Below are 144,179 nucleotides of genomic sequence, written 5' to 3' on the forward strand. Positions count from 1 at the left end.
CTCAAATTAAAGCCATATACACAACATTATGCAAATTACATACATATTTCAGTAGTTAAAGGAACAGAAGTCACTGAAAAATAAGATTTCCACTGGAGAATAAGCCCACACCTTTACCCCACCCCTCACCACCCCTCCCCATATCACTCTTTTCCTTTCCCTCAGCCTCTTCAGATCACAAGAATTCTTGGGCAGTATTTAGGCCTGTGGTGGCATTCACTGTTTATTCCCTATTCACTGGGCTGTATTTTCGCATCTTGTCTTCTAGGTATCCTGAGTGTTGCTCTAAGAACTCTGGTGCTTAAGATGAGACAAGGCAATGATCATGGGAGGGAGGGCAGAATTCAGGCTGTGCTTTGGAAGTTTTCATTTCATTTCAGAGTCTCCCAGAGAACAGGAGCCTGTCTGGAATGTACTGCCTTCTGCCTCTGGTGCTGTGCTCTCCCTGATGAAAGGAGGGGCTTGGAGAGGAGGCGGCAGGCTGCTCTGGGTTTCTCCTTACACCCTGGACTCCTCCAGTATCAAGTCCTGTAATGCCTTGGCCTCATGTACAATGTGCCAATGGAGGGGCAGGCAGTAATGGGAACTTGCTGTGAATGAATTCTAATTATACACAGTGAAGATTTCTCACTAGTTAGAGAAAGCCACTCTTCAGGTTTGCTTTCTTTTAGTGAAGGAGCATTTTACCCAATTAGAGAGAAATTATCAGAGAGGAAAGAGGCCAAGTACCTGTCTTGATCTCGCTGCAGACGTGCCATAGAAGAAGGCACTAATTAAACTAATATCCTACCCAGTGGTAATAGACTCTGTTCCAGCAGAGGAATATTTTTTTTTAATTCTTTATGGTAAAAATATTATAAATATATGCTAACTAGAGATAATCATAAGGACTCCCACATGGAACTATATCCAGCTTTAACAATTATTAACCTATAGCTAATTTTATTTCATCTATACACCACTGCCACGATCTCAGATTATTTTGAAGCAATTCAGACAACATATTAGCTCATGCATAAGTATTTTAGAGTATCACATAGAATTATTAGCAATGTTGTTAACTTAGTTTACCTTTGATTAATAGACTTTTCATCCTACCACAGAATCCACATTTTGTTGCCTTAAAACGTGAAAAATACATGGAGCTTCCATGGTATATAAAAACTGTAAAACTTACATGGCAAGTGAGACTGTGTGAGCTAACTCTGTCCCCGTGGTTTGCCATTCTGTACACAACGGCCTCCAGGGTGTTGGAATGCCCCTCCTTTGGTCACCTAGTAACTTTTCACTGGTCAACAGAAGCTGAATAAACTATTATGTATCAGGAAAGTGCTTGGCGAGCTGACTTGGATTATCTCCTAGATTTTAGAAGAAAAAAAAAAAATCCATAGCCAAGATTAAATTTGCTAAACCTTTAGGCTTTGCTGTCAGGAAACATTCCACTCTTGGAGCGTAAGATGGATGCAGAAGACATGGGCTCAGGTAAACTAGGCCATATATTGAAGCAGATTTGGAGACAAAATCTGATGCTAACGCAGGTGCTTCTGGGTGAAGACCACTGTGAAGGAGCTGGTGGGGCCACTTGGATCGCTACAGTGGTCTTTCTGGGTCAGGAGCTCAGTGGGGCCCTTCACCAACTCTTGGAGCACACTGCAGGGACTCTGCGCTCCACCTGCCAGCAGCTGTACGCACTGCTTGACAAAGAGAATCATTGTACCTGGAGACAAGGCAAGTATTTATTTATTCTTTCTCTAAAAAGTATTTATTAGCCACTCTGAGAGGGCTAATGAACACACAGAGGCTAGGTTAAGGTCTCAGTCCATAAGGGATGAACGATTTGATGTGGGAAGTAACACAACTGCACAGTAACACAAGGGACATTGAGAACAATCCCATTACAGACATACAAATGAAGTGCCTAAACAGTCTTCAGAAACAGGTGAGATTACATTTTTTCAGGTGGAGAATTTTGCTAAGACAAATGCAGCATCTAACCTGAGAGTGAAGGAATGGATTGGGTTTATGCAGCCAGAACTTGGGCACCTTGAAAGAACATTCCAGGCAGAGGTGTTATCAGCAGGATCCAACACTTAGAAGTAGGAAAATATAGTTTTAGTTTGAGGAAGGTTGATCAGTTTTTCCATATTGAAATATGATATTCTATTTTTAGACTTATTTGAACTTGAACTTGCTAATAGCAAAAATATTGGGAAGTCCAGGGTGGGATGGAATATGAAATTACACCACCAAGACACACATAAAGAGGGGTTCAGTTTCTTGGGAATAAGCCCAGTTATGGATGCTAAGTACAGCATGGCAGGAAAAATGTGGTACCCAATGCCTATTATCTCAGACAACAGTTGCTCTAGATAAGTAGATGGGCATCATGAAACCCAACTCTAAATAACATGGTGTCAAGGCAAGTGGGCAGGTCTCATCAGTTGGGAACCCAGGGAAGATAATGTTAAAAATTCAGTCTAGAGAGCAGATAATGGACATTGAGGGAAATCTGTCCAAAAGCAGCATGACCCAGAGACCCTCAGGTGGAATTCAGAGACAAGAGTTGAATCTCTAGAAAGAAGTGAATGTGATTCTAGGCAACATATGAAGACATGATCATTCATGGAGAATGATAAGGTCAGCTCCTAGAAGAGGAGTTCAAAATAAAGACTGGTTCTCAGATACAAGACAAAAAAAAAAAAAAAGTCAGAACTAGAGCCCCGTGATAAGGTTAGACTAGCTGAAGATAATTTAGTGATGACTTTGAAAACACTGAGCTATATGGCACCTTAAATTACATATTCCTGAGTTCCGAGTTGAATTATAAAGATCGGAGAGTTGCTAAGCCTATAAGAAGCCATCAGGTGACCCCAGCTGTGAGGAGAGGAGGAATGAATAAATAGGAAAATAATAAGAAATAGGGACGGAGTGAGAGACTATGTCAGATCAGATCACAGTGAGGGTTTACATCAGAGCAAAGAGGTTTGACTTGGTTTATTAGTTTTTGAGTAGCCATGTTCCAAAGAGAATTGGTGTCATTAGAGCTATTCTTTGAAAGCCTTATTTGAAAATTGTCAGTGATCACAAGCCCAGCAGGACGAACAGTGTGAACCTAATTAAATCATAATAGCAAACAAAGTACTCAACAAAATATAGCATCTGCATCAGCAGAAATAATGTAGATATGGCACGCCTGCTAACCAAGTCTATTTGAAGCGTTCCACTAAACTTCAGGCAAATCATGACAGATAGATCATAAACTATATAGTACATTCAAAGAAGAAAAATAATTTTCCCAAAATCATACCAAATGAGGAATGAATGAATGGAGGGAGATGTTGACTTCAATAGGACAGCATGTTATGGGGGAGGGGGTCATGATACCTTCAAATATTCAAAGAATTTTCACAAGCAAGAGGAATTGGATTTACTCTCTGCTCTTATGTTAAAAAGACAATTTGTCCCCAATTTCTAGATGTGTTAAAAAAATTACAGTTGAACAAATGACTTCTTTAAGAGGGATACAGGCTTTAAAGCCTAGCAAGGGTCTTACACACACAAGGGTCTTTACAGATTTCTAGGATAATTTCTCCATACTTTATTACATGTCAGTAGAGAAACATAATGTGGTTTAGTTTTGTATTTATTCTTTTTATGTGTCTCTGTGTGTATTGTGTGTATAGAAACCATTACGTTCATAGACTGCCTCATGAAAATAAATGAATATTTGGGGAGCACTGCTACATTTCTAAAGAAAGAAGAAAAGGAGATGTGTAATTTATGCGGCATGCATGATGAATGCACTCCACTGCAGACAAAGTCCGCCATTCAAGATATCAAAGCAACAGACATTGCTGCAAGAGGGGAACAAAATGTCATAGAAACAGCTACTGTTTCTCCCACAAATGGAGAGGAAAGTCATTACACAAACCAGGTCCAGTTGAAAAAAAATAAAATACATAGGAGTTCAGAATTAGTGGAAAAAGAAAACAATACATCATTGAATGGAGATGTAACAGGGCAAGAAGAGTCACGGAACAAAATGTTCCCAGATAATGCAGAAAATAAAGATGATAAACAAATAGAACACATGACTATTGAGAGCATAAATGGCAACAGGGAAGAGTTGCATGACATAATCCAGACAACAGAAAGAGAAATTCAAGAGATCTCAGAAAGCCAAAGAGAAGAGATTACCACATCCTCAATAACATGTGATAGCTCCAATAAATGTGTGAATAGTCTTCCCAGTGACTCAGAGAGTCTAAAGCAAAAGAATAACATAATGGAAAAGGAGTAAGTAAATACAATGTAAGAGGTGCTTGTGTACGCCTACTTATACGTGTTTCTACTTGTATATAAAACAATTTAAGTACAAATAAATTTTTATATCTACATTTCATATCTCCAAAAGATATTAGCAATCAATAACTGTTTAAATGACTCCCATAAAAATTTATAAGGCTGGTATTACTAGTACTGTTAGTTTCTTACAGCTTCCAGAAAAAAAAAAATACTTCTTTAATGGAAGAAGGAATTGACTGTTTAAGAAAGTGGTTAAAATGAACAATTGTCCTGAACACGGACAGTTTCCTAAATCAGTACTCTTTAGATTATCGTGAGGAAAAAACAACTAGGAGACTGCAGAGTTCAAATATTAGAAGAGAATTTCCTAGCCTCTGATTTATTTTATGTATATTTTCAAATTCTCACATTTATTTTATGTATTAATATAAATCATTGTGTATCTGTAACCTGTGTCTGTAGAACTCTGGGAGGGCTCATGCATAAGCTGCAGGAGAGTCTTAAAATTGAATATATATTTTCACAACTACTTTGTATCCTTGGAGATGGTCTAGAGCTGGCTCTAGACCACAATCTGGCTCTAGCCAGACTTAAAAAAAAATATGTTGAAATTGACTGGTCTATTTTATGAGTCATCACCCCTATACAAGGTAATAATAATCCATATTTCTCTAAATAAAATAAAATATTCACAAGCTATATTTTCCCAGTAAAAATAAGACTCTTAGAAGACAATGGGGAATAAAAATATCATTGGTTTAGAAGACAGATAGACATAAATTTATCTCTTGTTTTATTCCATACTAGTTCTGTGACCCTGAGCAACTTGTTTCATTTCTTAGACCCATTTTCTTATTTGTAGAAATTATATATACTTCCTGGGATTATTTGATAAGATCAAAGGAGAAAATCATCTAAAAGGTCGAGTACCTTGTTGCTTGGCTGACCTTCACTCTCAGCTAAACATCTCTATGTTGATTTATTTCACCACCAGCAACCCTCACTTTCTCCACCACACACACACCATCAAACATCACTTATCCCATCTGTGCTCTTTCAAACACACAATACCATTTCCAGGACACCACCACAAACGAGTCTATGGTCTCAGGCAAGTCACTTTGCTCACTTTGACTTAGTTATCTCATCTATAAAAGGAAAGGGTTGAGCTCTGAGGTTCCCTACATGTCTGAAAATCTAGTCAATTTCATAGATGTCACAGGAGCATATTCAAGGCATGAAAGACCCCCCCAGGTTTGAAAGACTTACGCTTCTGAAAAACAACTGTTAAAAGCAGTCAATATGTGGTTCCCATTTCACTTGAGAAAAACATTAACACTTTGTATCCTCACATTCAGAAATGACTCAATGCATCAACCAATGAGTCACTGCTGAACCACTCCCTCTAACACCTCCTTTAGGTGTTCTTTGTTGGTGATTTCCTCTCTGTGGTAATGTAACCAATTTCGCTTGGCTTGCATGTTTCTTAAGATGACTACTCACTGAAGCTCCTCAGGCTAGGAAGCCATGGTGCCTCCAGAAAGATGAGCGTCATAAACAAAACCTAGTTCGGAATCTGTCGTGATTCCCCCCGGAGAATATTTTTTTTAAAGTCTATCTCTTTCAGGGTAGTTGTCCTAGTGTATACAGACTCAAAGCGAAACAACACTGGAATAAGCCAATATGATTATTTTGGTGGCTGGAGTAGATCTGCTTGATTAGATCTAGGGGAAATGGAAGCATTAACAGGTCTCCTCGCTCTACTTTGTTTGTCAGTCTTTTGGAAGGAGAGTGTATTGAGTTGGGCTTCCAGGGCAGAGAAGAGAGTCAGTTTTGAAGTGATACAAGGCAGAATCATTGCACCTTCCATTAAACAATGTATCTAATTTTCTGAAGTACCATTATCATCATGATCAGAGAATACTCAAACAGACCAATGACTTGCATAATTTTCTATTCCTTCTAACTGTATGGGTTCAGAATTGTAAATATAAATAAATAACCCTCTCTTCTATTTCAACATATTTTTTAGATTTCTGTGTTACAGGGCACTTTAAAGTTAAATTTATTAATTGAAAATAGTTAAAACCTGATTATATTAGAACTGGATATTTACACTGTATTTCATGAAGATCCTTTTCTTTTTTAGAAAATATTTTTTAAAGATTCTCTTGTTTCTGTTTGACACTATTTGTGTTTCAGTCATGTCACTGGTAGGAAACAAGAAATAGCAAGGAGAGAAGAAGTGCAAGCTGGTAGCTATAATGTAGAGATTTAATGTTTATTGAAAACTCATTTTATGTTAATTCACTATTATAAGAAGTTGAAACATTTAATCTCATTCAATCTTCACACTATTGTGTATTTGATATTTGTTTCCATTTATAATGGATAATGAAACCAGTGTTTTAGAATGATTTGAGGAAGTCTGATATAATAGACAGTTTGAGCTTTTGTGTTAAAGATAGATGGATTCATTTATTGACTCTACAACTTACTATCTGTGTAATTTTCAGAAAGTTAAAATTTCTAAATCTCAGTTTCTTTATTTATAAAATGGTAATGACAGTAGGATATGCCTGACCCCATAGCATGGGAATTTAAATGAAATAATGTATAGCACAAAACCTGATCACAGAAAGAGCTAAAATATTATTGATAGCTATTTTAATAATTATTATTGATGTTAAAGATCAAACAGTTAGTAAGTAACTAATATCAACTTTGAATTCAAATCTATAAGATTCTAAAATGTTTGGCAAAGCTGATGGTACAGAAAGTAAGAGTAAAACCAAATGTGAAAATAAGCTTTTGGATTGATTCTTTGAGGACTGTGAATATTCTGTTTCTATTCACCTCGATTAAACGTACATTTACAGTACTTTTATACTTTCTCAATTTTTCTTAAAAATGTAATAAGTATCATCACTTGATTTATGACATTTAGACAATTCCAGGACTATATATATATATATACATTTCCTTTCCTCAAAATTTAGAAAACTATCCAGGTTTAGTTTTTGATTTATCAAGAAGCTTCAGCAATCTTCAGATTTATATTTGAAGTGAGCAAAACTGAGAGATGAACTGACCACCTAAATAATAACTGTAATAACAACAATAATAATGGATAACTTACATGGTACTTACTATGTGCCAGGCATAGCTTTTAAATGACTTTACTGTATAATTGTTCATTTAATTCTCACATCCTTCATATGAGACTGGTATTATTTTTCACTATTTTACAGTTGAGGAAATTGAGGCACAGAGAAGTTGTGTATCTTGCCCAAGGTCACAGTGTCAGAAATGGGAGAGCTGGGATTCACACAACAACAGTGTGACTCTAGAACTGGTACTCTTAGGCATTTCACTATATAGTCCATAAATCAACTAACTGAAAAACAATGATGTCCCCTTTCCCCCTGCAGGTATCTTGATGTGCTGAGTGATGACACTGTCCCCCAAGTGTCTTGTTATATTACAGCACCAGCCTATGTTCTACAACATTTACAATGCAGGATAATTAATAGCATGAGTTCTTTAACAGTGAGTGAGAATGAAGAGCTGGTCAGCAATGTCATCACTGTGGAGTGCTCAGATATGGAAAAGAGAATTCCATTTCCAATATGCATTGCGATTCCATTTACTGCACGTTACAGGGGAAATTACAGAGATATCATGGTGAAAGTGTCTGACATAAACCTTCAATCAAGTTATCTAACTCCAAATTCACTGGAAGGAAAGAGAGGAAATTACAAGGTTGGTCAATCCTTGATTACACCTATATCTGCTCTTTGACTCTTCTAACTAATTACTCAGACTACCAGATCATTGTATAGATACAACTGCTTCATTGGTAAGAATGGAAGGATTGATGAGATTTATGCTGGTCAATTCAAGTGTTATTTTTGTTTGTTTGTTTCATTTTTCTATGCATAAAGATCAAACAGCAGAGCTTTTTGGTCAAATTTGGGAGTGAAAAACTTGATTCTAGGAACGAGCAAGTGTTATATTTTTGCCTGGAAAGCAAAACCAATGTCATTGTTTAATTAGCTTCATATCTCAGACTAGTTTAGACTAACATTTTTAATGGGATGAGCTTCTGTTTAGAATCTCTAGATGACAGTAGCTTTATTTTTATCATTCATGGGTTGAGAAAATATTTGAGTGTCTTTGTGTTCTTGTATGTGTGTATGCACTGAGATAAATCATGTTTAATATAAATCATGTTTAGTATATATATGGAAAACAGTAAATGTGGTAGTTAGGATATGGATTGTGGAGGAAGACTGGCTTGGGTGTGAAGTTTAGTTCCTACATCAGACTTTGGTTGCTTGCAATGTCAACTTGAGTAAATTATGTAACCTTGCTATGACCCAATTTTTCATCTAAAAAGTGAACACAATAATAGTGTCTACCAGGTAGGGTAATAAGGATTAAATGAGAAAATACCCTCAAGATGATAGAAGGAAGCCTATAAACACATGATAGTAGTTAATAAACTATCACAAATATGGTAGACTTTATTATAATAACTCTAAAGCCATCTATTCCATTCCAATCCCAAAGAAAGGCAATACCAAAGAATGTTCAAACTACTGCACAGTTGCACTCATCTCACATGCTAGCAAAGTAATGCTAAAAATTCTCCAAGTCAGGCTTCAACAGGACATGAACCAAGAACTTCCAGATGTTCAAGTTGGATTTAGAAAAGGCAGATGAACCAGAGATTAAATTGCCAACATATGCTGGATCATTGAAAAAACAAGAGAATTCCAGAAAAACATCTAGTTCTGCTTCATTGACTATGCTAAAGCCTTTGACTGTGGAACACAACAAACCATGGAAAATTCTTCAAGAAATGGGAATATGAGACCACCTTACATGCCTTCTGAGAAATCTGTATGCAGGTCAGGTAGCAACAGTTAGAACTGGACATGGAAAAATGGACTGGTTCCAAACTGGGAAAGGAGTACGTCAAGGCTATATATTGTCACCCTGCTTATTTAACTTGTATGCAGAGTACATCACGCAAAATGCCAGGCTGGATGAAGCACTAGCTGGAATCAAGATTGACAGGAGAAATAGCAATAACCTCAAATATACAGATGACACCACCCTTATGGTAGAAAGCAAAGGGGAACTAAACAGCCTCTTGATGAAAGTGAAAGAGGAGAGCGAAAAAGCTGGCTTAAAACTCAACTTTCAAAAAACTAGGAAATGGCATCCGGTCCCATCATTTCATGGCAAATAGATGGGAAACAATAGAAACAGTGAGAGACTTTATTTTCTTGGGCTCCAAAATCACTGTAGCTATGAAATTAAAAGATATTTGCTCCTTGGAAGGAAAGCTATGACCAACCTATACAGCATATTAAAAAGCAGAGACATTACTTTGGCAACAAAGGACAGTTAGTCAAAGTTATGTTTTTTTTCAGTAGTCATGTATGGATGTGAGAGTTGGACCATAAAGAAAACTGAGCGCCAAAAATTTGATGCTTTTGAACTGTGGTGTTGGAGAAGACTCTTGAGAGTCTCTTGGACTGAAAGGATATCAAACCAGTCAATCCTAAAGGAAATCAGTCCTGAATATTCATTGGAAGGACTGATGCTGAAGATGAAGCTCCAATACTTTAGCTACCTGATGTGAAGAACTGACTCACTGGAAATGACCCTGATGCTGGGCAAGATTGAAGGCAGGAGGAGAAGGGGATGACAGAGGATTTGGTGATTTGATGGCATCACCGACATGATGAATATGAGTTTGAGCAAGCTCCAGGAGTTGGTGATGGACGGGGAAGCCTGGCACGCTGCAGTTCATGGGGTCGCAAAGAGTCCGACACGACTGAGCAACTGAACTGAACTGAACGGCAGGCCATCTGTGGTGACAAAATCATATGCTTTGAAGAAAGAATACATGCACAATTATTAAACTGAGCATAGAGTCAATGGGAACTAAAATTTGAAGTTCTTCTCTGGACTACTGGAACTTATTTTTCAATAATTAAAATTATTTACTTTTCAGCTTTATATAAGTTGTCATTATTTGTAGATGGGGGTAGGGAATAAATGTAAAAAAAATGCCATACATACAAAGAATTCTTGACTCATCTCTTCCTCTTCCAATTTGGGTCTTTTCTGAGTTATAAACGAGATTATACAGTTGAATATGAAAGCTGTGCCTGTTCTAATTATTTACTTCAATTCATGCAACTAGGACATTTTCTATTCAGTCTAAGAAGTCTGTAAGTAGCTTGTGGCCTTTTACCTTTGACCTATCCATGTGACTATTATAATAATAACAAAAACTGTTCATAGCACATATGCTTTTCACCAAATAGATATGAAGATGGTTAATAAATAGTGCAAAAGAAAAAAAAGGGAGGACATTTCTACTGAGAAAAATAAAAGCATACACTTTTCTTTTAATAGTTTTCTAATGGTAGTTATCCCTATATTTAGCTTAAGAAAATTTAAACTCTGGATTCCTTCCAAATTTTTATGTGGTTCATACGACATTTAAGAAATCTAATTCTGGAGTCAGATAAACCATCGTCAGAACTCTGCTTATGACACTCCCCTGCGTAAAAATCCTTCCGTTTCCCCACTATCTGCCAAATATACTTTTTAACTGCATGGCAACCATCATGAGTTCCGAGAAAACCTTTTTTCTTACCTCTCACCATTTTCCCTCTGGCCAATTAAGAACATTCATCATGCCGTGAATTTTCCCAGCAACAGATTCATGCAGAGATATTGTGAAACCTCTTCCTTAGTCAGTTTTCAAATGATAGATTATTTTCCATTGTGATTGTCCCTGAAATGTTTGTGTGTGTGTCTGGATGATTATCCTCTCATGCCTGGGTGGAGCTCGGCTGGTGTTTGGGGAAGCATTGAATAGACCAGATTACTTCTAAGTCCTCCTCTTCATTTTAAGCTCTGGTTATTATATTGAGTAGATAATTATGTTTTCATTTATGTACACAGTTTCTTTCTGTGTGATAAAAAAAGCTTGAATATGTCCTTGCATATATGCATTCCAAATTTAAATGTCACTATATAAAAAAGAAACACAAGTGTGTCTCTTTGCAATCATCTGCTCCCCCTGCATGGAAGAGAGAAATAGAGAAAATGACTTTATCAGGAGGTTATGAATTGTCAGAGGAAGGAATTTGCTGACAGTACAAGCGCTGTAGGATTTGTGTAAACTACCCAAATGATGAAATTTTAGCCCTCGGAATTTCTAAAACTGTTAAACTTTCTGGATAGAGGCCAGTGCTTAAAGTCCATTCTGGTAAAAGAGGATAGGAATCCAAACATGATTAATATTTGTGGAAACACTAAATGTGGTTGCCCATTATCCATTTACCTTTTCAGAGAAATAATTTAAATTTTAAAATATATTTATTTCTCTTTTTTTTCTATTGTGTGGTTTGAATTTGAGAAACTCCTAGTAACTACTTCTAGTTTATCTTATGAAAGGACCATCCATTTGGGCTTAATGAAGAAATTCTCAATGACAGAAACAGTATATAGCTGTTGTTTTTTCTTTTTTCCCCACAGCTGTAGAATATGTACAGCATATACTTCCAGAACAATGCACTACTAATGTGTTTTCATGTCATTGTCTTAATATCCTTCAATCCATACAGGGGACCTGTGCTGAAGTGAAAGTTTACAAGTTGGGGATCTTTTCTGTTGTATCTTGTTTAAAGAAGGAGTCTTTTACAGTAACAAAGAAAGGTCTTACTCATAAGACAAGCATGGATTTCCGAATATCCTTAAATTACCCTCCAGGAGTTTTCAACTCATCAGTGCTTGTACAAATAAAGGTAAATATTAAAAACTGGTGAGGCTTTTGGTGGGTTATCAAACTTTGTCCTAAAAGGGAAGAAGATACAAATATTTAATATAGCAATAAATGAATTTTCATACTTTTAATCACCTAACTTATAGTGCCATTAGTGAAAAAGTGATGATTTAGAGCATATTAAATCTCTTTCCCAAAGAAATCCCTGACTTATTTTGAAGCCTTTTCTAGCTATTTTTTGTGTTGTTTTGTTGTATTGTTTATGATATTTGTTGACAAAAAAATGTTGAATATCTATGATAGAATTAATGTTGGACTTTGGGGCTTTCATATAATTCAAGAATTCCACCTCAGAGGATGTTTAAAAAAGAAGCTAATCAATTAAAACATTTATGATTATGAATATTTGGTCATATTAAATTATAAAACAGTTCTTTGGGGATGAGAATTTAATTCATACAAGTATTATTTACAAGACGTACAACTATGTATCAATATACATTTTAGAAAACATATTTCCTCAGTATTTCCTATCCTTCTAGCCTAACCCTCCCTCATGCTCTCCTAATTTTTCCCAGTTGTTACCGTAATGGATAAGAGAAGAAAAGTCAGGAAGAAAACATATTATACATAATTGATTCATGAATATTTTCTATAAACTGTGAAATTTTGAAATCATGCTAGTTATTTTTATTAGCCGTTCTTATGTGAGAGGAAACAAATAAATGTAATCTTGTTTGTCTAGTTTCTGAAGATCACTTGATCTAACAATAGTTCTAATTAGAAATTATGTAAAATGTCTATTTTGTTTTCTGGGTCATTTTGTTGCCTACAATTAAGAGTGATATCAGTTATTTATACCATAGAACAAGAAACCTAGATTTTACAAAGGCTTTGTAAAAAGAGGACCAGTTGCTATGATCTTTCATAAGATAGTACTGATTCTAGCCAACAATGCACAGAAAAATGTATAAAACTATGTTCCAGTAAATTTTTAGAAAATTGACTTAGACATGTGCTGATACTGTGCACCTTCTGCTATTAAGATATAGCAATGTATATCCTTTATTTGTCTTTGTTTAGGTTCAACCAGTTGACCCATCTCTGGTGGCATATTTAAAAACTCAGCAAGAGACTTCCTACTCAGTACTATCCACAAGCCCTGTGATTCATATTCAGCACCCATCAACACATCCTTTTCAGAAGCCAGTCACTGTATTCCTACCTTGTTCTCCACACCCTGACAAAAAAAATCTTCGGTCTGAAACAGATCATAAAAGAACAGCTTGTACCACAACAAACAGAATCATACCTTTATACTTCAACAGGTAAGTTTGACCCTAATGGCTCTAGTTGACTTGATGGTAAACAAAGAAACATGATTAAAAGTGTAATCAGATATAGTTAAGTATCAGCATTGAAATACGATGAAATATTTTTAATATAGAAATAAAATGTGGATCTGGAAGGGTAATAGTTTTAGCTGTCATGGGTCCAAAAGTATGCTATGAGAAAAGACTGACACAAAAGAGGCAAAATTAATCCTTGCTTTCGAAAAATTTATGATATGGTTAATTACAAAGATGTGATATGATGATTTTAATTTCTATATTTAAGTGTTCCATTAATATAGAAAAAAAATAAACTGATCTTTAAAAAAATAAATTTGAGTCTATATTTGCCACATAGGCAGTTTACTTTCTGTCCTAATTTTTATAATTAAAAAAATTCCCCACAAATGAGACTAATATACATAATGAGTTGCCAGCCAGAATAAAACAGATATGAAATTTTAGCAATAAATAGTGGGCACTGAATAATAGTTGGGGTTTCCTTGGTGACTCAGTGGTGAGAGAATCCGCCTACCAACGCCTACCAATGTAGGAGATGCAGGTTTGATCTCTGGGTCAGGAAGATCCCCGGGAGAAGGATATGGCAACCCACTCTGGTATTCTTGCCTGTAAAACCCATGGACAGAGGAGACTGAAGAGCTAGAGTCTGTGGGGTCGCAAAAGAGTCAGACACAAGTTAGTGACTAAACACACACACACACACACACACACACACACACACAAATAGTAACCATAATCTTTATTTCTGTCCTTTCATTTAATAGTTTTTTTTTTTTTCCTAATAAGAAAGGTAAACAGGAACCTTTACATTCTTTGATTCTGAAGGCAATTTCTTTATCTTTTTTGAAAAAAAATTAGAGGGAGAAACAACTTCAGACAGAAATAATAAAAATTATTAACTGAGAAGCTAATTTTTTAAACCAGATTCCTTATGTATATTATCTCATCCAATCTGCCCACCACCTCACCTTCATTTTGTCACTTGGAAGTCTGAAACTCAATGAGACTAAGAACTTGTATTACAAATATCTGCAGGTTGTACATCTGAGGATCAATCTATTGCAGATAGATAATATTTTTTTTAATTCTAGCAAGTTCCCCCAGGCAAAACTTGAATATGCCATGTACTGGCAATAATTTATATACCATTTATACTGTATCAAGTATTATAATTAGTCTTGAGATGACTAAAAAGAAGATGTGTGTCTAGGTTATGTGGAAAACCTATGCCATTTACAAAAAGGACTTGAATATCCATAGAGTTTGGTACCTCTGGGGGTCCAAACTGTATGATTATACAGTAGAAGTAAGAAATAGATTTAAGGGATTCGATCTGATAGAGTGCCTGATGAACTATGGACTGAGGTTCCTGACATTGTACAGGAGACAGGGATCAAGACCATCCCCATGGAAAAGAAATGCAAAAAAGCAAAATAGCTGTCTGAGGAGGCCTTACAAATAGCTGTGAAAAGCAGAGAAGCAGAAAGCAAAGGAGAAAAGGAAAGATATAAGCATCTGAATGCAGAGTTCCAAAGAATAGCAAGAAGAGATAAGAAAGCCTTCCTCAGCAATCAATAAAAAGAAATAGATGAAAATAACAGAATGGGAAAGACTAGAGATCTCTTCAGGAAAATTAGAGCTACCAGGGGAACATTTCATGCAAAGATGGGCTCAATAAAGGACAGAAATGGTATGAACCTAACAGAAGCAGAAGATATTAAGAAGAGGTGCAAGAATACACTGAAGAACTGTGCAAAAAAGATCTTCACGACCCAGATAATCATGATGATGTGATGACTCACCCAGAGCCAGACACCCTGGAATGTGAAGTCAAGTGGGCCTTAGAAAGCATCACTATGAACAAAGCTAGTGGAGGTGATGGAATTCCAGTTCAGCTATTTCAAATCCTGGAAGATGATGCTGTGAAAGTGCTGCACTCAATATGCCAACAAATTTGGAAAACTCAGCAGTGGCCACAGGACTGGAAAAGGTCAGTTTTCATTCCAATTCTGAAGAAAGGCAATGCCAAAGAATGCTCAAACTACTGCACAGTTGCACTCATCTCACACACTAGTAAAGTAATGCTCAAAATTCTCCAAGCCAGGCTTCAGCAATACGTGAACCGTGAACTTCCTGATGTTCAAGCTGGTTTTAGAAAATGCAGAGGAACCAGAGATCAAATTGCCAACATCCACTGGATCATGGAAAAAGCAAGAGAGTTCCAGAAAAACATCTCTTTCTGCTTTATTGACTATGCCAAAGCCTTTGTGTGGATCACAATACTGGAAAATTCTGAAAGAGATGGGAATACCAGATCACCTGACCTGCCTCTTGAGAAACCTATATGCAGGTCAGGAAGCAACAGTTAGAACTGGACATGGAACAACAGACTGGTTCCCAATAGGAAAAGGAGTATGTCAAGGCTGCATATTGTAACCCTGCTTATTTATCATATATGCAGAGTACATCATGAGAAATGCTGGGCTGGATGAAGCACAAGTTGGAATCAAGATTGCCGGGAGAAATATCAATAACCTCAGACATGCAGATGACACCACCCTTATGGAAGAAAGTGAAGAGGAACTAAAAAGCCCTTCTTTTTTCCTCTGTTGAATATCTAGATTTTTATTAAAACATTTTCCTAACTATTTCATTTCAGTTCAGTTCAGTTCAGTCACTCAGTCTTGTCCGACTCTTTGCGACCCCATGAATCGCAGCACGCCAGGCCTCCCTGTCCATCACCAACTCCCGGAGTTCACTCAGACTCACGTCCATCGAGTCGGTGAGGCCATCCAGACATCTCATTCTCGGTCGTCCCCTTCTCTTCCTGCCCCCAATCCCTCCCAGCATCAGAGTCTTTTCCAATGAGTCAACTCTTCGCATAGGGTGGCCAAAGTACTGGAGTTTCAGCTCTAGCATCATTCCTTCCAAAGAAATCCCAGGGCTGATCTCCTTTAGAATGGACTGGTTGGATCTCCTTGCAGTTCAAGGGACTCTCAAGAGTCTTCTCCAACACCACGGTTCAAAAGCATCAATTCTTCGGCACTCAGCCTTCTTCACAGTCCAACTCTCACATCCATACATGACCACTGGAAAAACCATAGCCTTGACTAGATGGACCTTAGTCAGCAAAGTAATGTCTCTGCTTTTCAATATACTATCTAGGTTGATCATAACTTTTCTTCCAAGGAGTAAGCGTCTTTTAATTTCATGGCTGCAGTCACCATCTGCAGTGATTTGGGAGCCCAAAAAAATAAGTCTGACACTGTTTCCACTGTTTCCCCATCTATTTCCCATGAAGTGACGGGACTAAATGCCATGATGTTCGTTTTCTGAATGTTGAGCTTTAAGCCAACTTTTTCACTCTCCACTTTCACTTTCATCAAGAGGCTTTTTAGTTCCTCTTCACTTTCTGCCATAAGGGTGGTGTCATTTGCATATCTGAGGTTACTGATATTTCTCCCGGTAATCTTGATTCCAGCTTGTGCTTCTTCTAGCCCAGAGTTTCTCATGATGTACTCTGCATATACGCTAAATAAGCAGGGTTGCAATATGCAGCCTTGACATACTCCTTTTCCTATTGGGAACCAGTCTGTTGTTCCATGTCTAGTTCTAACTGTTGCTTCGTGACTTGCATACAGATTTAAATCATTTTATATAGATTTTCTTCCTTTCTATCTTCCTTTCTGCCTTTTCCCCTCTCCTTCTCTCTCACTCTTTCATTAAGTAGTTTTAAATCTAATTTTTTTTCTTTATTTTACTTTACAATACTGTATTAGTTTTCCATACATCAAAGCCTCTTGATGAAAGTGCAAGAGGAGAGTGAAAAAGTTGGCCTAAAGCTGTTGAGAAACATTCAGAAAACGAAGATCATGGTATCTGGTCCCATCACTTCATGGAAAATAGATGGGGAAACAGTGGAAACAGTGTCAGACTTTATTTGGGGGGGCTCCAAAATCACTGCAGATGGTGATTGCAGTCATGAAATTAAAAGACGCTTACTCCTCGGAAGGAAAGTTATGACCAACCTAGATAGTATATTCAAAAGCAGAGACATGACTTTTCCAACAAATGTCCGTCTAGTCAAGGCTATGGTTTTTCCAGTAGTCATGTATGGATATGAGAGTTGGACTGTAAAGAAAGCTGAGCACCGAAGAATTGATGCTTTTGAACTGTTGTGTTGGAGAAGACTCTTGAGAGTCCCTTGGACTGCAAGGAGATTCAACCAGACTGTTCAAAGATCAGTCCTGGGTATTATTTCAAAGGAATGATGTTAAAGCTGAAACTTCAATACTTTGGCCACCTCACGCGAAGAGTTGACTCATTGGAAAAGACTCTGATGCTGGGAGGGACTGGGGGCAGGAGGAGAAGAGGGCGACAGAGGAAGAGATGGCTGGATGGCATCACTGACTCAATGGACATGAGTTTGAGTGAACTCTGGGAGTTGGTGATGGACAGCGAGTCCTGGTGTGCTGCAATTCATGGGGTCGCAAAGTGTCAGGCACGACTGAGTGACTGAACTGAACTGGGGGTCCTGGAATCAGTCTCTTGCACCCAGATACTGAGGGAGGACTGTGGCTAAGAAGTGTGTGAGCTTGGTTTGGACTCACATATTTTATCTCTAATCATGACTCTATATAGCACATGGATCTGCCATGTATTTATTTTGAGGCTTTAAGATTAGAAATTGAGAGGTAGATTATTTGCTCTTTACCACTGTGTTTCTAATTAAGGAAGCTGACAATAGTAGAACATTGGCCAGGAGACCAAGTTAAACTTTTGTATTAGGTATGTGAGAGCGAATATAGAAATATAGACACGATTCAATTGTATGTGCTTTTGCTGTACAAAATTATATGCATTATATCCTAACTGCCATTGAGTTAATCCATGTTCTTGTATATCAAGGAAATGTAAGATTTAAAACCAGAAATATCCTGGAGCTTGCTATTTAAACATATTAGTCTTAACAGATTAAGACATTCTCTTTCAAATATCCTCACATTTTATATACATATATTTTAAATGTCTGTATATATATATATATATATATATATATATATATATATATATTTAAAGATGAGAGCTTAACTCTAAAATTTGATTCTAACTAATAACCTATTGCTAAAATCTAGTAAATGTTTCTGGGAAAGGCAATGGAAACCCATTCCAGTACTCTTGCCTGGAACATCCCGTAGATGGAGGAGCCTGGTAGGCTGCAGTCCATAGAGTCGCTAAGAGTCAGAATGACTGAGCGACCTCACTTTCACGCATTGGAGAAGGAAATGGCTACCCACTCCAGTGTTCTTGCCTGGAAAGTCCCGGGGACGGGGGAGCCTGGTGGGCTGCCATCTGTGGGGTCGCACTGGGTCGGACGTGACTGAAGCGACGCAGCAGCAGCAGCAATAAGTGTTTCAGTTGTCTTTAGGGTAGGTTGCAAAGGATTAAAAAAAATAAATTTGTGTTGACATGTACTTTATATAATAAAACAGGGTAGCTACATTTGCCAGAAAGATAATAATAAAACAATTTCCTGTTCCCAATTGTTGATCTTATTCATAGTCTATATACACCAGTGAGAATAAAAATGTATCCCTGTCATACTCAAATATCATTTGTGCAAGTAACTGGATCAATATTTCTTTTGCCTCTCCCTTGCTGTATTTCTACATCCCTCGGAAACAACAGGGCAGAATGTGGAGAGAAATTGGAGGCAGTGTATTGCACTGTCAAAAATAAAATCGCCAAAATATAGGGATAACAGTAGAGGCAATAAGATCTCTAAAAGATACACATACTGGGGATGGCACATTTTCATACACTTCATTGACTCAAAGTACTGGAAATCTAGTCAATACCGATAGGAGAAGTTACACCTTTGTCCAGAGAAATTATACTCAGCAAAAATGACTAGACACTGAAAACTGGCTTAGAAATTTTGCCCTCTAGATCTATGAAAGATTCAAATGGCAACCAAATTGAAAATGGGTGAACAGATGTTCACTCGAAGATAAGAAAATACCCAACTCCTCCATGATTTTTGTAAGGGAAAAAAATGATACCAATCAACACCAAGATTTCAAAGAAGAACAAACATAATAATGAAAAAAAAATAGAGAAATGACCATCAGGATGGAGCAGAAAAGAAAAAAGAACAACAGGATGAGATACAAAGATAAGCAACTGAGATGAAAAGTCACCAAGGCATGATAAGGACTCATCTAAAGTGATATAACTTAAGAATTTTAAGTACCATTGAGAAAAAGACCAAAACAACCACGAAAGAAGTAATAATCAAAGGCACAGAAATGTAATTTTCTGAAACCTTGAGTTATAAAGTGTTGATTTCAAAATTTATGAAAAAAAATAAACCTATACTTTAGACATAACATAGAAAATTGAAATGTATTTTAAAATAAAATGTAAGTCCATAAGCATTCATTCAGCAGAAATAGATCAAGTAAGAAAGAATAAAATCAGTCTAGCCCCAGGCTCATTCTGTGTAGCATGAAATATCAAGGATAAACCGACTAAAGCCTTCAGAGTTTTGAAGGGAAGATGTGGAATTAGGGTTTTCACCTAACAAGCAAGTTTTTTTTTTTTTTTAAATACAAGTGCTTACAAAATGTACTACTCACTTGTTTCTAGCAAAATAAATAAATAGATAAAATTAATGAGTTGAGGATAAAATAAAATTTAACAGATCAAGAACAGGACATTAACTCATTTTCAAAAATTTAGATTTGAAGATAAATAATATAAAAGCAAAAGAAAAGTAAAAATTCATATGGCAAAGTGGTAACAGAGCATGGTGAAATTAAAGAGAAAATATTATATAAATAAAATAATCATTTATATTAAGTAAATATAAATAGGTTAAACATAATATATATGAATGTCCACCTTAATCTTAAATATTTTTATTATTTTACATGCTACATTTGTGGAGATTTCCTTAGATTTATCATATATTTTACCAATTTTACTGTCAATTGTTTAACTTGTTCATTTTAATAATTATAATTCTCTTCTAAATGGCTATTGCTATATTTAAAAAATTTTTAAATATCTTTTCTGAGGTCCTCTATTGTTTCATTATGCTTACTATTTCTTCTTTTATTCCTTTAATCATTGTAAACACTTCCATTCAAAGTCTCATTCAGATTATTTTACCTATGAGCATGATATTAACTGTGATATCCATTTACACGGTGTAAACTAGTAAATTGTCTTTCATACTAATTCTACTCTATGAATTTTAACCTTAGAAATTTATTTCCAAGTATTGATACTCATTTTTGATCAGATCAACTGTTCTCCCTTCCTTTCCACTCAGAGAAGCTTTTATGTGCTTCATTGTTGCTTTCTTGAGTCAGTGTTCAAAGGGATTTTGGTTGTTTTTGTTGTTTCTCATTTCAAGGCCAGTACTGTCCTTTTGGGGATTCCAGTTTTATGACTGAGTTAGCTCTAGCGGACAGCTGGAGGCTGTATGTAATGTGCCTAAGTGCGTTTTAGACTCCAGACCACACACATCTGGTGTGTGTGCGTGACTGGTGGGATTGGGGCAGGCTGATTCATGGAATCAATCCCTTGTGTTCCCTAGGGAGGAAAAAGAATTCTAGCTTTTTGAGATTTTTTTTCCCCCCAGATCTAGGGGATTTTCTTTCCAGCTTCAGAGTTTGTCTAACTTGTGTATTTGTGTGTGTGTCATTTTGTCTGGTGTTCGAAGACTGCCATTTGTCATCAATTCAACTAGCCAAATTTCTTTTTTCTTCTCCATTTCTTTGCCTTAGTACACGATCTCTCTGCTTTTTCTACCATGATTAGCTGAAGAACTCTCATTTGTTCTGTAAGTTGAAGCTCAGCTCTCTCCTTATGTCAAGATAGTCTATGATCTCCAGAAGGGATTGACTGCTCCTCTTGTAGTGCCAGCCCTGTTCTGTTGTATATCTTAACTCACACCATAGTGTTATTAAATTCTCTTTTCCATTTATAATCACTCAGCATCATTACGACATAGTTGGTGCCATGTTGAATTAGGTGAATTAAATAAATAAATGAGTAAATTTGTGGAAAAATAAATCATGCCATTAATTTTCTGTACTTCCTGACAATACTAAATTGATAAATTATGATATGCCCTGCTGCTATTAGTGCTAGACATGGGAGATGCATTTTCTCTATCTAGAGGAGCATTAAACAATTAAGTAAAAACCTATATTAACTATTTATTTAATGTCCTTATATCAAAGAGTAAAAGCTAGCTGAACATTTTCTGTGGAAATAGAAACACAATGAAGCAATCCATGCCTCAGAATATAAAAAAGATAAAATGATTTAATGTCAAAATATAGTTTGAAAATAAAGAATAAAAGGTTTTTGTTGTAGTACATTCCTTCATGTGTGAATGATTTCTGGGCAAAACAAGACAGTTATTTAATTATCAGCCAGAAAAGGTTTCTAAAAGCCTCTTGAAAGTAAAAGAGGAGAGTGAAAAAGTTGGCTTAAAGCTCAACATTCAGAAAACGAAGATCATGGCATCCGGTCCCAACACTCCATGGGAAATAGATGGAGAAACAGTGGAAACAGTGTCAGACTTTATTTTTTGGGGCTCCAAAATCACTGCAGATGGTGACTGCAGCCATGAAATAAAAAGACGCTTACTCCTTGGAAGAAAAGTTATGACCAACCTAGATAGCATATTCAAAAGCAGAGACATTACTTTGCCGACTAAGCTCCATCTAGTCAAGGCTATGGTTTTTCCTGTGGTCATGTATGGATCTGAGAGTTGGACTGTGAAGAAGGCTGAGCGCCGAAGAATTGATGCTTTTGAACTCTGGTGTTGGAGAAGACTCTTGAGAGTCCCTTGGACTGCAAGGAGATCCAACCAATCCATTCTGAAGGAGATCAACCCTGGGATTTCTTTGGAAGGAATGATGCTAAAGCTGAAACTCCAGTACTTTGGCCACCTCATGCGAAGAGTTGACTCATTGGAAAAGACTTTGATGCTGGGAGGGATTGCAGGCAGGAGGAGAAGGGGACAACCCAGGATGAGATGGCTGGATGGCATCACTGACTCGATGGATGTGAGTCTGAGTGAACTCCGGGAGTTGGTGATGGACAGGGAGGCCTGGTTTGCTGCGATTCACGGGGTCGCAAAGAGTCGGACATGACTGAGCGACTGAACTGAACTGAACTGAATGAAAGGAGAAATTAATTTATTAAATAGAAGCTTATTCCATATTATGCAAGAAATATTTTAGAGAATTAGATGGGAAACTGTTTTTTTTTTTTTGCATGAAAAATGCCATTTCTACAAAATGCTATTGGTTTTAAGATCACCTTATCAAAATATGTGAGTCATATACAAGAATATCTGTACAATATGCATGTCATATAAAACATAATAAAATGGAGAAACTGGTAAAACTATCTCATAACTTAAGAAATTATATATTATCAACAAAGTTACAACTCCTTACTTGTCTCTTCTTATCCTATCCCTTACCTCCCTACCCTAATTACTCTTCATTTTCACCAAAGTTAACCACTATTAGAAAATTTTGACTCATTCCTTTGCTTTTAATTTTTTTAACTTTCATCAATATATTTTTATTCATCCATATATAATGTCTTGTTTGGCTTTGTCTGTGCTTGCCATTTGTAAAAATGCTACCCTTCTGCATATAGTTTTATGGTCTTGCTATTCCATTTATAATTGTATAACATTTGTTCTCATTTCTGTATAATATTCTATTGAATAGCTTTGTATTTCAATTATCACTGTTTTTATTGGGGGTTATTAGCATAGTTTCAATTTTTGCTAACATGGATATTACTATTTTGGTTATTCTTCACTCAAAGGATATTTGTGTAAGCACTTCTTCAGAGTATCTACCAGTCTTACTGCTAGGCATAGTGTATGCACATGTACAGTTCTACAGGTTTTATGAACTGGTAGAACTAAATTTCATCCTTCTCATACTTTTTATATTTTTTAGCCTTGCATATTGCCAGATTTTGTAATCTGAAAATCTAATAGTTGTAAAATGGAGTTTTGTGGCTTTAATCTGCAGTTCTCTGATTAAAGTAAAGGTGACATCTTTCATAATGGCTTTTATTAGGTATTTGTGTTTTCTTATATGTCAGATAACTGTTAATTTCTTGCTCATTTTTGAACTTTTTACATTGATTTATAGGGTTTTTTTTAATGGTCTCAGTGCTAAACCTTTGTCAATTTGTGGCCTGTATTTTTATATTTATGTGACTAATTTATCGTATATTTCTTTTATTATCAGTGTTTTTTTGTCCCAGTCCTAAAATACTTCTATCTCCTAAATTATAAAAATGTTCTTCTTTATTATCTTATAATTTTAAAAGTTTGGATTTCATGTGAGTCTTCAATCCATCTGAAATTGACTTTTACATACAATGTGAGGCAGGAATTCATATATTGTTTTTATGTGGATAGACAGTGTGATTTATTGAGTGGTTTCCCTAACAATCTGTGAAACCTCCTCTGTCGTATAACGGATTTTCTTCTGAACTGTTCCACTGGTCAGTCTTGTTATATAGTTTTGAGCTAATCTAACACTGTCATAACTTTTAAGGCTTTATGATAAGTTGATCCCTGATAGGTAAAGCCATATCATATTATTCTTATCCAGATACATTTTTTTTGTTTGTTTTCCTTGAAACTTTCGCATTCATATAAAATTGAATCAGTTTGTTAAGGTCCACAAAAACAAACTGTTGGGGTTTTGTTGGTAATTGCCTCTGACATATGGGTCAGTTTGGAGAAAGATGACATCTTTAGTATATTGTGTCTTTAAATCTATTACCTGTAATATATGCTTCAATTTGTGTTGTTTTCCAATGTCTTTCAATGAAGCATTGCCAAAGGCTCCACACATGTACTATATACATTTTATTAGGCTTATTCCTAAATACTATATAGCTTTGGTATGTGGATTAGGAAGTCAAGTAAGAATTTAATTTTCCAAATCAAAAGGAAAATATCACTCAGACTGGCCAACAGAATACAGTAAGTCTCCTACATACAAACATGCAAGTTGTGAATTTTCAAAGATGTGAACATGTGTCTGTATGTCCAATCATGTAAGTTAGTTCACATGTCTGGCATACATCATCGTGTGTATGCGTTCTCTACAAGTGGCTGTGATTTTGTGTACTTTATTGTTCTATGGAGTATTCAGTAGAACAGTATCTTTATTTCAAGTCCAGGGTATATGGAAAAAAGAGTAAAAGCAGCGGTGATACAGTTGGTACTGCTAAGAAGTGCCAAGAGATAATGATGGAAACAAAAGTGAAAATAATTGAGAGAGCGGAGCGAGGCGAAAAGACGATAGACATCTCTTGTTCTTATAACATGAATTGTTCTGGTATGATTCTAAAGAAAAAAGACTTGTGAAGATTATAGAACGTGTGAAGTCTGCTGTGCTGATGATGTCGATGATGTTGGCAATAATATTTGAGAAGCATGGAAAAGTGATAGAAGAAATGGAGAAGCTTCTAAGTGTGTGAATGCACACATGCTAAGTTGCTTCAGTCATGTCTGACTCTTTGTGACCCTACAGACTGTAGCCTGCCAGGCTCCTCTGTCCTTGGAATTCTCCAAGCAAGAATACTGGAGTGGGTTGTCATGCCCTAACCCAGGGAATCTTCCTGACCCAGGAATCAAACCAGAGTTTCTCATGTCTCCTGCATCAGCAGGTGAGTTCTTTACCACTAGTACCACCTGGATCAGCATCAAGTCCCACTTAGCTTAATGCTGCCTGGCAGTTGGTAAAGCGTCTGTCTACAATGTGGGAGACCCAGGTTCGATCCCTGGGTTGGGAAGATCCCCTGGAGAAGGAAATGGCAATCCACTCCAGGACTATTGCCTGGAAAATCCCATGGACAGAGGAGCCTGGTAGTCTATAGTCCACGGGGTCACAAAGAGTCGAACATGACTGAGCAACTTCACTATATTCACTATATTGATGAAAGCAAGTATTTACTTAGTCTTCCCTGGTGGCTCAGATGTTAAAGAATCTGCCTGCAATTCAGGAGACCTGGGTTCAATCCCTGAGTTAGGAAGATCCCTTGGAGAAGGAAATGGCAACCCAATCCAATATTTTTGCCTAGACAATCCCATGAACAGAGGAGCCTGGTAGGCTACAGTCCAAGAAGCCGCAAAGAGTCAGACACAACTGAGCAGCTAATGCTTTCATTTACCTAAGCAGGTTTTTAATGTGGATGAGAGAGCGAATGCGCAACAGAGAAAGAACAAAGAGAAACCAAAGGAAAAAGGAGTAACTGAAACACCAAAGAGATTCATGACAGAAGAAATGGCAAGGAGATTTTCTTTATTTGAGGAGGTACTGTTTGTTCTTGAGGGACAGGACCCAGATGTAGAATGGTACATGAAGGTTGCAGCAGCTATTGCAGAATGCAATCCAAAGCTACCTTGTCGTCTATGACAAGAAAAAAAGAGCTACTACCAGACATCACTGGATTTTTTTTTCAAGAGGGTAGACAGAATTTAATCCAGCAAGAAACCAGAACCTGTGCCATCAACGTCAGGCATGAGTGAAATTGCAGCTTGCCCTCCAACTCCTATTGCTGATGATCCATCAGCTCTACCATCTCCCACTTCTCATTCCTCTAGTCAGTAACTCTTTTTGCTTCTTTACTAGATGGCAGCCCCTGTATGCAAGCTATTGTAATCTACTATAGTACTTTTCAAGGTACTTCATGATTAAAAATGATTCCTTTATTTTTTGTGTTTGTTTTTTATGTATTATTTGCATGAAAAATATATTAACCCTATTACAGCATAGTACTATATAGCTAATCACGTTAGTTGGGTACCTAGGCTAACTTTGTTGGACTCATGAACAAAGCGGACTTATACACTCTCTCTCAGAACAGAACTCATTCATATATAAGGGACTTACTCTATTAAGGAAGATCAACATTGGAAGACTGACCCTGCCTGACTTCAAGGTGAACTATAAAGCTACGGTGATCAAGACAGTGTGGTAGTGACCACTTAAGAATTGACACATAGACCAATAGAACAGAATAGAGAACCCGGGAAATACAACCAACTTGCATACATCGTTGATGAGGGGAAAAAGGCAATACAATGGAGCCAAGTCAGTCTCTTCAACAAATGGAGTTGGAACAAGTGAACATTCACACACAAAAAGAATGAATCTAGACACAAATATTATACCCTTTACAAAAGTTAATCCAAAATAGTAGCATGTAAACATAATTATGAAACACAACAACATACAAAACTCCTACAATTAACATAGGTGAACATCTAAATGATCTTGTGTAAGGCAATGACTTTTTAGATAAAACATCAAAGGTATAGTCTGTGAAAGAAATAATTGACATTGTTGGACCTCATAAAATTAGAAACTTCTACACTGGGCAAAAAATGCCAAGTGAGTAAGAAGATGAGCCACAAACTGGGAGTAAATATTTGCAAAATGTACATCTGATAAAGGACTGTTATCCAAAATTTATAAATAAGTCCTAAAACTCAACAATAAGAAAACAAAGACCTGATTCAAAAATAGGCCAAAAACTTTAATAGATACCTCACCAAAGACAACATACAGTTGCCAAATCAGAATTTGAAAAGATGATCCATATCATATGTTATAAGTGAGACTCAAAGATATCACTACATACCTATTGGAATGACCAAAATCCAGGACATTGACAACTTCAAATGCTGGTGAAGATGGGGCAAAACAGGAATTCTCATTCATTGCTGGTGGAAATACAAAATGGTACACTTCAGAAGATTGTTGATTTCTTACAAAACTAAATATAATCCCACCATATGATCCAGCAATAGCACTCCTTGGTATTTCCCCCAAAGGAGTTAAAAATGTATACACACAGATGTTATAGCAGCTTTATTCTTATCTGTCAAAACTTGGTAGCAAGCAAGATGTTCTTCAGCAGGTGAATGAATAAATAACACCCACACAATAGAATATTATTCAGCACCAAAAATAAATGAGCTAACAAGCCATAGAAAGACATGGAGGCACCTTCAATGCATACTGCCAAGTGAAAGAAACCAATCTGGAAAGGCTACCTGCCTACTGTCTGATACACACTGTATGGCATTTTGGAAATGGCAAAACCATGAAGATAGTAAAATATCATAGTTATAGGAGTTTGGCATTGGAGACAGATGAACAGGCACAGTACAGAGAATTTTTAGGTTGGTAAAAATACTCTGTACAATACTATAATGATGGACATGTGTCCATATGTATTTGTCCAAATCCGCTGAAGTGTTAGTCACTCAGTCATGTCCTATTCTTTCGATCTCATGGACTGTAGCCCACCAGGCTCCTCTGTCCATGAAATTCTCCAGGCAAAAATAATGGAGTGGGTTGCCATTTCCATTTCTAGGGTTCCTGTAGGGGAAATTAGAATTGGATGCCTCGTCTAAGGAAGATTCCTGGGCATGTTCATTGTCAGAACATTCCTCTCCTTTGAAGCACTTAGGGCTTCCCTGATAGCTTACCTGGTTAAGAATCCGCCTGCAATTCAGGAGACCCTGGTTCAATTTATCAGTTGGGAAGGTCTGCTGGAGAAGGGATAGGCTATCCACTCCAGTATTTTGGGTCTTCCTTGGTGGCTCAGCTGGTAAAGAACCTGCCTGTGATTTGGAAGACCTGGATTCGATCCCTGGGTTGGGGAGATCTGCTGGAGAAGGGAAAGGCTACTCACTCCAGTATTCTGACCTGGAGATTTCCATGGACTGTATAGTCCATAGGGTCACAAAGAGTTGGACAGACTGAACAACTTTCACTTTTTAACTGCCAGATTATTTAATTGTGAGCCGTTCAGTGCAACACAAAGAGTGAACGCTAATGAGATTATGGACTTTGGGTGGCTATGCTATGCCAATGCAAGTTCATTAATTATAGTAAACATACCACTCTGGTGGGGAATGGGGAATGGGGATAAATGGAGGAAGTTATGCATTTGCGGGAGTAGGTGATATATGGGAAATCTCTGTACCTTCCTCTCCTTTTTACTATGAATCTAAAACTTCACTAAAAATATAGTCTAATAAACAAAAAGAGAAAGTATCCTTGAAAAATCCCCTGTATTGTCTATTTGCAGAGACAAAATATTGAGGTACTTTGGAACAGATATTTTTATCTTGGAGAAAAATCTTTAATTGTGTGGCACTAAGGCATGTGTCTGGAAATTATGTTATCAATACACTGTAAGACTTGAAAAAGGCAGCCTAGGGCGGATATGTACTGGTTTGTGTATCCTTCTACTTTTTTTTTAGGTGATTATACCAGATATTCTAGAAATTGTCTTTTCCATCCATGTGGAGCTCATAGAAGTTTTCATGTTCTTCAGTGTTCAGTGTAATTGAATATTTGACCCCAAATGGGCCAAACATAATTCCCTCAATGCCTGGAATTTTGGACATGGAAAGAGTCTTGTACCCAAGAAATAGCAAAGTCAGCTGTTCTTGAATAAACAAGTTAATTTAATAAAGGTTGATTATGTTTTATGGAACTATTTGTATATCAAAATCTCATCTTTTGTGGAATCTGATCAAGGGCTACTCACTGCCAGGTAATACTACTTGTCAAAGTTTGCTAATGGTATGTGTAAAACAAAGAGTTTAATTGCAGAGTTGTTAAGAACATCTGGGATAAATAAGGATGTCATCAAATTATTTAATTTCAATACAAGTTGTGTCTATTATCATATTAAAGACTAAATTTTAAATGATAAATGTACGAAGTAACCTAATTATGGCAATACTTGTCAATATATACAAGTATCAAATCATCATATTGTACATGTCAAACTCACATAAAGTTATATGTATATTGTATCTCAATGGAAAAAAATAGTCTAAATTTTATCTTCATATCATTAAGGACTTTTTTGATTTTAAGTGACAGAAAAACAAACTCAAAGTGCTTAAGAAACGGAATCCTTTGCTAAGTCACTTCAGTCGTGTCTGACTCTGTGTGACCCCATAGACGGCAGCCCACCAGGCTCCCCTGTCCCTGGGATTCTCCAAGCAAGAACACTGGAGTGAGCTGCCATTTCCTTCTCCAATGTATGAAAGTGAAAAGTTAAAGTGAAGTCGCTCAGTCGTGTCCAACTCTTGGCGACCCCATGGACTGCAGCCTACCAGGCTCCTCCGTCCATGGGATTTTCCAGGAAAGAGTACTGGAGTGGGGTGCCATTGCCTTCTCCAATGTAAATTACAAATCTAGGAATACTTTTATTTTAATATTTCACTTGAGCCATAAAGAATAATATTAAAATATTATTTTTAAGTATTTCTTCTCTTTCTGCCTTTTTCTGTGCTGGTTTCATTCTTTGACATACATATTCCTCATGCTGGCAATATTTCTACATCTTCAAAACTCCAAGTTCAGTAGAAAAGGAGAATCATCCTTTCCCCAAGACTATACATAAAAGCCCTGGGTCTTATTCTTACTCCAAATCTGTCACAAACCCATCACTAAACAGATCACTGAAACCAAAAGGAAGATGTGCTATACAAGGCAGACTCGCCTAGTTTATCACATGATAACAAAAACCTGATTCATCAAAGACAGGCTGCCTCTTGGTCATCTCTCTCCCAGACTTAATTTGAAGGGCAGTCATCATTTTGTTGCTGTCATGGTAGCAGAAAAAAGAGCTTTAGATACACTTAAACTAGCAGTTACATACTTAGCCTGAAAATGACAAAGTGACATTTCTCAATATTCATTAACCAGAACTGGTCACATAGCCCCACTCAACCATAGGGAACAAGGAAGTACAATTCTATCATGTGCTCAGAATGTGCAGAAATCGGGTATTTTGGCAAATAGCACTGACAAATGCCAAATGTACTATGTGGCTCAAATCAAACGCCCACCTAGACCTGGGAGTAGGGTCAATCCCACCACAGTTGATAACATGTAGATTTTCACAGAAAACTTAGGCTATTAGCAGGGAAAAAGTAGTCTTTCATCAGAAAAAATTAATATTACACATAATTAAGTCAGTGTGTAGTAAATGACTAAAACTCTGGATTCAGTATATCTTCCTGTGTTAATAGATCATTAACTTCCAAGTGTTAAAAATTTACCAGATTTGTGGTTATAAGCCAAAAGCTAAAAACTTACATTTTCCCCTATCCTCTTGATTTTAATCTGGGTTGATCAACATAGTCTAAATTTTTAAGGGTAGACATTTTAAACATAGTTCAGTTCCTCATTCCAGTTCATAAGATAGCTCAACCTGTGAAACTAAAGTGGTTTTAAACACATACCTAATTCTATTCACAAATGAAGATGTGAGATTCATTCTTTTTTTTTTTTGTTTTCTTTTCTTCTTCTTCTTCTTTTTTTTTTTTTTTTTCTGTTTTAACTTTTTTGGCCCCATAGTATGGCATGTGGGATCTTAATTCTCTGAGCAGGGATCAAATCCACATCCCTTGTCATGAAAGCAAGGAGTCTTAACCACTAGACCTACAGGGAAGTCCTTGTCTTAATTCTTTTAATTTTTTAAAATGTAGTTTCACTTATTTATTTTTGGCTGTGTGGGGTCTTTGTTGCTGGGTAGGTTATTTATCTAGTTGTGGTTAGCTGGAGCTACTCTCTAGTTGGGGTATGCAGGCGTCTCTTGTTGCGGAGCACAGGCTCTAGGGCATATGGGCTTCAACAGTTGCCGCAGGTAGGTTCAGTAGTTGCGGCTCCTGGGCTCTAGAGTACAGGCTCAATAATTGCGGCGCTTGGACTTAGTTGCTCCACTGTATGTAGTATCTTCCCAGATCAGGGGAATGAGCCCGTATCCTCTGCACTGGCAGGGCGTTTCTTCACCACTGGCCCACCAGGTATGCCCCCTGTCTTCATTCTTACGGGATGTAGAGCTAGAGTTGTTCTATCCTCTTATGGGATGTAGCATCATTAGACCAGGTTTCGTTTTTCTTTTTACAGCAAGATATTCAGTATCAAGGAATTGTCTTTCTTTAATTATGAGGAACGGGTATCTATTTCAGTGAATTTAAGAAAAGAAGAATTAATTGTAAGGCTTCAATACTTAATCTCTGCTTTCTCCATCTCCTAGCCTACACTTCTTGATTAAGTTTTTTTGTTTATTGTTTTTCCTTTTCTCTCTTCACATCTGCTCTGGCATTTCTTTCTTAATAATCTCTCTGCTTACTCATTTTCATAGCCCAGGGCACTACAACCAAAGGGCAACAAGTTATAATACAATCTCTGGGTCTCTTTATTAGTTAAATTTCAAAGACAGGAATCAAATTGTCTAGGTGTTGGAAATTGATCCACTGTTAGCAAAATCAGCTCTGGTTAGGGGAAAGTATCACATAATGCGTATAACTGCCTCTTTTAAGGCTTTAAGGTGGGGCAGGTTAGCAAGGAGAATTGTACAAGAAAGCTAATTGACCAAGCCTGCTGTAGGAATTAGGATGAGAATATCAACACCATTTACGCTTATGCAATTTTATGTGCTTTACAAACTGTAACTCATTTAATCCTATAAGATTGATAGTATCATTACACTCATATTACAGATGAGAAGACTGAGATATAGGGAGGTCAATGCAGAGCCATCCAGAATTTGGAAGTAGGTGGCATTGCTCCAGAATTTATGGTTGCTATATCATGAGTCTTGGCTATCCTAAAGTATTGGTTTACATCAGTGAGTTTACTGTCTTGGGATATTCCTTTAACTTTTTTGCTAGGAGCAAAATGCTTCTCATTCTCCAAAGCTCATCTTGAATATTAGCATTGCCACTTTGCAAGCTCTCCTTCTGTTGTTAAACTGTCTCATACATTCCCTTCATTCCTACACAGATCACCTTGTCCTGTGATTAATACTGTGAGCTTCTGTTGAGCAAGGGCAAAATATTTCTTATCTTTGTGTTCTTGGTGCATGGTATAATGACTGGCACACAACATATACTTAAAGAACTGTTATTGGATCGTTCACTTAATGAAAGAATGAATTAATTAAATATGATTTATGCTACACAAATCTTACAAATTTCTCTCCTGCTACTGTTATATAGGACAAAAAGCACTTCCATAAGAAGACCCAGGAACAATGCTTGTGAATCTTTTAAATTATTGGGATTCAGAAGCCGGGAGAGTGGTTGGTTTGTGCTTGATGATGTCGTGGTGAGATCCGTGCAGAGTGGCTTGATATCATTTGAATTGTGTGAACATCTAGAGAGGTAATACAATAGTAAACAATAAATGTTGATGATATTATATTCTGATGGCTTGTAATTGATGTTTATAGAAGTAGAATCATAGGATTAGATTTTTTTTATTTCTCAGCTAGAGATATGAATAGTCCTTTAGGGTGTGTTTAAAATGCAAACTAGATCTGACATGAATACACTATCTGTAATTTCATTCATGATAGTTTAATAAGTGCTGTTGGAAACCATTCTTAACTTAGACTTATTTTTACAGCTTTCTTCTAACTCCAAAATAGTTCTAAAATAGTGTCTTCATTTCTGAAATTCCATGGAGATAGTAATTAACTGTTCTTATTATGCTCATCTCCTACGTATGTATTAACTGAATTTGTTATTTCTGTGTCCTCATTTTGCTCTCTCATTTCCATGTTTTCTAGACAGCTCATTACAAGAAGAGTTTTAGACATTTTAAAGTTCATGAGAAGTAGACACTCATAAAGAGAGGGCCATCACATGTCCAAAGACAGCGTTTATCTTACAAAGGAAGAGCTTACATCTACAATTGTTGCGGGTCAGTTTCCCTAGAAAGGGTCTAAAATGAGAATGCAGGTGACAGACTGAGAGAAGGCTCCCAGGGGACTCCTGTTGAGGAGAAAAGCAGATAGAGGCAAGGGAAGAAATGCGAGAAACTGTGGCTTAAGTTGAGGTTTTACCTCAGCCTGACACCTCAGGAGAGCCCTGATGTGAGTACCGAGGAGACTGGCTTTATACCCTTTCATCAGTTAGTCTTCATCTGTGGATGTGGGGCTGTGCTGGGGAGGGGCCTCTTTAATGACCTCACACTGATTTGATTACCTCTGTTAAGAACATACCTCCAAATAAGGTCACATTCTGAGGTACTGGGGATCTGCCCTCCAATACAGAAGTTGGGTGGAAATGACACAATTCAAACCATTTTGGGGTACACCATAACAACCCTTATCACACAGTGATGAGATGAATATTTCAATCCCCACTGAATATGATGTATATTTTTATCCTATTAATATTAAGATATTATTGATAATAAATGGATTATCTTGATTATCTTTCTCTTTTTGAAGGGGTACTCTTTGGTAATGCTAGGTAAAATGTAACTTAAAATATGCTGCCATAGGTAGAGCTAAGCTGAAACTGGATGATTTCTTTGTTTATGGGCATCTGTTTTAGATTTAGCTTGATTTAAGCTGGTTTCCTGACTGCCAAGAGTTTCATTCAAGTCATTCATTCAAATTCATTCCATTAATGAATTTAATCAGTCTTTAGAATGCTTGATTTTTAAAGGAGGCTTGGTTTTTAATGGCTTTTTGGAGGTGTTATTAGTTATTTGTGATATTTTTGAGACTGGTTGTTTTCCCTCAGGTCACTCCTTTTTACTTCCATGCAGGTTTATCGTGCTTCACTCTTCTTCCAATGTGGACAACAGCCATTTGGTTTCCTTTGTGAAGTCTTTGGAGGAAGCCATGTTCAGCACCACTGCCTGCGCTATACTTTATTACCGGAAAGACAACCCACATAGAATTGTTATTTTAGTGGTGCCTTCTAAAGATTTATACCAGGTGCTTGGGAACTTGCGCTCAGAAGCTTCTAGTGGTCCTCCAGAACCATCTCGCCATTTCCAAGTGAAAGAAGGAGAATTGCTTCTTTTACGATTTACTGGAAATATATTTGCTTCAAGTAAGTATCATGAAATTGTTTTGTATATGCTGTGGGCTATCAGCCACGTGCTTCAGATGGAGTTCACTAAATGTGCTTCAAAAGAGTCTTCAAAGGACTGAGGGAAGGCTTTGGAAAAGTAGGAAAAGGAAAAGGACTTATTTACATCTTTCTTTCCAGTCTATTTCTTCTCTTCTTAGGGCATGCATGTTCCCTTATGGGCCTACTCTAAGTGACACTCGTTTGGAAATAGTCTCTCCATAACTGCTCTAGCTGAGACTATGTTAGGATCATCTTTCCAACACCAATGTAGTTGCTTTCTAAATATTCCTTTGCTTCTACTATTAGCCATGTGAAACAAAATGTATTTCCAAACAGTAACAACAGTGATCCTTTAAAAATATAAATCATACTTTATTACTCCCCCCAGTTAAAACTTTATAATTACCTCCTATTCTACTTCAAACAATATCAAAACTCTTTATGTTGTCCTGCAAAGAATCTGATCTGGGGTCAGTGTACTCCCAAGAGATGAATGGAGAGAAATATGTTTCAGTATAATTGCCTTATTTATAATTCCATTTCTTTTATTTTATATGCCTAGAAGACTACACTGAGAAGGAGTCAGTAAGTTTCACCACACTCAGAAAGGTTTCGAAAGTTGCTATGAAGCTCAAATTCAGATGACATACCCCTGCTTACCTCTTATCTTTACATTTATCTAGTGATCTTTTATTTCTATTACAAATCTTACCACAACTTGAAATTATTTATTTGTTCTTATACTTTTCATTCCTATATTTGTGTTCTTGACTATAATGTAGATTCCACAAGGGCAATGACTGTGTCTTTCTTGCTATGCATCCCTGAGACCAGAATAGTGCCTGGCACTTCAAGGGCTTTCAGTAAATACATAGTGAATGAATGAATATATGATGCCAAGGAAAACAAGGTAAATGACTATGAGAGGTGACAGGAGAGGTAGGAGAAGTAAGGAAATGACTGAGGTAGAAAAGCTAAAAAGAGAAGAAAAGGAAGCAAAAAGAACACAGAGAGAAAACAGCTGTGTGAGAGAAGAGAAGATCTTTGGGGGTGCTGCCATCATAGGCATTTATTTTTATGAAAAAGACTCCTTTCCCTTTCTAACTCCCTTCTTTGAGGTAGAATAAGATCTAACAGTGTGCATGTAAAGGAGGAGGTGTGGCGGGAAATTCAGGAATGGGTTTTGTGGGAATTTCTGGCCCAGGAGTCCCATCATGGACTTGACTTAAAGTAATATTCTGTTTATTTATAAATTAATATAGATCCCATTGATTTTTTAATGGTTTCTGTTTTCTAATTTTGAAAATTACTCCACTGTTCTTTTGCTCTTTGTTGTTTCCAAAATAATGTGGCTTAAAGTTTCAGCTGACCTTTTTTGGTTTTTCAGAAATAAGTGAGATTCAAAGTGTCCCAATTTGAAGTATCTCTTCCACTGTTACAGACATTGTCTCAGCCATCTGAGCCAGCTGTCAGGACCTAGGGAGTAAGTGACACAACATCAGAAAAAGGGGAAGGAAAGGAGAGGAGGAGAGGAAGGAAGGGTATAAGACATCCCTCCCACTTGGCTTCCAGAGAAGAAACCACCCTGGGACAATCTCTCTAAGATATAGTCAAAACCTGGAAGTGTCTCACCCAAACTAATGATGCAAAAGACTTCCTGTAATACTTGGGCCAGCAGCTGTGTTTACTTCCTGCCCTAAACAGGAGAGAGTTACTGTGATTCTCATAGGCAGTGGTGAAATGTACTGTCATCTATAAGGGGGAAGTGAGGAGCATATGCTAAAATAAAAGTGCCTGGAGACAGCCAGTGTGTTCACAGTTCCTCAATATAGGAATGGAATACTCCTCTTCAGTCAGGGAAAATTCATCAGAGTGCCAGGATCCTTCCTGCTTTGCCTTTTTTAGAGATGTATATTCAGACCTGGAGCTTCACTGGATTTTCTCCATCCATCTTTCTAGTGTATCCCATATAAGCCCCCAGTACTATCTAAGAGGAACAAGTCCCTCAGTAAAGAACTGATACCTCTGTTTGATTCCCTTTGTTGTATGGCAGAAAGTAACACGACATCTTAAACAAACTAAGCTCCAATAAAAATTAAAAAAAAAAAAAAAACCAGAATTGATACCTGGCTACCTGTGGTAGCCTCTGTGAATCTCAAATACACACAGCAAGAGGTTGTCTGCCTGCGGGTCCATCTCTCGACCTATCCCCACTGGCTTCTGCAGTTATCTCCTACTATATTTTCATCTCTCATTTATAATGATCATGTTCAGAGAAGCCTTTCCTGTCTTTCCTGATTATGTCAGTTCATATTTACTTTTTCAGATTTCTATGTAACTCATTGGAAATGGCCATAGATTTTATCTTCTATTTATTTTTTAATTGCTTGATCAACATCAGTGTCTCTGACTACAGTCCCAAGAGAGGACTATCTCTTTAATTAGTGAGAACTATTCAATTCCAAGCACCTAGGATGGTACCTAAAAGCTATAAGAAGTATTTGTTCAAAGAATGAAGAGAAAACCTTGGGGATAAACTCAACATTATAGTATTGTGTGATTAAAAGTATTTAAAACTTAAATAAATTTAGATGGCTTCTCTCTGAGAAATGTCAAAATCTGTAGATTAATTGTAGTCAGAAGCTCAGTCATGTCTAATTCCATGGACTTTGTGACCCCATGGATTATATAGTCCATGGAATTCTCCAGGCCAGAATATTAGAGTGAGTGGTCATAACCTTCTCCAGGGGATCTTCCAAACCCAGGGATCGAACCCAGGTCTCCTGCATCGCAGGTGGATTTTTACCATCTGAGCCACCAGGGAAGCCCAAGAATACTAGAGTGGGATCTTCCCAGCGGATACTTCCCAGGAATAAAACCGGGGTCTCCTGCTTTGCAAGCAGATTTTTACCAACTGAGCTATCAGCTGGAGCTATCAGGGAAGCCCGGACTACCAGGGAAGCCCTCTTAAATTCATTACATGGAATATAGATTATTCTTTTGATTGAGGATCTTGCCACATGGAGATTATTTCTACTTCTAAGAGAAAATCAGACATATAGGTGTTCCCCTTTACATTGGCCTTTGGCATTCCTCTGGACACAGCTAGAATCTGCTTTCTTTTTCTAGGTTATAGGTGTTGATATAGCACTTAAGCTTTGTAGTGTATCCCATCTAAGGCCCCAGTGCTCATAAAATTCATAAAATGCTGGGAAAGGGGCAGAGAGAATTTTACATAATGATGCCTTAGCACAACTCACTCATAACACTAAGTAACACCCTAAAGAAGTTTGTGTGTGTCCAAGTTTCTCCAAATACCCTTTGGCCTAGAGAAGTAGTTTTCCCAGACACAAGTGTTAAGAGTGTTAAAATGACCATCCTTTTATTCATTTAACAAAGATTCCTTTCCTTTATTACATTGTATTTCACTGCAGAGCGACATAGAAGAAGCAAATAAGTAAATAAAATGTACAGCTTAATGAGATGGAAGCTTCCTTAAAGAAGAATAAAGCAGGAAAGGGATATAGAAAGTCTCAGAGAGAGTGGCAGATTTGTAATTTTAAATAGACTCATCCAAGAAGATCTTTTTGAGAAAGTACCATTTCAGCAGAGGCTCAAAGATAAGAGAGCAAGCCATGGTCCTATCCCAGGAGAGTCTGTCCCAGACAGAGCAAGAAGGCTGAGATGGCTGGATGAGAGGGAAGGAGATGAGACTTGGAGGAGATGAAATGGATACTGTTCCTGCCTTAAAGGGCATTTCAAGGACTTTTCCTTTTATTCTAAGTGAAATGGAAAGCCCTGAAGGATTTTCAACAAGGTTGTCACACAATCTGGGTCAGATTATATCTGTGTTGATATTAGATGATGTAAGGCAAGTTAGCAGCAGGAAAATACATCAATAAGCCATTGCAATGAACCAAGCAAAGAATGCTGGAGGTTTAGAGGGAAAGACATTAGAAATCATGTCTGGTATTTTTGTCATAGATATCTTTGCTGTGAGCATTTTTACTGAATAATTTATTGATCATAAGGCAATTTTTCCATAAAAGCTATAGTGACAAAAAATAAAAAAGGGACATTTAAAAGCAAATTTTAAAAGCTAGTGGAGGTGATGGAATTCTAGCTGAGCTATTTCAAATCTTAAAAGACAATGCTGTTAAAGTTCTGCACGTAATATATCAGCAAATTTGGAAAACTCAGCAGTGGCCACAGGACTGGAAAAGGTCAGTTTTCATTCCAATCCCAAAGAAGGGCAATGACAAAAAATGTTCAAATGACCATACAATGATCCTCATTTCATATGCTAACAAGGTAATTCTCAAAATCTTTTAAGCTAGACTTCAGTACTACGTGAACCAAGAACTTCCAGATTAACAAACTGGAGTTAGAAAAGGCAGAAGAACCAGAGATCAATTGCCAACATGTGTTGGATCATAGAAAAAGTGAGAAATTCCAGGAAAAATATGCTTCATTGACTATGCTAAAGCCTTTGATTGTGTGGATCACAACAAATTGTGGAAGATTCTCAACCAGACCACCTTGCTTGCCTCCTGAGAAACCTGTATGCAGGTCAAGAAGCAAGTTAAAACCGGACATGGAACAATGGACTGGTTCCAAATTGGGAAAGGAGTACATCAAGGCTGTATATTGTCACCCTGCTTATTTAACTTCTATGCAGAGTACACCATGTGAAATGCTGGGCTGGATGAATCACAAGAAGGAATCCAGATTGCTGGGAGAAATATCAACAACTTTATACATGCAGATGATACCACTCTAAAGGCAGGGAAAAAAAAAAAAAAAGAGGAACTAAAGAGCTTCTTGATGAAAGTGAAAGAGAGTGAAAAAGCTGGCTTAAAATTCAACATTCAAAAAACAAAGCTCATGGAATCCAGTCCCATCACTTCATGGCAAATAGGATGAAGTGGAGACAGTGACAGACTTTATTTTCTTGGGCTCCAAAATCACTGCAGATAGTGACTGCAGTCATGAAGTTAAAAGACTCTTTCTCCTTGGAAGGAAAGCTATGAAAAACCTATTAAGCAAGTTAAAAAGCAGAGATATCAATTTGCTGACAAAAGCTATGATTTTTCCAGTACTCATGTATGGATGTGAGAATTGGATCATAAAGAAGGCTGAGTGCCAAAGAATTGATGCTTCCAATCTGTGGTGCTGGAGAAGACTCTTGAAATTCCCTTGTACAGCAAGGAGATCAAACCAGTTGATCCTAAAGGAAATCAATTCTGAATATTCATTGGAAGAACTGATGCTAAAGCTGAAGATTGCATGTGGCCACCTGATGTGAAGGGCCGGCTCATTGGAAAAGGCCCTGATCCTGGGCAAGACTGAGGGCAGGAGAAGAGGGTGACAGAGGATGAAACAGTTGGATGGCATCACTGACACACTGGACTTGGGTTTGAACAAATTCTGGGAGATAGTGAAGGACAGGGAAACCTGGCATGCTGCAGTCCGTTGGGTTGCAAAGAGTTGGGCTTGATTTAGTGATTGAACAACAACAAAACCACCTAATGAATCATGAGAAATGATTAACAAAATTATAAAGACTTTATTGTAAAATATAAAATATTTAAATACAATTAAAATGTGTGTAGTTCCATGCCAATGCTGCACAGATAACTGATTTTATTTTGTGAGTTGTACCTAAGCACTTGTCTCTAGGTATTTGTTCATTGTTTTTTTTATATATTTTTTACTTGTTTATTTATTTGGCATTGTTTTAATTTTTTTATTCACTAAAACTTCATCCATCACTGCGAGAGGTATCAGTTTCCTAATACTGGGATGCATATTTGTAACTGAGCTTTGTGGTGGACTGCAAAAATCTTCTATACTGTCTGTCCTTGGCATATTGTCACATGTCCATTGATACATGTTCCAAAGTTCTATGGGAAAAGTGAAAGTGAAAGTCACTCAGTCATGTTTGACTCTTTGTGACCCCATGTATTATATAGTCCATGGAATTCTCTAGGCCAGAATACTGGAGTGGGTAGTGTTTCCCTTCTCCAGGGGATCTTCCTAACCCAGGCCTCCCACATTTCAGGCAGATTCTTTACCAGATAAGCCACAAAGAAATATGTGTTCAACTCTGGGTCTGTCAGGCCCGTGGTCTCAGCCTCTTTCTACCCCAATGTAGTGTTTCAAAGAAAAAACAACAACAATAACAATTCATGGGGTAAATCATTGTCATCTGTCATGATTTTTTGGTTGTATATGTCAAATGAACCTATTAACCAGGTATTTTATCTCTTAGAGCAAAATTGTCTTGTGGCCTGATCACTAAATCTGTGATATTACATGTGCTGTGCTGTACTTAGTCACTCAGTCATGTCTGACCCTTCATGACCCCTTGGACTGTAGCCCATGAAACCCAGGGATTGAACCCAGGTCTCCTGCATTGCAGGTGGACTCTTTACCATCTGAGCCACCAGGGAAGCCCAAGAATACTGGAGTGGGTAGCCTATCCCTTCTCGAGGGGAACTTCCTGACCCAGGAATTGAACCAGGCTCTCCTTCATTGTGTTCTTGCCTGGAGAATCCCAGGGATAGGGGAGCCTGGTGGGCTACTGTCTATGGGGTCGTACAGAGTTGGACATGACTGAAGCAACTTAGCAGCAGCAATAGCAGCAGCTCCTTCATTGCAGGTGGATACTTCACCAGCTGAGCTACCAGGGAAGCCCTATGGCCTGAGAGTTATATGGCAAAAATGTTTGTGGAAAAAGGCTCTGAGAAAGATGTCTATAGCAAATATGCTTACAGTGAAAGTACCTGTAACTAGTAGAGACGTGTTAGGACACAGAAATATCCCTAGCCAGTGGTTTTCAGTCTTCTGGTTCTCTGTGTCCCTAGCCTGTTACTTCCTCATCTTACCTTTCTAAGCAAAAGCACGTATTACTACCTTTGTACTTCCTATGCTTTCAGTGAAAAATACTCCAAAACCCACTATTGAGAAAATATATTGCTATAAGAAATATCTAGTAACTTACAAAATATAAATAAATCTTGTTCTTCTTTCTATGACAAATTTTTACTGTATAGTTACTATCCTACTATTCCTACTAGGAACTGTATACATAATATGCACAAGGAGAAAAGTTCTCAAAATGTCAACTAATGATTGCTTTTATACTTTTGTTATGTAATGAATGACTTTTGGTTTTACTTCTCTAAATATGACAGAGTGGGAGAAAAAAAATAAAATGGTGCAATTTTCTGTGCTACTCATCCTCTTTAGGTTCTGTTTTTTTTTTTTTTAAACTGTGACAAAGGGTCTGCCAAATATAGTGTAGTATATCTTAGTGACAGTGAAATTCCAACTTTAAAAAGCTACATAATGTTTTCTATATAGAACAATAAGGTAATGTTATTTATTACTAGTAAATGCTCAATAATTTTATCCTTATTTCATAAGTAAATGTGATTCTTAGAGATTTACATTTTAGATCTTTAGTTTTTTTTAATTAACTGGCAATAAAAGGTCGATAAGGTTTAGATCAAAATAGAAATGTGACTATTTCTCATCCTCAATCTTTATACAATGTATGTATGTAAATTATTCCTTATGAGTAATTGTGTACCTGGCAGGGAGCACCATTCATGAGATAGAAGGAGAAATTTCGTAAATTATATTCTACTGGGCCAAAAGTAGCAACATTTTTCTTGCTAGTACTCTAGAGGGATGGAAGTAGGAGTTTGTTAGGGGCTCCCCCAGTGATCTAGAAACTCTCATTTATTATTTTCAAGATGGTATTTCAGTTTCAGTGACTCCAAATAATTTTCCTCCCCACTACCCCCATTTTTTTTTTTTTAACCAGAGTGATTCTTTTAAGGCAAATCTGTCTAGTCATGCTTATCTTAGAATGTCTTAGGAATTTGTTTTGGTCAAGGAACCAGGTTGCCCCTAAAACACAGACTTGTGCAAAGGAACATACAGGTATACTTTCCATAACCTGGAGTTATTCTAATTCGAGATTTAACTGTGCTTTAGAAAGCCACCAAAAGGACCTCTAGCAGTCACAACAATGAGGAAAGTATTGATGTCACCTACATCTCTCAACTGTTATTTCATTGGGAAGATTGGAAGTTTCCAGTCAGAGAGACAGCGAGGAAGATAGAGATAGGTAGAGAGAGAGAGAGAGATCTCGGAGAAGTCAACTTTCAGGCCTCTCAGAGCAGCAGGAAGTTGCTGCTGATATAAAAGCTTCATACTGACATTTCTTTAAGAAATTTAAGTGGGTTGTTTTTGTCGTAAATACAAATTCAAAACAATGTAAGAATCCCGTCTGTTTCTTCTCATATGCTGTCTTGCTCTTGTTTACTGAGCTCTTATTATGTGCCACACCCTTTGCTAATCATTCGATCCACACAGTATCTCATTTCATTCCCAGAACAATCCTAGGAGGTAAGTTTTATTTCTCTTGTTTTAAAGGTAAGGAAGTGAAAGCTCTAAGACGTTCAGATGTGAAAGAGCTGGATAAATACTACCGTGTAAATAAATGCCAGAAGCTGAACTTGGATCTAGATCTTTATGTCAGAAACATACTATAGCTGTGACTTTATAGCTTCCTTTTAAATTTGTGAAGGGTGATGCACACCTGCCTTAGGGGGTGTGACAGTGTCTGTTTTACTATTGCAATGAGAAGGTGAAATAGCCTGATAGTCACAGTAAAACCCCCGTGAGTGAAATGTTATATTCACTAAAGTTCCATTATTTTCAGTGGATCTTTGAGAAGACTTTTACGTATCCTTGTATGGGGGGATTCATTAGGTTTTAATAGAAATTTCAGTAACTATTAAATCTAGAAACTATTACATTTGAAAGTTCTAGAACAGCACTGTATTTCTGCCATGATGAATATGTTTTATATATGTACTCTCCAATAAGGTAGCTACAGACAGATGTGGTTAGTGAACATTTGAAATGTGGTTATTTCGCTTAGAATGCCTAAGGAATTGAATTTTTAATCTTAGTTTCAACTTTAATTTTAAAAGCTACATGTTGCTACCATATAGGAGAATATATTTCTAGAATGTCTGTTGTAAGGTCATGATAGTGTGCAACATGATACGGATAGTTAAGTGAAAGGAAAAAATGTCATTGTTAAGAAGTGAAAACAATTTTCTAAGTAGAGAAACAGCTAAATATTTCCAATGGTTTCTTGTCGCAAAATGTAACAGAAAGTGAAAATCAGATCAACGATGATTCCCACAAATGCATAAAAAAAGAAAAGAACCAAGGATATGAGATCTAGAAGCAGCCAGAGAGAACATAGTTCAAGTATAGATGAGAATTCTTTTAGCATTTACACAATCTCAGTCTAGTGCCGCTTTGCTAGGTTCAAGAAGTATTTACACACAACAGATAAATTTAAAAAATGAATGATTATTTGAATTTTTAAAAATTAAGTTAGAAATGTGATGTGTATTAATAGTAACAAATACATTTTACTTTTATTTAGGCAATGGGAAGGATTATGGGAAAGACTACAAGCTTATTTTTCATTTACAAAGGAAACCTAGACTGGAACTCCAAATCAAAGAAGTGGATGAATTTGGAAACTATAGCTGCCCTCATTATAAGGGTGCCATTGTAGTTTATAAAGTACCTAGAGAAAAGATAGTCCACAACTTGGATGACTCTCTGATATTTACTGAAAACAATTATCAGTTGCCAATTTGCAAATTAGCATTGAGACTACCAAAGGTGAGTAATTTTACCTAATTACTATATTTTGTAAATTTCCTATAATTCTCTACAAATTCAATATTGTAGACATATGGATATTTATGGTTAAAAGGAAAGCTAGGAATAATGGTGACAGGGAAGGAGTAAGTAGCTCCAATTTAAGAATAATAGAATACATATCAGTATATAAAGTTCTTTCATATCATCATTATTCTAGGAACAGCTCAAGTTGGTTTGATCCTGACAGGATGTTGTTAATGACTACTGAAAAATGTCATTCATTTTCTCTAACTGCATCTGATTAACTAGAAAAACCAATTATAAAAACATTGAAAATATTTGGAACACAACACTTAGAAAAATCGTGTAGTGAGCAGAAAAATTGTTTTGAAATACATTCAGGATAAACAAATCCTGCACACTTAAGACTTAATTACTCTTTCATTTCTGATTTTACTTGGGTTCTTTTTTTCTTGGTTAATCTAGTTAATTTTTTTTTTCAATTTTATTTATCTTTTCAAAGAAGAAAAGATAGTTTCATTGATCTTTTATACTGTCTTTTCAGACTTTATTTCATTTATTTCCACTCTGAAAAAAGGAAAAGTATTAATCACTCAGTTGTATCCAACTCTGTGGGATCCCATAGGCTGGAGCCTGCCAGGCTCTTCTGTCCATGGAATTCTCCAGGCAAGAGTACTGGAGTGGGTAACCATTCCCTTCTCCAGGGGATTTTACCAACCCAAGAACTGAACCCGGGTCTCCTGCATTGCAGGCAGATTATTTACCATCTGAGCCACCAGGGAAGCCCCTATTTCCATTCTAATCTTTATTATTTCATCTCTTCTGTTAACTTTGGGCAGTTTTGCTCTTCTTTTTCTAGTTTTTTTTAGGTATAAAACTAGACTGTTTATTTGTAATTTTTCTTGTTTCTGAATTAAGCCTGTTTTATTATCATGACTTTCTTCTTAGAACTGCTTTAGCATAGATTTTTGTGTTTACATTTCTGTTTTCATTTGCCTATGTATTTTGTGCTTGTGTCTTTGAATTTCTAGTTGGTTATTGGTTATTCAGTAGCATATTGTTCAATCTCCACAAATTTGGTGATTTTCTGTTTTTTCTTATGGTTGATTTTTAGTTTCATGACATTGTTGTTTAGAGAAGATGCTTGACAGGATTTCAGTTTCCTTAAATTTATGGAGACTTGTTTTGTGACCTAAGTGTGTGGAAATGGCCCATGTACACTTGAGAAAAATGTGTATTCTGCTGCTTTAGATGGAATGTTTCTTTTTTTGTCTCTATATATGTATATCTAATCTATTAGGTTCATTTGGTTTAACGTGTTGTTTAAAATTGATGTTTGCTTTCTATTTTTCTATATGGATGATGTATCCATTGATGTAAGTGTAATATTCAAGCGGGACTTCTGGTAGTCCAATGGCTATGACTCCAAGCTCCCAAGTATTGCTGTCAATTTCTCCCTTTAGGTCAGCCCTAATATTTGCTTTCTTTATTCTAGTGCTCCTCTACTGGGTGCATATATATTTATAAATGTAACATCTAGAGAAAAAGTTACAATTGACACCATAAAAATAAAAAATATCATGAGAAACTACTATAAACAATTATAGACCAGCAAACTAGGCAACCTACAAGAAGTGGATAAATCCCTAGAAACAAACTATCTTCTAAGACTTAGTCATGGATAAATATACTGAATAGAAGATACTTAATCATGAAGAAAATCTGAATAGATTGATTTCTTGTAAAGATATTGAAATGGTGATTAAAAAAATCTCTCAACAAACTAAAGTCTAGGATCAGAAAGCATTAGGGGTGAATTCTCCCCCAAATTTAAAAGAATATTTAATACTATCCTTCAAACTCTTCCAAAATGTTGAAAAGGAGGGAATGCTCCTAAACTCATTTCATGAAATCAATATTACCCTGATACCAAAGCCAAATGAGGATACCACCAAAAAAGAGAAAAGTACAGGCTAGTATCCTTAATAAATGTCGATGTAAAAATCCTCATCAAAATATTAGCACACTGAATCCAACAATAGACTCATACAGCAGGATCAAGTGGGATTTATCCCAGGAATGCAAGAATAGTTCAAGGTCTGAAAATCAATCAATGTGTTATACCACGTTAACAAAATCAATGATAAGAATCCTATGATCATCTCTATAGAAGCAGAAAAAGAATTTGACAGAATTCAACATCCATTTATGAAAAAATATCAACAAAGGTACCTCAACATAATAAATGTAATACATGACAAATCTACAGCAAACACCACACTAAATGGTGAAAAACTGAAAGCGTTTACACTAAGATCAGGAACCAGACTTTTACCTAAGAAGATATGCAGATGGTTGATACGCATATGAAAAGATGTTCAAAATCACTAGTTATTAGGGAAATGAGATTCAACACTGCAAAGAGATATACCTCAAATCTCTCATCTAGAATGATTATTGTCAAAAAGACAAGAAATAACAAATGTTAAAGAGGATGTGGAAAAAAGGGAACATTTGTACACTTTGGGGTTGGTGGGAATGTAAATTGATGGAAATCTAAATTGGTCCAGCCACTGTGAAAATCATCATGAAGATACTTCAAAAATTAAGAAAAAATTACATATGATTCAACTATTCTACTTCTGGGTATTTACTCAAAGTATACAAAAATATTAATTTGAAAAGATATGTGTACCCTATCCTCATTTCAGTATTATTTACAATAGCCAAGATATGGATACAACCTAACTGCCCATCAATAGATGAATGGAAGAGGAAGATCTGGTATATATATGCAATGGAATACTACTCAGGGATTAAAAGAATGAAATATTCCATGTGTAATGACATGGCTGGACTTTATGGTACTTAGTTGTATTATTGACTAAGTAATGTAAGTTGGACAAAAGAAAGACAAATACCATATGATTTTACTCATATGTGGAGTCTAAAAAACAACAACAACAAATGATTATACAAACCAAAACAAAAATAAATTCATAGATATAGATAACAGATTGGTGATTACCAATCAGAGGGGAGGGGGTTTTGGGGAATGAGCAAATGGTTGAAGAATGTCGATTGCATGGTGATGACTGATTACTAGATTTTTGGGTTTGTGCACTTTGCAGCATCTACAAATATTAAATGGTAATACACACCTGAATCATAAATAATGTAACATAGCAATTTTACTTCAATTAAAAAAAAGAGTCAATTGCTTTTGTCTAAAATTCTTCTTTGTATTGGGAAAGTAGGGTTGAGTTGTTCCCCTCAGCTTGTGAAGCACAAAGTAAATGATGTTATTGCTATACATACTATTTCTTTAAGAGATCCAGGACTTGTACTTAACTATATTCTAATGAGAAGTGAAAAATGTTTCACTCCAGAGGAAGAACAAATTTTTTATCCTTTAAAGAAAGTTGAGTAGTTTTCTTACTTTTATGGTTTTTATATTTTTACTTGTGTTAGGAATAGCAGAAACATGTTTTCTATGGGACAAGATTTTGTATTTACTTTAAATACATTAGTAAAGTAAGTAATTAATTTGATAAATATTAATTGAAATTCTGAAATAGAAAATGTGCTAAGTTAGGCATTATGATAAATATTGAGCTATATAGGATAATACAAGCCTTAAAACTTCATTGTCCTGAATGGTAGCCACTATCCACATCTTTCCATGGAACACTTGAAATATGGCTAGTCCAAACTGAGATGTACCATAAATGTCAAATACACACTGGACTTCAAAGACCTAGTACAAAAATAGAAAATATTTCATTAATTTGTTTATAATGATTTCATTGTAAATGATAATCTTTTGGATATGGAGTTAAAAATGTATTACTAAAAGTCATCTCACCTGATTAAAAAAATTTCAAGTAGAATATTTTAAAGTATATTTCTATAGGTTATCATTGCTCTAAATTATTTACAATCTAGCAGAGTAGCAAAACATGAACAAAATTACCTTGTAAGATTGTGAATAATTAGATTAATGGTATAAACAGTGTATTAATAGTTTTTCAGAGGAGGGAAATTGTTTTCCTGAAAGTTAAACTCGAGAAAAATTTCAAGGTGGTTATGGCAATTTATCTGAGCTTTATATGTAGAAATTTGGCCAATGGAAATGAAGAAAACCTGTGTCAGGCTGAGGAAATGGAATGAATTTGACTGGGGATTGTAGACATAGTTCAGCAGGAATTCAGAATTCATATAATAAGCATTATAATAATTTATAAAGTAACAAAGATCTTTCAAGTGTTTTCCATTCATTGCATTATTAAATTCTCATAAAAATCACATGAGGCATTATCATTTTATAGGAAACTTAGGCACAGAAATTTTAGGCAAGTTGTCCATGGACCAAAAACTAATAAGTGTCAGAAGTGGGCTTCTGACCCAGAAAATCTGCTTCACACATGGGCAACCACAGAGCACTATTGCCTCTTGAGCAGGTAACACAAGGATTTTTATTCAAGGATGCAAGATGGATTTTAGGACACTCAGGTTCTCCCTGGAAGTTGTAAAACAATTTGATGTATAACATGCTTTAGTGTAGAGGTGACAGGACATAGATTCTGGTCATTGGCACTGAAAATAGCCATTTGCAGGGGCCCAGAGACATTAACTCTACTTGCTGGTTTCAGAGAGACATCCTGAGGTTCTTAAGAGGCATGAGTAAGGTAGCTGACTGTAGCAAACCAATGATACTGAAAATGACATTTTAAGAAAGGTATAGCATCTTTCCTGGTGGCTCAGAGGTTAAAGCATCTGCCTCCAATGCAGGAGACCTGGGTTCGATCCCTGGGTTGGAGAGATCTCCTGGAGAAGGAAATGGTAACCCACTCCAGTATTCTTGCCTGAAGAATCCCATGGATGGAGAAGCCCGGTAGGCTACAGTCCACGGGGTTGCAAAGAGTTGGACATGACTGAGCAACTTCACTTCCTTCCTTACTTACTTACTTATAGCTAGAGAGGTGTATATTCACTATCGGTTGTGCGTTTTCATTTCCATTTAGGGTCCTTGCCCTTGCTTCTCCGTGTTTGGGGGTCTCTTCCCTCTGATAGTCACGTCAGTTCAGTTCAGTTCAGTTCAGTCACTTAGTTGTGTCTGACTCTTGGAGAACCCGTGGACTGCAGCACATCAGCCTTCCTTGTCTATCACCAACTCCCGGAGCTTACTCAAACTCATGTCCATCAAGTCAGTGATGCCATCCAACTGTCTCATCCTCTGTCGTCCCATTCTTCTTCCACCTTCAATCTTTCCTAGCATCAGGATATTTTCCAGTGAGTCAGTTCTTTGCATCAGGTGGCCAAATTATTGGAAGTTCAGCTTCAGCATCAGTCCTTCCAATGAATATTCAGGACTGATTTCCTTTAGGATGGACTGGTTGGATCTCCTTGCAGTCCAGGGAACTCAAGAGTCTTCTCCAACACCACAGTTCAGAAGAATCAGTTCTTCAGCCCTCAGCTTTCTTTATAGTCTAACTCTCACACCCAAACATGACTACTGGAAAAAACATAGCCTTGATGAGATGGACATCGGTTGGCAAAGTAGTGTCTCTGCTTTCTGATATGCTGTTGAGGCTGGTCATAGCTTTTCTTCCAAGGAGGCAAGTGTCTTTTAATTTCATGGCTGTACTCACCTTCTGCAGTGATTTTGGAGCCCCCCAAAATAATGTTTCTCACCATTTCCATCATTTCCCCATCTATTTGCCATGAAGTAATGAGACCAGATGCCATGATCTTAGTTTTCTGAAAGTTGAGTTTTAAGCCAGCTTTTCACTCTCCTCTTTCACTTTCATCAAGAGGCTGTTTAGTTCTTCTTCGCTTTCTACCATAAGAGTGTTGTCATCTGCATATCTGAGGTTACTGATATTTCTCCTGGCAAACTTGATTCCAGTTTGTGCTTCACCCAGCCTGGCATTTCTCATGATGTACTCGGCATATAAGTTAAATAAGCAGGGTGACAATATACAGCGTTTATGTACTCCTTTCTTGATTTGGAGCCAGTCTGTTGTTTCATCTAAGGCTTTAACTGTTCTTCTTGACCTGCATACAGATTGCTCAGGAGGCAGGTAAGGTACTCTGGTATAGCTGATTCTTCTTGTTTAGGTCTTAGCTCAGATATCACCTCCTTATCTATATTCTTCCATCTCCTTATCTCAAGGTGCTCTTTAATTACTGAACCTTTTAAAACTTACTTCATAACACTTATCATTAATCGAAATCATTAGATTTATTTATTTATTTCTACTTGCAATTGCTTCTTGAGAGAGCAAGGTCCATGTTCTGGCTCTACTTTTAGTGATTAGAAAAATACCTGTCACACTGTTCAGTTCAGTTCAGTTCAGTCGCTCAGTCGTGTCTGACTCTTTGCGACCCCATGAATCACAGCATGCCAGGCCTCCCTGTCCATCACCAACTCCCGGAGTTCACTCATACTCACATCCATCGAATCAGTGATGCTGTCCAGCCATCTCATCCTCTGTCGTCCCTTTATCCTTTTGCCCCCAATCCCTCCCAGCATCAGAGTCTTTTCCAATGAGTCAACTCTTCACATGAGGTGTCCAAAGTACTGGAGCTTCAGCTTTAGCATCATTCCCTCCAAAGAAATCCCAGAGCTGATCTCCTTCAGAATGGACTGGTTGGATCTCCTTGCAGTCCAAGGGACTCTCAAGAGTCTTCTCCAACACCACACTTTAAAAGCATCAATTCTTCGGTACTCAGCTTTCTTCACAGTCCAACTCTCGCATCCATACATGACCACAGGAAAAACAATAGCCTTTACTAGACGGACCTTTGTTGGCAAAGCAATGTCTCTGCTTTTCAATATGCTATCTAGGTTGGTCATAACTTTTCTTCCAAGGAGTAAGGGTCTTTTAATTTCATGGCTGCAGTCACCATCTGCAGTGATTTTGGAGCCCCCAAAATAAAGTCTGACACTGTTTCCACTGTTTCCCCATCTATTTCCCATGAAGTGATGGGACCAGATGCCATGATCTTCATTTTCTGAATGTTGAGCTTTAAGCCAACTTTTTCACTCTCCTCTTTTACTTTCATCAAGAGGCTTTTTAATTCCTCTTCACTTTCTGCCCTAAGGGTGGTGTCATCTACATATCTGAGGTTATTGATATTTCTCCCGGCAGTCTTGATTCCAGCTTGTGATTCTTCCAGTCCAGCATTTCTCATGATGTACTCTGCATAGAAGTTAAATAAGCAGGGTGACTATATACAGCCTTGACGTACTCCTTTTCCTATTTGGAACCAGTCTGTTGTTCCATGTCCAGTTCTAACTGTTGCTTCCTGACCTGCATACAGATTTCTCAAGAGGCAGGTCAGGTGGTCTGGTATTCCCATCTCTCTCAGAATTTTCCATAGTTTATTGTGATCCACACAGTCAAAGGCTTTGGCATAGTCAATAAAGCAGAAGTAGATGTTTTTCTGGAACTCTCTTGCTTTTTCCATGATCCAGCGGATGTTGGCATTTTGATCTCTGATTCCTCTGCCTTTTCTAAAACCAGCTTGAACATCAGGAAGTTCGCGGTTCACATGTTGCTGAAGCCTGGCTTGGAGAATTTTGAGCATTACTTTACTAGCGTGTGAGATGAGTGCAATTGTGCGGTAGTTTGAACATTCTTTGGCATTGCCTTTCTTTAGGATTGGAGTGAAAACTGACCTTTTCCAGTCCTGTAGCCACTGCTGAGCTTTCCAAATTTTCCAAATTTGTCACACTGTAGGCACTCTAAATATTTGTGACTGGTTGAATGAGGGGAAGTCTACAGAGTCCCTTAGCTTCTACTAAAGTTTAGGAATTACTGACTTAATGGAATACTTGAGTACTCCCATATCAGTGATTTATAGGCTGTGTTCAAACACTTGGCAGGTAGGCCAAGGGGTTAATTTGGATCAATATTGAGGATTTGAGAGCAGAGAAAGGATTCATCAGACACTTTGATTTAGCACTTTACTTCCTATGATCATTATGTTTTTCTAATGCTATTGGGTAACAAAGAGGGAGACAAGTAACGGAGGCTGTTGGAATTCTCTGACAGGATTTGGCCAGAGTTTCACTGCGATGATGACAGAAAATGGAAAGAAAGGCTCTTATGTGAGAGAGGACAACTTGAGGGACAAAATGTGACCCAAATTCAGCTTTCAGTTTGCAGTGATTTCTCTGTGGCCAACTTCATGAATTACTTAGTCAAATTAGCCAAGCTAGAAAATTAAGAGGTTCATATAGGATTTTTCTCAATGAAAGTCTGTTTAGAGATTGTCCAGATCTTTTGCATGAGCTCTTCCTTTGCTTTGATTCTAGAACAACTTCTTCACCTGTTTGCCTGAGCAATTCCTACTGGCCATCCCTTATAGCTCTGCTGAAGTGTGACTTCTCTCTGGAAGCCTTCCCTTACCTCCTTCTCTACCAAGTTAGCTGCTCCTGGCATGTGTTTCCACAACATTCTATGCTTTCCCTATCACTGGAGTTACTATATTTTATTATAATTACTTGCTTTCCAATAGACAAGTGTTTCTCCATCTCTTTTCTCTTCCTAAGGGATCTTCAGACTGTATAATTGTTTATGTATTGTATGTGTGTGTGTGTGTGTGTATATATATTATACATTAAAAGTTTAAGGTTTTTTGTCTTACCTAACAACAAATTTTCTGTCCTTAAGAGTAATGGTACCTTGGTTGGGAATGAGTATAATCAACCATGCAGATGTGTCTACTACCCTGCTCAACTTTGGCTTGTCAGTGCCATGTTTATAGTACACATTTGATAATTATTTACCTGGAGAAGGAAATGGCAACCCACTTCAGTATTCTTGCCTGGGAAATCCCATGGACAGAAGAGATTGGCAGGCTACAGCTCATGGGGTCGTGAAAGGGTCAGACACAACTTAGTAACTAAATAATTAGATAAATGAGATAATTTTTCAAATCCTAAAATTGTCTAACCTTGAATTTAATCATCTTGAGACTATATTGTCATGTTAAAAAATACATTTTAAAGGTCCGCTGCCTTTCTTACATAAACGTATAGCAAGTATGCCATCTGTCTTTTTTTTCCCTCCGAGATGGATCTGTATAGGGATTTCCAGACTCACTCTTTTGACCTTTTCTCACAGTATAGCCTGGCAGGCTACAGACCATAGGATTGCAAACAGACGCAACTGAGCATCCACGCAAACTACCTCTTTACAAGTAAGTTTCTTGGCATTGAGAAAGAATCTGTGGCTGGAAAATTATTTCCCTCATTTAAAACTAACATATCTAAATGGGAATTGAAACTGTGACCTCTGTTTCTGTGAGAACAGACTTCTTCCATAAAGTTCAGAATTAAAAAAAATTCCATCTCAGCTAGACAGTACTAGGATGTGCTATTTTTCAGGAAATGGAAGTAGCCGCATTATATAGAGCTTGGCATTAATGCATACTGCAATACACATACATTTATAGATGTGGCATAAATTAGGTAAAAACATCTGTCAAAATTCAAAGTGTTTTCCACAGAGAAGGTAAGTGGTAAATATTCATATCTATGTATATAGATATAAACACAGACACATTGGCATACAAATAATTATAAGGTATGACCTTAATGTTCTACCTCTGTTTTCCAACAATGTGAATATATCACCCATTACTTCATGCTTTTAAGTATCTCTGTTTATCTTATTCTTCAGCCTCCATATTCCATTCATTCATATTTTAATTCATCTAACACACATCTTTTGTCCCCGAGGGCCATGCATACTGTGGTGTTCCAATATATATGGTCTCATTCTTCCCTTGTATCTCTACAGACTACTCTCAAATCAGAGTGTAGAGTAGCCTTTAAACCATCAGTCAGATCACCTCCTGCCTCTGCTCCAAACACTACAGTGACTTTCGGTTTCACTCAGAGTAAAAGATTCTATATGAACTTGCCCCCTTGACAGAAAGACTTTTGCTTCCTCTTTACTTACTTAATTATTGTCACAATGGCTCTCTGACTATTTTTGGAACTTGCTGATAATGCATAGGCTTTAGGTCTTTGTATTAGTGGTTCCCCCTGCCTGGAATACTCTTCCAACCATTAGATACCTACACGGCTAACACCTTTGTCTCCTCCTTCAGTTTGATCAAATTTCAGCTTCTCTGAGGCCCACCTTGATTATATTTCTTATTGCAGTCAGTTCCTACCCATACAACCTGACACTCCTGATCCTTCTGAAATTGCCCTGATATTTTTCTTTCCTCTAAAGCACTGCTACCTTTAAACATCTATTTCCTCATGTATTATGTTTATCGTAGGAGCACCTCCACTCCACAGCCAGGACATAAGGTCCTTGAGGGCAGATGTCTTTATCTGTTTTGTTCACTGATGAATCACAAGGAACTATTATAGGATAGTATCTGGCATATGTTAAGTCCTCAAGAAATGTTTGTTGCATGGGTGAATTCATAAATAGAGCTTGCATTTAAAATACCAGAAGTGTAAAGACGAAAGTAAGAAGCAACAAGAAGAAAACCAAATTAGCATCAGAGGGTTGACAGAATTGGCAGTGGCTGCTTATGGATGAGATGGCCAGTAAGGGCTTCACTGTGGAGGTGTCTTTTGGGCTGAAGAGTCACAGTGACAAGAAGTCTGTGTGCTGTGTGATCAGGAGTGCACCTAGAGTGACAAACAGCAGGTAACAAAACGGCAGTGGGCACGAGCTTCTCACCAAGGACTGGAAGGAAGAATACTACAGTGAATGCACACGTGAGGGACAGAGAAAGAGCCTGAGGTTTGGAAGTTAAAGAGGGTCCTAATGATAGTTGGCATTTCAATATGGTCTTCTGAAAATGGTTACATAATCAATATATATGTGAAAATGTATGGCTGAAAAAGGTGATTTATTTCCAAGTTTTTCTTAAGATGTGCTTCAAACTTCCTCCTTTTACAAAATACTCAAGCCAATTCAGTTCACATGATGTCTATTTGTGCTTTGGTGGAAACCAGGCAAGTTTCAAAGAAGTGTCAAAGGCTTTTAGGTGGCAGGAAGTAGCGTGTATATGTGCTTCTGAAATCACGTCACATAGGTGGCTGTCTGTGCAGTTCCGTTATTTGCACCAGCTTGAGTTGTGGGTGCCTTTGAGTGGTGACTCTTCCTTTCTGCTCAGAGGCTTTGCTTTGAAGGAGAGAAAGGCTCCAGGTGGCTGCTTCTGCAGGACTGTATTCAAGGGTGCAGTCATACCTAACCTTCATATTTACGTAAGCCAGCCGTTGACCCAAGTTTTGCTTAGCCTGAACTTCCTCTTTTTTAAATTTTTTTAAAATGAACTCCTGACATGTGATTTCTAGTAAATAATGGTATTGCATCAACCCTTACTTTCTCACCACATAAAATAACTTGCTGTGTCAAAGGGAGGAAGCATGAAGAGGCTGGTGCAACATTCAGTTCTTCAGAATCACCACTTTCTTACCATTTAGGACTTTCATTAGCATCTCCCTGCCCTGCAAGGGCTGACTTTCTTTTTTTTTTTTAATTTTTATTTTTACCTTATTTTGCTTTACAATACTGTATTGGTTTTGCCATACTTTGAAATGAATCAGCCACGGGTGTACATGAGTTCCCAATCTTGACCTCCCTCCTACCTCCCACCCCATATCATCTCTGTGGATCATCCCCGTGCACCAGCCCCAAGCATCCTGTATCCTGTATCAAACATAGACTGGTGATTCGCTTCTTACATGATAGTATACATGTTTCAATGCCATTCTCCCAGATCATCCCACCCTCTCCCTCTCCCACAGAGTCCAAAAGTCCGTTCTATACATCTGTGTCTCTTTTGCTGTCTCACATACAGTGTTATCATTACCATCTTTCTAAATTCCATATATATGTGTTAGTATACTGTATTGGTGTTTTTCTTTCTGTCTTACTTCACTCTGTATAATAGACTCCAGTTTCATCCACCTCATTAGAACTGATTCAAATGTATTCTTTTTAATGGCTGAGTAATACTCCATTGTGTATATGTACCACAGCTTTCTTATCCATTCATCTGCTGATGGATATCTAGGTTGTTTTCATGTCCTGGCTATTATAAACAGTGCTGCGATGAACACTAGGGTACACGTGTCTCTTTCAATTCTGGTTTCCTCAGTGTGTATGCCCAGCAGTGGGATTGCTGGGTCATAACTTTCTTTGCTGTGTGATTTTTTTTTCCCCCAACAATATGACTGCTAAAAAATGACCCTGATTAAATAAATGAGATGTTTCCACTATTTAAAATGTTTATATTCACAGGTACTACAGTTCTATCCAGGCTTTTTAGTTGTAACAATTTATAAAATTATATTACGTTTCAACAATGAAATGGAACTTTTAATGCTATTGGTAAGAAAGCAGGTTAGAAAAAAGAATTAAAAAAAATAACCTGTGAAAGAAATCAGAGTTGTGTGTGTTGGGGGGAATGGTAAATTTAAAATAGTAATTTTAATATTTTTTGATAACTTAGTCTCATGTTTTCCATACTAATTACAATACTGTATTGCTTCATATTCCACCCCTACCAATTATAGAAAAAAGGCACTAGAATCTTGGTAAGTAGACACATCATGTCAATGTCTTTATCCTCTGAAAGTTTTAAAAGCCTTCTCACTCTTCCCAGTGTTTCAGTGCTGGCATCCTAGGTGCTGCCTAAACATGCCTTTCGAGCCTGTAGCCTAACCTTCCTCTAAGCCATCAGAATGACCTTCAAAGACAATTTTGCCCAGTGTAAAATGGACTTTATATCATACATGACACACCAAAGGGAGAGAATGAGCAAAACTGGTTTAGTCAGCAACAGGATCCTATATGTTTTGGAACGTGCTTTGCCCACCAGTTTAATCAGAAGAGAATAACTGCCTTCTCTTTTCCTTCTCCTTCCACTTGTCTTCCCCTCCCTTTCCTTGTCCCTCTCCTCTCTTCGCCTCATCTCTCCAATCTCTTCCCCTTGCTCTTCCCCTTTATCTGTCTCCCCTCCTCCTTCCTCCTTAACCCTCTGTCCTTAAAAGGCAAGGTTTTCTCTGCTCAGTGGGCAGTACAACTAAACCAAGTATTGCACAGTGTTTGGCCATATAGTTTTTAATGATTCTTTCATAAAGGAAGCACATACATTCCTGCCTGTCTGGAAAAATGTAATAAAAATAGGTTTATCACCAAATTTCAATTTATTCTGTTAAGATTATAACATTTAATAAGTAAAAAATGATGTTCATTAATTCAAACAATTTACTAGGTCCTGAACTCTTTACTGTGGCTCAGCAGTAAAGATTCCATCTGAAATGCAGGAGTCACAGGAGGTATGGGTTCAATCCATAGTTCAGGAAGATCCTCTGGAGGAGGACATGGCAACCCACTCCGGTATTCTTGCCTGGAGAATCCCATTCACAGAAGAGCCTGGCGGGCTACAGTCCATAGAGTGGCAAAGAGTCAGACATGACTGAAGCGACTTAGCGTGCGCACACACACATACACATATAAAATAAAGGGCTTAAAAAATGAATACAGGTCAGTCCTAACTTTCAAGGAAATTATGGTCCAGTGAAGGAAATAAAGCATAAACACTTTAAAAGTTCTAAAACAATGCAAAATATAAATAATAATTGAATACAATAATACAGTAATATCTTAAGACAGGAAGTGATGATAAGTTGCAAATAAGTGACTGAGATGCTAAGTGCTAGGACATTTCAGAGAATTTCCAGTAGACTGAGGTGACTTGGGGACATTTCACAGAGCAAGACAGATGTAGAGAATGTTTAGGTTCTGGAGAGGAAGAGAGAAAGAGGCAGTGTGTTCCACATGAGAGGGATGACATGGGCTGAAACTTACAAGTATCAAAGCACAATGTGTGTTTCAAGAAAAGACAATGAACAGAACAGCATGGCTTGAGTGAAAGATTTGGAAAAATCATATTGGAAATAAGCTGGGGAAAGATCATAGAGGGATCTGAATGCCTTATTTAGTTCATCCAAATGTCTCTGTGAAATTGTTATGGGGGAACCTTTCTGTCAAAATTTGTCAAAAGAATGTGACTGATTTTATCATAGAGAAATCATGTAGAAGGGAGAAATTCAAACCATACATCCTTAGGATATGAGTAAACAGCAAAATCTCTTAGCCACTGGATTCTTGGAATGAGTCTGGCCATACTGAGGATAGGGAAGTAGGTATCTAACTAGTCATCATTGAGCTTATCTTTTGTCCTATAAGTAGTGGCTAGTGATTGGAAAATTTTAACCAGGAGGGTGATGTGATCAAATTTTGTTAGCTTATTACTGTGACAGCCTATAGGTATATATTAGAAAGAGATGAGTTTCAGCTACAGTGAAATAGAAATATAATGAGGCGGTCTTTGGACTAGATGGTGGTAGCCTGATGTTCAGACCATGGCAGCGAGGATGGCGAGTGGAGAGCAGGGTTGGAGCAACTGGACGTGGTGATGGAGTGAATACGTGTGGGGATGGGAGGCAGGTGACACTGGGAGATGGACAAGGTTGTGGAGTGGGCTCTTCTAGGTGGCTCTCAGGATGCTGGATTGAGCGGCTGTCCTTTGACACAACCTCGTGTTTCATTGATTTTAGTTTGGGGGTGTGTTCAAACTTCCATTTCATCTCCATTCTCTCCAATGTCTCATCCAGTAGATCACTGCAACTTTCTCCTTGAAGCCCTATCACTAGTCCCTTTTTCTATCAATACTTCTAGGCTACATGAGTGATAGGTAGTTTTTCTCAAAAATAAATATGATTTTATCTTTTCTCTTAAAACATCTCAATTGGTACTTTATATCTATTGATCAAAGTCCAAGCCACTTACCCATATATAAGACCCTTCTCAAACACCCACAACTTACCCTTGCAACCCTTCATATTACATTTACCCAAAAAACATCTTTGCTCCACTTCCACTGAAGCTCTCACTTTTTCACACATCATTGTCTTAATTGCCTCATGGCTCTTCCCAAAGTTGTCCGTGTGAGCACTGACTCCACACTTAGCTCTATTATCATCTCTTTAGAAGAAGCTCTTAAATTTCCCAGGCAGAATAAGGTACTACACAGTAGCTAGAACCAAAGAACTTTGAATATGTACTAACTTGTGGTTTGTTATTAATTTATATAATAATAAAAGTAATGATAATATAGCTAATATTTGTTATTCTTGGGTAGCAACTTGGTAAAGCACTTACACATTATTAAACCATTTACTGAAACAGTCAGTGGTTGAAGAACGTGAGATATAGAGAGTTTTGAGAACCCAAATTTGTCTGATTCCAATGATGGCATTCACAACCCCTCTACCCAGGGACTCCTTTTGTGTTAGAGCTCCTCAGAGTTGGGTGAATAGCTCATTCAATTCTTTAATCCCATCTCTAATACACATTCAATAATGTTTTGTTGCACTATCAAAGGATAAATGAATGCATGCTGGGGAAATTGATAAAACAATTAAAGGTGGAGTCTTAATAGCTGACCAAAGCTTTACGTGCTTCCTTTCCCAGCTAACAGTTACATTTAGCAGAAGCCTTTCGTGCCTACAAAGGAATGACTAATGTGGGGATTTCACACACTGGCCACAGATGGGAGGAAGATGTTTGTAGCTATCCAGGCCTTTCCCAGCACATTCATATCATCACCCTTTCTGTTAGAAAGGTTATTCCTATCTAGAAGCAGGAAAAAAACAAGCCAGGAAATTAAAAAAAAAATCTGTTAGAATATTCCAGAGAATCTTGTTCAGAGTTGAACAGGAACTATGACAGATATTTGTGCCTGACAAAAACTTGGGATTATAATTTAAAAGTGAAACAATGAAGAGACAAGGTGAAAGCTTATACAAGTTCTAATAGTGCTGTGTATCTTTGATTTGTTGAGTTGCTTTTTAAAATCAATATGGTCTCCCACATAACTGCATCTATGCATCAAAAGCATCTGCTTTGGCCAGAACTGCTTGGAATAGTGAGCAAGGTTTAAGCATATTCACAATAGTTAACACTGATACAGTACTTGGTAAATTCCAGCTATATTTGAAGTGTTCTATGTGCATTAAGTCTAATCTTCACCGCAACCCCACATGTTACGTCTACTGCCTCACCCTTCGGTAGATAAAAATATGAATCTGGAGATACTAATTTATATATTAGGTTTATCTATTCCAGACTGCTCTTGATGACTTTCCTTTACTGATTCCATGTGTCCTCCATTTTATTGTTCAGTTGCTAAGTTGTGTCCGATACTTTGCGACCCCATGGACTGCAGCATTCCAGGCTCCTCTGTCCTCCACGCCCTTCTGAAGTTTGTTCAAATTCATGTCCATTGAGTGCATGGTGCTATCTATATTTCCTGAGTTATCCAGGACCTTACTTTACTTTATGCCTGCAGTCATCCCTAAGACTCCTTCCTTCTCCCTGTTGCCAGCTCTTTTGATCATTTAGGGTTTTTTGGATTGGTCTATCTGGTTTCCTGGGTCCTCAGGTTGTCTTCTTTTGTGATGGACTCCTTCAAAGGTTGAGAGATAATCAATTCCTTCCTCTTGAGAAAGTCATAATCAAATTGAAGCCTTAAATAGAGTCATTTTCTAAGAAGTAATTTTAAAAAAATAATGAAGAAACAAAAGTTTGGCTGCAGTAAAAAGTGTACAGTTTTAAAACTAAGAGAGATCTGAGCAAAACAAAATGGACATTTCTAGGATTGGTAACAGCCTGATTTCATTTCCTAAGATCTTAATTTCTAGATTATCTCCAAGTGAGACCACTCTGGGTCAGTTCTTTTAGCTCTAAACTCAGTTTTAACTTTTTTTCCACAGTAATCTTACTTCTCTGTGGGCTTATTAGGATCTTTAGATCTTTCTATGTAGAAGCCCTTCCTTTCATTGTGTGGACCAAGCCTTGAGGAAGTTCTACACTGTGCAGTAGAAATAATAACTGTGATGAAAACAATAACAGGATATTTATTGACTGATGCTTGTGTCTTTTAATCTGTATGTATATATATATATGTATATATTTAAAGGTGTGAGTGTGTGGAAATTTTCAGAAACACACAAAAATAGAGGAACTACAATGAAACTACATGGACTCATTACTTTTTTTTGCCCTTCTTGTTTCATCTAATAGCGAATTTTTATTTGTTTATTTGAGTATTGTAAAGCAAGTCACAGTTATTCCATCACTTTACTTGTAAATAATTCTGTATGTTTCTCTAAGGGTAAGGATTTTTTAACAAACAATGGCAAAACCCAATAGAATTAGTAGTTATTTACTAATAGTATCTACTACCCAAGCCATGTTCTATATTTACCTACTGACTCACGTTCCTCCTTTTACTATGAATTTGTTCAAAAAACGAGTTCTGAAAAGTATCGGTACGTTGCACTTGGCTTGTGAGTCTCCTCCTCCATTTGTTGAATTCTCAGTATAGGTGACATCCTTTATAGACATCACCTTAATCTAGCCTCAGAGCATACTTCAGAGGTAGAAGCCATCATCTCTGTTTCACCAATTTGAGATTTTAGCAAGAGTTTAAGATGACTTGGCTCGACTCACATGATCTCCCAGGGCAGAGGCTGTGAGAAGACCCGGTGCTCCCATGCTGTCCCATGCTCTTCCGCTTCCCCCATTCCTTACACAAGCTGGGTCGTCTGTTTCCTTTCGTCGGCCCCTTTTGTCACTACATCGTATTTCCTCTCATATCTTTTGCCCCTTTCAATACATTTGGCAACTCTAGATCTTTCAGGAAGCCAGGGTGCTTGAATCTTTTGCTGAAACTAGTAGAGCAACCTTAGTCTCATAAGGTGGTTTCCTTTGTTATCTGGAATTTTAAGCTCCTGAGGCAGAAGCGGATTTCTCTATCATCTTGGTTTTACATACACAGTGACTTCTGAACAGCCCAGTAGGTTCCTCTGTTCTATCCACATAGATAGCTCATAGCTCCTCATTTTCAGAGCAGAGACACCCCTATCCTTTTTAGCATGATGAAAGCTCCAGCTTCCTCTGGCTCAGGTTATGAGTTCACATTTTTAACTTTTTGTTGCTGACCTATCACTCAGTACCCTCAAAATGTTCTTTATGGTTTTAAAAGAACAAAAATACTTTCCTTGCCTGTTTACAGTAAAAGATGGTAAAAGGTAAGATTACTGGCAAATAAAAGTTGATGCTCAGTTACATTTTCCCCAAATTTTAGAATTCTAAGTACTTTATTTTTTAGAACAATAACATACCAGCTTTGAATAAAATGGATTCACATAGTGAGGCACTTATTTTATTTTTAATCCTTTTGAATCCCTGATCCTCTCAGTAGATCTTAGATTGGTGCTTACATGTTTTTTTAGCTCTCTGAAATACCTGCAGAGTTAACAAGCAGAGAGCAACTCTCAGGCTCAGAGATTTTGGCTGGCAAGATAATAAGATTGTTTTAATTGTATTTGTTTTTAAGATTTCCATGTGTTTATACAAGTTAAATGGTATTTCCACTTATGCCTGAAATATGATTTTTTTAAATGTATTTGTGTAGGTGCAAAAGTAATTTTAAAGAAAAATGTTAAGTAATAGCTATTATCTTAAGTACTTATTACATGCAATGATCTGCTCAAAGTTATATGATGTAGCAAAAGATTTCTTTTAAGGGCACTCTGAAGCAGATACTGTATATCATCATGTCAATTTCATGAATGAGGCAAATGGGACACAAACTTTAAGATCACAAGGTTGATAGATAGTATCATTAGGAATTGACCTCTGTCCTTCTATCTAATACTGCTTCCAAGTCCAGAGCAGTGATGATATTTGTGACTGGTGAGCTTAATACAAAAGGTAATAAAATGGCCAAGGGAAAGCCCTGTCTAACATCCTTCCCTTTATATACACAGATTATAAATAAAGGATCCACAGTCTTACAAATTTTAGCTTTAGGATGACTTCCCTGGTGGCTCAGACGGCAAAGCGTCTTGCTTACAATGCAGGAGACATGGGTTTCACATCTGCTACTTAGTATGTATGTTTTTGGTCAAGTTATTTAATCTCTCTGAGCTTCAGTTTTCTAGGGAACCCTCCTCTACCGTTGGTGGGAATGTAAGTTGGTGGGAATGTAAGTGGTGCAGCCACTGTGGAAAACAGTGTAGAAGTTTCTCAGAAAACTAAAAAGAGAATTACCTCATGATTCAGCAGTTCTACTCCTGGGCATATGAAAATGAAAGTGAAGTCGCTTAGTCATGTCCGACTCTGCGACCCCATGGACTGTACCCCACCAGGCTCCTCTGTCCATGGGATTCTCCAGGCAAGAATACTGGAGTGGGTTTCCATTTCCTTCTCCAGGGATCTTCCTGACCCAGGTCTCCCGCATTGCAGGCAGACGCTTTAACCTCTGAGCCACCAGGGAAGCCCTGGGCATATAGTTGGATAAAACTATAATTCAAAAAAGATAAATGCACCTTTATGTTCATAGCAGCACTATTTACAATACCAAAAACATGAAAACAACCTAAATGTCGATGGACAAATGAATGGATAAAGATGTGGTTCATGCATACAACAGAATACTACTCAGGCACAAATATGATGAGATAATGTTCTTTGTAGCTCCATGGATCCAACTGGAGATTATCATATTCAGTGAAATAAGTCAGAAAGAGAAAGATGAATAATATATGTTATCACTTATATGTGGAATCTAAAATATGACACAAATGAACCTATCTTCAAAGCAGAAACAGACTCATGGATGTAGAGAAAAGACAAGTGGTTGCCAGGGGAAGAAGTGTTTGGAGGTGGGTTGGAGTGGGAGGTTGGTGTTAGCAGATGTAAGCTATTATATAGAGACTGGATAAATAGCAATGTCCTACCATATAGCACAGGGAACTATATTCAGTATTCTAGGATAAACCATAGTAGAAAAGAATAGAAAGAAAAAAAGTATACCCTGAAGAAGAGAATGGCTACCCACTCCTGTATTTTTGCCTGGAGAATCCCATAGACAGAGGAGCTTGGTGGGCTACAGTCCATGGGGTCACGAAGAGTCAGACACAACTAAGTGACTAACACACACACATATGTATAACTGAATCACTTTGCTGTAGAGCAAAAGTTAACATTGTAAATCAACTATATCTCAATTAAAAAAAATAAACTTCAGTCTTCTCATTTGTAAAGTGAGTATAAGAACTACCTCACAAAATTATAGATATACTAGACTCCACCAAGGTTATGTAATATATTTTCAGTTATTAAAGTTATTACTGGTACATGATAAGTAATTAAAATTGTAGCTAATATCATTAACTGGAAGAAATAATATTAATGTTTAACTCAGGGCTTTAATTGGAATTCTTTAAGACAGGGCTTTAGACAGAACTGGATTTCAAGATTAGTTCCATGTTACCTTGGAGAAGTTACATCTGTGAAAGGGGAATAGCAAATTTTCAAACTTGGTTTGGAATGAAATAATAGAGTTACACGTTTAGCCCAATTGTTGCCACCAATCCTGCTTGGTATTCTCTGAGCTTCCTGAATCTGTGGTTTGGTGTCTGATATTAATCTGCGAAACTCTCACCCATTATTGTTTCAAATACTTCTGTTTCTTTCTCTTTTCCTGGAATTCCTATTGCACACAGGTTTTTATAGTCGTTTCACAGTTCTTAGATATTCCATTTTTATCTTTTTCTTCTTGATTTTCAGTTTGGGGTTTTCTGTTTAGATATCCTCAAGCTCAAATTCTTTCCACGGCCATGTCCATGTACTAATAATCCTTCTAAAGACATTCTTCATTACTCTTGCAATGTTTTGATCTCTAGCATATCTCTTTGGTTCTTTCTGAGACTTTCCATCTCTCTGCTTACATTGCACATCTGTTCTTTTATGCCGTTCACTTTTACACTGGAGCCTTTAGCATATTAATCATAGCTTTAAAAAATTCCTATCTGATAATTCTCACAGTACTGCTATATCTGACTCTAGTTCTGATGTTGACTTGGTCTCTTCAAACTGCTTTTTGCCATTTAGCCTGTTTTGTAATTGCTTCTCTTGATGGCTGAACACGATGTACTGGGTAAAGGGAACTGCTATAAACAGACCTTTAGTGATGTGGTGGTAAGCATGAGGGAAGGCACGTGTTCTATAGGTCTATGACTTGGTCTCAGTCTTCAGTGAGCCCGTGTCTCCTTCCCGTCCACCTTTGGTGGGACAGGATGGCTAGAGGGACCTGAAGTTGGCTATTTCCCTCCCCCTAGGTCAGTTACGCCCTGATAAAACACCAGCAAATTAAGCTTTGGTTAAATAGTTTCTTCTGAGGGCAGGCCTTCTATGGAACAGAGTGCTCTGGGGTATTTCAAAAGGCTTCCTTTCCCCTCTCCCTACAAGAAGCACAATGGGATTTTTCTCAGATATTCACTATAAGAATCTGGTTGAGTTCCTAGAGGTAAAATTCACTAAAGTGTGGACAATTTCCCTATGACTGGGTCCTCCAGGAGTCTTCTCCTGAGCTCTTGGACTTGCCCTCACTGCGCCTCCAGCAATTTGTCAGTTATAGTTCAGGTTTCCTTACCCTGGCCCTAGTTCCTGTGGTTGTTTGTGCTGTGGGTTTCTGCTCTGGTTAGTTGTGATTCTCAGTATCTCCTTGTCAGCCTCTTCAAATTTGACAAAGACGTTTGCCCCTATGACCTTGTTTCTCTGACAAATTTAAAGACAGTTGTTGATTTTTCAGCTTGTTCTGCTTTTCACTCTTTAGGACAGAATGGCAACTTCTAGCCTCTCACATGCCTAACTGGAAACTGAAAATCTAGCCTAGTTCTTCATGCCTGTAGGTCCTCACTCAGTGCTACTATAAGCTCTTGTTTGACTTGTATTATGTTGGACTTATAACTGAAGCACAGAGATTTTATGCTAACTGTTAGGGATCAAACGACGGTCTCTAGGACCTGAGTCATGTTTACCAAAAAGAGACAGGATATGCCCTCATCCTGCCTGGCCAATCATGTAACGCCAGCTATTCCTGTAACTGAGACAAAGAACTGCCTGTATATAAGCCGCCATACTCCTTTGTTCGGGGCTCTTGTCGGATTCCCTTGTGTGGGATGAGACTTGAGCCCTAGCGCCCTAGAGATAAATTCCCTTCTTGTTTTTGCATTACTGTGGTGGACTTGCTCTCTTGGTCGGTTCGGAGATACGGGCTTGGAGCATAACATTTGGGGGCTCGTCTGGGGTCTCTGTCCCGCCAGGGAGGACAACTCTCCTGGTAGAAGGGAGTAACCTCGTTAGGAGAGAAGAGCTCTGAGCACCGGTGCTAACGTTGCAGAAACCCAGATTAAGTCCGGGGCCTGGTATCGTACTGGGGAGGCATCTGGCTGTAAAGTGCAGAGGCAAGTCAGCGTAAGGGCGGGGCCTGGTTTCGTGCTGGGGAGGCAGCTGGCTCTGTGAACATCCTGCAGGTAAGATTGAGTGCATTGTCAGTGGCCACCTTGTGTTTGTTATCTGTTTGTCTATTTGTGGTGTCTGCGCTGCTCTTTGTGTGCTCTGTTGGCTCCCAGTGTACTTTTCTGTGATCATGGGACAAACAACTTCTACTCCTTTTTCTCTTATGATTAACCACTTCTCTGATTTCAAGTCTAGAGCACAGAATCTATCATTGCTGGTGAAGAAAAGCAAGTTAGTAACTTTTTGTTCTGCCAAGTGGCCTGCTTTTGATGTCAGCTGGCCACAAGAAGGAACCTTCAGCCTGCCTACTATTCGAGCGGTCAGAGAGAAGGTGCTCACCCCCTATACTTCGGGACACCCAGCCAGACCAAACTCCATACATTTTGGTCTGACAGGACCTGGTGGAAAACCCCCTGGCCTGGCTAAAACCTTTTGTTTTTCAGCCCCTCACTTCCCTTCCCTCTTCCCTGCCCTTGCTTCCACAGGTTCCACAGGTTTCATCAGGAAAAGCCAAAAAGAAAACCAAGCCTTCAGCTCCTCCTAGAAAAAGGGGCCCAGCCTAGGGAACTCGGGAAAAGGCAAAAAAAAAAAAAAAAAAATGGCCGGCGTAGCGGAAGAAGACCCGGAGGTTCCCTCCTCCACCGTTCATGCGTTTCCGGTCTGGGCGGGGCCAGCCAGAGAGGGTAGAAAACGGACATATCAGTATTGGCCCTTCTCCACTAGTGATTTGTACAATTGGAAAACCCAGACTCCCTCCTTCTCTGAAAAACCGCAGGGTCTTATTGATCTTTTAGAGTCTATCCTGTTTACTCACAATCCCACTTGAGATGATTGTCAGCAACTGTTACAGGTACTTTTTACTACAGAGGAGCACAAATGGATCCTGTCAGAAGCCCAGAAAAATTGTGCCAGGGGTGTATGGGAGGCCCACAATACAGCCTAACCTCATTGAGGAGGGGTTCCCCTTGGTGCGACCCAACTGGGACTTCGAACGCGCTGAAGGTAGGGAGCGTCTCCGGGTATACCGTCAGACTCTCGTGGCTGGCCTTAGAGCGGCCGCCAGAAAGCCAACTAATTTGGCCAAAATAAATTCAGTGAGACAAGAGCCAAATGAGAGCCCAGCAGCCTTCCTGAAAAGGATAATGGAAGCTTTTAGACAGTATACCCCTATGGACCCACAGGCAGATGAGTCACGAGCGGCAGTTATGTTAGCATTTGTAAATCAAGCAGCACCCGATATTAGAAAAAAATTACAAAAGATAGAGAGGTTAAATGAACAATCCTTGCAAGATCTAGTGAGGGCAGCCGAGAGAGTTTTTAATCATAGAGAGGCCCCAGAAGAGAGAGAGAGGACCGCATTAAAAGAGAAGAAAGAAAATTTAGAGCTGAAGAAAACCGTAAAAATAAAAAAGAGCTGGCCCAGATATTTTTTGCTGGGGTTGAAAACAAAAACAGGTTCCAGAAAGGAAAAAAATTGGACTCAAAAAACTGAAGAAAAAACGACAAGGCGTAAGCTTGAGAAAAAACCAATGTACGTTTTGTAAAGAGTTTGGACATTGGAAAGATAAATGCCCCAAGAAAAATCTAAAAGAGGGGCCCAAGAACCCCAAGAACGAGACTCCCTCTCCAGACAGTCATATCCTCTACGCGGGTGAGGATAGCGACTAGGGGGGGTCAGGGCTCGAAGCCCCTCCCCGAGTCCTGGGTCACTATAAATGTGGAGGGGAAACCGGTTGGCTTCATGGTGGACACGGGAGCCCAATACTCAGTCTTAAACCAAAAAGATGGACCCATGTCTAAAAAAAGTAGCTGGGTGCAGGGAGCAACCGGGACTAAATGATATGGATGGACTACAAAATGGCATGTGAACTTGGGGGCCCACCAGGCAACCCATTCTTTTCTGGTGATACCTGAGTGTCCGGCGCCCTTGTTGAGAAGGGATTTACTGTCTAAAGTAAATGCCCAAATTCATTTCGACCACGGACAAGTGTCGGTTTTAGATGGGACCAGGCATCCTCTTCAGGTCTTGTCTCTGGCATTAAAAGATGAATACAGACTCTACTTGCCAGAGGCCCCAGTGACAATAAGCCCCGAAGTACAACCATGGGTTCAAAGATACCCTCAGGCCTGGGCTGAAACTGCAGGAATGGGACTAGCCAAACAGAGGCCCCCTATCATTGTGGAACTGAAAGCCAGTGCTTCCCCGGTGAGGGTACGACAGTATCCCATGAGTCAAGAGGCTCGACAAGGAATTACTCCTCATATACAATGTCTCATAGACGCTGGGGTCCTGAAAAGGTGCCGGTCCCCATGGAACACTCCCCTGTTGCCTGTGAAAAAGCCTGGGGGAACTGATTTTAGACTGGTTCAAGATCTACGAGAAGTCAACAAACGGGTGAATGATATTCATCCTATGGTTCCTAACCCTTATACATTGCTAAGCAACTTGCCTCCAAACTACATTTGGTACACTGTTTTAGATTTAAAAGATGCCTTTTTCAGTTTGCCTCTTGCCCCCGCAAGCCAAGAGATCTTTGCCTTTGAATGGCAGGAAGATGGTGGTCAGACCCCTGTGCAGCTGACATGGACTCGCTTACCACAGGGTTTCAAAAACTCGCCCACGTTATTTAATGAGGCCCTGGATGAAGACTTCTGTGAGTATTGGGTTGAACACCCTACCATTGTTTTATTACAATATGTTGATGACCTTATGCTGGCAGCGGCTACAGAAAAAGAGTGCCAAGAGGCAACAGGTGACCTTCTCCAAACCTTGGGGACTTTAGGTTACAGGGCCAGTGCCAAAAAGGCCCAGATTGCCAAGCAAGAGGTTACATACCTCGGTTATAAGATAAAACAGGGCCAGAGGTGGCTAACACAGGCTATTAAAAAAACCATCCTCCAGATCCCTGAGCCAGCTAACCCTAGACAAGTGAGAGAATTTCTGGAAACTGTGGGATATTGCCGGTTATGGATCTTGGGGTTTGCAGAAAAGGCCAGGCCCCTATATAAAGGGACCAAAGAAAACAAGGACTGAAAATGGACTGAGCCAATGAAAGAGGCCTTCCAAGAGCTCAGGCGAGCCTTGCTAGAAGCTCCTGCCCTTGCCCTCCCTGATCCATCTAAGCCTTTCCAATTATTTGTAGATGAAAAGCAGAGGATAGAAAAAGGGGTACTAACACAGAGATGGGGACCATGGAAGCGACCTGTAGCTTACCTTTCCAAGAGACTGGACCCAGTGGCAGCCGGATGGCCACCTTGCCTCCGTATCATCGCGGCCACCGCGCTCTTAGTCCACGATGCTAATAAACTGACTTATGGACAGAGACTCTTGGTCTACACTCCTCATGCCATAGAGAGAGTTTTAAAGCAACCCCCAGGTAAATGGATTTCTAATGCCCGCTTGATGCATTACCAGGCCTTGCTACTTGACACCCCACGGATTCATTTCCAAATGCCCTGCACTCTAAATCCAGCCACTCTTTTGCCCAATCCAGAGGAAAATAGCCCCCTCCATGACTGTGATGAGATACTGGCTGGGGTAACAGCAATGCGAAAAGACTTAACCGATACTCCACTGGATAACAGTGAGCTAAAATGGTTCACAGATGGCAGCAGTTATGTAAAAGATGGACAGAGACGGGCGGGAGCCACAGTAGTAGATGACTCTGGACAGACGATATGGGCAGAGGCCCTTCCCTCGGATACCTCAGCACAAAAGGCAGAGTTAATTGCCCTGATTCAAGCATTAGAGAGAGCCAAAGGAAAAAAAATAACTATTTTCACTGACAGTCGCTATGCTTTTGGCACGGTACACATCCAGGGCCCAATATATCGGGAACGGGGGTTTTTAACAGCTAAAGAAAAAGAAATTAAAAACTTGCCTGAAATCCGTAGACTTTTAGAGGCTGTACAGATGCCTCGGGTTGTGTCAATAGTACACGTACCTGGACATCAGAAGGGTGACAGCCCCACAGCACGAGGGAATCGTGCCGCAGACCTGGCAGCTCGAAAAGTAGCTGATAAAGATTTCATCACCCCTGTGTTGGTGATCAGACTTCCACCTCCAGGTATGAGAACTCTGCCCTCAACCCCTGAGTATTCATCCACAGACCTTGCTTGGATCCAAAAACACACCAACCTTCAAAAAGATAAAGATGGATGGTACCGAGACTCAGACGGCTACTTGATACTCCCTGCTCAGTTGGGACGGCAACTATGTGAGCATTTACACTTGTCTACTCATCTGGAAAAAAAAAGACTCTGATGCTCTTTCAAACTGCGCGCCTGCGATTTCCCCAGCACCAGACAACTGTAAAGAACATAGTGCATGCTTATAAGGCATGTCAACAGATGAGGCCAGGAAAAGGACAACATGCAGGACTGAGGTATCGGGGAGAAGGACCAGGGCAACACTGGGAAATAGATTTCACTGAGGTAAGGCCAGGCAAGTATGGTTACCGGTACTTGTTAGTGTTGGTGGATACCTTCTCAGGGTGGGTGGAGGCTTTTCCTACAAAGGGAAAAACTGCGATGATAGTGGCAAAAAAAAAAAAAAAAAAATAGTTCCCAGGTTTGGCCTGCCAGTGACCATCGGCTCTGATAATGGACCTGCTTTTGTGAGTCAAATAGTTCAGAGCCTTGCCCTAGCCCTGGGGACTAAATAAAAGTTACATTGTAAATACAGTCCACAGAGCTCAGGGCAAGTAAAAAAAATAAATCAGACTCTAAAAGAAACTTTAACTAAATTGGCTATAGAGACTGGCGGGGACTGGGTGACCCTCCTTCCCTTCGCCCTCTTCCGTGCGCGTAATACTCCTTATCAACTTAATCTGACCCCATTTGAGATTCTGTATGGGAGACCTCCCCCTATATGTCCAATATTTAAAGGGAAGAAACTACCGCCTCCCACGTTGGGGCAATTCCAAGAGGCCTTGATGGCCTTAAGCAAGGTGCACTCTCGTGTCTGAAAACTACTCCAGGAAATACATGTGGGTCAAAATAAGGGAACTATTCCCTCACATGACATTGACCCCAGAGACTGGGTATGGGTCAAAAGGCACCAAACCAAGGCACTAGAACCCAAATGGAAGGGTCCTTATGTTGTTCTTCTTACCACCCCAACTGCCCTAAAGGTTGACGGTATCGGGCCTTGGGTGCATTGCAACCACGTACGCCCAGCTGCTTCAGCAGAGCAAGAAGACGCTAAAAAAGAATGGGAAGCATCTCTGCACCCGTCCAACCCCTTGAGGCTAAAGCTTCGAAGGCGCCAACAGGACCAGGACAGCTCAGCTGGGCCGCCTTGTGGATGACCCAGTTACTCTGCTCCGGAGCTGCCAGCGTGAACCCACATCAACCCGTCAAAATCACCTGGAAGCTGCAAAATAGACTAACACGTGAGATGCTTAACTCCACCACCACAATACATCCACCAAATACTTGGTGGCCAGACTTATACTTTGACCTTAAGCCAGTGGTAAATGTACCCTGGAAGAGGGACAAGCTCCCAAATCATGCATTCTGGGCATGTCCAGGTGCGCCCAGGCATAACTAAAAGATCTGTGGGGAGATACAAAAAAGACTCTGTGCTGCCCTAAGAAAGAGTCTTGTTTTTATGTTGATCACAAAAAAATAGTTAAAAAAATCTATGGCCAAAGTGAGAAAAGGACTAGCCCAACGTAAACGAAAACGTGAGGCTCAACAAGGATGGTTTGAGTCTTGGTTTCAACAATCCCCTTGGTTGACCACCCTAATCTCCACCTTGCTAGGTCCCCTGCTAATACTTCTACTGATGCTTACCTTTGGCCCATGTATTATCAATAGACTTATAGCCTTTGTAAAGGAACACATAAATACAGTACAGCTGTTTGTGCTTCGACAACAATATCAAACTGTGTCTCAGGACCAAGAGGAAGATTCCTCTATATGATCTAAGGACAGGGGGGAATGTTAGGGACCAAACGACGGTCTCTAGGACCTGAGTCATGTTTACCAAAAAGAGACAGGATATGCGCTCATCCTGCCTGGCCAATCATGTAACGCCAGCTATTCCTGTAACTGAGACAAAGAACTGCCTGTATATAAGCCGCCATACTCCTTTGTTCGGGGCTCTTGCCGGATTCCCTTGTGTGGGATGAGACTTGCGCCTTAGCGCGCTAGAGATAAACTCCCTTCTTGTTTTTGCATTACTGTGGTGGACTTGCTCTCTTGGTCGGTTCGGAGATACGGGCTCGGAGCATAACACTAACATTAGTATTTTAAATCAGATTACTTCTTTGATCAATATTCTATCTAGTGTATTTATAATATAAACTCTCTAAGAGTTTTATAGGAGTCATACATTATGAAGTTTGAGACTCTACAGTTTATTACTATGATGTGATAAATGAACTCAAGTTAAGCAAATGGCCGCTATTAGTTGAAGAGGCCTCTATGTGAAATAAATAAAGAGTAAAGTAAGCAGTTAAAACTTGCATGTAGCTATGATATCTTAAAGGCTTTTGGCAAAATCCATGCTAAAGATACACAAAAATATACTAACTATATATATTTCCTTGATTTATTATTCATACCATTTCCACTTTTATATCTTTTGACTACAAAATAAATGACCTATTTATCAGAAAAATCTACAACAAGTGTTAGGGGATGGGAGAGGTATGAGGGTTAAGGCTGGATGGAGTTGTTGCCACAAGATATTATCATAATTACCTGTGAAAATCTCTCCATGAATAATTGCCTTAAGGTAAATGATAAAAATGCTAATATCAGCATCACATTTTTTTTGTTGGATGTGTAATGCTGCCCTTTAGCTATAATTCTGTGTGGCATCCATGTGAGATGGTACTTAAAGTACTGGAAGGTTTTTAGCATGTTACTTTACACAAAAACTGGTTCTTCAGTAGAGACTCCAAGAACTAGTGTGTTTGTTGCTTGCTCAGTCATGTCTGACTCTTTACAAACCCCGTGGATTGTAGCCAACCAGACTCCTCTGTCCATGGAATTTTCCAGGTAAGAATACTGGAGTGGGTTGCAATTTCCTTCTCCATGGGGCTTCCCGACCACAGCTCTCCTGTATTGCAGGCAGATTCTTTACTGTCTGAGCCACCAGGAAAGCCCCCAAGAAATAGTCGGCGTGTGTAAATTAAAGAAGAAAAGTCTATAACTTGTTATTTCTATATCCACCAAATAGCAATAGTAAGATCTTCATGACCCAGATAACCATGATGGTGTGATAATTCACCTAGAGCCAGACATCCTGGAATGTGAAGTCAAGTGGGCCTTAGGAAGCATCAGTATGAACAAAGCTAGTTAAGGTGATGGAATTCCAGTTGAGCTATTTTTGAAATCCTGAAAGATGATCCTATAAATGCGCTGCACTCAATATGCCAGCAAATTTGGAAAACTCAGCAGTGGCCACAGGACTGGAAAAGGCGAGTTTCCACTTCAATCCCAAAGAAAGGCAATGGCAAAGAATGTTCAAACTACTGCACCAAAGTAATGCTCAAAATTCTCCAAGCCAGCGTTCAACAGTACATGAACTATGAACTTCCAGATGTTCAAGCTGTATTTAGATAAGACAGAGGAACCACAGATCAAATTGCCACCATCTGTTGGATCATCAGTAAAACAAGAGGATTTCAGAAAAAAACATCTACTTCTGCTTTACTGACTACACCAAAGCCTTTGACTATGTAAATCACAACCAACTGTAAAATTCTGAAAGAGATGGGAATACCAGACCACCTTAACTGCCTCCTGAGAAATCTGTATGCAGGTCAAGAAGCAACAGTTTAAACTGGATGTGGAACAACAAACTGGTTTGAAATTGGGAATGGCATACGTCAAGGCTGTATATTGTCACTCTGCTTATTTAATGTATATGCAGAGTACATCATGCAAAATGTCAGACTGGATTAAGCAGAAGATGGAATCAAGATTGCCAGGAGAAATATCAATAACCACAGATAAGCAGATGACAACCACCTTTATAGCAGAAAGAAAAGAAGAAATTAAGAACCTCTTGATGAAAGTGAAAGAGGAGAGTAAAAAAGCTAGGTTAAAATCAACATTTAAAACACTAAGATCATGGCATCCAGTCCCATCACTTCATGCAATAGATGGGGAAACAGTGAGAGACTTTATTTTTGGGGGCTCCAAAATCACTGCAGATGGTGACTGCAGCCAAGAAATTAAAAGATGCTTGCTCCTTGGAAGAAAAGTTATGACTAACCTTGACAGCATATTGAAAAGCAGAGACATTACTTTGCTAACAAAGGTCCATCTAGTCAAAGCTATGGTTTTCCCAGTAGTCACGTATGGATGTGAGAATTGGACTATAAAGAAAGCTGAGCACTGAAGAACTGATTCTTTTGAACTGTGGTGTTGGAGAAGACTCTTGAGAGTCCCTTGGACTTCTAGGAGACAAACCAGTCCATCCTAAAGGAAATCAGTCCTGAATAGTCATTGGAAGGACTGATACTGAAGCTGAAGCTCCAATACTTTGGCCACCTGATGCAAGGAACTGACTCATTGGAAAAGACCCTGACGCTGGGAATGATTGAAAGCAGGAGGAGAAGGGGACACAGAGAAAATGGTTGGGTGGTATCACTGACTTGATGGACATGAGTTTGAGCAAGCTCCAGGAGTTGGTGATGGACAGGGAAGCCTGGCATGCTGCAGTATATGGGGTCAGAAAGAGTTGGAAATAACAGAGCAACTGAACTGAATTGAATTATTGTAGGTATCCTTGAAATTAGTAACCACACATGTTATAATTGGGGGCTTCCCAAGTGGCGCTACTGGTAAAGAACCTGCCTGCCAGTGCAGGAGACATAAGAGACATGGGTTCAGTCCCTGGGTTGGGAAGATCCCCTGGAGGAGGGCATGGCAGCCCACTCCAGTATTCTTGCCTGGAGAGTCCCATAGACAGAGGAGGCTGGCAGGCTACAGTCCATAGGGTTGCTAAGAGTTGGACATGACTGAAGCAACTTAGCACGCAAATAACTGAGTCAGTGTACCATTCACTTGAAACTAACACAGCACTGTCAATCAAATATAAAGTAAAATTTAAAAAAAAACAAAAGAATAGGATATTGCTTGAGGTGCAAAAGATGTCATTTTATGTCACTCTTTCCATTTTTCACTTCAAAATATGTTTTATTATGATAAGGATTTATAATTTTCCTGACATCTTTTGTACTTTCAATTTGGTTTTATGGGTTATTGTGGTGAACTTGCAGAAATTTCACCAACAACTTTGTTTAATTCCCTAATTTTACCCATATTTGTTATTTTAAGCTGGAATGGAAGGCACAATGATGAGCTACTGGAGATCAGTGCAGAAATAACTTCAGAAAGAATGAAGGGATGGAGCCAAAGCAAAAACAATACCCAGCTGTGGATGTGACTGGTGACAGAAGCAGGGTCCGATGCTGTAAAGAGCAATATTGCAGAGGAACCTGGAATGTCAGGTCCATGAATTAAGGCAAATTGGAAGTGGTCAAACAAGAGATGGAAAGAGTGAACGTTGACATTCTAGGAATCAGTGAACTAAAATGGACTGGAATGGGTGAATTTAACTCAGATGACCATTATATCTACTACTGAGGGCAGCAATCCCTTAGAAGAAATGGAGTACCCATCATGGTCAACAAAAGAGTCCGAAATGCAGTACTTGGATGCTATCTCAAAAACGACAGAATGATCTCTGTTCGTTTCCAAGGCAAACCATTCAATATCACAGTAATCCAAGCCTATGCCCCAACCAGTAACACTGAAGCTGAAGTTGAATGGTTCTATGAAGACCTACAAGACCTTTTAGAACTAACACCCAAAAAAGATGTCCTTTTCATTATAGGGGACTGGAATGCAAAAGTAGGAAGTCAAGAAACACCTGGAGTAACAGGCAAATTTGGCTTTGGAATGTGGAATGAAGCAGGGCAAAGACTAATAGAGTTTTGCCAAGAAAATGCACTGGTCATAGCAAACACCCTCTTCCAACAACACAAGAGAAGACTCTACACATGGACATCACCAGATGGTCAACATCGAAATCAGATTGATTATATTCTTTGCAGCCAAAGATGGAGAAGCTCTATACAGTCAACAAAAACAACACCAAGAGCTGACTGTGGCTCAGATCATGAACTCCTTATTACCAAATTCAGACTCAAGTTGAAGGAAGTAGGGAAAACCACTAGACCATTCAGGTATGACCTAAATCAAATCCCTTATGATTATACAGTGAAAGTGAGAAATAGATTTAAGGGCTTAGATCTGATAGATAAGAGTGCCTGATGAACTAGGGAATGAGGTTCGTGACATTGTACAGGAGACAGGGATCAAGACCATCCCCATGGAAAAGAAATGCAGAAAAGCAAAATGGCTGTCTGGGGAGGCCTTACCAATAGCTATGAAAGGAAGAGAGGCGAAAAGCAAAGGAGAAAAGGACAGATATAAGCATCTGAATGCAGAGTTCCAAAGAAAAGCAAGAGATAAGAAAGTCTTCCTTAGCGATCAGTGCAAAGAAATGGAGGAAAACAATAGAATGGGATAGATTAGAGATCTCTGCAAGAAAATAAGAGATACCAAGGGAACATTTCATGCAAAGATGGGCTTGATAAAGGTCAGAAATGGTATGGACCTAACAGAAGCAGAAGATATTAAGAAGAGGTGGCAAGAATACACAGAAGAACTATACAAAAAAGATCTTCAGGACCCAGATAATCATGATGATGTGATCACTCATCTAGAACCAGACATGCTGGAATGTGAAGTCAAATGAGCCTTAGAAAGCATCACTATGAACAAAGCTAGTGGAGGTGACGGAATTCCAGTTGAACTATTTCAAATCCTGAAAGATGATGCTGTGAAAGTGCTGCACTCAATATGCCAGCAAATTTGGAAAACTCAGCAGTGGCCACAGGACTGGAAAAGGTCAGTTTTCATTCCAATCCTAAAGAAAGGCAATGCCAAAGAATGCTCAAACTACTGCGCAATTGCACTCATCTCACATGCTAGTAAAGTAATGCTCAAAATTCTCCAAGCCAGGCTTCAGCAATACGTGAACCGTGAACTTCCTGATGTTCAAGCTGGTTTTAGAAAAGGCAGAGGAACCAGAGATCAAATTGCCAACATCCACTGGATCATGGAAAAAGCAAGAGAGTTCCAGAAAAACATCTATTTCTGCTTTATTGACTATGCCAAAGCCTTTGACTGTGTGGATCACAATAAACTATGGAAAATTCTGAGAGAGATGGGAATACCAGACCACCTGACCTGCCTCTTGAGAAATCTGTATGCAGCTCAGGAAGCAACAGTTAGAACTGGACATGGAACAACAGACTGGTTCCCAATAGGAAAAGGAGTACATCAAGGCTGTCTATTGTCACCCTGCTTATTTAACTTCTATGCAGAGTACCTCATGAGAAACACTGGACTGGAAGAAACACAAAGCTGGAATCAAGATTGCCGGGAGAAATATCAATAACCTCAGATATGCAGATGACACCACCCTTATGGCAGAAAGTGAAGAGGAACTAAAAAGCCTCTTGATGAAAGTGAAAGTGGGAGTGAAAAAGTTGGCTTAAAGCTCAACATTCAGAAAACGAAGATCATGGCATCCGGTCCCATCACTTCATGGGAAATAGATGGGGAAACAGTAGAAACAGTGTCAGACTTCACTTTTGGGGCTCCAGAATCACTGCAAATGGTGACTGCCACCGTGAAATTAAAGGACTCCTTGGAAGAAAAATTATGACCAATCTAGAGCATATTCAAAAGCAGAGACATTACTTTGCCGACTAAGGTCCGTCTAGTCAAGGCTATGGTTTTTCCTGTGGTCATGTATGGATGTGAGAGTTGGACTGTGAAGAAGGCTGAGTGCTGAAGAATTGATGTGTTTGAACTGTGGTGTTGGAGAAGACTCTTGAGAGTCCCTTGGACTGCAAGGAGATCCAACCAGTCCATTCTGAAGGAGATCAGCCCTGGGATTTCCTTGGAGCGAATGATGCTGAAGCTGAAACTCCAGTACTCTGGCCACCTCATGCGAAGCGTTGACTCATTGGAAAAGACTCTGATGCTGGGAGGGATTGGGGTCAGGAGGAGAAGGGCACGACCTAGGATGAGATGGCTGGATGGCATCACTGACTTGATGGACGTGAGTCTGAGTGAACTCTGAGAGATGGTGATGGACAGGGAGGCCTGGCATGCTGCAATTCATGGGGTCACAAGGAGTCAGACACAACTGAAGACTGAACTGAACTGAACTAAAACAAACCAGTGCTGAAGCCAGCCTATAATCTTTTTGGTTTATGTTCCCAGATCCCCTGGAAATGGAAATGGTTACCCACTCTAGTATTCTTGCCTGGAGGATTCCATGGACAGATGATCCTGGCAGGCTACAGCCCATGGGGTCACAAAGAGTTGGACACAACTGAGTGACTAAACACTTCACTTAACACACTCCTAGCGTGAGGTTGCCTTACCTAACTATGGCACCATCCTAAGATTCCTCAAAGCACATTATAATAAGGGTGAGCCCTGACCAAGATTGAAACTCTGAGCTTCTTTCTGTCAGAGATTTAATAGTCTGCAGCTGCTGAACCCAGGTGGGCTATGAGAACACAGGGAAAGGGGCTATCTCCAATGCCATTATGTCATCTAACACTTAAGTTGTGTCTCACTATACATAAAGTTATAGGATTTACCTTATTTAGAAATGGATCTTTTAAAATTAATTTCATTGGAGTAGAGTTGCTTTATAATATTGCATTAATTTCCACTGTATAGCAAGATGAACAGCTGTATGTATACATATATCCTCTCTGTTTCAGATTTCCTTCACATTTAGGTCACCACAGGGCACTGGGTATGGAGCCCCCTGTGCTATATGTAGGTTCTCATTAGTTATTTCTTTCCTTTTTTTTTTTTTTTGATTGATTAACATACCAATTTAAAAGTATTCCCAAACCTCTATTTGTGTTGGAACTAAATTTATTGATTTTAATTGGAGGTTAATTACTTTACAATATTGTATTGGTTTTGCCATACATCAACATGAATCTGCCACGGGTGTACACATGTTCTGAATCCTGAACCCCCCTCCCACCTCCCTCCCTATACCATCCCTCTGGGTCCTCCCAGTGCACCAGCCCCAAGCATCCTGTATCCTGCATCGAACCTGGACTGGCGATACATTTCTTATATGATATTACACATGTTTCAATGCCATTCTTCCAAATCATCCTACCCTCTCCCTCTTCCACAGAGTCCAAAAGACTGTTCTATACATCTGTGTCTCTTCGGCTGTCTCGCATACAGGGTTATCGTTACCATCTTTCTAAATTCCATATATATGCGTTTGTATACTGTATTGGTGTTTTTCTTTCTGGCTTACTTCACTCTGTATAATCGGCTCCAGTTTCATCCACCTCATTAGAACTGATTCAAATGTATTCTTTTTAATGGCTGAGCAATACTCCATTGTGTATATGTACCACAGCTTTCTTATCCATTCATCTGCTGATGGACATCTAGGTTGCTTCCATGTCCTGGCTATTATAAACAGTGCTGAGATGAACATTGGCGTACATGTGTCTCTTTCAATTCTGGTTTCCTCGGTGTGTATGCCCAGCAGTGGGATTGCTGGTTCAGTTCAGTTCAGTTGCTCAGTCGTGTTGGACTCTTTGCGACCCCATGAATTGAGGCAGTTCTATTTCCAGGTTTTTAAGGAATCTCCACGCTGTTCTCCATAGTGGCTGTACTAGTTTGCCTGCCCACCAACAGTGTTTATTTCATACATAGAAGTAGTGTATATATGTCAATCCCAGTCCCCCAGTTAGTCCCACTGCCCTTCCTTTTGGTATCCATTTGTGTGGTCACTACATCAGTGTCTCTGTTTCTGCTTTGCAAATAAGATCATCCGTACCATTTTCCAGATTCCACATACATGTGTAAATATAGGGTATTTGCTTTTCTCTACAAATGGATCTTTGGGCAATCATTTCTTGTATTGGAATTTGAGAGGTATCAAAATGTTTCTGATACAAAACGAGACTCTAGGTCTATCAAGAATTGTGTGACAAAATTAAGTGACACTGAGCACACACTCTGTGCAAGGGATTCAATGAAAGTATTCCATTTTATTTCATCTAAAGTATGTTACACATTGTATTTCATTTAAAGTTCACTACACATCTAGGAAGGAGACAAGATGATGATCGAAATTTTAAAGTTTAGGGAACCAAGGCATGAATTGACTCAGGAGTCAACAATTGACAGAATGAGGTTTAGACTCAGTCTTACCCAAGAGCCCTCATGCTCAAGCAGCTTCGTATTAAGGAAAGCATATGTTTTGGAGTTCATCAGAGTGGGTTGAGGCCACAGTTCCCTCACTCTGAAGTCTCGGCCACAAGACCTCACTACTTTTAAGCCTTGATAGTCTCTTTCATCCAAGAGGAAAAGAGTAAGAACTTTCATCTTCCTCACAGCATTTTGGGAAAAGTCAGATGAGATAACCCAGAAGAACACCCTTTGTAAATAACTCTGAAGCAGGCTCAATTTTGAGAGTTTCAGACAAGCCTGATAAATAAGTGCTGAGATTCATCCAACTCATAAGATTATTTGCATAGAAGCTGAAGTGATTCCTGGAGTAAGAAATTAAACTGTATTCACTGCTGAGTCTGAAATAACTGAATATGAGATATGACTTGACAGAGTTCTATTTGCAGAGGACTCAGAGTGTGTTTTCCCTCCCCTACACACATTTTATATATATTAGAATATAAATAATTTTTTATTAAAGACTTCTAAATATATACCAAATATTCTATGTTAAATGTGTCACATATTAAAATACATTTAAAGCATACAGGCCATCAGATGTTGAGAACAGAGTGCTATAATTATTAATGAAATCTGAGTCTCAGTTCAGCTCCTTATCCTAAGGGGAATGATTATAATTTAAAAACAGAAGATATATTTAATTGAGTCCTGTGACACAACAGGGCAAAGTTCATATTACCGTAATGTCATGTAACCCAAAGGGTAGGGAGACATTTACTTCATTCTGTCACATTTCACCACACAATTTACACACCAGGAGAGATCAGAGTGGTCACTGATGGAGAACTGCTTTGCTCAGGAGAAAAACAGGAAAGACGATGGGCTTCATGCGGAGCAGGTTAGAATGGTGTCACTGCTGAAGGACCCAGCAGAATGGTAGTGGGGCTGCAACAGAACAAACCCATGGTAACCCCTGATACAGAATAACTGCACCTACGTGAAATCTTGGGAGTGAAAGTGTGGTATGGGTAGAACACTCAGGGCACTACCTAGGAGGACACACGGTAGAGTCCATGATATACACAGGAAGGGAAACTGCTATGCCCGCAAAAAGAGCTTTGATGCTTGTGTCGCCTGGCTGACCATTGTGCTGAAGCTGGGGGAACATGTGGATACCAACAGAGTAAAGCCCATAAGACTGCCAGAAACACCTGGATGGGACTTTGCCTGAGTTGGGGTTCTATGTGAGGAGGTATGCGCCAGAGTGAAGTCATCTGTGCAACTCCTATGAAGCAATTTTTGAGTGATAAATTAATTTTATTACTGTACCTCTATAGCATCGGTTGTGTAAGAAGCAATCAGAATCTCACTTTGGCCCTGACGTGATATTAGATATCTCCATTATTTCTTGGATGAAGATATGTGTTTCATTCTTCCATGCATTGCTGGGATACATTTGGAATGCTAGTTGATAACTGATGCTAAGTCCAACTCAATGGTGCTTTTCTAACTGGAGCCACCATACTTCGGAATAAGAACAATCTGTATTACAAATGTGGCCTTATCTGAGACCAATTCTAAGTATGAATTTAATTTTGGCCTTTTTCTCAAGATTCATTTTCATGAATGCTATGGTTTGAGAACACTGCCTTATTTTCTCAGTGAGTAGAAGATAAAGCCCCTTGCTGAGAGTGTCGGGCAAGGGTGAGGTAGAAGTCTTGCAAAGAGTGGTAAATGTGTGCGATAGTTTCTGTAAGCAATGGTGGAAGAGGTCTTCAGGGACATATAAAAATATTGCTGAGCAGTCCCAGTCCCCAGCTGAAACAACAGACTTTAAATTTGTGGTGATAACAGTCTTCATAATTGTCCACAGAGAATCCCCAGAGCTATGAAGAATTGAGGCTTGAGGGTATGGTGTAGTAACCCTGTGGTAAATAGAAGCACTGATATAAAAGAAAACACAGAAAATGATACAATAGAATCTACTGATGTACAACTGTAAAGAAATTTAACAATGGTTAAAGAAGACAGCTTAAGTGATACAAGTAAACTTTAAGACTTCATGAAGTGGATGGTCTCCTTTCAAGGAACTACAAAATGGGGCAAAAGGTTAAAAAAAATTTTATAAGATAAAGAAAAAGAGCAAGGATGAGACAAACAGAAAATATCCAACTGGCTGGGGCCACAAAGTCACCCCTGATGGGGCATGAGAAGGCCTGGACTGGGCTTGGCCTTTATGGACTGGCTGACAGGATACACTGTATGTCTAGTCAAGCAGAACATTTATGAGGACATGAATGTTTTCTAAGTTTTGCTTTGCTGATGTGGCATCCTGGGAAGGAGTGCAGATTCTTCTTGGGCCTAGAGATTTATTTCAACAGAGGCACGGTCCTGTAGGGAAAGAGATCATGACACTGAGAGCTCCGGTTGGCCTCTGGGGTCTCCATGTTTCACGGCTTCTGTGCTCACATCCATTCTGTGGTTCTGAAGTAGCAGGGGAAATACAGCTCTTGGGTATCATGGAACTAGAGGAACCAGAGAAAGTGGAAGTGTTGCAGCCTGAGGAACATTTCAAGCAGTTTCTGTTTCCAGTCATCAGTGAGGGCAGGAGGCTATTGTGCCTTGCACTGGTGTGCACAGGAGAGCATATGGACATGATAGGATCAGGTTGTAGGAAATAGACAATAAATTCTTTCAATAAAAGCACAGGTGGAAAGCCTTGGGAAAAGCACTCTGAATTATCTTCAGAATCCAATCGATGGAGTCAAGGGCAGAGTGACCAAAAGGTGCAAGAAGGAGGAGAAAGCAAAGGAGATTGCAAAGATGACAGAGACAGATGTTGGCTGACCTAGTCAGGCAGGTAAAGAAAAGCAATTGTTCTGAAGGAAGGTCAGCCATTTATGTCTAATGGATTCTGCTCAAGCAGTGGAGATTGGCTGAGACCCTTAAGAAGCTGAAATAATAGACTCTTTTGTTTCCTCATTTTCTCTCTGTCTACACACTGTCCTTGCTTACCCTAATGTCCTGCTATCGTCTGTGGTTAATGACCTCAATATGAGTTGTAACTAACTGTTAAATAATTTTGTTTGAGGAAGTAACTTTTGTTTGGAAAATGCCCTCACATATGAGAATTAGTGACAAAGACTCTTGCAGGAGTAAGAGAAGCTAGCAACATTTGTTTCTGGCTTTCAGTTATTTCTAAATCTTGAGGTGCTTTGCGATGGCACCCCACTCCAGTACTCTTGCCTGGAAAATCCCATGGACAGAGGAGCCTGGTAGGCTGCAGGCTCCATGGGGTCGCGAAGAGTCGGACATGACTGAGCGACTTCCCTTTCACTTTTCACTTTCATGCATTGGAGAAGGAAATGGCAACCCACTCCAGTGTTCTTGCCTGGAGAATCCCAGGGACCGTGGAGCCTGGGGGGCTGCTGTCTATGGGGTTGCACAGAGTCGGGCATGACTGAAGTGACTTAGCAGCAGAGGTGCTTTGCTCTTTCTTGTGTGACGATAGCTCCGAGGAATATTGAGTCTGTGCTGTGCTGTGTGGCTCATGAGACTCAGAGCTGGAGTTCTGTAGTTCTGGAGGTGTCTGCCAAAGGAGCTGTGCTATTTTTGGAAGATGATTTCATGCAGCAACTGCTAAAGAAGCTGTACAGGGGACCAGACTCTTACAGGGAGTGTGAATATGGTTGACTTGGCTAAGACTGATGAATCAGAACAAGGGGTAGAGGATGGTATTGTCTATATTTTGGTACTTTAATTTCTGTGTAACACCTAAGAAGGAGATATGTATTTTGTTGAGAATTTAAATTTTGTGTGGCACACTACCTGATGTAATCAGTATCATCAATTTGTTTTGATAGCCTAACTCAGCTTTTTTGACATGGAAGTTTCCATGTCAAAAGATGGAGAAGTCCTTGTCAAGATCTCAATAGGGGATGAGCTCTTGGTATTCTGTTCAAGTTGATATTATACCTTGATGCATTTCAGGGGATTCTGGATGTAAAATAAAAGAGGTATTTGCAAAGGCCCTTGAGAGGCTAGGGAAGGAAAGTGAAGACCAGGGCAATGGGCCCTAACCTGGACAGGGAACAGGTATCTTCAATGTTCCATAAATCACCCAACAATAAGTTCATTTGAGTAGCAGACCTGACAATTATTTGAAGTCAAAACTTTACCATGAGGGAAAATATTATTATGGTAATAAAAATAATTATTTTATTGAAAATACAAGGATACAAAAATTACTGAAAGTCTAACTGGAGAGGGAAAACAAACATATGCAAATAATGGTATATGAGTGGCATTGATGACAGCACAAGACATGAAGAGATAAATTGAGTGATAGTACATAAATCCTCAAATAAGAAACCAGGAACCAGAGGAGTTGATGAAAGCAGTGGAAATGATCAGCGGTCTTGGAAACACGGTAGGATATGAAAGAAGAGATCATTCGAGTCAAGAGAAAGTATCACAGAAGTTAAATAGTTCTTACTACCCTATGTGTACATGTCAATACCATGTAAAGCATTAATATAGGAACAATTAATACTTTAATATTAATATTAAAGAAGAATTAATATAGGAACAAGGTACTTTATTGGCCCTCAAAGAGATGATAGGCTAATAAGCAGAGCCCAGACTGATCATGGCTGGTTTCTGGAGTGGTGAAAAGATACAATGAAGGGAAACTTTTCGGTGCATCACTAAAGATAATGTCAGATAAAATAAAGGATGTGCTCAAATTAATATTTTTGTTGTTGCGCATAAAAGACCATGTTGGTATAAACTCAGCTAAAAATGTTTCTTAAGTTTTAAAAATTCAGTAACCGGGTTGTATTTAAGGAACATGGAAACAATAGTAATTGAAGGAGTCTTCAAAGCGGTGGCCTGTAAGACTTAAGACACAATACCCCTTCCAAGTGTAAGTGACTGTTTTTAGTTCCAATCTTTTAAAAACACTTCCAAGTCAATGAGAGCTGTGTTGTAACAAGACATACTTGTATATATTTGAATTATTTATACTCTTATACTGATGGAGTATAGTGAAGAAGAAACTACCCCATAAACCCCACTACATCCTTCTACAAAGTATATGCGTAAAACTGAAAACTTGAGAGTCAGGTTTAGATTTGCTAGTCAGCCTTCCTGAGAAGTAACATGTTGAAAGTGTCATTTTAGATACTTTATTTGTCAAAATAAAGACAACAATATTAGCATAAGAGCAGGTTACCTGAAAGGAATAACAAAATTTCCTCTAGCAAAGAGTAGACCCTTTAGGGGATGCAACAGAATAGCATTTGTTGATGCTAAGAAGAGAAGAGAGATAAGTAGGGAAAAATCAGAGTCAATCCTGCCAGTGAAGGCATCCAGGTAACCCTGTGTAGACACAGAATCTGTGGGAGCGGACACTGTAGGACAAGCATTGGCTTCCCTGCTTGGCTTGGAGCTGACCCTGAGCACCAGTGAGATTTTAAAGGTGGTATGCAAGACAAAAATAGTGCACAGAAGGAAAAAAAAAAAAAGGAATGAAAAGAAAAAAGAAAGAAAGAGGGAGGGAAGGAATAAGAGGGGTGTTTGAAAATCCGTGAATGATGAGAATATATGGGAGACCAGCATAGTGCCTGGAAGTATAAAAGACCCAAGATTTCCCATGCATCCACAATTCACTGCTTCTGCAATTGGGTTCCAGATAAAGAACATGGCTTGAATTTTCACATATGTCAAAAAATACATATACTTGAACACCAGAATCACTCTCAGTGTATCAAGGTGCTACGAGCCATCTGTGAAGAAAGAATGACTGGAAAGGTGGGTGGTAAATTGTTTACATACAATAAAGAAAAAATCCAATGTGTACCTCTTGTCCTAGACTCAGTCCAGGTCATATGTTCATTGGTGGGAATGACAGAATCTGCTGCATGATTTAAACTGGCATTTCTCATTTTTTTTGGAGAGGATTAAGTGCAAAGTTAATGCCTCAAAAATCTGTGCACTTCTTTTGAAATACTACAGTATCAATATTCTTGGATTTATATTGTTCTTATGTTGATTCTTAATCTCCTCCCATTAAAACTTCTTACTGTAAGGTTTCTTTTTTTAATTTTAGGTGTACAGCATTAGAATTCAATATGTGTATACATTACACAGTGATCACCACTACAAGTCTAGTTACCCTCCGTCTTTGTACAGTTCACCTCCATCACCCATTTCACTAACCCCTCCAGCCCCCTTCTCCTCTGGAAACCACAATTCTGATACCTATATCTGAGTTTCCTTTGGGTTTATTTTATTTATTCCTTTGGATTTTTCTTTTGAGATTGGACATATGAATGAAATCATATGGTATTTGTCTTTCTCCATCTGATTTATTTCACTTAGCATAATACCTTTGAAGTTCATCCAAGTAGTCACAAGTGGGAGAATTTCATTCTTTTTTATGGCTGAGTAGTATTTCACTGTATTCTTGGGTTTCCCTGATGGCTTGGATAGTAAAGAATCTGCCTGCAATATGGGAGACCTGGGTTTGATCCTTGGGTTGGGAAGATCCCCTGGAGGAGGGCATGGGAACCCACTCCAGTATTCTTGCCTGGAGAATCCCCATGGACAGAGGAGCTTGGTGGGCTACCGTCCAAGGAGTCTCAAAAAGTCAGACACAACTAAGTGGCTAAGCACACAGCATAGTATTTCACTGTATATATTTGTGCATGCTAAGTCACTCAGTCATGTTCAACTTTTTGTGACCCCCATGGACTGCAGCCCACCAGCCTCTTCTGTTCATGGGGATTCTCCAGGCAAGAACACTGGAGTGGGTTGTTGTGCCCTCCTCCAGGGAATATTAGTGACCCAGAGATCGAAACTGTTGTCTCTTACCTCTCCTGCACTGGCAAGCAGGTTATTTACCACTAGAGCCACCTGGGAAGCCTCGGGTGTATATATATATATATATACATATACATATATATGTATATATATAATGTATCTTCTTTATCCATTCACCTATCGATGGACACTTAGATTTTTTCCATATCTGACAACTGTAATATATTGCAATAAACATAAACATAAGGGTGCATCTATCTTTTCAACTTAGTGCTTTTATATTATTAAGATAAATACCAAGAAGTGGAAATATGGTAGTTCTATTCTTAATTTTTGAAGAACGTTCATACTGTTTTCCATAGTGGCTGCACCAATCTGCAGCCCCACAACAATGAGTGTTTTCTTTTTTTCTGTCCTCTCTAACATTTGTTATTTTTTCTCTTTTCAATAATAGCCATTCTGCAAATACTATCTCATTGTAATTTTGATTGACATTTCCCTAATAATTAGTAGTGTTGAACATCTTTCTATGCCTGTTAGCCATCTCTATGTCTTCTTTGCAAAGTGTCTGTTCAGATTCCCTGTCCATTTTTAAATTATTTGTTATTGAGTTATGTGAGTTTTTAAAATGTATTTTAGATATTAACCCCATAGATAAATAATATCTTTTCCCATTCAGTAGGCTGCTATTTCATTTTGATAACAGCTTGCCGTAACTCTTCAGAAGTTATTTTTTTTTAATTTATGTAGTCCAATTTGCTTATTTTTACTTTGCCTTTGCCTTTGGAGTGAGATCCACAATGTTACTGCCTATGTTTTTGTCTAGGATTTTATGATTTCAGATCTTACATTCAGACCTTTAATCTATTTTTAGATCTGGAGCTTCCTATGCCACCATTTTGCTTGTAAGCCTTAATGGGTGTTTTATATACATGTCTATGTAGTATATATGACAAGAATACTTACAAAGTATTATATTCAGATTTAATAACTTAGTGCTTTTAATGAAGCAGTTTATAATGCATTAATATAGAGTTCTACATCATTCTTGTATCATTGCTATGAGAAGACTTTTAAAAAAATCAGTTTTATTTTGAAATAATTATAGATTTACAGGAAGTTGCTAAATATAGTACAGAGAGGTGCTAGATATTCTCACCCAGTTTTCCTCAGTGGTTACACCTTAACATAACTATAGCAAAATATCAAAGCCAGGAAGTTGACATCAATAAAACATGGGTATATAGTACTGTTACTGTTTTATCAGATGTGTAGATTTGTGTAACCACTGCATTCAAGATATACAGTTGTTCTAGCATTACAAAGACCTACCTTGTGCTACGTTTTTATAGTCTTCTACCAGCATCCTAACCCCTGGAAATCACCCATCTGTTCTATATCTTTGTAATTCTATAAGTTCAACAATGTGATATAAATGGAATCAGAATATATGACCTTTTGAGACTGAGATTTTTCACTCAGCACAATACTCTGAAGTTCATGCAAGGTGTTGCATTTATCAGTGACTTATCCTCTTTATTATTTAATTGTATCCCACCTTGTGGACGTTCAATAGTTTTTTTAGCCATTCACCTGTTGCAAAAAATTTTAGTCATTTCCAGTTTTTAGCTATTACAAATAAAGTTGCTATGAATATCTGTGTATAGGTTTCTGAGGTGTGTGTGTGTGTGTGCTTTTATTAAATCATATTTCAGAGCTGAGGATGAAAATAAACTGTCCAGAGCACCGTACAGGTTTTCAAACTTCTATATTTTTACTTACTCTCCTGTGCTATTTTTCCTGATTCTATATTAACTGAGAACAAACCATTCTGTGGACAGTGTAGAAAAGTAATGATTATATATTTGATTTATTCTTGACAAAATGTTGATTTCAGAATAATATTGGCTTAAAGACTTGATTGTTTTTAGCATTATGTCTGCACATTGATTCACTCATTTATTCACAAAAACTAATGTTTGAGTACCCACCAGGTACCAGGCCTGGTGCTGAGTGTTGAACAAGGTGCCTGGGCCACAGCAGCTTTTACTAAATATTATGTTTGTATCATAGAGGTAGCTTGCTCTTTGTTAGCTGTATTAACAGTTTTAAATTTTAGTTTAGAAAGTGTTTATTCAGAGTTAATTAAACTGCTATAATAATATTTATATGCATATTCCTAATTTATATTTTCTGAAAGATTTGTGTTAATATATGTTGCCTTATCTTGGGAAAGCAATTGCTGAGCATGCAGACACAAATACACAATGTAATTTTGCAAGGCATGCAATTCAGTACTTTTCCCAAACAGGGGTGAAGTTCAGAAGGACTTTTATGTGTATCTTGTTCATAAATTAATGATTTCTTCTGCTTATTCTGTGTCCCTTTCTCTCCAAAGCATGAAAAATTAATCAACCGTCCACAGAGTACCAAAAGAATTTCTACAGATCCACTCGGTAAGGAATATTTGCTGTGTCCTCATTATGATGGTGCTCTTTTCTTCTTATATTTTATATTTTATGTGAATCTTAGAAAAAACAGAGAACTTTGCTATTAACAATAGTTTGCTAAATAATCATTTCTTATCAGCCAAATAAATAAGTTTTCCTTTATAAGTCATGCACATATGAACAAAATTCCTACATGGAGATGTAGTTACACTTTTATGAAAGTCCATAAGAAATATAAACTTTACTAAGTACTGTTTAACTAAGGTAACTAGTAATTGCTTTATTTGGTAAACAAACTACTATGGTTTGTTCTGAAATGTTGACTATTAGATTTTGAATCTTAAAATAGATTTTAAATAGAGGTATATATAGAGGTATGAAACCACAAGAGAAATATAAAATTTGATTGTGGTTATGGTTAATCCAGCTATATAACAATGACACTATTTCAGAATTTGACACTTTTATTCTTTTTTAGTCCCTGAAATGACTCATTTTGTGATGCTAATAATTAATATTGTGACAATTTATAGGTCTTCAAAAGATATCATTGAGTGTGTCTTGACTATTGTGTCAGTCTCCCAACTGATGGCATAACATTTCGTTTAGGGGTTTTCTTTGTGGAGGTGTATAAAAACTTCACAAGCTTTGCTGAATTAAATTAGAAGTAAGTAGGATGGGCATAAACCTTAGCATTATACACTCTCTCAGAGGCAATAAAATTGATATTTTCAGTGAGAGCAGGAGATAGAGCAAAAAGAAAACAAGAAAGCCCAAACCCCCAAAACCAAACAAAAAATCCCCACTAAAACAACAATAGTAGTAGATGAAAACCCAGCGGGTTGATAATGTTGACTTTGAAGAACTTGGTGTTCAAATAAAAGCTCTCCCACTCCCGCTGGTAACAACCACCAGAGAGGACAAGGGTATAGTGATCTTTCTTACATGTACCAGGGAGTCCTAAATTGTTATACAATGTGGTTTTGCATGGCCAATGCAATCTGAGCTGCTGCAGGATGATGGTAGCAGGATAAAATTATAAACAGATTTAAATGCTAAGTTGAGAAGTTTAGACAATGAAGGAGGCCCCAAGAGATGTATTAACAAGGAATGAACAAGATCAGATTAGACTTTGAAAACTTCTTGTTGTTAGTTGTGTAGGAGATGAAAGCCAGCCTACACTGATAGCAGGGGTATGAGTTATAACCCTGGTTCTTGTAGTTTTCCAGAAAAAAAGAGGTAGGGCATGATTGAATCCATAAGACTATAAAGTGGGAGAAACATCTGAGGTATGATTACAGTTAGAGCCAATAAAACTTGAGTATAGGTGATAAGATACAATAGGCTTTGAGAAACTGGGATAATCTTATGTGTGTTAGTATACTAAGCTGAGTGGTCCCATTTACTGAAATAGTGAATAAAGGATCAGGTGGAAGGAGGGAAAAACTAAAGTTGATTTCAATTTTAGTAATGTGGAATATAAATTTGCTGTACTATAAACTGGAAAAGATAACCAGGAGATGAATATTGCAGATGAGTGTGGGTTTGGTTTCAAACCATCACAATAAAGCAAATATCATGATAAAATCACATGAATTTTGGGGTTTCCTAGTACATTTAAAAGTTACATTTACATTATACTGTAGTCTAAGTGTGCAATAGAATTAAGTCTAAAAACTAATGTACATATGTTAAAAATATTTCACTGCTAAAAAAATGCTGTTTTCTGAGCCTTCAGTGAGTCATAATCTTTTTACAATAGTAACATCAATGATCACGGATCACAGATCACCATACCAAATAAAATAATGAAAAAACTTGAAAAACTGTGAGAAGGACCAAAATGTGACACAGAGACACAAAGTGAGCAAAGATGTTGGAAAAATGGCACTCATAGATTTGCTTGACCCAGAGTTGCCACAAATCTTCAATTTGCAAACAACAACAACAAGCAATGCAGTATCCATGAAGGGCAATAAAGCAAAGCACAAGAAAACAAGGTGTGCCTGTACCGGGATTTAGGAAACCAGAGTTAAAGATGACGATACACTAGATCTGGGATATTTCACATCTCCCAGAGGAGATGGTTACGGCAGATGGTGAATTTCAAGGGGAGGGGCAGAAATAGAAGGGGCCTGAGCTAGGAAGCAGCAATTCAGCACAATTAGGAGGAAGAAAGTCAGCACAGAGGGAAGAGAGAGAAAAGAGGAACACCAGGGCAGGCCATGGAACCCAAGGGAAGGAGTAAAATGCTCTGTGGAAGCTGGAGAAGATGCAGAATCAGTTGCTATAAGTAGTATCTAGGAGGGCTTTAGAAAGATTGGAAAGAAAAGCTTAAACAGAGTTTTAAAAGAGGATATCAATATGCTGTGATAAACTATATGGAAAAGAATATGAAAAATAATGTATATATATCTGAGTTACTTTGCTGCACAGTAGAAATTAACACACCATGTAAATCAACTATACTTAAATAATTTTTTTTAAAAGAGGCTATATAACCCCAAAGCAAGGGCCTAGGAAAGAGTTAATATTGATGGATTTAAGGCATCAAATGTACGTTAGGCACAAAAAGGTTTTATGGAATAGGAAGCAGAGAGAGAGCCTGGGAGCTAGAAACAGTAGGAGAAACAAGGAAAGGAAAGCCTGATGGTACTTGTGCGAAGCCTGGAAAGAGCCTGATGGAAGAGTGGTTAAGGAAATCGTGTGAAGGGAAATAATTTGATGAAAAACACTGTGGGGATGGCACCCGTCAAGCATGGTGGAGTGAGATTCTATAAGAAAGTGACTTTGAAATGAACGTGAGATTATGAGAACTCAGGTCAAATAGCTTTGGGGAAAGTTAGGAGGAAGAGCCTCTGGCTAAGTGAAACACAGTAAGAGTGAGACTGAGAGTTGATCGACACTCCTGTGGAAAATTTTAAATTGAACACGGGAAACAGAATTTTTAATGAATTTGTAAGCTGCTGAAGACTTAAAATGTGTGCAGAACATAGAACTTGAGGATCACATTCTGTTTCTTTTATAACCTGGGATATCCCAGTAGTTGATTGCCATGTAAGTAAGACAGAATTGATGGCTGACAAATTGAGAACATCGAAAGCTAAAGAGGACAGCAGATTTTAAGGAGGATGCAAGCCCATCATTGACACATAGAGCTGACTGTTATGGGTAGTATGCGTTCAGAGGCAGACATGATGGAATGGTGTGGGCGTCAAAGGACTTGCTGTAATGGGGCAAGAAGCGTATTAAGCAGGAGCAAAGGAATAAAAGCTGTGGAGGTTTAGGGGCAGCGGTTAGCAATAATACTGAGCAGGTGAAGCCAAGGAGACAGAAAAATTCTGGCTGGTGATGAAATGTAAGGATTGGTCATGAAAGTCAGTTTCTGAGTCATCACACAGGTCAGTGATGTTGACGAGATTTAGAAATGAGGAGGTCAGAGGTGCAAATAGTTATCGACAGGATTGCTGATGACGGGGCCTGCCAACGGCAAGAGACAGATGATGCTGTCAGGGAGAAGAAGGCCTACCCATGTAGCATGGGCATTAAATGAATATATTGCAGGAAGGAAGCGGAATGTTGGTATGAAAGTGACAGTGGAGAGGACGGATGTGTTGGCTCCATTTCCTGAGCAGCTTTCAGAGAAAAGTGGTATGATTTATCATGTAAAAGCAGGTGCAATCTATGTGAGGAGGTGGATAGAATACAGTAAAAGGTGGCAGACAGAGAGCTCTTTTCTGACACCAAACCAGGGAAACTGGTGCAGACTTTCGCATGAGTGGGAGAAAGTGGCTGTGATGCAGGTTAGAACTTACATGCGGAAGGAGAGAGATGGTGGGGTCTGAGGGGTTTTCTAAGAGTGAGGGCTACACAGTAAAATGAGTAACAACAATAGAAAATTGGAATCATACATTTAAGTGGTAGCAGGAGTCACAGGGTAAGGGAAAGGGTAAGCTGAACATATGGGGTATATTCAGCAATGTTTATGGTTCTAAATAGTCCAGAAGCCAAGGGAAGGACATGCAATGGGCCTTCTGTAGAGCTCATCTTTGGAGAGTGGATCTTGCTGAGTTTATGTATGTGTGTGAGTGTATGTCTGTAGTTGGGGGACTGGGGTGTGAGGATTGCCTAACTGCTGCTATTGTTTATGTATTAGGTTAGCACTAGTTAAGAGAAGTATTTTTTGAACCTAAAAATGTCTTTTAACATAGTACTATTCAAATGTGGTTGGGGACCTGAGCATCAGCGTCATGCGGGTGCTTGTGAAAAATGCTAAGTTTTGCCCATATCCTAGTCTTATTTAGACTATCCAGGGTGGGGACATGAGTACCATGTTAACAAGGCCTCCTTGATCTCAGGGAAGTTAACATTGGAGGAGCATCTCTAACCCTCTGCAATAGGTGGTTCCCTCAGAAGGAGATCCCAAAGGCTCTCAGCTGTTCTGGGTGGGCCGACATCATTCTGCTGCCGAGAGGCCAAACCGGAGATTGCGTAGGTTTCCTGGGGACAGGTGGAGGGTTGGATGAGCACGCCCCCCAGGAAAGGGTTCTAACTCTGAGTGTCCCCTGTGTTTCTGGCAGAAGCCCTGTGGGACAACTTGCTCTACTGGCTGGCGGATGAGCTCTCAGAGGAGAATGCCCTGTGTCTCTCCTCCTCACTCCCTCTTCGCCACAGCACCATTCAGCTCATCAAACTGAAGAACCCTGATGATCTCACAGAACAGACCCATGAACTTCTTTGTTTTTGGAAAAGATCACTCCCAAATTCCACCGACAAACTTCGCCTCCTAGCTCGCCATCTCCGCAAGATCGGCAGGAATGATCTTGCAGAAGAGCTCAAATTCAAGTGGGAAAATAAAGTGTTCACTGAACCACAGCAGTGGTCTGAGGTGGCCGAATTAAGCCCCACTGCTCTTGCTTTAGCCCTACAAAAAAGGTCGTAGATGGTTTGAAGATGGTTTCTGTTAACATTTTACTAGAAGTTTCCCAGTAATGTTGTTTGAAGTGAACTGTTTGATAGATGCAATATTGAGACAAGCAGAGTGCTGACAAGCACTAACCAGACCATAAAAAGCACCTGCAGGTTTGAGTCCTTGCTCAGGGTTCAGTAACGTATGTTCTGCAAGCAAGATTGTCTTAAGCCAAACTAAATAGCATTTGTAATAGAATATGTCCTGTGTATATTTTAATAGCTGAGGTAGCATGTTAAGTATAAAGGAAAGGTAATACATATATATATATGTGATATACAGAATTCCTTTTCATTATAATCTACATAAAAGTAAACTAGTCACTCAGAATTCCAAGTAGCTAATTCACATTCTAGTTATACTGTGGAGCCCACAGGTAACAATGCAAAATAAATTAGGCTGCAGAGGCCTGATGTTGATGATAGAAAATAACTTTTAAAAAACAGCCAAGGTTGAAATAAATTAAAAATAGACTAACACTCCAGCCATTGAATGCCACAAGTTTTTAGTAAGATACAGCCTAGAATCTGGAAAGCCTCATATTTTATTATTAGTGAAGTGAGGCAGCAGAGAGATGATGGAATAGTGGTGTCTTTTGTGCAGACTTAGGAAAACAACCTGCTACTAAACCAGTTTGACAGAAACCTTATTACATAAGCCCTATAGGATCACTATTTTTTAAAAAGCTGCCTTAAAAAGGAAAAAATTAAAAGAAAAAATTGTAATAATTACCTAAGCCACTCCATCATTGATAATCCCTGTTAATATTTGTGTTTACACTTTGAGGCTTTGGTAACCCTAAAGCACTTTAGCTCCCGAAACAGCGTGACGTGGTGGTTCATTAGATTCTTAACACCAATCCACTAATGGAAGACCATAGGGCCTTGGATGGCAAATACCAATAACTATTAGTTTTGATTATGGGGACAGCTGAAAATTAATGAAATTATATGAAGAATTAAACATTTATATGGTTCTCATATGTAAAGACAGGATCTCATTCTATAAATTAACCAGAGACTTAAGATATCTGTATGGTTATATGTTAAGAAAGAGAGAAGTCCAATTTTCAAACACATTCCTGTCAAGAAACCTTATAACAGTCAAGATGTTTTATTATTTTTACCTGTTTCCAGAAAAGTACAATATTTCCCATGTGCTCTGGGAATGAAGGAAACAGACTGAACTGTTCATTGTTTTTTTGACTACAAAATAACAGAAGAGTCAAGAAAATTAGATTTGCCTCTTATTCCACCACTAGAGACTACTATTATGAAAATATTTTCTCCACTTTTCTATTTTCCTTGAAGGAAATGTTTTTACTTCTATGTTACAGATGTATCAATATATAAGTGCACCTATGCGTGTGCATATGCACGCATGCACACTAATACACACAGATCTTCACACAGTCTTACTCACCCGCCTCCCTCTCACTCATACATATCTCACGCACCCTCTCTGTCCTCACAGCCCAACAAAGATACTCATATAAATGCACACGTCCCCTCGCACACACCTGTCACAAACATGTCTGCCCCTTACACGAACAGAAACGCTCATCCACCTGTACAACATTCGCACATGCATTCACACTCACACACAAACAGCCTCCCGCACTAACACGCTTTTTCACATACAACTCCCCACCATAGACAACCTTACGCACATACCACCTCAGATCCACTTGTGCACTCTCACACACGGGCTTTCACAAATGCATCCACACCTCCCTCCCACAACTCACACACACACACACTCATTAACATTCATACCCCACAGATACATCCACAAGTACACCATCTCACATTACCTGTATACGTTTACATCCACGCTCACACATACCCACCTGCACTGTCTCTCACACACACACATAAATTCCTTTACATTCATAACCTCACAGGCACACATCCCTTCACACACTCGGACACACATTTTCCCCTAGAATTAACAACCTTGTATATTATTGCAACAAATAGACAGGTACATAAAGAACAAAATGGGTCTTCTCTGAAGCCCCTCCTCCCGCTTCGGCAATCAGAGGGCACGTGTGCCTCGCCCACACCTTCCCCGTGCAGCCTGTGCTCCTCCTGGTGGGCTGACCTGTAAGGACCACAACCATGACACTTTGGCTTCAAGGTTAGCAGGGAGCCCCAGTGGGAGGCTGGGAGGATGGAGGAGAATGAGTTAAATGTTCCCTTCCTTCCTCCCTTGAATTCACTGCAGCCAGGCTGCATCTTCACCCAAGGGCCAGTGACCCTCTCCTCTATGAACAGCTCTCTCCTGGCACTGGGAGCCTCTCCTGCTCATGTCTCATCAGGTCTGGGGTAGTAACAACGCTATTGCATCGCTGCCCCTTGTGGTCCCCCACACCCTGCCCAGGCTTTTAAGACAAAGCCTCCTCTAATTATCCTAATTTGAGTGTGTCATATATTTCCTATTGAGATCCTGACTGATGTTTCTCACAGCAACTTTTTTTTTTTTTTTGCAGAATGGGGATCATATATTATATATAGTTTTAAATGTTATTGTCTTTTATTAAATTATGAGTATTTTCCAATATCTTTAAATGTTTTAATAACTATCTCACTTCACAATCATCAGCCAGTCAGTTCAGTCACTCAGTCGTGTCTGACTCTTTGCGACCCCATGAATCGCAGCACGCTAGGCCTCCCTGTCCTTCACCATCTCCCGGAGTTCACTCAGACTCATGTCCACCGAGTCAGTGATGCCATCCAGCCATCTCATCCTCTGTCGTCCCCTTCTCTTCCTGCCCCCAACCCCTCCCAACATCAGAGTCTTTTCCAATGAGACAACTCTTCGCATGAGGTGGCCAAAGTACTGGAGTTTCAGCTTTAGCATTATTCCTTCCAAAGAAATCCCAGGGTTGATCTCCTTCAGAATGGACTGGTTGGATGTCCTTGCAGTCCAAGGGACTCCCAAGAGTCTTCTCCAACACGAGAGTTCAAAAGCATCAATTCTTCGGCGCTCAGCCTTCTTCACAGTCCAACTCTCACATCCATACATGACCACTGGGAAAACCATAGCCTTGACTGGACGGACCTTAGTCGGCAAAGTAATGTCTCTGCTTTTGAATATACTATCTAGGTTGGTCATAACTTCTCTTCCAAGGAGTAAGCATCTTTTAATTTCATGGCTGCAGTCACCATCTGCAGTGATTTTGGAGCCTCAAAAAATAAAGTCTGATAATGTTTCCACTGTTTCCCCATCTATTTCCCACTTAATTTTAGTATTATCCATTTTAAAAAAATTTAAAAAGTGGAATAATACATTATATATTCTTTAATGTCTGGCTTTTGAATTCAAATTTACTTTGTTGAAATTCATTCATCTTGTTTGTGCAGCAATTGCTTGCTCCTTCTCATCAATAAATACTATTTCATTATATGCAGATACTATAAGTTACATATCCATTTCACTGTAACTAGGGATTTCAGTAGATTCCAGTTTGCACCTCTCATGAACAGGGTTTTTATTAACTTTCTGTAGATATCTATTGGTATTGGTGAACATGTATATTAATTTCTTCTAAGCCTGTACTTAAGATGACTGTAATTGTTTACCCTAATTCATTCATCCTTTCTTCCCTTGTTAGATGTTCAGATTATTTCCTTCTTTTCAAAAAATGATGCATAGTCATTTTCTACATGTGTATATAAATTATTTCATTTGGATACATTTTTGGAAATGAGGTTACTTACTAGGAACACTTTTAAGGCTCTTGATACATATTGCTAAGTTGCCATTTATATTCTAATTATCAGGTTATGAAGATTCTTAGGAAAACAGCATATTTAAGTATATTTATATAAATTTATAATTTATATAAATTAATAAAATTGACTGCTTTAATTAATAAATTTATTAATCAGTTAATTAACCACTTTTATATTAATTCATATTGATTTATATAAATTAATCACTTTGAGGTGAATAACATGAAATTCTACATCATAGGTAAGCCTTTGGATTGTCTTTAATTGGTCTATTGGATAAAACATATCGGCTTAAATCTTTTACAATATTTCTTCTACGAATGAATAGATCATATCCTATTGTCATTGCCAGTTTTAAAAAATGTATATGAAGTAATATAGCAGGCATGGGCAGATTCCAGGATGTCAGAGACCTTAGCAAATATAGCTAATTTTTAATGAAAAAAATGTTAAATCCATTTATTCAGTATATATGTACTACTGAATACAAACCCTGGGTCAGACAATCTGTTTAATGCCAGGAGCAAAGAAATAGAGTAAGAGACAGTCCCCTGGTTATGCTTTATGGGTTAAAAAAGAAGAACCAATCGATATATTGTTCATTGCCTGTAATGAACCAGGGTCTTTTGGCTTAGTCTTTTGCAAGTATTTACTTCTTTAATTCTTCCAGTGCCCTAAAAGGAAGGTATACAGCCCAGTTCTACAAGAGAGGAAAGGAGGCTATGAAGACTGAGTGCCTTGATTAATGTCGCAATTGAGCGACATAGGATCCAAAGGTAGGTTGTTGGCTTGGCTCTAAGCTAAGGAGAATAAAGGAGGGAAATCGATATATCTATTTTTTCCTAAACTTTCTCTATTCCTACTTCTCATTTTGAAAAACAATATCTCTAATTCATATCAGTGGTACAAACAGATACCACTTTTGAGGATGGGAATGGGAAAAGGCCCAGGAGGTGGGATGGGTTATGATTATTGATATGTGTCTCAGCTCAGTTAGTTAAATGTTCCGTTAGACTTAAGAGACTAACAGATTAGGATAATATTGCATATGGACCTAACACAAACAGGTGATGCCCAAATACTGGAATATTTGCAGTAGATATCAGTAATCACCAATAGTTAGAGCCATATTACCATAACTAGCTATTCAGACACATAGAGAGCCCTTGAAAATAGTGGCTTCAAAACAAGGCCATTTAGCAATGAGGTCTTGGGCATCATTGCTGTGTACAGAATGAGGACTTCAACTAAGGGACATAGGCTTCCTGAATTTAAAAAAGCAGTAGTTCAGAAGAAAGGGAAGTGTCAAGTGAGGTCGAAAGAGTAGCTGACGCAGGACTTGGGTTTCCCCTGTAGCTTAGTCAAGCTAGCTTCTTGTCCCTAACCTCATCAGATGCCCCTGGACTATGTCAAAGGGTTTTTTTCTGACTTCACATCCTTAAACCTCCACTCGCCATTCTCTCTCATGCCCTCCACTAGCACTTTCAATTTTATCCACTCTGCATTTATTACCTAATATACTAAATAATTTATACTTCAATTATAATTATTATTTTTGTATACCTCCACCTTCGTGCATGTTATTCAAGGGTTAGGGAGCTTGTTTCTTTGGTTCACTGATGTAATTTTATTACTCAGTACTCTGTCTGGCACTTACTGAATGTGTCTCTGTTTTGGTATCCTTATTTTACAGATGAGAAAACTGCAGTTCAGGGTTACAGTGATACCCAGTCTGGTAGAGCCTGGATCAGAGCCTAGACGATTCTGTTTCCAAAGTCCTTTTTCCTCTGCTTCCAACATTTTGCCCTTGACTCCCTTGTCCCCTTCCCCTCCATAGCCCTCTCTCTTCCATAACCTAGGGTAAACTTTTTCCAGTCCCCTGAACCACCAAGACAGTTAATTGTCCTTGGCAGCCTAGACTTAGGTCTAGTTACAGCACCTATACCTTGCTGTATTTGCCTATTTATCTGTTTTTTCTACGAGTCTGAAAGTTTCTTGAGGGAAGAGACTGAGCTCTGTTCATCACAAAATTTCCAGTACCCTGCACAGGCCCCCGCATGTAGTAGGGACTCAGAAAGTCTCTGCTGAATTAATGCATGAATCATATCTATACGCTGTCATGCTTGGGCCCTCTTCCTGTGCCATCTTCCTTCTGGAAGCAACAGAGTTGGGGCCAATATTCTGTCTGAAAAGGTAAAATTTAGATAAGACTCTGCTCTGCCATTCATCAAGCTGGAATAACTGACACAGATGAAACCAGTTGCAAAGTTAACAGGATTCAGTATTTCTTCACTAAATATACTGCAGCTGCAAAGTGTCCACTTTGAGTGACTGCTGCTTTGTTATATACTGAGAAACTTTGTTATCCAAAATCACAGACTATCAGAAAGTTTGCTGTCTGAAATCATATCAGTAAGAAGGAAATATCCCTCTCTTGTCTGGAGGATGTAAGTCACTTTGACACAGAAAAATGGTCTTGATTGACAACCTGAGTGCAGAGCCTCTGCTAAAGGGTTTCTGGATACAACATTGCCCCTCTGTCTCAACGTTAGTGTGTCCAAGGAAACAGGACTGTAGGTGCGCTCTGCAGTGCAGACCTGATATTGATCTCTTTATACAAGCTGTTTTGCTTTGAGTCTATCAAAACACTCAACTCCACCCTATACCCATGACCTAAAATAACCCTGGCTTGGCCGTTCCTCAGTGAGATACCACTGTTCCTTCAGTGTGCAATCTCCTTCATTGCAGTGAGACAATCAACCCAACTTTGTTGAACTTTAAGTGGGTACCTGGTGGTCCTAGGCTGTCCAGGCTACAGCACATCCATGCTTCTGTGCTCTATTTCAGTAGTTATCAAATTAGTTGCATGTTAGAATCAGCAGGAGGTGCCTGGACCCATTCTGAGAAATCCTGATTGAAGTAATCTTGAGTGAATCCTAGGAATCAGAATTTTAAAGTCCCTCAGTTGATTCTATAGCCAAAGCTAAGAATTACTCTTGTAGCCAAATGGACCTAAAAAAATCTGGAATGGGTATTAAAATTGAGTTTCACAGGACCCCTAAGTCAGAAATTTTGGCTACAGACCTGAAGAATCTATATTCTCAAGTGATATTTACATACAGAGAAGCTGAAGGTCACTGCCCATTCTACATAATTCCTGCTCAAAGTACTCTCTCAATTATTATTTTCATTTTTCATGGTAAGCACAGACCCTAGAGTGATATACGAGGAAAAGAGAAGAAAACAGAGCAGGCTGTGTGCTGTGTCAGATATAAAAGATTTTTTATTTTAGTTTATAGTCTTTTTAAACAATTCATCTGTTCACAAGACTAGGCAGGGTGGCATCAGGAATTGAGGCAGGGAATTGGGACAACTGGGACAATTGGGAAAGAGGAACATTTGACCCAGAGGAACTAAATATAAAGTTTTACTCATCTGTGTTACCGGAAACAGTCATGCCAAAATCACAGAGATAAACTGACTCCCCTGAAAGCTGAGTATTGTACACCTTTAAATTTGGTTCTGTTGATAGACTACACACCCAATCATACACTGTGAATTAGTATTTTTGATCTTTTCTCTCATTTTAAAGAGCACATTTATATTTCGTTTTAGTAGGTGTGCTTAAAAGTTTAAATGAACTATATTATATTCTTTGTAGACATCTTTTTGGCAATTTTTATACATGCTGAAGACCTCAAAAATTTTAAATGACCCAGGACTTAATTCATTTGAAAAGCCATATCTGTGCCAGACAAGTTGAAACTTAAAAAACAGTCACTGCAAATGCCTAGATATCACCACAAGAGGGCCTCTGTATCTCAGATAAAACTAAGGAAACATTCAAGACTTTACAGACAAAACTCTTTATATTGTCAAATAATTGTCTTGCATGATATTTTAAAAATATTTGTTATAAGTCATTTTGGAGTGTAACCTCATTCATGATAAGTATATTGTTAGTGTAATAGTACATCATTTTGTGGCTAAATTATGCTCTAATATTTTGAAATGTTTAATTCTCATTTGATATAAAGCAACAAAATATATAAAAACTCTTGTGTTATAGAGACCTTTATGTCACATTGTATTTTCTGTTTCTTCAGTCAATGCTATAGACATGAGAGTGCAATCTATTACTGATCATAGGAAATGATGTAATTTCTCTGAAATTATCTGGAAATAAAATTTTAAAGTATAAACTATTAAAAGTATTACAGAGTATATGTATTTTTGACTCACTTCACTTTCAAATATGTGTGATTAAATTATTTGATTTCTCAATAATTACCTTCTTGCTTTTGAAATATTTTGAATAAAGTGTTGTTATCGTTTGCCAGCAAATGAAAATGGGTTACATATATTCAGAGTATATTTCTGAATTAAGATTATTTAAAAATATTATTTTCAGAATGTTTTGGTTGCAATTTTAAAATAATGTACTTCTGAGATTAAATTATAAAAAAATGATGAATATTACCCCTTCCACAAAGCATCACAAAACACAGCATGATAGCCATAGAACAGCCCTTGAACATAAAGAAAAAATGGGCATGACAGCTGAAAATAGTTGAACTACAAAGATGACCACTGAAATGTAACTGATTGTACTAAAATACTTGCCACGTCTCTCTGTGGAAAGGCGGTGAATTCCTGCCCCATTGTTTTCACTCTGGTCGTATAATTTAGAGTGCCCAGTGACATATGAGTACCATACCTAAGCAGAAGCTACGTGAGCCTTCCAGTGTTTCCATTATGTTCCTCTGAGATCAGTAATGTCTCAAATAAGAAAGTTTGATCAGTCTGGATTCTGGAGCATGGAAGAGAAATTCATAGCCTATTTGTAACAAAGAGCACAAAAACTATGTGAGAAAACTATGTTTCATTGTAAATCCCTATTATCCTGATTGAGGTAATTAATTTATCAAGCATAAACAAGAAAACACTGTGATTATCAGTCCTATCAGATTTTAAGAAAAGGAATAGAGTCTTGGCTTTACAAGCAAGGTAAAAAAAAAAAGTGATAAGAAGGACAGCAAAAATGCAAAGATTAGAATCATTGGTGTTAATAGCAGACTGCTATAGCAAATACGGGGAAGAGGAAATCACTTATAGATATGGCAAGCCCAAATACTATGCCACTGAAGAAAGATTAATAATAAATGCCAATTTATTGAATGCTGACTATATGTTAGTTAACCAATCTAATCACATGGACCACAGCCTTGTCTAACTCAATGAAACTATTGAGCAAAGCCATGTAGGGCCACTCAAGTTAGATGGGTCATGGTGGAGACTTCTGACAAAATGTGGTCCACTGGAGAAGGGAATGGCAAACCACTTCAGTATTCATGCCTTGAGAACCCTTTGAAGAGTATGAAAAGGCAAAAATATAGGACATTGAAAGATGAACTCCATAGGTCGGTAGGTGCCCAATATGCTACTGGAGATCAGTGGAGAAATAACTCAAGAATGAGAGGATGGAGCCAAAGCAAAAACAACACCCAGTTGTGGATGTGACTTATGATGAAAGCAAGGTCCTATGCTATAAAGAGCAACGTTGCATAGGAATCTGGAATGTTAGGTCCATGAATCAAGGCAAATTAGAAGTGGTCAAACAGGAGATGGCAAGAGTGAACATTGACATTTTAGGTATCAGCAAACTAAAATAGACTGGAATGGGTGAATTTAACTCAGATGACCATTATATCTACTACTGAGGGCAGCAATCCCTTAGAAGAAATGGAGTAACCATCATAGTCAACAAGAGTCTGAAATGCAGTAATTGGATGCAGTCTCAAAAACAGCAGAATGAACTCTGTTCATTGCCAAGAGAAACCATTCAATACCATGGTAATCCAAGTCTATGCCCCAACGACTAATGCTGAAGAAGCTGAAGTTGAATGGTTCTCTGAAGACCTACAAGACCTTTTAGAACTAACACCCAAAAAAGATGTTCTTTTCATTATAGGTGACTGGAATGCAAAAGTAGGAAGTCAAGAAACACTTGGAGTAACAGGTAAATTTAGCCTTGGAGTACAGAATGAAGCAGGGTAAAGGCTAATAGAGTTCTGCCAAGAGAATGCACTGGTCACAGCAAACACCCTCTTCCAACAACACAAGAGAAGACTCTACACATGGACATCACCAGATGGTCAACACTGAAACCAGATTGATTATATTCTTTGCAGCCAAAGATGGAGAAGCTCTATACAGTCAACAAAAACAAGACCAGGAGCTGACTGTGGCTCAGATCATGAACTCCTTATTGCAATATTCAGATTTAAAATAAAGAAAGTACAGAACACCACTAGACCATTCAGGTATGACCTAAATTAAATCCCTATGATTATACACTGGAAGTGAGAAATAGATTTAAGGGACTAGATCTGATAGATAGAGTGCCTGATGAACTATGGACAGAGGTTCGTGACATTGTACAGGAGACAGGGATCAAGACCATCCTCATGGAAAAGAAATGCAAAAAAACAAAATAGCTGTCTGGGGAGGGCTTACAAATAGCTGTGAAAAGAAGAGAAGCGAAAAGCAAAGGAGAAAAGGACAGACATAAGCATCTGAATGCAGAGTTCCAAAGAAGAGCAAGAAGAGATAAGAAAGCCTTTCTCAGCGATCAGTGCAAAGAAATAGAGAAAAACATTAGAATGGGAAAGACTAGAGATCTCTTCAAGAAAATTAGAGATACCAAGGGAACATTTCATGCAAAAATGGGCTCAATAAAGGACAGAAATGATATGGACCTAACAGAAGCAGAAGATATTAAGAAGAGGTGGCAAGAATACACAGAAGAACTATACAAAAAAGAGCTTCACGACCCAGATAATCATGATGGTGTGATCACTCACCCAGAGCCAGATATCCTAGAATGTGAAGTCAAGTGGGCCTTAGAAAGCATCACTACGAACAAAGCTAGTGGAGGTGATGGAATTCCAGTTTAGCTATTTCAAATCCTGAAAGATGATGCTGTGAAAGTGCTGCACTCAATATGCCAGCAAATTTGGAAAACTCAGCAGTGGCCACAGGACTGGAAAAGGTCAGTTTTCATTCCAATCCTAAAGAAAGGCAATGCCAAAGAATGCTCAAACTACTGCACAGTTGCACTCATCTCACACGCTAGTGAAGTAATGCTCAAAATTCTCCAAGCCAGGCTTCAGCAATATGTGAACCGTGAACTTCCTGATGTTCAATCTGGTTTTAGAAAAGGCAGAGGAACCAGAGATAAATTGCCAACATCCATTGGATCATGGAAAAAAGCAAGAGAGTTCCAGAAAAACATCTATTTCTGCTTTATTGACTATGCCAAAGCCTTTAACTATGTGGATCACAATAAACTGTGGAAAATTCTGAGAGAGATGGGAATACCAGACCACCTGACTTGCCTCTTGAGAAATCTGTATGCAGGTCAGGAAGCAAGAGTTAGAACTGGACATGGAACAACAGACTGGTTCCACATAGGAAAAGGAGTACGTCAAGGCTGTCTATTGTCACCCTGCTTGTTTAACTTATATGCAGAGTACATCATGAGAAACGCTGGGCTGGAAAAAGCACAAGCTGGAATCAAGATTGCCGGGGGAAATATCAAAAACCTCAGATATGCAGATGACACCACCCTTATGGCAGAAAGTGAAGAGGAACTAAATAGCCTCTTGATGAAAGTCAAAAAGGACAGTGAAAAAGATGGCTTAAAGCTCAACATTCAGAAAACGAAGATCATGGCATCCGGTCCCATCACTTCATGGCAAATAGATGGGGAAACAGTGGAAACAGTGGCTGAGTATTTTTCTGGCCTCCAAAATCACTGCAGATGGTGACTGCAGCCATGAAATTAAAAGATGCTTGCCTCTTTGAAGGAAAGTTAAGACCAACCTAGGTAGCATATTGAAAAGCAGAGACATTACTTTTCCAACAAAGGTCCATCTAGTCAAGGCTATAGCTTTTCCAGTGGTCATGTATGGATGTGAGAGTTGGACTGTGAAGAAAGCTGAGCACCAAAGCATTGATGCTTTTGAACTGTGGTGTTGGAGAAGACTCTTGAGAGTCCCTTGGACTGCAAGGAGATCCAACCAGTCCATTCTAAAGGAGATCAGTCCTGAATGTTCTTTGGAAGGTCTGATGTTAAAGCTGAAACTCCAATTTTGGCCACCTCATGTGAAGAGTTGACTCATTGGAAAAGACTCTGATGCTGGGAGGGACTGGGCACAGGAGGAGAAGGGGACAACAGAGGATGAGATGGCTGGATGGCATCACCGACTCAATGGACATGAGTTTGTGTGAACTCCGGGAGTTGGTGACGGACAGGGAGGCCTGATGTGCTGCAATTCATGGGGTTGCAAAGAGTTGGACATGACTGAGCAACTGAACTGTACTGAAGTGATGGCTTAGAGGAAAACAATCTGCCTACAGGAGAGGCAGGTTTGAAATCGTGGGTCAGGACGATTCCCTGGAGAGCATGGCAACTCACTCTAGTATTCTTGCCTGAAGAATTCCATGGACAGGGGAGCCTAGCAGGCTGCAGCCCATAGGGTCACAGAGAGTCAGACATAACTGAAGTGACTGAGCATGCACACACATTAATCATAAGGGCCTCCTTGGTGGCTCAGACAGTAAAGAATCTGCCTGCATTGCAGGAGACCAGGGTTTGATCTCTGGGTCGGGAAGATCCCCTAGAGAAGAGCATAGCAACCCACTCCAGTGGGTTCTTGCCTGGAGAATTCCATGGACAGAGGAGCCTGGTCGGCTACAGTTCATGAGGTCACAAAGAGTCAGACATGACTGGGCAAATAACATTTTATATTAATTATAAAACTAGAACATAGCAAAAATAGCTTTCAAGACACTCTTTTCTCCTAAATTTTCTCATTCAAATCAGCCTTCTGACACAAAGCTTTTGTATCAGTTCAGTTCAGTCGTGTCTGACTCTGTGATCCCATGAATCGCAGCATGCCAGGCCTCCCTGTCCATCACCAACTCCCGGAGTTTACTCAAACTCATGTCCATCGAGTGGGTGATGCCATCCAACCATCTCATCCTCTGTTGTCTCCTTCTCTTCCTGCCCCCAATCCCTCCCAGCATCAGAATCTTTTCCTAATGAGTCAACTCATCACATGAAGTGGCCAAAGTATTGGCATTTCAGCCTCAGCATCAGTCCTTCCAATGAACACCCAGGACTGATATCCTTTAGAATGGACTGGTTGGATCTCCTTGCAGTCCAAGGGACTCTCAAGAGTCTTCTCCAACACCACAGTTCAAAAGCATCAATTCTTTGGCACTCAGCTTTCCTTACAGTCCAACTCTCACATCCATAGATGACCACTGGAAAAACCATAGCCTTGACTAGACAGACCTTTGTTGGAAAAGTAAAGTCTCTGCTTTTGAATATACTACCTAGGTTGGTCATAACTTTCCTCCCAGGGAGCAAGTGTCTTTTAATTTCATGGCTGAAATCACCATCTGCAGTGATTTTGGAGCCTAAAAAAATAAAGTCTGTTTCCACTCTTTTCCGATCTGTTTCCCATGAAGTGATTGGACCAGATGCCATGATCTTCGTTTTCTGAATATTGAGCTTTAAGCCAACTTTTTCACTCTCCTCTTTCACTTTCATCAAGAGGCTTTTTAGTTTGTCCTCACTTTCTGCCATAAGGGTGGTGTCATCTGCATATCTGAGGTTATTGATATTTCTCCCAGCAATATTGATTCCAGCTTGTGCTTTTTCCAGCCCAGCGTTTCTCACGATATACTCTGCATATAAGTTAAACAAGCAGGGTGACAATAGACAGTCTTGATGTACTCCTTTTCCTATTTGGAACCAGTCTGTTGTTCCATGTCCAGTTCTAACTGTTGCTTCCTGACCTGCATATAGTTTTCTCAAGAGGCAGGTCAGGTGGTCTGGTATTCCCATTTCTTTCAGAATTTTCCACAGTTTATTGTGATCCACACAGTCAAAGGCTTTGACATAGTCAATAAAGCAGAAATAGATGTTTTTCTGGAACTCTCTTGCTTTATCCATGATCCAGCGGATGTTGGCAATTTGATCTCTGGTTCCTCTGCCTTTTCTAAAACCCGCTTGAACATCAGGAAGTTCACGGTTCATGTATTGCTGAAGCCTGGCTTGGAGAATTTTGAGCATTACTTTACTAGCATATGAAATGAGTGCAATTGTGCGGTAGTTTGAGCATTCTTTGGCATTGTCTTTCTTTGGGATTGGAATGAAAACTGACCTTTTCCAGTTCTGAGGCCACTGCTGAGTTTTCCAAATTTGCTGGCATATTGAGTACAGCACTTTCACAGCATCATCTTTCAGGATTTGAAATAGCTCAACTGGAATTCCATCACCTCCACTAGCTTTATTCATAGTGATGCTTTCTAAGGCCCACTTGACTTCACATTCTAGGATGTCTTCACATTCCAGGATATCTGGCTCTGGGTGAGTGATCACACCATCATGATTATCTGGGTCGTGAAGCTCTTTTTAGTATAGTTCTTCTGTTTATTCTTGCCACCTCTTCTTAATATCTTCTGCTTCTGTTTGGTCCATACCATTTCTATCGTTTATCGAGCCCATCTTTTCATGAAATGTTCCCTTGGTATCTCTAATTTTGTTGAAGAGATCTCTAGTCTTTCCCATTCGGTTGTTTTCTTCTATTACTTTGAATATAGGACTGGCTAATACAGGCCAGACCCATGGAAACTATAAGCATATAAAGAGGCATTTTTCAAGTCATTAAGTTTGTGGTAATTTACTGTGCAACAAAAGAGAACTAAATGCATGTTCCTTTAGGCTGGTAACTTTGAGTCATTAATCAAAGTTCAAAGTATAATTTATGTTCAGAATTTTTTGCCTGAACAAGTAGGAAAGTATGATGGTAGAGTTTAGAAATATGTTCAATAAAGAGCAAGGAAAAAAAGAAGGAAAAGCAATGAGAAATGATTTTAATAGAGTATCTCTAAGCTTTCTTCTATATCAGAGTTTATGGCTTTATTATCTATGATTTCATGACCTCTAAAATCCCTTTTTTTCAAAGTTCTCCTATGAATTTTATTAATTTTGCCAGATACACTGAGTTGTTGATCCTGGTAAAAGTTTGTGGCAGTGATGGTCTACCCACGATATATAACTTTGATTGGACTGGAATTCTTCATTACTTCCTTAGATGAGTCTCAGGAGTCCATGCAAAAGCTTTTTCTCTGAGACTAGTATGAACAAATATAAGGGCACTTTCATTACTATTGTCTTTTCTGTCAATGTATGTATTTCCTACCATAATCTTGACCTCTCTTTACTTGAGCTTTTTCTTCTCTTTGCATTTATACAGCAAGGGTTAAATATTCATTGACAAGCTGAGATTTTTTGGGGACAAATCCCTGTAGCTTTTGTGCAAGATCCTTTTTAACCTTACTATTCTTCGATAGCAAAAGCTTCATGAATAGTTTTAATTTTTCCTATTTGTAATATGTATCTCTAATGAAATGTTGTCCCACTAAAATATGTGGCAAATAAACGACCTTTATTTTAAGAGAATCCTTTCCCTTTCCAAGATCTACGAAATATATTCTTCCAAATACAAAAGAAGGCATAAAAGCAGAAAACTGGTCTTCCATCCTATAGCTTTACAAAAGGAAATCTTGCTGTGAGAAAGCAGCTTCCTAAGTAATGGATCTTCTTTGTGTCTCTCTTGCAGTGTGCTCCATTATTCATTAGTATATACTGTCAGGATGTCCTTTATCCAAGTTTAATTTCCCTTTCTTTCCTTTTTAATTCATTACATTGAATTGCATGTCTCTATTTAAGAAAACAATCCCCCTCTTTATTCTTCTTAAGTATTTGGGAATGTAATTACTTTTGGATTCAGTAACACTGCTTCAATTAATGTATCAAGTTGTCTTTCTAGAAGAGAATTGTTCTTGTCTTGTCTGTTTGGGAATTGCACTGTTTTGAATAACATGTAAAGAAGCTAAATTGCCACTCCTAGTCATTGAACAGAATGCAGCACTCAGTTCTAAAGGAGCTATTTAGTTACTTAGTAAAATCTGGCAGAGGAACAACTCTGCTTTTAGTAGAAGAGTCTGTGTTAAAATATGTAAAAATTGCATTGTATGAGCTGTGAAGCTACTGCCTTCTGACATATGTGAAAGCATTAGTGTTAGATTGTGGGTCAGATGGCCTGAATCTCTAGTTCAGGTTCTGAAACTCACTCACTATTGACTTTTGGCCACGTTCCTTAATATCTCTGTCTCAATTATTTTCACTTAAATTTGAAAGGGCTAGATACATTTAAGATAGCATAAATACTGCTTGAGGGTTGTTCTCTCATGTCTATGTATCCATAACACATAGTTGATCATGGCACAATTCATTCAATCATTCATGCAAATTCAGCCAAAATCCTCATTCTTAAACTCAGTGGTTTTCGACATACATTGTTATTGTTTAGCGTGAAACAACATACCTCTCCAGAAACAGATGGTCCCCAAATAATCTCCTATTTATCCAGAGTTCTATGTTTCTTATTGTACTTGCTAACTGAAAGAGTTTTACATGACTCAAAGAAGGCCCCATTTTGCTCCAGTTCTTGGCTGTGTGTCTTGTTTATTCGTCCTTTCTTAATGGGGGATATACTTTGTTCCTGAGTAGAACAGACTGCTAGGACAGTGGTTCCCACTCATCGGTGTGCATCAGCATTCGTTGAAACCCAGATTGCTAGGCCCCATGCCTGGTGAATGATTCAGTATATCTGGGTTAAGACCTATGAATTTGTATTTCTAGTAAGTTTCCAGGTACTTGTGATTTTCTGGTCTGAGGATCACATTTTGAGGAACACTGATCTCTAGAAGAAACTTACTTAACCTAGGCATGTTACTCTTCTATATTATTTTTCTGTTTTGGAAAATATAGTATTTTTAATGAAAATATAGTATTTCTATTAATATATAATTAACTTATAATTGTTATTTTAAAATGAATTTATCAATAAACATCATTAATTTAGTTTTAATTTATAATATGATAAATATAGCCAGATATAATCAACAAGAGGAACAAAAACACTTTAGGGTCTTCCATTTGAAAGCATGGAATGAAGTCATGAACCAAGGTTTATTTCCCTAGAGAATTTACAGCCTGAAGAATATAATTATTAAAATATCAAAAAAGTCTACTAGTGACGGGTACTTTTGGCAGGTCTTGAACCAAGCACATAAAAATAGCCTTTTCTTTGGGAATTTATTAAGACTACACATTGACAGGAACTATAAAAGAGATAAGATCAAACTGGGAACATAAGTGATTTAAGGAATTTTTTTTTTAAAGTTCAATAACTTCAGAGGATGACAGGATTAAATGAAAGCAGGGTTGGAACAAACAGGATGAGCTGGTGGCCACACCTGTGGCATGTGACAGCATGCCATGAGGTTTTCCTTCTCTGCTTGGCATTTTTATTACAAGGAGAAATAGACAAAGTAGAAATAGTCCAGACAGGAAACATATTAAGTAAAATTCTCATTAAAATATGAATAACTGTTATTAGATCTGAAGAGCCAGGCTGGAAATGTAGACAAGCAAAGCCCCCATGGTGTCAGAGAATATGAGATTATGAGCTAGATGACTTCATTCAGATACAGCCCATATTTACAAGCCTTCTAGTAGAAGAAGCTTAGATAGAAAGTAGAGGGGAAGATGACCTAATGGGGGCCTGAAGGAAATGTCAGTAATGGGAAAAGAGTAGCATTTAACACAACATTTATATAGTTCAAAATCATGTTTTGGGTAACCATCAGTAAATCTAACTCATGGCTAAGGGTGAAAATAATGTCTGTTCTCTTACATATATAGCAGGCAGTCTTCTGTAGGAAACTGAAATATGTAAAGCTCTTCATTCTCATTTTAAGTTCCTTCTCGAAGCAGATGGATTTAAACTATGTTAAAAAGTATATTATCTAAGGAAAAAGCTCATTATTAATGTACTAACAGTTACATACACTAAATAGATTAATTAATTAGTTTATAGGGCTTCCATAAATCATTACCGAATGAATGATCATATTAATCAAAAAACTAGACTAACTGGCTAGGTGCAAGCACTACAGCTGCCCTACTCTCAAACAAGCAAATATTTCCAGTTATTAGTAGCTTGTAGTACATGACGGCAATTGGTCACCAAACTATAGACAGGTTCTTTATTTGTTCATTAATATTTCCTAAGTGCTAAGAACAGTATGTTATCCAAAATTAGTGTTCAGTAAATATTTAATAAGTGAATTGTTACATTGGTTTAGGGTGTAAAAAAGGCAAAATTTAACTCAAAGCAGAGAAAACAATAAAGTGAATTTATGAGTTCGCTTACTGATAAGTACATAGTTTGGGAGAGATTTAGAGCATCCTCTCCTATAAAAGGAGGGCTCTGGAGCTTTTATACTAATTCTCAGTGAGCTTCTCAAATCCGCTCTTGCCAATGAACTGTCCTTGTACTCAGGCTGGCTCCCCCGTGGCTATAGCATACACTCATTTCTCAATATCCCTGAGGGGTTGATTCTAAGACCCCCACGGATACCAAAATTCACTGACGTCCTTATATAAGTGGTGTAGTATTTGCATATAACCTAGAAACATCTTCCCATATACTTCGAATTATCTCTATATTACTTATAAAACTTAATATAATGTCATCTTATATAAATAGTTGTAAATACAATGTAATTGCTACATAAATACTTGCCCATGCTTGGTAAATTCAAGTTTTGATTTTTGAAACGCTATAGAATTTTTTTTTCCAAATGTTTTTGATCCACTGTTGGTGGATGTGGAACTGGAGGATGCAGAGGGTTGACTGTCCTAGCTTCTTCCAATCGTTTCTGAAAAGAAGAAATCTCACCCAAAATGATCAAGACCTTCACCTAACAGTATTTGGACCATCCTCAATATATCCTTATGAGCAGAGGGTACCAGGTTCTGGGACACTCATGGTGACAAGAAGCAGAGTGATCAACACACCCCTCCATCCTTATGCTAAACATCGTCTGTTTTTCCTTAAAGTTTGTGCAGTCTGCTCTGGCCTGAGTGCAAGCCTTACCTTCTTTAGCATTCATTAAGGCATTTCCCTCCACATCACTGTGATTATTTTATCAGAAGTAAAAAATGGTTTTAACAGAATGTTCCTCACTTTGCTAAACTTTAAAACAGTGGCTGCCAATCCTGGCTGATCATCACAGTCATTGCTGAGTTTTCTAAAAATTCGGATTTCTGGGATCAAGCTGGCGATTTTGATTCAGTGGGTACCTTAAGTCATTATATCAGTTAAGGTTTAGCATTGTTGCTATTAAGCACTGTAAAAATGTATGGTACAATATTTGAAAGTATAGAGTTTGTTTGTATTGGGTTTGGCACTCATTGTTGGGTAACATTGGGTACTGTTTCTCTTTGTTTTCCTAGAGATTGTAAGCTTATTAAAAGAATAAAACCATCCTCCTTATATTTATGCCTTGCTATATCACCATATTTGATATATTGTGCATAGCATGAGTTCAACAAATATGATTGGGTTCAACATATCACCACAAAGGAGACATGGGGATTTGAGACCAGCATATCTAGAAGGTTTGACTGGAGTCTGTGCCTTGCTTACAGAAACTAAGGTTTTGTGCCTCACATTTAACCTGGAAACCAACCCATAGGTCCATCAGAAGCACTGCTCTCCCACAATAACCAGGGATGCTCAGTATGGTAAATCAGTGGGACAGTCAGATTAAAAGCTCTATTTGATTTATATAATAAAAATATTTCTAATGTGATATTTGACATTCACAAAAATTCTATGCCAGCATTTATCAAATAAATTTTGAGAATAAGAAGAGATTCCATATAGACTAAAAAGTCAATATTGCTTTGATTTGCAAATCAAAACTCCAGTGAGGTATTACCTCACACTGGTCAGAATGGCCATCATTAAAAAATCTACAAATGATAAATGCTGGAGCAGGTGTGGAAAAAATGCAACCCTCCTATACTGTTGGTGGGACTATAAATTGGCAGAGCCACTAGACAACAGCAGGGAGGTTCCTTAAAAAACTGAAAATAGAGCTACCAGATGATCCAGCAATACCACTACTGAGCACATAGCCAGAAATAATTTTAAAAGAGGCATGTACCCCAATATTTATTACAGTACTGTTTACAATAGCAAGGACATGGAAGCAATCTAAATGGCCTTCGAAAAAGGAATGGATAAAGAAGATGTGGTGCATATATACAATGAAGTATTACTCAGCCATGAAAAGGAACAAAATGAAGTCACTTGCAGAGATGTGGATGGACCCAGAGTCTGTCATACGGAATGAAGAAACTCAGAAAGAGAAAACAAATATTGTATATTAACGCATATCTGTGGAATCTTCAAAAATGGTACAGCTGCTGCAGCTAAGTCGCTTCAGTCGTGTCCGACTCTGTGCGCCCCACAGACAGCAGCACACCAGGCTCCCCTGTCCCTGGGATTCTCTAGGCAAGAACACTGGAGTGGGTTGCCATTTCCTTCTCCAATGCATGAAAGTGAAAAGTGAAAGCGAAGTCGCTCAGTCGCGTCTGACTCTGTGCGATCCCAGGCTCCCCCGTCCCTGGGGTTCTCCAGGCAAGAGTACAGGAGTGGGTTGCCATTGCCTTCTTCGCAAAAACGGTACAGATGGACCTATTTTCAGGGAAGGAATACAGACATGGAGATAGAGAGTGGAAATGTAGACACGGCGAAGCGGGGGAGAGGGTGGGATGAACTGAGAGTAGAACTGACGTATATACACTACCATGTGCGAAACAGATCGCTAGTGGAAGCCGGCTGGGCAGCACAGAAAGCTTAGCTCGCTGTCCTGTGCTGACCGAGATGGGTGGGAACAGAGGGATGGGAGAGAGGTACAAGAGGGAAGGGATTTACACCGACGGCAGACTCACCTTGGTGTGCAGCAGAAACACCAGGCTTCCCTGGTGGCTCAGTAGTAAAGAACCTGCCTGCTGATGCAGTAGCTGCAAGAGCTAGGAGTTCGAGCCCTGGGCTGGAAAGATCCCCTGGAAGAAGAAATGGCGACCTATTTCCAGTATTCTTGCCTGGAAAATTCCATGCATAGAGGAACCTGGCAGGCTACGGTCCATTGGGGTTGCAAAGAGTCAGACATGACTTGGTGACTGAACATATACACACGCAGAGAACAGAAACTAACACAGCATGTAAAGCAATTATACTTCATAGAAATTTAAATCTCATCTCAATAATTATATAAGTCATATGTAGAAATGATAAAAAAAATTGTGAAAATGGTATGGAAAAACAGGTTTTTAAAATGCTGTTACTATACTATGCTATTTGTCAATTTTTCTTTTTTTAAATTCTGAATCTCTTAGTCCTTGCTTTATATTTTTACTCAGTTCCTTAATGGAATTTTATGGTTTCATAGTTCAACAATGTAGCTTTCCTTTTGATTAGAAGCTTCATTAGGGCAAAACATATACATTTATTCAATTTCCTTGGGGTCCTGTATGACAATGTTCAAAATGGATATGGAGCATTTATTCACAAGATCAATTTTTATGGAGATGAATGCTTCTTTGTGCTTTTCCTTAACTTTACATCATTCATTTATCACAAGTATTAAAAGCCCAGATGATTGTTATATTTTCCTTTGGAGTAACTAACGTTTTGATCATTGATAAGCACAAAATTATCACTGGGGTTATTTTTTTCTGTGATCATTTGCATTGCTTTATATTGACATAAAGGTAGGCTAATCACTTGTTCTCTGCCAGCTCTGCGTAGATCTATTCAGAACTGGGAGAGAAATATACATCATTTTGCAGCTCAATCTCAACCCCTTGGCATGGCCACCTAGAAATCTGTCTGGAAGATTCTGACTCCATGAGTGCTGGCACCAATTTATGAGTGAAAGAGAGAAGATGATTATGTTATGATGGCTCATGCATCACATACCTGGAGAATTCAACTTAAAGATGATTTAGTGCCACTAAGTGTTATCACTCTCATAAGGAGCCTCCAAAAGCCTGAAAAGATAGATAATAAGATGTATAGATTTCAATGCACAAATTCAGACATTTGGGGCAATGGTAGAGTGTGTGAGAGCCTTCCTGGCCTCCTTCAATTATTTCCACAAAGGAGGTTACTAAGTTTGCCTAATTTTAAGGCTGCTCTTTTGGAACAGTTTTTTTCCACATATTTCTACCAAAATATTTTATGACTTATACACGAAACTTGATTTTTAGACAAAAAATGTAAGTAAAAACATATTACCATTATTATCATTATGGACAAAACAGACAATAAATTCAAATGAACATAGAGAGAGAAAATGTTCCATTTAATAGCACAGAATCTTTTTTTGTTGGAAGAAGAGAGACCAAATGTCAATCTCTCAAATTTAAAAACTGCTTCCCAGTTAGCTTGGCAATGATCCCAGGCTGGTTTCTGGGAATGCTATGAATCACCCCTGACTTACCATATATGCCAATTTAAGTTCATCCCAAATGAGGCCAAAGGCAGTCAATTCTCTCCCTATACTACTTTACCTACCACGTTGCTTATTCTTATCAGAGAGAGATGCTGCTTTGATCACCTGACAGGTACAAGCTTCTCAAAAGTAATTTAGAATTTCCATTTATAGGAAGCATTTCCCAAAGGTTAATCAGCAAGCAACTACCCTATTGCATCACTTATCACTTAGATTATAAGTTCTTTGAGGACTGGAGAAATATTTTATTTCGCATAACATTTCTGGGACCAAGGGCAAAGAAATGAGATGACTCCTCCTCATACTGTTTCCCTGTTGAGGGCTGCTATGCTTTGGTATACATATATACAGGTCTCTCCCATCTGTCCATCTGTCTCTCCATCCATTCATCACACTAATCAGCAAGCATTCATTGAGCATCTATATTATCAGAAATAAAGAGATGAATACATTGTTTTGTTTTGTTTTGTTTCCTCAAGAACAGCACATTCTAGTATCAAAGAATTAAATTATAATACCTTTAGTTTTCTGTAGATAGATCAGAAGTGCAGTTAGGGTCTACATACCCTTCAGGGAAAATTTTTTTAAATAATAAAATATCTAGATGCCAATGCTTTTATAAGAAACATTACTTCTGGGAAGGTTTTTCCTGTAGATTGGGAGTCAAAGTAAAAGGAACTTAAAGTCAACTATAGAGCAGGGGTCCCCAGCCTCCGGGATCTAACACCTGTTGATCTGAAGTGGAGCTGATGATTGGTTGATTGAAAGTCACTAGGTGTTTCTGACTCTGCGACCTCATGGACTATACAGTCCACGGAATTCTCTAGGCCAGAATACTGGAGTGGGTAGCCTTTCCCTTCTTCAGGGGATCTTCCCAACCCAGGGATTGAACCCAGGTCTCCTGCATTGCAGGCGGATTCTTTTACCAGCTGAGCCACAAGGGAAGCCCTGATGTAATAATAATAGAAATAAAGTGTACAACAGATGTAATGAACTTGAATCATCCCCAAACCAGCCCCCCTACCCGAGTCCGTGGAAAGCTGTCTCCCATGGAAATGGTGTCTGGTGCCAAAAAGACTGGGACTGATGCTATAAATGACTCTATAGTTGAATAGGAAGCACATGGATCAACACTGAGGCTGACCAACACTTACTACAACTTCTGTAGTAAGAACAGAGGTGCATCTTGCCCTGAGCTCTGGCAGAAGTATGAGACTGATGGTTCTGGCTTTGGAGAAAGAGATCCACTCTTTTTTTTTTTTTTTCTTAGTAGAAATATATTTTCCATTCATTCATCTGACAGTTGAACACCAGAGACATACTTGAAAACACAGGCATCTTTCCTCGGACTCTGCAAAGATACTTTCCTTGGGAGCTAAAAGTCAGCAAGTGTACCTGTGGTGACACTGGCGCTGTGAGCAACAGTAACCGATGCAGAGCCAAGCCTGCCCTGCATAGTTTGCAAGGGTCAATGAGAAATACTTCATTCATCAGCCTGCAGCCTGGGGCTTCCACATTACTCTGCTCACGAGGCAAACTGGCAGTGTATTCATTTGACTGTATTAGGACAATAGAGTCCGTGGATAGATTGCAATTTTGAGTCTCTCTTGTTAGAGAAAAGCAAGTGGGACATAGTACCCATCCCTTTTGAACATGTGTGCATTTTCAATGGAGATCATTTCTTGCATTCATTCATTCATGATTGTTTTTTCATCCAATTAAACACCAATCAGCTAGAGTCAGGTAGAATGTTAGATGCTGTGACTCTAACAGCTTGAAAACTTTTTTCTCAAGAAGTTTTCATTCATTAATTTTTCATTCAGCATATATTATCTGAACACCTACTATATGCCATATACTATGCTATGTTCTGAGGATATAATAGTAAACAAAAGCACATGTGGCCAGGTGTCTGCCCTCATTATATTGCAGTTTTCTTTCTAATGCTATGCTGAGAATACTGAAAATTTAATAAGTTCTCCGACTTGTGGGTGGAGCCACAGGCTACAAGCTCCCAGAAAGGCAACCTATTCTTTCAGAACTAAACAATCAGGGAGAAAAAGAAGAAGCCTGTTTCCTATATGGAGGAGGAACCATGGTTAATCTTTTCCTACAAAACAAAAGCAGTTAACTAAAATGATTAATCTGATATATGTTTTTCATATTAGTATATTATATTAGGCTCAATACAAAATAAATTTTGGAAAGTACAATTATAGATATAAAACTGATAAAAATGTGGAGAAGCAGTAATAAATATGTCCTTTTTATCAGTGTATTGTTTTCAGGACACTTCACACTGAAATGGCATGAAGCAGTATCCACTCTAGTATTCCTGCCTGGAGAATCCCATGGACAGAGAGCCTGGTGGCCTATGGTCCATGGAGTTGTAATGAGTCAGACACAACGGAACCTCTGAGCACACAGTATAAAAAGAGCCTAAAAGGAATAGCACTGTGACACAGCTGGGCTTCTTGTCATGGAAACTTCCCTCCAGCAGACTGTCTTATTCTTTGACATTCAGCATCCTTAAATATCAGGGCAGAAAGTTAGAATTAGATTTCCTTTATTTTACAAATGCTATTAGAAGATAGAAATTTATTTTTTTATTTTTTTTTAAATACACATTTTTTTTTTATTTTTTTTCTTTTTCTTTTTTTTTTAATTTTAAAATCTTTTATTCTTACATGTGTTCCCAAACATTAGAAATTTAAAAATAAGTAAATAGGTTTTAAGTAGAGGCCACACCAAGAAAGTAATATGAAGAAAATAAAAGCGATGGCTGTTTTTTAACGACTGTTTCTTTTTTTTTTTTTTTTTTTCCATAAGAAAAGCTGGAAAGTGTGGTTTGTAATGGCTGAAATAAAGGTCCATTATATGGAATCTAGAAAGATGGTAGCAATAATCTGATGTGCAGGACAGCAAAGGAGACATAAACACCAGCCTTCTGGACCCTGGGAGAAGGAGAGGATGGGATGATTTGAGAGAATAGCACTGAAACATACACATTACCAAATGTAAAATAGAGAGCCGGCGGGAGTTTGATGTATGACCCAGGGCACCCGAAGCTGGTGCTCTGTGACAACCTGGAGGGATGGGGTGGGGAGGGAGGTGGGAGAGTTGTTCAGGAGAGCGGGATATACATATGTCTATGACTGATTCATACTGATATATGGCAGAAACCATCACAATATTGTAAAGTAATTATCCTCCAATTAAAATAAATAAATACTTTTTAAGGTCATTATATGGCGCTGAAAGGGGAAAATTCTAAATGAGAGGTTACTCCAAATGTTCTCCTCATTACCCACAAGCACATCACAGACAACACTGGCCCTCGGCACATGCTACTAATCCATACCTGGAATAAACTCTTCAGCCTTCTACCCAAATGAAACAATTCTCAAATCTTTCTCCTTCAAGGCTCTTCCAGCCATTGTGATCTCCTTTGAAGTCATTAGACTTGTCTCTATTGCCCATTTCTCTGCCTAACCAAATGTTGCTTTGATTATTTTTTTAGATCATAATTATTACCACTGAAGTGTCTAGACTAAGCCCAAGATGGAGCTGCTTATGCTAAACTCCGCATCAGCCAACCAGAACTTAACTAAGTTTGTATGCTCAACTGTTCAAGAAAAGGAAAGCCAAGGTCAACCATTCAGTGTTTGGCTGCTCAGCACAAGTTTCCTGACCTGTCTGCAAGACTTACCTTTGCTCCATGTAAAGAAAGTAACATTGCTTTAACCAATCAGCAAACGCCCAGGATAACATCTTTGTTCCTGCTCACTGCAGTCTATGGGCTTCCCTGACAGTTCAGTTGGTAAAGAATCCACCTGCAATGCAGGAGACCCTGGTTCGATTTCTATGTCAAGAAGATCCACTGGAGAAGGGATAGGCTACCCGCTCCAGTACTCTTGGGCTTCCCTTGTGGCTCAGCTGGTTAAAAAGTCTGCCTGCAATGTGAGAGACCTGGGTTCGATCCCTGGCTTGGGAAGATCCCCTGGAGAAGGGAAAGGCTGCCCACTCCAGTATTCTGGCTTGGAGAATACCATGGACTGTATAGTCCATGGGGTCGCGAAGAGTCAGACACAACTGAGTGACTTCCACTTTCACTGTGGTCTATAAAATCCTCTTGCTTTATACAATTCTTTAAAACTTCTTCTACACTGGATGCTTCCAGATCTGTAAATTGTTGGATAACCAATCAGATATTTTCAAAATTTTATGATTATTGGACTTTAATATTTTTCAGCTCTTCCAGATGTACATATTTTTTCATTTTTTCCATCTCCCTGAAAAACTTTAGGGATCTGGGATGTCTCTTCCACATTTTCCTTTATCAATCACATGGACCAAGAAGAGAATCAACACCTAAATTACTCTATGACCTTAGATAACTCAGGATCTACTCAATACGTTTGGACCAAGAGGATTTAGGAGCTAGCTAGAGCAGCAAGTAAACTTGCAGATTCTATCTGAACTGCATATGTTTTTTGTCCTACTTTGGCTTCTTTTGTCAATAATTTCTGGATAATAACAATAAATATTTGTTAGCAATTAAATAAACAAACAAGTGAGTTGTCTGGTAGATTGTTATGACTCCAAAGATATGAAATACTTTGGATACTTATGATAAAAAAAATTGGAGGAAACATTTATTTAGTTAGAAGTATAAAGAGGGACACAGGGTAATCTCTCCAGCATCTTGCTAAATATGCAAAATGTTGCAACTTAGCCTCTGCTCAAGATAGCACTTTATCAGAATTCTAGAACCTAGAAGATTACTCTTTCCTTCAGCCCCTCCCTGTTTTACCCGTTTTTTGAGAAGAGTATACTGCCAAAGACTTCATTTTTTCTCTCTTCCAAGGTGATACTGCAATGCTATTTTACTCCAACTTTACTGTCTATTTTAGAATCCTTTTCCTTTTCTTAAGTTTTGATATTGTAACTACTTGAAATTCTAACAACATTACATCCAAGAACTTTGCTAGAACAAGGTAGAAGCAACACAAACACTTCACAATTCATTGCATTTTTTCTTCAAAATTTCAGGAGGTCCATGAGTCTTTTGATATATTTTATTTTTTAAATTTATTTTTAAAATTTTACTTTATTTTAGTTTACAATACTGTATTGGTTTTGCCGTACATCAACATGAATCCACCACAGGTGTACATGAGTTCCCAATCCTGAACCCTCCTCCCACCTCCCTCCCCATACCATCCCTCTGGGTTATCCCAGTGCACCAGCCCCAAGCATCCTGTATCCTGCATCGAACCTGGACTGGCGATTCATTTTTTACATGATATTATACATGTTTCAATGCCATTCTTCCAAATCATCCCACCCTCTCCCTCTCCCACAGAGTCCAAAAGTCTGTTCTATACATCTGTGTCTCTTTTGCTGTCTTGCATACAGGGTTATCGTTACCATCTTTCTAAATTCCATATATATGTGTTAGTATACTGTATTGGTGTTTCTCTTTCTGGCTTACTTCACTCTGTATAATAGGCTCCAGTTTCATCCACCTCATTAGAACTGATTCAAATGTATTCTTTTTAATGGCTGAGTAATACTCTGTTGTGTATATGTACACAGCTTTCTTATCCATTCATCTGCTGATGGACATCTAGTTTGCATCTCTTTAACAAGTGGTGCTGGGAAAATTGGCAAACTACTTGTAAAAGAATGAAACTAGAACACTTTCTAACACCATACACAAAAGTAAACTCAAAATGGATTAAAGATCTAAACATAAGACCAGAAACTATAAAACTCCTAGAGGAGAACATAGGCAAAACACTCTCTGACATAAATCACAGCAGGATCCTCTATGACCCAACCTCCCAGAATACTGGAAATAAAAGCAAAAATAAACAAATGGGATCTAATTAAAATTAAAAGCTTCTGCACAACAAAGGAAACTATAAGCAAGGTGAAAAGACAGCCTTCAGAATTGGAGAAAATAATAGCAAATGAAGCAACTGACAAACAACTAATCTCAAAAATATACAAGCAACTTATGCAGCTCAATTCCAGAAAAATAAATGACCCAATCAAAAAATGGGCCAAAGAACTAAATAGGCATTTCTCCAAAGAAGACATACAGATGGCAAACAAACACATGAAAAGATGCTCAACATCACTCATTATCAGAGAAATGCAAATCAAGACCACAATGAGGTACCATTTCACACCAGTCAGAATGTCTGCGATCCAAAAATCTGCAAGCAATAAATGCTGGAGAGGGTGTGGAGAAAAGGGAACTCTCTTACATTGTTGGTGGGAATGCAAACTAGTACAGCCACTGAGAGCAGTGTGGAAATTCCAGAATTTTTTGATATATTTTAAAATAATCACTATGAACATAAATTACATAAGCCTTCAGTTCAGTTCAGTCTCAGCTGTGTCCAACTCTTTGTGACCCCAGGGACTGCAGCATGCCAGGCCTCCCTGTCCACCACCACTCCCGGTGTTTACTCAAACTTATGTTCATTGAGTCGGTGATGCCACCCAGCCATCTCATCCTCTGTGGTTCCCTTCTCCTCCTGCCTTCTATCTTTCCCAGCATCAGCGACTTTTCAAATGAGTCAGTTCTTTGCATCAGTTGGTCAAAGTATTGGAGTTTCACCTTCAACATCAGTCCTTCCAATGAATATTCAGGACTGATTTCCTTTAGGATGGACTAGTTTGATCTCCTTGCAGTCCAAGGGACTCTCAAGAGTCTTCTCCAACACCACAGTTCAAAAGCATCAGTTCTTTGGCACTCAGCTTTCTTTATTGTCCAACTCTCACACCCATACATGACTACTCGAAAAACCATAGCCTTGACTAGACGGACCTTTGTTGGAAAAGTAATGTCTCTGCTTTTTAATATGCTATCTAGGTTGGTCATAACTTTTCTCCCAAGGAGCAAGTGTCTTTTAATTTCATGGCTGCAATCACCATCTGCAGTGATTTTGGAGCCCAAGTAAATAAAATCTGTCACTGTTTCCCCATCTGTTTGCCATGAAATGATGGGACCAGATGCCATGATCTTAGTCATTTGAAGTTCGAGTTTAAGCTAACTTTTTCACTCTCCTCTTTCACTTTCATCAAAGGGGCTCTTTAGTTCTCCTTCACTTTCTGCTATAGGTGTGGTGTCATCTGCATATCTGAGGTTATTGATATTTCTCCCGGCAATCTTGATTCCAGCTTGTGCTTCTTCTAGCCCAGCGTTTCTCATGATGTACTCTGTATATAAGTTAAATAAGCAGGGTGACAATATACAGCCTTGATATACTCTTTTTCCTATTTGGAACCAGTCTGTTGTTCCATGTCCAGTTCTAACTGTTTCTTCCTGACCTGCACACTGATTTCTCAAGAGGCAGGTCAGGTGGTCTGGTATGCCCATCTCTCTCAGAATTTTCCAGAGTTTGTTGTGATCCACACAATGAAGGCTTTAGCATAGTCAATAAAGCAGAAGTAGATATTTTTCTGGATCTCTCTTGCTTTTACAATGATCCAACAGATGTTGGCAATTTCATCCCTGGTTCCTCTGCGATATCTAAATTCAGTTTGAACATCTGGAAGTTCATGGTTCACGTATTGCTGAAGCCTGGCTTGGAGGATTTTGAGCATTACTTTACTAGTGTGTGAGATGAGTGCAATTGGGCTGTAGTTTGAGCATTTTGGGCATTGTCTTTCTTTGGGATTGGAATGAAAACTGACCTTTCCTAGTCCTGTGGCCACTGCTGAGCTTTCCAAATTTGCTGGCATATCAAGTGCAGCACTTTTACAACATCATCTTTTAGGATTTGAAATAGCTCAACTGGAATTCCATCACCTCCACTAGGTTTGTTTGTAGTGATGCTTTCTAAGGCCCACTTGACTTTGCATTCCAGAATGCCTTGGGAGGAAAATAAGTGCTTTGAACTTTCTATTTACTTGATCATTGTATACATTAAAATTTAATAATTTATTTTTACTGGAATAAAGATTATTTGTTACCCTAATATCAATTTGAGGATGATACAAGAAAGCCAGCAGCTAACATAATATTTATACTCAACAGTGAAAAGTCCAAAGCTTTCCCTTTAGGTACAGGAATAATTCAAGGATTCTCACTCTTGCCACTAACATTTAACATAGTTTTGAAAGACCTAGCTGGATAAATTGGGTTACTTGTTCAAAAGGAAGAAGTAAAATTGTCACTATTTGCAGATGACATGTATAAATAGAAAGCCCTAAAGATTGTGAAAAAAATGTTAGAACTAATAAACAAACTCAGCAAAATTTCGGGATACAAAGTCAATGCAGAACATACTCTCATGTTCATTACAGCATTACTTAGGATTCACTGATGAATGAATGAAGATGTTTTATACCTAAACATGGAATACTTTTCAGTTTCAAAAAAGAAATATTGCCATTTGTGACAACTTAGACTCTGAGAGCATTAATGCTAAGTGAAATAAGTCAGATAGGGAAAGACAAATACTGCATGATGTCACTGGCATGTAGAATGAAAACAAAATAAAATCAAGGTCAGAAACCAGATTGGTGGTTACCAAAGGCAGCGTCTGAGGGGTGGGTGGGAGAAATGGGTGAAAGGGGTCAAGAAGTAAAAACTTTCAGCTATAAAATAAAGAAATAATGGGAGATACAGCATGGTGACTATAATTACTAATGCTATATCACAGATTTGAAAGTTGCTAAAAGAGTAGATCTTAAAAATCTTCATTATAAGAAAAATGTTTGTAACAATATATGTGGACAGATGTTAACTACACTTACTTGGTGGTCATTTTGCAATATATACAAATATATTTTATACTTATTTCATGTGTACAACACAATTCTATATGTCAATTGTACCTCCATAAAAAGGTGATACAAGCAAAAACAAAGAGTTACCATATAAAGAAAATTCAAAGTGCTTGAATTTTCTGATTATTTTACATGTATTATCTCTGCTGTTTATTCTCTCAAATGTCCAATGAAATCTTACCTTTTTTTTGGAAATCTTACTTTTTTATTGCCATCATATATACAAGGATTAAGATAGATAGCAGTTAAGTAACTTGCTCAAAGCACACAGTTCTATACTGCTGAATCAAGATTCAAATCTAGGCATTCTGACTGGAATTTATGCTCTGAATTCTCCTATCAGGAACTAGCTGCTTCTTCTGGCTCACAAGAGCTCATTGTTAAACTTTCAGGAACCTTGTGAGCCAGTTGATATCACCCTGGTAGTTTGAAACTGGCCATGGTGAATGTCATGAGCAAAATAATGTCCTCTCAAGGTTGTCTGTGTCTTAACTAGTCCTAGAACCTGTGAACAAGTTTCTTTCATGGAAAAAGGGACTTTTATATGTCATTAAGGATACTGACTGTGGCGAGATTATCTTGGATTATCTAGGTGGGTTAATTTGATAACATTGATCCTTAGAAATTTCCCCAACTGCAGTTTGAGAAAGAGATGTAAAAACAGAAGCAGACTCAGAGAGATGAGTGTGAGTAGGAAACTGGTATGGCAGCAACAGAAAACTAAGGAGTTTAGGGGCAATATTTATAGCACAGAATTCAGCAAATGGTATAAAGAAGCTCCATGCTTTTTTTTTTTCCTTACCAGCACATCACTGCTCCTAAACAGTATAATATCCTGTATCTTATTATATAGATGAAGAAATAGAAATATCAAGAGCTTAAGTAGCTTATCCAGAAGATAGACTAGACATTTGGTTGTCTCTATAAAACTGTTATAGTTAATATGTAAGCATGTTTCTTTGCAATAGCTGGGAAGTTTAATTTATTTATTACTGTACAATGTACTTAGGTCAAATATATCTAGGTAAAATCCTTCTCTATAACAGTAGGTCATATTAGGATCCCCTATTTTTCCTGAGTATACCTTAGTTGGTGCATATCACTGTGTCTCCAAGAAATAGTAAGGATAAGATCCAAGGGCATGCGGGATGTTTAAAGAAAATGATCAGTCGATGAACTTTCATTCATATGTCCATTAATTTAAACATTCAAACAAGAATCCTGTCACTTCTCCAATTTAACAAATCCTTATTGATGAGCTACTATATGCTCAGCTTTAGGACTAGGTTACTGGCAGACAAAACAGTCAAGAACAACAACACAAAACCGAAAACTACTCCACTCTTATAGAGTTAAAAATCTACCAGAATAATATACAAAATCAATGCCCTCAGATATAGAATGTTAATTTGGAGATTAGGAGCTTTCACATACCAAGGTGTTGTCATTTGGGGAAGGTCCATCTCAAATAAGAAACTGGGGTCCACTCTGTAGCCTCCTGAACTTTCCTCCTTCTCCAACTACCCCTCCTCTCCTTGTGCTTCTTCCCCTTAATAGAAAGTGGGTCTCCCTTAGAAAAGTTATCATTAAAGAACCTGGTAAATGAAGACAGAGTTCAAATAAGAGCTATATTGAAGTCACTACTTAGAGAGGCATTACCAAAGCTGCTGGAATGAGAAAGAATGGTGGAGACATGGGGAAGCTAACAATGTCAAGTTCATGAACACAGAATGAAGAGCCCTGGATAGGAGTTATGCTCAGGTAGAGACTCAGCCTTTGCCAAAGGCACAGCACGCAGGCGTGAAAGTAGGAAGGAAAAACTCCGCGATACCCACTCCTCCTTCCGCCTGTCCTCCTGCTGCTTCCTTCCGTTGACCAGAGCTGCCAGAAGCCAGCCAGCAAGGAACTTGCGTGATGCGCTCTGTTTTGGTCGAGACCTGAGGTTACAGATGTCAAAGCCTGGATCCAGACGAGAGATTAAGCGGAGAGTTTGGAATACAAAAATATTTCTATTTATGTTGCAAACGAATAAACTATTACATATTAATGAGGGATATACCTTAAACTAAAGATAGAATCTTTTAATAGCATAATTTAAGATAATGTTAGGAAATACTTTGGGTGGTGAGGGCTTACCTCTTGACCTCAGATCATACTGATCTTACAGTGTCATCCCTGCCACTCACCTTCTGTGTTACTGTAAGTCACTACTGAATTCAGTCAATCACCAGCATTCAAGTTTGCTTCAGTTGCTGGTTTACTAAGTTACTGTGTTTTCAGAAGAAAGCACTCAAGAAAATAATCAGATACGGGAGATGCGGAGGTTAGGATGTCCCAACCTGACTGTCTTTTGTCCTGTAATTTATTAGTGTTGACTTCAGTTCAGTTCAGTCGCTCAGTCATGTCCGACTCTTTGCGACTCCATGAATCGCAGCATGCCAGGCCTCCCTGTCCATCACCAACTCCTGGAGTTCACTCAGACTCACGTCCATCGAGTCAATAATGCCATCCAGCCATCTCATCCTCTGTCGTCTCCTTCTCCTCCTGCCCCCAATCCCTCCCAGCATCAGAGTCTTTTGCAATGAGTCAACTCTTCGCATGAGGTGGCCAAAGTACTGGAGTTTCCGCTTTAGCATCAGTCCTTCCAAAGAACACCCAGGACTGATCTCCTTCAGAATGGACTGGTTGGATCTCCTTGCATTCCAAGGGACTCTCAAGAGTCTTCTCCAACACCACAGTTCAAAAGCATCAATTCTTCAGCGCTCAGCTTTCTTCACAGTCCAACTCTCACATCCATACATGACTACTGGAAAAACCATAGCCTTGACTAGACAGACCTTTGTTGGCAAAGTAATGTCTCTGCTTTTGAATATGCTCTCTAGGTTGGTCATAACTTTCCTTCCAAGGAGTAAGCGTCTTTTAATTTCATGGCTGCAGTCACCATCTGCAGTGATTTTGGAGCCCAGAAAAATAAAGTCTGACACTGTTTCCACTGTTTCCCCATCTATTTCCCGTGAAGCGATGGGACCAGCTGCCATGATCTTCGTTTTCTGAATATTGAGCTTTAAGCCATCTTTTTCACTCTCCTCTTTCACTTTCATCAAGAGGCTTTTTAGTTCCTCCTCACTTTCTGTCCTAAGGGTGGTGTCATCTGCATATCTGAGGTTATTGATATTTCTCCCGGCAATCTTGATTCCAGCTTGTGATTCTTCCAGTCCAGCGTTTCTCATGATGTACTCTGCATAGAAGTTAAATAAGCAGGGTGACAATATACAGCCTTGACGTACTCCTTTTCCTATTTGGAACCAGTCTGTTGTTCCATGTCCAGTTCTAACTGTTGCTTCCTGACCTGCATACAGATTTCTCAAGAGGCAAGTCAGGTGGTCTGGTATTCCCATCTCTTTCAGAATTTTCCACAGTTTATTGTGATCCACACAGTCAAAGGCTTTGGCATAGTCAATAAAGCAGAAATAGATGTTTTTCTGGAACTCTCTTGCTTTTTTCCATGACCCAGTGGATGTTGGCAATTTGATCTCTGGTTCCTCTGCCTTTTCTAAAACCAGCTTGAACATCAGGAAGTTCATGGTTCACGTATTGCTGAAGCCCGGCTTGGAGAATTTTGAGCATTACTTTACTAGCGTTGACTTATGTACAATGAAATCCTGCTGTTAAAGAATGGATCTGTGGGACACTTTGGGTGAAAGGAAGTCCCTGGTCCAGTAGGCATTTTCCTTACATGGGCAGCCTTAAGAAGTTGTTCACTGATGCGTGTGGAAAAACATGAGCTTTTGCTTCATGTACACCCTTAACCAGTAGATGTTATGCAAAGTCCTGTGCATGTATTTTTCTACTTATTGTTGGTAAGTAGAACAACTGAATGAAATCAAGGAAAAATTCTTATAGGCTTGAAACACCAAGGATTATCTCGATTTTCCTTGAGAATAGTAAATTTAACTAAAGATAGTTTGTATTTTAATATATTTGAGGAGAAGAGAAGCAATGGGATGTTTAATATATTTGGAGAAGAGAAACACTCAAGAAGAGAAGTAATCAAGTATTCCTAGCTTTATATCTTAAAGTACAGTTATTCTAATTATTCTCCATGGGCATTGTAGCCCTCATAGTTTAGCAGTTGTGCTGTTCCAAAATGTATGGAGGACAGGGTAAATTTAGAGTGCTTTTCACAGCATTGATTCTGTTCCTTTGATCAATGGTCTGGGTATTTTAAAATCTAAATCATGCAGATTTATGACACGCTGAAAACATGCTATTCTTCCCCACCAAATCTGTTTGTCAAATTTACAGAGTAACTTTCCCACAGTCACACCCTGTTCTCGGGATGCTCATATCTTACCAGAATATTTTTCTCACTGTATACTATACTTACTGGGATTTTTTTTCCGTATTAAATTCTGTTCTGTTCAGTCTGTAAGCATAAAATCCCCTGAAAATATAATTACTCCATTTTTTCCCTTTACGGCATCATTTATCTTTGCACTATCCACATAGTTTACACATTTGCTACTATCTTTCTCTCTTCCGGATCTAACAATGTCTAATGTCTAACAATTTGTTAGACATCATTCAGCTGGGCTTTATGGTACCCTAGTGGCTATCTCCTAATTATATGGGGAAAACTACAAGATATCATTATAATCTAATATATGTGATTATGTTTTCATTCAAGCAAATGTCAAACATAATTTATAGCCAGTGGATCAATAAACCAATTATAGAATAACAAATGATCCATGCTAAGCAGGCAGCAATTATTGATGACAAATATGATAATAAGTTTTCATTTTTTTCTTACATCTAACCAGAACTTCAGTGTTACAGACCATATATTAGTCAGGATTCTCCAGAGAAATAAAACCAATAGGATGTATATATATTGAAAGTGATATAAGAATGAGAGCATGCAAATATAGAGGCTGACATATTCCAAGATCTGCTATGTACTCTGTATACAAAATATAAAAACAACAAGGACCTACTGTATAGCATAGGGAACTTATTCAGTATCTGTAATAACCTATAATGGAAAAGAATCTGAAAAAGAAAACATGTGTTCTATGTGTGTGTGTGTAAATGAATCACTTTGCTGTATACTTGAAATGTAAATCAACTATTCTTTAATCAAAAAAAAAAAAAAAAAAAAAACCAACCAAAACAATCTTAAACAACAAAATAAATTCCAAGATCTGCATTCAGTAAGCTGGAGACCTAGGAGAGTCAATGGTGTTGATTTATTTCAAAGACCTGCAGGCTTGAAATTCAATGTTTCATTTCCAGTTTGAAGGCAAGAAAAAGCCAATGTCCCAGCTCAAGGTCAGTCAGAGAGGGGAAGTTCTTTCCTCAACTTTGTACTCTATACAGCCTGATTAGATGAAGCTGCTGCTGCTGCTAAGTCGCTTCAGTCGTGTCTGACTCTGTGCAGCCCCATAGAAGGCAGCCTACCAGGCTCCGCCCCTGGGATTCTCCAGGCAAGAACACTGGAGTGGGTTGCCATTTCCTTCTCCAATGTATGAAAGTTAAAAGTGAAAGTGAATTCGCTCAGTCATGTCCGACTCTTGGCGACCCCATGGACTGCAGCCTTCCAGGCTCCTCTGTCCATGGGATTTTCCAGGCAAGAGTACTGGAGTGGGGTGCCATTGATTAGATGAAGCGCATCCACACTATTGAGGGCAAACTACTTAGTCCATCAGCTTCAATGTTAAACTCATCCAAAACACAGAAACACCCAGAATAATATTTGACTCAATATATTGGGCACCTCATGGCCCAGGCAAACTAAGACATAAAATGAGCCATCATAAAGCATAGGATGCTTCACTGCCTTTGTTTAGTTTCCTCACTATAGACTGAAGGGTTTGTTCTGGACCCACGGTTTCCAAATTCAGCTGAACTTCAGACTCACCTGGATACCTTAATACCACCGATTTTTGCTGCTCAGTTGAGATCTAGTGAATCAGACTTTCTATGAATAGAGCCCAGAAGTCAAAGTCATTCTGATTCTAAGTTCTTCAGGTTGATGGTTGGAACTCTGTAAGTTATATTTCCCTATTGCTGGCTAGTTTCTTCAAACAGAGCTCACCAGGAGGAGACTGGAATGCAGGAAAAGGAAAGCAGGAATTTCATGATTCCTATTTGCTTTGTACCTGTCAGCATCACTGTAGAAGTGGCACTTACACTCGGGAAAAATTTGATTCTAGTTTTCAATTTTTGTTGGCATGTTCATAACTAGTCTCATTTTGACCCCCGAGAGCCACCATCTCATAGTCCTAGGTCTGGTTCTCCAGTTCCCTTATTTGCTCCTCTGAGGCATCAGTGCAGGAGGAGCAATGGTCCTTCCTCTAATATCAGAGCAAAGCTGAGGGACTCTTCTGAGTTTCTGAGATCCCAACATCAGGTAATCAGCATACAATCCTCAGATGTCTGAGCCATATCTCCATGGCCACTCCTCTGAACTCCGGGTTCTGATAGTTCCAAACCCTTCCATCTGCTTCTCCTACTTGTTGAGGTAGTAGCTGCTCCCTGCCTTTTCTACCTGGTGTTCACCTTACCGTTGCTTCTGGCTGTTACTGGGCTTCAGCATCCACTTCGCCAATTCCATATAAGTCTTCTGTCAATAGGCTTAATGCAGTTTGTGTTTCCTGGCTGATGACTGTCTGCTAGATGTTAGTGAACTACCCCTGTGAACCACTTGCTGGACCAGATGTCAGTCAGATTGGTCTGCTTTTTGTATCTCAGACATATCAAGCTTTTTCTGGCTTCAGAACACTTGCACTTTGCTTTTCCTCTGCCTGGGAAATTATTCTCTTGACATTTTAGGCTTCTTCTGTCATATATTTGAGATTTTGGCCTATGTACTCCTTTTTCAGAGAATCCTTTCCTGATAACATTACAGAAAATATGTGTTCTGAAATTACTCTCTGTCATTATGCTCTGTTTACAGCATTTATCATCATTTGTAATTATCTGGCATGTATTTGTTTACTAGCTCGTTATTTTTCTCCTCAACCAAAATGTATGTTCTAGCTGTATCTCTAACACCTAGAAAGTGTCAGGTACACACAGAAGATCAATAAATTATGTCTGTTACATAGAAAAATCTTTATTAAGATTATAATCAAACTTTCAGTATCCTGAAATTCTTTAGACCTTCAGGATGTCTATTACTTTTAATATATATTCCATAATGATCTAAGCTCCCATACTGGATAATTGCAGGAAGTCTAATTTTCTTCCCAAATATTTTTGATATCACTCCTTATGTGCCCTAAAAATCTATTTTGTCTTGCTTATCACTTCTTTTTCTCCCTTATAGATTGCCCACAGCTTCTCATCATAACTTTCTCATTCCTGAACATACTTCATCCCAAAACATAGATAAAAGCCTCTAAGCACAGCTAGAGCAGTACTCTCGTCTTTAGCCATTTTACCAAGTGTTGAGAGCATAATATTGGTAATAATAACAATGATGTATTCAGCACTTGCTAGGGTGAGAGACTGTATATATTGACTTAATTACGCCACCAATCCTATGACAAAGTATTATTATCTGTGTTTTCTAGATAAGACACTGAAGCAATGGGGAGATACATAAATTTCCCGAAGATATTTAACTAATAAGTGATTAACCCAGGATTTAATCCCAGACAGTCTGCCTGCAGAGTTCATTCTCTTAAATGGAAGGGAATTATAATCAACAGAAGGAAAGGTTAAAACTGACCATCTGAAGACGTCCTCCTCTGCTGTGTTATCTCATTCTCTTTGATCTAAGTTCTCCCAACAGACACATCTTTGTCAGCTGCTGCTTATTTCCAGATCACTGGGGATTGCTTCTCTTTCTTTGGGATAAATTAATCTTTTCTCAGCTCTATTTCACTCTCCCAACTTGCTCTAGGCAGAGAAAATCAATATGTCTTAACAACACAATAATCTTTGCAAAGACTAACTTAACTCAAAATTAGAAAAGTCTTTTACATAGCTAAACATTAACAACAGCTTGATCTGAAACGTGAGCATTTTCATTTTCTCATGGTCTTATTTATGCGAGGCTAAAAAAGTCACCAAGGAGGTCCTTATAATAGCAAAGGGAGGATGCTGGCATTTGCCTTATAATTTAGAAATGGCTGTAGCCTTTAAAATAACATGCTTTTCTCTCCTCTTTATATGCCAGAGACTGCAAGGGTTATGTGAAACAACAGTGGCATTTGCTATGCCCAGGAACTAACAGGAAGAGGGGTGACAGCATGACACATGGCTTTAAGTGTTATAAAGTAGCCTTTGAGAGCTGGGAAGTAGCAGCAGTTGGTTGAGCAAAGATAACACGACAATGCCTAAAGAGTGAAGCAAAAATCCAACATGACCACCAGGAGCCTTTAAGAGGGCAATCATGTTAAGAGTTTGGGGAGTAATGCTTTGAATAAGAAGGATGTTAGAAAAGACTGATTCTCCTGGTCTGAGAAGGTAGAGACTCTTGATATATTAGAAACCCAACAGTGGACCCAACTTCTCTAAATATTTTAAGGACAGTCCATGCCTAGATGGGTTGGAGATTAAACCATTGACAAAACAAAAAGACAACCTACTGAAGGTGAGAAAATATTTGCAAATGATATGACCTATAAGGGCTTAATATCAAAAATATGTAAACAGCTCCTACAACTCAGCATCAAAAAAACAACTCAACTGAAAAATGGACAGACCAGAAATGACATTTTTCCAAAGAAGATATGCAGATGACCAATAGGCACATGAAAAGATGCTCAACATCATTAATCATCAGATAAATGCAAATTAAAACCACAAGCTGTCATGTCACACCTGTCAAAATGACAATTATCAAAATGACCACCCATAACTACTGGTGGCAAGGATGTGGAGAAAGGGGACCCTCATACACTGTTGGTGGGAACATAATTTGCTGCAGCCGCTGAACAGCATGAATGTCTCAAAAAACTAAATGTAGAACTATCATATGATCTAGCAATTTTACTCCTGGGTGCATATTAAAAACAACAACAACAACTCTAATTTGAAAAGATACAAGACCCTAATGACCCTAATGTTCATAGCAGCATCATTTATAATATCTAAGATATGAAAGCAACCAAAGTGTCCATCAACAGATGAATAGACAGAAAAGACGTACACATATAGGCATATATACACACATACACATACAATGAAATACTGTAGTGTGTGTGTGAAGGTCACTCTGCTGTATCTAACTCTTTGTTACCCCATGGACTGTAGCCCACCAGGCTCCTCTGACCATGGACATCTCCAGGCAAGAATACTGGAGTGGGTAGCAATTCCCTTCTCCAGGGGATCATTCTGACTCAGGGATCAAACCTGGGTCTCTTGCACTGCAGGCAGATTCTTTACCATCTGAGTCAATGGAATATTACTCAGTTATAAAAAGGAATTTGTAATAATATGAATAGACTTGGAGGGTATTATACTGTTAAATAAGTCAGACAAAGACAAATAATGTATGATATCACATATTTGGAATCTAAAAAATATAACAAACTAGCATGTGTAGTGTGTATAGCAAAATGGAGACAGACGCAGATAAGCAAAACAAACTAGTGGTTATCAGTGGGAAGAGGGGAGGGCAGAGAGGTAAGACAGATGTATTGGATTAAAAGGTACAAACTATTATGTATACAGTAAATAAACTACAAGGATATAGTGTATAACACAGGAATACAGCTAATATTTAATTATAACTATATATGGATTCGGGCTTCCCTGTAGCCTCAGTGGTAAAGAATCTGCCTACAACGCAGGAGACCTTGGTTTGATCCCTGGGTAGGGAAGATCCCCTGGAGGAGGGCATGGAAACCCACTCTACTACTCTTGCCTAGAGAATCCCATGGACAGAGAAGCCTGGCAGGTTGCAGTCTACAGGGTTGCACAGAGTCGGACGTGACTAAAGTGACTAAGAAACAGAAGTATATGGACTGCCTTGGTGACTCAGATGGTAAAGAATCTGCCTGCAATATGGGAGACCTGGGTTTGATCCCTGGGTCGGAAAAATCCTTTGGAGAAGGGAATGGCAATCCAATCCATTATTCTTGCTTGGAGAATCTCATGGGCAGAGGAGCCTGGCAGACTACGGTCCATGGGGTTGCAAAGAGTTGGAGTTGACTGAGCAACTAGTACTTTCTTTCACAAACAGAGTATAACCTTTAAAAATTGTGAATCTCTATGTTCAATACCTGTAAAATTTATATAATATTATAATCAACCATATCTCAATTTTTTAAAAATAATAAAGTTTTTCCTATATTGAAAAGATATTTGCACACCCATATTTACTATAGCATCATTCACAATAGCCAAGACATGGGAACAACCTGTGTCCATCAACAGATAAATAAAGATGTGTGTGTGTGTGTGTGTGAGTGCATGTATGTAATAAATGCATATGCACACACACATTCAGCAGTAAAAGGAAGGGACTCACACTATTTGTGACATGGATGGCCTTTGATGACATCATGATAAATGAAATGAGTCAGACAAAAAATGGCAAATTCTGTATGATATCACTTATATTTGGAATCTAAAAATGATAAATTCAGAGAGTATAAAACTCATAAAAACAGTTGAATGGTGGTTAACAGGGGCTGGGAGCTGGGGAAAATTGAGAGTTGTTGGTCAAAGTGTACAAACTTCCAGTTATAAGCCAAATTCTGGAGATCTAGTATGTAGCATAGTGACTATAGTTAACAATACTGTATTATATACTTGAAAGTTATGCTAAGAGAAAGAAAGAAAGGGAAAGGGAAAGTCACTCAGCCGTGTCCTGCTCTTTGCAATCCCATGGACTATACCATCCATGGAATTCTCCAGGCCAGAATACTGGAGTGGGTAGCCTTCCCCTTACTCCAGGGATTGAACCCAAGTCTCTGGCATTACAGGTGGGTTCTTTACCAGCTGAGCCACAAGGGAAGCCCAAGAATATAGGAGTGGGTAGCCTATCCCTTCTCCAGCCAATCTTCCCAAGCTAGGAATTGAACCAGGGTCTCCTGTATTGCAGGCGGATTCTTTACCAACTGAGCTATGAGGGTAGATTTCAAATGTTGCCGCTTCCCACACACAAAAAAGTAATTACGGAAAAAAGTTTATCCTATTTGGAAAGTTAATATATTACACATGACTTGGTAGTTTAATGGTTCAGCTGCTTTTTAAAATTGTCTACCTTGTCTTCTCTTGATTTTAAAGAGCAATAGCCTAAAATTGACCAAGCAAAGAATGACAGAATAAGTCTGTCCCAAATCCCCAAACAGGTTTGATTTTGCATGCAACACACAGAATTAAAAAACACTGATAAATCTTTGAATTCTTTTTTTTTTAAGTCTTTAGTGTAGAAGATAAAAAATTATTCAGCTGAAAATAAACGAGCCATAAGTTGTTTATGTAACTGTCTGAGGATAATATGTCAAAGAATATTATGATAGTAAACTGATAGGAAAAAGATTTATTCGTCTCAAGTCTGAAATGATTAAAAAAAAGCTGTTGGAGAGCATGTTTGAAATGTCATTCTGCCTCACTGAACTACATAATTTGTATTGATAGTTTATGATCAGACTATTTTTAATTTAATGTGCATGGCAACTTTTATGAGCATGTCGGCAATTATTGCAAACTGAATTTCACATAAAATATATCTGTTTCACAGTACTTTGCTTTACTCATCTTAAATATATTACCAGATAGGTAACAGATTCAATTTCTTTCATTTTCTTTGTAAAATAAACTTAATTTCTGGACATTTTGGATTAACATAAAGTTGAAAATAGAGAGAATTCCTATATAACCCAGGCCCAGTTTCCATTATGAACATATTGCATATTTGTTATAAATAATGTTGACATATTACTAACTAAAGTTCATAAATTATTCATATTTTCTTACTTTTACTCTGATGCCCTTTTTGTGTTCTTGGATCCAGCACATTAATTTTAGTTAACAGGTCTTAGGTTCCTCTAGGAAGTGATAGTCCCTCAGACTTCCCTTGATTCTGATGACCTTGAAAAATTTGGGGAATACAGGCCATGTATTTCATACACTGTCCCTCATTTGGGATTTGTCTGGTGTTGTTTTATGACTAGATTGGGGTTACAGGTTTCTGGGAGGAAGACCATATGGAAGATGCCCTTTTCATTGCATCATATTATGGGTAAATACTATGAATATGACTCATCACAGTTGATGTTAACCCCATCACCTGGCTGAGACAGTGTTATCAGGTTCCTCACCTATGCTGCTGCTGCTGCTGCTGCTGCTAAGTCGTTTCAGTCGTGTCTGACTCTGTGCGACCCCATAGACGGCAGCCCACCAGGCTCTGCCATCCCTGGGATTCTCCAGGCAAGAACACTGGAGTGGGTTGCCATTTCCTTCTCCAATTTCTCAACTATAGAGTTACTCTATTTTCTCTTTCCATATTCTACTCTTTGAAAGGAAGGTGCTTCCTTAATTAAACCTTAAGGAAGGTTTAATTCTCTGGGGGTGCCATAACAAAGTACCACCAACTGGCTGGCTTAAATATCAGATAATTATTGTGTCACAGTTTTGGAAGCAAGAAAGCCTGAGGTCAAAAAAGTCAGCAGGGTCAGTTCCTCCTGAGGACAGTGAGGGAGAATCTGCTTCATGCCTTTCTCCCAGCTTCAGGTGTTCGCTAGCATCTTTGGAGTTTTTTGATTTGTACACACATCATCTCAGTCTCTACCTTCATGTTCACTTGATGTTGTCCCTGTGCCCATTTATGACTGTGTCCAAATTTCCCCATTTTAAAAGGAGAAATAGAAACACAGATGTAGGTAACAAACATATGGATACCAAGTTGGGGAGGTGGAGAGTAGGATAGATTGGGATTGACATTTTATATACATATAAATAAATTATATATATATGAATTTTATATATGCATAAAATGTCAATGAGGCTGACTATGTACAAAATAGATAACTAATGATAACCTACTATATATATAGCACAGGGAAGTCTACTCAGTGCTCTGTGGTGACCTAAATGGGAAGTAAATCCAAAAAAAGAGGGGATATATGGATAATTGATTCACTTTTCCATACAGCAGAAAATAACACAACAGAGTAAAGCAACTATAATGTAATAAAAACTAATTAAAAAAATGACTCTAGTCATATTTGATTAGGAGCTCACCCTACCCCAGTACGGCCTCATTTTAAATAACTACATCTGCAATAATCCTAGTCCTAAATAAAGTCAAATTCTGAGGTAGCAAAAGCTTGGGCTTTAGCAAATAAAGTTTGAGGGAATACAGTTCAACTGATACTAAAACTGAGGCTCTAATACTTTGGTCACCTGATGCGAAGGGCCAACTCACTGGAAAAGATCCTGATGCTGGGAAAGATTGAGGGCAGAAGGAGAAGGGGGAGACAGAAGAAGAAATGGTTGGATGGCATCACCAACCCAATGGACGTGAATTTGAGCAAGCTCCTGGAAATAGTGAAGGACAGGGAAGCCTTGTGTGCTGCAGTCCATGGGGTCACAGAGAGTCAGACAGGACTTAACAACTGAATGATAACAACTTAACCCATAACAGTTGCTATATACAATGCACACTTAAAGAGTGGGGAGTTACAGTCTACCTCATTTATTTATATTAGAATGGACTCATTGGTACCTGCTTTATATTTGGGGTTATACCCCAATATTATTTTGTTCCTCAACTTTGGCATTTGGAGCTCTTTCATTTGGCTCCTCTGGTGCCTTTAACATATTCCCAACTTTTTTTATATATTTTAAAAAATGTAGCACTTCCTTACTTTCTGCCCCTACAAAATGCTCCAGCCTCATCTTGTATATTTCCTGCCCAGTATCACAGTCAAACTTTTCTCCAAGGCCCCAAAGAGCCCTGGACTCTTTTGTTGGAGAATGGTATCAGCAAACAAGATCAGGGCATGAGGTGTGCTCATTGCTTCCAAGTTGCTTCTATGTCCTGTAGGTCAACAAAGTAAGGAGATATATGTGTATAGAGTAACCTATGTATATATAATATCTACATATATTTCCACATGTAACAATCAAATCTATATTCACCAAAATGAGTTCGTACTAATGTCTCCAACTGTCATCCACTACCATGTGATCTTCTAGCCTCTTCTCCTTGCTTCTATGTAACTTCCCACTATAACACTGAGTCATCTGAAAACTACCACCTACCATCCATTCACTTAATTGTAGTATGTTATTTATTCACATAGTAGTAGTATATATTTATAGCAGATTTTCATTTACTTTTAATCTACAGAATTATTAAAGTATAAATATTTATAAACCAAGCATAAATATTTAAATATGCAAAATTGCATGCAGTTAATAGCTTACATTTCCTAGGAATAGCTGCAGACTAAATTGAAAAGTAATTTCTTCTCTGGATCATTGTGAATGAGGACATTGCCATTACTAAAGTGCTTTCTGTTTAATGTAATATGTCAAAATTAAATATGTTTAATGTAATATGTTAAAATGTGCATTATACCAATTAGAATAAGTGAAACAAACATCAACTTTATGTTTTCATAAAGTAGTAAATAATAAAGTGTATGTAATCTCCCTAACCCTCCCATTTCTCTCTCTCCATACATATATATATATACAACACACATATATATTATTTGTATTTATGTCATGTATATGTACATAAATATATTTTACATACCCATACAAACATGTAATAAAATATAATTGTGGAAATTTCATAAGTAATGGAATAATTATTGAGCTTCTAAGACAGAAATAAGATATAAAGGTAAAAGCCAAAAGGCATTTTCAATATAGTATTAATAATTGTTTTTGGTTATAAGAGGGAAAACATGCTTCTGATGCCAGAGGTTTGTACTGGTAGAAATCCAACTATGTTAAGCATTATGAAATGTAACCTTGTTTTTGTTCATCATATGCAACATTGAATTTTGCCTGCCTTCTGTAAACTCTATATGGTATAGTATTTATCAATAGTGGGTTTTTAAATTTTGTTTGGTTTCAGTTATAAGTTTGGTTTTAATTGTAAAGACCTACTTACTGTTTCCAAATAGGAAAAGAAGAATGTCAAGGCTGTATATTGTCACCCTACTTATTCAATTTATATGCAGAGTACATCATGAGAAATGCTGGGCTGGATGAAGCACAAGCTAGAATCAAGATTGCTCGGAGAAATACCAATAACCTCAGATATGCAGATGACACTACCCTTATGGAAGAAAGCGAAGAAGAACTAAAGACCCTCTTGATGAAAGTGAGAGTGAAAAAGTTGGCTTAAAGCTCAACATTCAGAAAATTAAGATCATGGAATACGGTCCCATCATTTCATGGCAAATATGGGGAAACTGTGGCTGACTTTATTTTGGGGGGGCTCCAAAATCACTGCAGATGGTGACTGCAGCCATGAAATTAAAAGACGCTTACTCCTTGGAATGAAAATTATGACCAACCTAGACAGCATATGAGAAACCTATATGCAGGTCAGGAAGCAACAGTTAGAACTGGACATGGAACAACAGACTGGTTCCAAAGAGGAAAAGGAGTACGTCAAGGCTGTCTATTGTCACCCTGCTTATTTAACTTCTATGCAGAGTACATCATGAGAAACGCTGGGCTGGAAGAAGCACAAGCGGGAATCAAGATTGCTGGGAGAAATATGAGTAACCTCAGATATGCAGATGACACCACCCTTATGGAAGAAAGTAAAGAGGAACTAAAAAGCCTCTTGATGAAAGTGAGAGAGGAGAGCGAAAAAGTTGGCTTAAAGCTCAATATTCAGAAAACGAACATCATGGCATCTGCTCCCATCACGTCATGGGAAATAGATGGGGAAACAGTGGAAACAGTGTCAGACTTTATTTTTGGGGGCTCCAAAACACTGCAGATGGTGATTGCAGCCATGAATTTAAAAGACGCTCACTCCTTGGAAGGAAAGTTATGACCAACCTAGATAGTGTATTTAAAAGCAGAGACATTACTTTGCCAACAAAGGTCCGTCTAGTCAAGGCTATGGTTTTTCCTGTGGTCATATATGGATGTGAGTTGGACTGTGAAGAAAGCGGAGTGGTGAAGAATTGATGCTTTTGAACTGTGGTGTTGGAGAAGACTCTTGAGAGTCCCTTGGACTGCAAGAAGATCCAACCAGTCCATCCTAATGGAGACCAGTCCTGGGTGTTCATTGGAAGGATTGATGCTGAGGCTGAAACTCCAATACTTTGGCTTCCTCATGTGAAGAGTTGACTCATTGGAAAAGACTGTGATGCTGGGAGGGATTGGGGGCAGGAGGAGAAAGGGGCGACAGAGGATGAGATGGCTGGATGGCATCACCGACTCAATGGACCTGAGTTTGGGTAGGCTCTGGGAGTTGGTTGTAGACAGGGAGGCCTGGCGTGCTGCAATTCATGGGGTTACAAAGGGTCGGATACAACTGTATGAACTGAACTGAGGCAGAATATTAAAAAGCAGAGACATTCCTTTGCCAACAAAGGTCTGTCTAGTCAAGGCCATGGTTTTCCCAGTAGTCATGTATGGATGTGAGAGTTGGACTGTGAAGAAAACTGAGCACCGAAGAATTGATGCTTTTGAACTGTAGTGTTGGAGAAGACTCTTGAGAGTCCCTTGGACTGCAAGGAGATCCGACCAGTACCTCCTAAAGGAGATCAGTCTTGGGTGTTCACTGGAAGTACTGATGTTGAAGCTGAAACTCCACTGCTTTGGCCACCTGATGCAAAGAGCTGACTCATTTGAAAAGACCCTGATGCTTGGAAAGATTCAGGGCGGGAGGAGAAGGTGACGACAGAGGATGAGATAGCTGGATGGCATCATCGACTCAATGGACCTGAGTGTGTGTAGGCTCCGGGAGTTGCTGATGGACAAGGATGCCTGGCGTGCTGCAGTTCATGGGGTTGCAAAGAGTCGGACATGACTGAGTGACTGAACTGAACTGAACTTACTTCAAGGCAAAGAAAAAAATGAGAATGTTTGGGGACAGACCCCCAAATTAAACAGTTAATTAAAAATAATGAGTTTATGTCTAATTGTGTGGTATAGGTTCTGAGCATTCACTGACTACAAACTTGGATCTAAGTTTTCTATCAGTTCCCCTGTGGTGGACACCTCTTCTGCAAGCCTTCAATGTCTTTCAGCTTCATTTGTCTTTTGTCTCAGTTACCACTGTGGTAACCAGTTCTGCCTGGAACTGGACTGACTTCACACAGCCGCCAACATGACATCTGGGCTCTGGACCCAAGCCACACTCTCACCTCCCATTCTGCAATTTCTCTTTTGATAGTATTTTATTTTGAGTCCTTGGCTTCTCTGTGAAATCTCATCATTGTCATCAGCAAAGGAACATGATAATCTTCTTGCTCTCAAAATGTGATTCCTGATGTCATTTTCCTTCTTGTATTCCTCTTTTCTCAGCAAACTCTTATGTATCTGTGTGCTTACTGTGTTATGGAGAAAGCATTAGACACAAAATGGGAGCCTATCACATGGGAGCCTCTGGGTCTTTCAGGGAATATGGTAAGACTATGGCAGTTTATTACAGCATTAGTAGAGTTGATAATAGCATTTTTTTAACCTTCTGCATTTGTCTTAAAAGCTGAATATGAAACTTCATGAAGAGCTTCCTGTACATGAGAAGAAAAGGCTGGCTGCCCTTAGGCAGTCAAAGAACAAGGGATTTAATTTTTACTTTAGGATCACTGAGCTCTTTCAGAGAGAAAAACCTGCAGATGACATTTAATTGCAAAGGCAAGACCAGCATTACATGGGCAGATATCCTTGAAGGAATGAATTGCCTTATCAAGGCATCTGCTGCTAATCCCATATCACATGGAATTCATTCACTTGGTCACCTTTGTAACTGACTGACTGCTTTTATTTTTTTTAATGTTTTATTTTATATTGGAGTAAATAAAGCTTATGTTCTACTAGTCCTTCTGATAATATTCT

The 144,179-nt window shown here is 38.5% G+C and overlaps 1 protein-coding gene across 1 annotated transcript; it reads left to right on the forward strand.

The window, feature by feature from the left end:
• Positions 1-1,457: 1,457 nt before the first annotated feature.
• On the forward strand, positions 1,458-95,091 carry DTHD1 (death domain containing 1). The gene is made up of 10 exons (XM_052642264.1): positions 1,458-1,728; positions 3,684-4,296; positions 7,737-8,067; positions 11,961-12,140; positions 13,202-13,446; positions 32,576-32,740; positions 34,137-34,426; positions 43,923-44,167; positions 90,098-90,155; positions 94,730-95,091. The coding sequence occupies exons 1-10, from the start codon at positions 1,458-1,460 to the stop codon at positions 95,089-95,091; spliced, it is 2,760 nt and encodes a 919-aa protein (XP_052498224.1).
• The last annotated feature ends 49,088 nt before the right edge of the window (positions 95,092-144,179 follow it).

The sequence above is a fragment of the Budorcas taxicolor genome, chromosome 6, assembly GCF_023091745.1.
Source record: "Budorcas taxicolor isolate Tak-1 chromosome 6, Takin1.1, whole genome shotgun sequence".
In the NCBI taxonomy this organism is placed as follows: Eukaryota; Metazoa; Chordata; class Mammalia; order Artiodactyla; family Bovidae; genus Budorcas; species Budorcas taxicolor.

What these genes read in the sequence shown, in the direction of transcription:
- DTHD1 (XM_052642264.1), top strand. Translation starts at nt 1,458, where the DNA reads ATGGATGCAGAAGACATGGGCTCAGGTAAACTAGGCCATATATTGAAG. An exon ending in TCATTGTACCTGGAGACAAG is followed by an intron (nt 1,729 to 3,683) that starts GCAAGTATTTAT and finishes TTGTGTGTATAG; the next exon opens with AAACCATTACGTTCATAGAC. An exon ending in CAGTGCTTGTACAAATAAAG is followed by an intron (nt 12,141 to 13,201) that starts GTAAATATTAAA and finishes GTCTTTGTTTAG; the next exon opens with GTTCAACCAGTTGACCCATC.